At 45.0% G+C, this 140,359-nt stretch overlaps 7 protein-coding genes, 3 long non-coding RNA genes, 1 other non-coding gene and 1 pseudogene across 20 annotated transcripts; 7 read left to right on the plus strand and 5 right to left on the minus strand.

Moving 5' to 3' along the window:
- Positions 1-1,597: 1,597 nt before the first annotated feature.
- On the plus strand, positions 1,598-2,544 carry LOC114215498 (olfactory receptor 1F1). Its single transcript, XM_028111491.2, is given in 4 exon segments — positions 1,598-2,192; positions 2,195-2,405; positions 2,407-2,486; positions 2,489-2,544. Coding segments are annotated over 4 exon segments (942 nt in total).
- A 6,272-nt stretch (positions 2,545-8,816) lies between these two features.
- Positions 8,817-19,673, minus strand: ZNF200 (zinc finger protein 200). Its single transcript, XM_028111762.2, has 5 exons — positions 19,471-19,673; positions 18,451-18,781; positions 17,758-17,849; positions 17,110-17,230; positions 8,817-10,101 (listed from the first exon to the last, which is right to left on the minus strand). The coding sequence occupies exons 2-5, from the start codon at positions 18,695-18,697 to the stop codon at positions 9,350-9,352; spliced, it is 1,212 nt and encodes a 403-aa protein (XP_027967563.1). The 5' UTR covers positions 18,698-18,781; positions 19,471-19,673; the 3' UTR covers positions 8,817-9,349.
- A 37-nt stretch (positions 19,674-19,710) lies between these two features.
- On the plus strand, positions 19,711-39,374 carry LOC148162832 (uncharacterized). 2 transcript variants are annotated; one of them, XR_015766544.1, is made up of 3 exons: positions 19,711-19,908; positions 36,576-36,671; positions 37,167-39,374. It is a non-coding gene; the product is annotated as an uncharacterized LOC148162832 (long non-coding RNA). The 2 variants fall into 2 exon arrangements; XR_015766545.1 differs by having other exon boundaries at positions 37,171-39,374.
- Positions 23,248-36,527, minus strand: MEFV (MEFV innate immunity regulator, pyrin). 5 transcript variants are annotated; one of them, XM_028111747.2, is made up of 10 exons: positions 36,102-36,526; positions 33,130-33,966; positions 31,180-31,535; positions 30,436-30,594; positions 27,383-27,613; positions 26,989-27,011; positions 25,063-25,178; positions 24,851-24,883; positions 24,470-24,502; positions 23,248-24,326 (listed from the first exon to the last, which is right to left on the minus strand). In XM_028111747.2, the coding sequence occupies exons 1-10, from the start codon at positions 36,376-36,378 to the stop codon at positions 23,752-23,754; spliced, it is 2,640 nt and encodes an 879-aa protein (XP_027967548.2). In that variant the 5' UTR covers positions 36,379-36,526; the 3' UTR covers positions 23,248-23,751. The 5 variants fall into 5 exon arrangements, with proteins under 5 accessions (XP_027967548.2, XP_027967550.2, XP_027967549.2 ...); XM_028111749.2 differs by having other exon boundaries at positions 30,436-30,531; positions 36,102-36,525; XM_028111748.2 differs by having other exon boundaries at positions 23,248-24,305; positions 36,102-36,524.
- Positions 39,375-41,958: 2,584 nt separating the features above from the next.
- LOC148162833 (uncharacterized) lies at positions 41,959-44,296 on the plus strand. Of its 3 annotated transcripts, XR_015766537.1 has the most exons (3): positions 41,959-42,361; positions 42,488-42,540; positions 43,557-44,296. It is a non-coding gene; the product is annotated as an uncharacterized LOC148162833 (long non-coding RNA). The 3 variants fall into 3 exon arrangements; XR_015766538.1 differs by having other exon boundaries at positions 41,959-42,725; XR_015766536.1 differs by having other exon boundaries at positions 41,959-42,540.
- A 12,278-nt stretch (positions 44,297-56,574) lies between these two features.
- Positions 56,575-62,622, plus strand: ZNF263 (zinc finger protein 263). Its single transcript, XM_028111752.2, has 6 exons — positions 56,575-57,326; positions 58,190-58,370; positions 58,794-58,867; positions 59,145-59,271; positions 60,748-60,864; positions 61,353-62,622. Exons 1-6 carry the CDS (start codon positions 56,940-56,942, stop codon positions 62,519-62,521), a joined length of 2,055 nt encoding a protein of 684 aa, XP_027967553.1. The 5' UTR covers positions 56,575-56,939; the 3' UTR covers positions 62,522-62,622.
- Positions 62,623-66,801: 4,179 nt separating this feature from the next.
- On the plus strand, positions 66,802-72,139 carry LOC148162834 (uncharacterized). 2 transcript variants are annotated; one of them, XR_015766542.1, is made up of 5 exons: positions 66,802-67,119; positions 68,832-68,878; positions 69,226-69,607; positions 70,638-70,753; positions 71,671-72,139. It is a non-coding gene; the product is annotated as an uncharacterized LOC148162834 (long non-coding RNA). The 2 variants fall into 2 exon arrangements; XR_015766541.1 differs by having other exon boundaries at positions 68,832-69,607.
- LOC114215756 (uncharacterized) lies at positions 68,543-73,992 on the minus strand. The gene is made up of 2 exons (XR_015766540.1): positions 73,610-73,992; positions 68,543-71,673 (listed from the first exon to the last, which is right to left on the minus strand). It is a non-coding gene; the product is annotated as an uncharacterized LOC114215756 (transcript).
- A 55-nt stretch (positions 73,993-74,047) lies between these two features.
- Positions 74,048-85,448, plus strand: ZNF75A (zinc finger protein 75A). 2 transcript variants are annotated; one of them, XM_088017300.1, is made up of 9 exons: positions 74,048-74,132; positions 75,582-76,108; positions 77,264-77,429; positions 78,073-78,164; positions 78,435-78,561; positions 79,814-79,905; positions 80,181-80,307; positions 81,976-82,086; positions 82,263-85,448. In XM_088017300.1, the coding sequence occupies exons 2-9, from the start codon at positions 75,701-75,703 to the stop codon at positions 82,940-82,942; spliced, it is 1,803 nt and encodes a 600-aa protein (XP_087873426.1). In that variant the 5' UTR covers positions 74,048-74,132; positions 75,582-75,700; the 3' UTR covers positions 82,943-85,448. The 2 variants fall into 2 exon arrangements, with proteins under 2 accessions (XP_087873426.1, XP_087873427.1); XM_088017301.1 differs by lacking the exon at positions 74,048-74,132 and adding an exon at positions 74,169-74,660.
- A 17,070-nt stretch (positions 85,449-102,518) lies between these two features.
- LOC148162836 (uncharacterized) lies at positions 102,519-104,950 on the minus strand (annotated as a pseudogene).
- Positions 104,643-106,772, minus strand: LOC148162837 (uncharacterized). The gene is made up of 2 exons (XM_088017059.1): positions 106,635-106,772; positions 104,643-106,147 (listed from the first exon to the last, which is right to left on the minus strand). Exons 1-2 carry the CDS (start codon positions 106,770-106,772, stop codon positions 105,056-105,058), a joined length of 1,230 nt encoding a protein of 409 aa, XP_087873185.1. The 3' UTR covers positions 104,643-105,055.
- Positions 106,773-113,538: 6,766 nt separating this feature from the next.
- Positions 113,539-121,484, plus strand: LOC148162838 (zinc finger protein 75D-like). The gene is made up of 8 exons (XM_088017316.1): positions 113,539-114,044; positions 115,438-115,630; positions 116,311-116,402; positions 116,842-116,968; positions 117,949-118,040; positions 118,306-118,432; positions 120,532-120,642; positions 120,807-121,484. The coding sequence occupies exons 2-8, from the start codon at positions 115,537-115,539 to the stop codon at positions 121,400-121,402; spliced, it is 1,239 nt and encodes a 412-aa protein (XP_087873442.1). The 5' UTR covers positions 113,539-114,044; positions 115,438-115,536; the 3' UTR covers positions 121,403-121,484.
- The last annotated feature ends 18,875 nt before the right edge of the window (positions 121,485-140,359 follow it).

Genomic DNA, 140,359 nt, shown 5'->3' on the forward strand with positions numbered 1-140,359 from the left:
GAAATGAAGACTACCCAGTCATATTTTCCTCCTTCCTTTGTTATGTATCTCTCTATTGTTGCCAGCTAGCTTTCTTCTTTTCTTTGCCTTTGTCCCTCTGTTTTACATACACATAGGATATGTAGTTATTGGTTAGCTTTCAAGTTTGATTTAGAAGTAATAGAATGTCATGATGGGAACATGATTGGAGTAGCCAAGATCCTGATTATAGACCTGGATGCAGTAACTGATGGGCTTTAGTTGTTCCCATATTGTGAGAAATATAGTTGTGTTATGTTAGGCCAGATAATGTCTCTCCTACTGAAGCATAAATTGGTAAGAGGGATATGTGTTAATGTGTGCAACCAGAGGGGTGGATTCTGGTGGGCATTTATCATGCTTTTCTGGCTTCCCAACTTCTGTAACCCTTCTAAAGCTTGGGTAATTTCCTACCTCATAATTTTGGTTGAGAAAAAAAGTCAACTTCTTCCTCCATAACAGGAAACCCTGAATAGTTATCTCCCAAGTTCTGACCCAGGGGTTAGATCCTTATACTTTGTCATCATTGTTGGGTCCACAGGGACCAGGAAATAGATGGGACAATTATTTTCTGCTTGTCTCGGATGAGGCTTTCAGGGGATCTGGTCCCAGTGGCCATGGAAGCCACTGTAAATACCTGTTTCTAATTCCCCCAAACATCCTTCTCTGTGCAGAGGGCTTAGACAATGAATTCTGCTTTTCACTCACTCAGGATCTACCAATATTTCCAATACTTTCCAAACCTTATAATAAAGAAGAACATTGGTTGGTTCCTCAGAGGTGAAGAAACCTTGCTATCCACAGTACCAACTTCTTCTAGGTAAGATTATAACAGGATATATATATATATATAGATACACACATACATATATATATTTTTTACTAATGAGTGAAGTTATTTATATGTATAGTTACTAATGAGGGAAATTCTTTGAAGAACCTCCTTTGTTAAATCTTCCAGATCCAGGGAATGATAGAGTCCTGAATCCATCACCTGGAGCTTGAGATACACTGATAATAATCAACTGTTTTACTTGTCTCTGTAAGCTACTAAGAAGTGGGAGAAAGCCTGGGAATGTTAAAAGAGACATACATACATAGAGACATACATGGCAGAGAAGGGCTTTGTTTGTGTCTGTCTGGTTTTTTTTTTTAAAGATTTTATTTATTTATTTGACAGAGAGAGAGCACAAGTAGGCAGAGTGGCAGGCAGAGGGAGAGGGAGAAGCAGGCTCCCCACCGAGCAGGGAGCCGGATGGGGGGCTCGATCCCAGGACCCTGGGATGATGACCTGAGCTGAAGGCAGTCGCCCAACCGACTGCGCCACCCAGGCGCCCCCTGTGTCTGTTTGTTTTTATATTTGACAAGATTTTAAAGATTAGTGCAGTGGGACCACCGTCATCTAGGACTGGGAGTTGGAAGTTTAGGATGTAGAGACTAGGGGTGGATCCTGACTGAGCAATTCTAATACAGGTTTCATTAACATGACCGTGTGGGTGGAGCTTGGATTGTTGTATCCAGAGCCATAGCTTCTAGATTTCTAAGCTCTGCTTCTGTTCGCTGCATCTGCATCCAGCCCATGAGAGGGACAAACCAGTCCCGTGTCTCTGAGTTCCTCCTCCTTGGGCTCTCCAGGCGGCCCCAGCAGCAGCAGCCCTTCTTTGTACTCTTCCTGAGCATGTACCTGACCACGGTCCTGGGAAACCTGCTCATCCTCCTGGCCATTGGCGTGGACTCCCGCCTGCACATCCCCATGTACTTCTTCCTCAGCAACCTGTCCTTTGTGGACATCTGCTTCTCCTCCACCACTGTCCCCAAGATGCTGGCCAACTATATACTCGGGACTCAGACCATCTCCTTTTCTGGGTGTCTCACACAGACGTATTTTCTCTTTGAGCTTGCCGACATGGACAATTTCCTCCTGGCTGTGATGGCCTATGACCGCTCTGTTGCCATATGCCACCCCTTACACTCCTCAACAAAGGTGACCCACCAGCTCTGTGCCCTGCTGGTTGCTGGGTCATGGGTCATTGCCAGCCTGAATGCTCTTTTGCATACCCTGCTGATGGCTCGACTCTCGTTCTGTGCAGACAATGCCATCCCCCACTTCTTCTGTGATGTGACGCCCCTCCTGAAACTCTCCTGCTCCAACATGCACCTCAATGAGGTGATGATTCTGAGGGTTCTCTGATCATGATCACTCCATTTATTTGCATCCTGGCTTCATATGTCCGTATTACCTGTGCCGTCCCGAGAGTCCCATCCACAAAGGGAAAATGGAAAGCCGCCTCCACCTGTGGCTCCCACCTGGCCGTGGTTTCTCTCTTCTGTGGCACCATCGTTGCTGTGCATTTCAACCCTTTATCCTCGCACTTGGCTGAGACAGATAGCAGCTGCTGTGATGTTCACAGTGGTGACCCCCATGCTGAACCCCTTCATCTACAGCCTGAGAAACAAAGACATAAAAGGGCTCTTGGAAAAGTGGTTGCTATGAAATTCTTTCTACTTTGTAATGAAATGGGCTAAGAAAATCTTGGAAGGAACTAATTTCTAAGAAGATCATATTTGTTTTTTCTATTGTGCAAAACTTAGCCATTTGTCATTTGAAAATCATTCTAGTTTCTGTCTTGGGAGATCAAACTTGATATAGCCGCTTCAGGTTAAAGGTGGAGAGATCCTTTTACCAAATCACCTGTTAGAACTGTCAGTGCCCTCCTGCCAAAACCCACTAGGAATATATATGTCTTGTTGAATGATTCTGGTTTATTAGGCTCAAAAGGGAGAATACATACCATGGAGAGTAGTGAGCATCTTAGTAAGAAGGTGCTACACAGGACATACTAAAAGACTTGAGTTTGTGTGAGGTGAATTTAGTGAAGACTTAAAGAATTGGGTCTGTGCTCTGGATTACATGTGTCACATAGTGGGGATGATTCTGATTGAGTATCTGAAAATATTTTATCTAGGAGGGGCACCTGGGTAGCTCAGTTGGTTAAGCATCCGACTTGATTTCCACTCAGGTCATGATCTCAAGGTTGTGAGATTGAACCCTGCATTGGCCTCTGCGCTCCATAGAGAGTCTGCTTGAGATTCTCTCTCCCTTTGCAACCCCCCCCCACCCTGCCACACACTCTCTCGCTCTCAAAAAAAAAAAAAAATTAGGAGGAGGGAAGACTAGACTAAGGCCAAAGCTATGATTGGCAAAGAATTAGCGGTGACTCATATCAGCCAGCATAGGGGGGAGGAGTTTGGTCATTTTTGTGGGTTGGACAGTGTTCACGTTTTTGTGTTCAGACATGATTACAGAGTAGTCTCTTTTTGTTTTGCGCCATAACAGTCACAGAATGACCTTGTGTGGTACTGATAGTGTCTGTGTCCATCGGGAGAGCACCAACACTAGCTGTGAATGCCAGGAAATCTCCTGTATGTCAGCGCTGATTTCTTTTTCTCACAACAGAGACGTAGAGATAGGAAGACATCTTACTGGAGAGCCAGACTGGCAGGAAAGGGAAGGGTTCATTTAGGGCTCCAAGAAGCCCTAATTTTGCCGTGCATTCAAGCTAATTATTTTTTATCTTCTTACCTGAGCCTTCTGTGTCACACAGCATTACAGCAGGAATATGGGTAAGTTAAACAAGAAATATCTTCCAGAATCTCAGCCATGTCAATCAACTGCATCTTTTTTTCCACCCTGCCTTCAATTTATGTCAGTGCAGAGATATTTTATGTAGTTACTAATTTATATCCTGATTTTCTGCTATAATTTTGTAATAAAGCTTTTCTAAATTACTATATTGTCTCCACAATTTTATTTTACTGTACTTATATATTTCTATCAAGTTGCTCCAGGAAAATATGCTGCCTAGTAATTGTTTCTAAAATAAAACATAAGGGAGGGGTGCCTGAGTGGCTCAGTCGGTTAAGCAGCTTCCTTCGCCGAGTGTCCTGGGATCGAGTCCCGCACTGGGCTCCTTGCTCAGTGGGGGAGCCTGCTTCTCCCTCTGCCTTCTGCCCCCCCCGCTTGTGCTCTCTCTGTCTCTCTCTCCCTCTCTCTCTGACAAATAAATAAAATCTTAAAAAAAAATGAGGGAAATATACTATTTAAAAGTATAACTAGGGACGCCTGGGTGGCTCAGTTGGTTAAGTGACTGCCTTCGGCTCAGGTCATGACCCTGGAGTCCCGGGATCAAGCCCTGTATCAGGCTCCCTGCTCAGCGGGGAATCTGCTTCTGCCTCTGACCCTCCCCCCTCTCATGTTCTCTCTCTCATTCTCTCTCAGATAAATAAATAACATCTTAAAAAAATAAAAGTATAACTAAATTTATTTTGAAAATGATTGCAGAACATAAAAATCTGACCAACATACGAAACTGGTTAAAACATCACTGAACAGGATGCTCTGGATTTTGAGGAACAAAGAGGAGATAGTGTAGTTTCCCTTGATTTCAGAGAGAGAGGTAAAAGGACATCTTGTATAAAACTGAGAGAATTCAGAATCAGAGGATGTTTCTGAGTTTAACATGTGATTTTTATATTTGTCATATTTGTGTATTGATATGCTTGCCTAATGGAATAAATAGTAACATTTCAATTTTGTCTATATATCCAAGAATTCTTAGTAAGATAAAAAGTACCTGTTCCTTGAAATTTTGAAAGAAAGCACCAGCTTTTGTTTCTTGTATTTTGGTGCTCTCTTGTTAGATGCATATATGTTTATAATTGTTATCTATTTCTGTTTTATCCTTTTATTAATATAAAATTTATGGGCATAGAGATATTCATAATGTTAACCTTAAAAGTAAAACTCAGTTATTTTACTAGCAAAAATGGGTTTATTTGGGAATAGGAGAGAATTGTAATTTGGGACATGCTAGCAGTGGCAAAACCATAGGCAATCCCTGAAAACGAAGTAGAGGACTGCTCTTTTACAGAGAAAGGCAGGGAGTTGGGAGGGGCTGTTCTAAGGAAAAAGTCCACTGGAGTTAACTGGGAGTTCCAAAGTGTAGTGCCTCCTCATTGACTGAGTTGTGACTGTCATTGTCTGGGTTCTTGCTGGGCAAGGAGAAAACTTTTCTTTCTCCTGCTGAGGTAGTCAAGTAGTATCTACTCAAAAAGCTTCTCTTCCTGTTGGGTCTGTAATTGATGAGGAGTGGTAGGGTGTGAGGGCTCCTTCTTCTGGCCTCCCTACTCCATTTAAAGTGAAGTTTCCTGGGGTGCGTGGGTGGTGTAGTCATTTGAGTGTTAGACTCTTGATCTCAACTCAGGTCTTGATCTCAGGGTCCTGAGTTCAAGCCCTGTGTTGGGCTCCATGCTGGATGTGGAGCCTACTTAAGAAAAAAATAAAGTTTCCCTTATTTTCACAATAATATTCCTTTAGTGTCCTTTTCGTGTCCAAAGGATTCATACTGATGACCCCTTTTTCATTCCTGGCAGTAGTATTTGTGCCATTTCTCTGTTGTTAGCTTGGCTAAGGGTTTATCAATTGTATTGAACTTTTCAAAGAATCAGCTTTTGATTTTGTTGGTTTTCTCTGTTGACTTCCTGTTCTTAATTTCATCAATTTCTATTTTTTTATGGATTTTCTTCTGTTCACTTTGGATTTAATTTCCTGTTCTTTTGTAGATCTCAAGGTAGAAACTTAGATTATTGATTTTAGATCTTTCTTTTCTAATATATGCATCCAGTGCTAAAAATTTCCCTCCAAGCATTGCTTTCACTGCATCCTACAAGTTTTGGTAAGTTGTATTTCCATTTTCATTTAGGTCAAAATATTTTTTAATTTCTTTTTTTAGTGGTTTCTTTTTTTTTAAAGATTTTATTTATTTATTTGACAGAGACAGACACAGTGAGAGAGGGAACACAAGCAGGGAGGAGTGGGAGAGCCCTATTTTTTAATTTCTTGAGATTTATTCTTCGACCTGTTATTTAGAAGTGTGTTGTTAAATTTCCACAAATGTTTTGGTATTTTCCAGTTATCTGTATTTATTTCTAGTTTAGTTTCGCTGTGATCTAAGAGCATACTCTGTATGATTTCTATTTTTTAAAATTTGCTAAAGTGTGCTTCATGGCCCAGATGTGGTCCATTTTGGTGATGTTTCACATGCACTTGAGAAGAATGTGGGTTCTGCTGGTATTGGGTGAAATATTCTATAAATCTTCAGTGAAGTGTTGGAATTGAAGGTGAAACTGGAGTGGGCCCAAGTGAGAACGGAAAGAGGGGCGCCTGAGTGGTTCAGTTGCTTTGGCATCTGCCTTCGGCTCAGTTTGTGATCCCGGGGTCCTGGGATTGAGTCCCGCATCAGGCTCTCCGCTCAGTGGGGAGTCTGCCCCTCCTTCCCCCCCCATCTCTCTCAAATAAATAAAATCTTTTTAAAAGAGAATGGAGAGGATGAGACCCACCCAGCCAACTAAAAGCACTGTTTTTGATTAGCTATATAATATTATACATATTTATTCATTTAGGTTGTGTTTTAGTATTCTATTTTTCCTTGTATTGAGAAAAAAATTGATGGGACACGTAGTAATTTTTAACATTGTCACAATAGATGAATGCTAATATTCCCCTTTTGCCAAGCTGAACATATACACACACATGCTGCTTGTTTAATACACCTAAGATGACCTTTTGTTCTTCAAATTTATAATTCTTAGATTACTAGTAAGCCTGAAGATTCTTTCATACTTCTTGTAGCCATTGAAGGTTACCTAAAGATTGTCTGTTCATGTATTCTTATTGGAATATCCCCTTGCTGCCCCCTTCCTCTGCTATCTCATCCATCCCGTCTCAGTTTAAAGGCCACTGCCCCAGAGTCCTCTCGGGAAAATCCACCTGTAACACTCTTCTAGAATCCTTTGCTTCCTAGCACTTGTCAAGATGGAGCTGCATATGTATTTTTTAGTGAATTTCTATCTCCCCTCTCCCCCACCTCCCACCCTAAGAAATTCCATGGATACGTGGCTTCCTTTTACAGCCCAGGGCCTTGTGCTGCATCTTTAGGGGATGCATGCCTTCAATTTGTAGTTGCTACTGGAATCAGATATCTGGTCCGTCAGATGTTCTGACCCTTGCTGCTCTATTGGAAAACCATTCATTGTTGTGTGCTGTTTTTCATTAACTGGTTGTCAGCTCCTTATTGAGCACTTTCTCATCTAACACCTTCCCAGTGTACTCCTGTTTGGGGATGCTGACCCTGGGCATCCTGCTCTGAGCTCAAGGGCAGGAGTGAGGAACATTCTGTTCCAGACCCTCTGGGGTCCAGGGGGTAGGTGCAGGGAAGTCAGGCAGCCCAGGCCCCAGCCTCTGGGGACAGTAGTTACCAACGACTTTGCACAGGTCCTCATCTGCACCACAGCCCAGGGCACTGAGGGCCCCTCCTGGTGTGGGGAGGGGGTTTACGTCGTGGGAGTATCACACACCGAAAGGCCTTGAGGACTGTGTAGTCAGACCCTTTCATAGAAGACAGAACAGTCTTGCCCCATGGACCCCACCCTCCCCAGTCACTGCCTGGCAGCCAATTAGCCTTTGTTTTCTAGGTGTGATAACCAGGCAGACCCCAGCCAGTCTTCTCAAGAAATAAGAGAATTTAACATTGCTGGCAGCCAGTTTTGTCCCTGGTTTTTAAAGGGTACTGTAGGCTCAAAATACAAAGTTGATAAAGGACAGTTTTTATGTGTGGCCTTTAAGTGTTTGAATTAGGACTCAGGACTGAACTGTACCATCAAAGGTCCTTTTTTAGTATGCTTTGGACCAAAACAAAGCTTAGAACTACATGTTTAAAAAATGAAAAAGAACAAAACTATTATTTGTGGATGGTATAATTTTGAACCACAAACTGAGAAACTGAGAAATTACTGAAAATTAACAACATTCAGTGAGGTGGCTAGTTTCACAAATATATAATTAAAAATAACTCCTATGTAAGAACAATAATCAACTAGAAAAATACAATGAAAAAACTATTTACAATAACAAAATTGTATAGAATTTACATGAAGAAAATTAGAAAAATTTACTCAGGAATATAATACTTTAATAAATGGAAAGGCATGTTTCTGGATGGGAAACAAAATTTATAAAGCTAACATGTTTTCTCAAATAGTTTATAGGATTAACCTATTTCAATCAAAATACCAATGTAAAACCTTAGGAAACCTAAAAGAAAAGCAAAAACTGATCAGGAATCTTTAAAATAACACACCACAGGATCGGTCCCGTGAAGGCACCGCTGGCCTTGCCTCTGGGAAGACAAGTCAGGAAAAGTCTGGGTATCAGGCGAAAGAGAACAAATATCCACTACGATGAAGACTCTGGAATCTTGTCTCCATGAGGGGCAATGTGAGCTAGCCACTGGAGACAAATGCTAAAAATAAAACACTTTACTTGTGAGGTAGTGACCACCCATTGCCAAGGGTCTGATGACTGCTTGGAGGGGAATTAAGCACATGGTAAGGTTATTGACCAGTCATGGGTCTAAGGGAATATCTTCGTCTTCCTCTTCAGGCTCTTGGATTTCTTTTATGGGCAGGTTTTCTTCTTGGCTCATCAGAGGGACAACATTTCTGAAGAGCTTTTCCAGTAATGGGGCTGGGTGGCTGGGCCTGAGCGATCCAAACTTCTTTTGGCAATGGAAAGGCATGAGAATGCTGTCTAAGCAATAGCTGGACAAAATACAGTAAGAACAGTAGACACTTTAAAAGTATGTTGTGAAAAGTATTCCTGTAAAAGTCACTTTTCACTACAAAATGCAAATGTTACTGAGATCAATTGTTTAGATCACATAAAAATGACAGAGTAAGTCTTTGACATTCAATCGCTGTATTTTCCCATATTCCAGAGTAAACAATCCCTTTCAACACTCAGGCTTTAACAGGGTATTCTTAGAAGGTTATGTGAATTGCTAACAGAAGCTATTGGCTTAACAAATCAGTAGTTTGGTTCTTTCAGGGGAACACAGTTCCAGATAAGGACCTTCGCATTATTTTTTTGTCTCAAGTGTGATTTCCTATGTGGGGAAAAATGGATATGCTTTCCGTATACATTGAGTCACTCTGTTCACCTTGCAGGTAAGTGGCCTCTGACTCATATTCAGAGCCATTTTGGGAAAGGGATCTGCGGCCTCTACACTGTTGTATAAGTTCACAAAAGAAAGCTCCTTAACCCTGTATGCTAACTGAGGTATAGCCCTTGAGGATGTTTTCTTCCCTATGAATTTTCTAAAAATTTGAGGTTTTAGCCAAGATGGGTATTTATCCAATTTTGGCTATAATGAGGTTTTCACATATCTGTATATTTTCAAACAGCCTGGGAATTCAGAATTCCTTATGAAACATTTCAGGTTGAGGCAGGATCATCAGACCTTTCTTGATCCCATTTCTGCTTTCGGGTCTTACATGCTGAGTGGGTTTTTTCATGCCGGGTACAGTTGGACAGCCGACCAAATCTTCTCCCACATTTTTTGCAACTATATGGCCTTTCAGCCTCATGACTCTGCAGATGAAGCACAAATTCTTTGTTCTCTGGGAAGGTTTTCCCACATTCTGGACACTTAAATATCTTCTCCCTTATATGGATTCCTTCATGGCGACTCCGATGAGAGTTTTGACGAAAGTTTTTCCCACATTGAGAACATGAATAAGGTTTCTCTCCTGTATGGATTCGCTCATGTTTATTAAGGTTTGTTTTATGATTGAAGCTTTTCCCACAGTGACTACAGTCATAGGGTTTTTCTCCAGTGTGAGTCCTCTGGTGGGAAATAAGGTAAGAACTTTCATTAAACTGTTTCCCGCACAGAGGACAAGTATACCATCTTCTTGTTCTCCGATTTCGGCTAAGTGCAATCACATTGATATCCACATATTTTGAGAGTTCCTCTAGTGGAGTATCATTTTCAATGGTAACTAGAAGATTTCTCATTTTCCTTTGCTTGGGAATAGATGTATTTAGTCTTTCTTTATGGCAATCTGGTGATTCCTCAGAGACCACAGAAAAATCTGCTTCATCACAATCTGAAGTCCCTTCTCTATGATCTTCATTCTCTACAGTTTCCTTCTGAAGATCTTCACTCTCAGGATTAACGTCATTAACTATGGAAACAAAGAGAATTTAGCTACTTTTGAGGGATATGACACCAGGCAGGAAAGAACAAGTTAGATTTCTCATCAAACAATAATCTTGAGTGTCAGAAATCTGAGGACCAGCAGATAATCATTATCAACACTCCTTTTCCACTCTTACTGTGGGTGGAATATATGACTGATAAATCTTTCTATGCAGTGTGAGCACACAGTCTTTTTTTTTTTTAATGAAATGAGTGGGACTACAGATGTCCTATGTTTGCTTTCTGAATAGGCACTAATTACTCAAAAAGTGCATATTGATCTTATTATATTCTGTGTAGAGCAGTGAGCTAAGGATCAAGGGATGAAGGACATAAATACTAAAAAGGGTACCACTCATACTCTTTATAGGCGGCTAGTAAGTGAACAGTAAGATGAGTTATTTCTAGATTTTCACTACACTAAATATTACGGTATTATAGGATTAGATCATACCATATAGTGTCCTATACTGTATAGTCCTATATACTGAAAAACTGGCAACAATTTAAATGACCAAAAATAATGAAGGCATATCACATTCACTCAGTGGGTGATTATTTGGGCATTACAGTGATTACCACAAATAATAAAACTATAAATTATGGTAGAAAACAATGTGGTATTTTTAGGGGAGGAAGCTTCGGGAGTAGTAATTGGGCAGTGGGCACAAGATGGACTTCTGGGATGCAAGGAATAGTCAATTTGAGTGGTGGTTAGACAAATGTGTACATTTTGTGGAAATTGGAGGGGAACACTTATGATTTGTAGACTGTTCTGTATTTATACCTCCAAAAGAAGTCTGTGTAAAATAACATTATAAAGACTAGGTAACAAAGTAAAAAAGAAAAGCATGCCGTGAAAAGGTGGGTGACAAGGGACCCCCAAAACTCTGGGCAACTAGCTGAAAATAAAGGGTTAAATCGACCACTTCAGTATGTGGCTAATCACAGCTGGAATATGCATCTTTGCTGGACTTTGCAATTTCACACCAAAAGGTGTTTTCTTTTTCATTCACTCCCTTAGGTAATGAAATGCTGGGTCAAAGCAAACGGCAATAATTATCACAGCTCTTGACAGAGATTGCCACACTTCTTTCAAAAGAAGCTTACCAATTTTAATACAACCATCAACATGTGGGTATCAATTTTACCTAATCTTGCCAGCATTAGATTGAACTTAAAAACATTTAATGGGTATGAAATGTTTTCTCATTTTAGTTTTTTTTGTACTTTGTTATTACAAACTAGTAATTTATTGGGCTGAGATTTTTATAAATTTAAATAAATTTTACATATTGCAAATCAATCTGTGTCAATCACTACTGATGTAAATATTTAGCTGAAGTCTTTGTAACTCCACAAATTAACCATAAAAAAGTATCAAAATCTGACAAATTTTCTATTTTCTAGCCATTCCTTTATAACTTATATTTACACTTAACTTTTTTTTTTTAAGATTTTATACATTTATTTATTTGACAGAGAGAGACAGCGATAGAGGAAACACAAAGCAGGGGAATCAGGAGAGAAGAGAAGCAGGCTTCCTGCTGAGCAGGAAGCCCAACACAGGGCTGGATCCCAGGACCCTGAGATCATGACCTGAGCTGAAGGCAGACACCTAATGACTGAGCCACCCAGGAGCCCCTGTGGTTAACTATTTTATAGCCATTCTGAATGACAGCTTCCATCATTTTGTGTTACTTTAAGAATGCTATTGTTAAACATTCCCTATCTACCTACTTTAAAACTATTAAGGATGTTTTTGTTGATCCTTTTAGATTTTCTAAGTACAAACCATATTTTGGTTCCGTCCCTTCCCAGTATTTTTTCTTCTTTTTATTTATTTTTTTTAAAGATTTTATTTATTTATTTGAGAGAGAGAAAGAGAGAGTGAGCGAGAGAGCGAGCATGAGAGGGGGGAGGGTCAGAAGGAGAAGCAGACTCCCTGCTGAGCAGGGAGCCCGATGCGGGACTCGATCCCGGGACTCCAGGATGATGACCTGAGCCGAAGGCAGTCGCCCAACCAACTGAGCCACCCAGGCGCCCTTTTTTCTTCTTTTTAAAGATTTTATTTATTTGAGAAACAGAGATAACAAGAGAGAGCACAAGCGGGCATGACAGGGCAAAGTAGGCTCCCTGCCAGGGAGCCTAACGTGGGGCTCCATCCCTGGATGCTGGGACCATGACCTGAGCCGAGGGCAGATGCTTAACCCGAATGTGCCACTCAGGCACCCCAATATTTATTCTTATCTTTTTGCTTTATCCAGTTAATGATTTTAATAGTGATAGCAGGTTTCCCTATTTTGTTTTTCAAGATTTTATTCATTTATCTGAGAGAATGCACGTGTGTGAGAGAGCATGAGCAGGGTTGGGGGCGTTGGGAGGGGAAGGGACAGAGGGAGAGGGAGAATCCCAAGCAGGCTCCATGCCTAGTGCGGAGCCCAACGTGGGGCTTGATCTTACAACCCTGAGATCATGACCTGAGCTGAAATCAAGAATTGGATGCTCAACTGAATGAGCCACCCAGGTGCCCCAGTGTACTAATTTTTAAGATTAAAAAAATTTTAGTAGCTAATATATGGTTCATATGGTTCAAAAATCTAAATATGAAAAGGTATATGCTAAGAAGTCTTACTCCAGTCCCTGTCCCCATCCATTCTACTCATCGCCCAGATAGGTACCAGTTTTTATTAGTTTCTTTTTTTTCTTCCACTGTTTCTCTAGATGATAGATTTTCCTTTCTCCCTTCTTATATAACTTACTTTATTTTGATCATTATATTCTAGTGCATGGCGATTACCATGGTATGCTGTGTGGACACATCATATCCAACTAGTCCCCTGCAGAGACACTTGGATTGTCTTCAGCCTTGTGTTTTCACAAACAATACAACAATGAGTAACCTCATTTGCATATTATTTTGAATGTGTGCTGTTATCTGTAGGATAGATTCTCTGAAGTGGGACTGCTGGATCAAAGGTAAATTCATCTTTAATATTAGATTCCCATATATAGGGAGTGTATCAGTCTGCATGTCTACCAGTATTATACCTGTCTCCCAACAATTTCACTACCAATGTGTTAAGTTTCTGATTTCTAGAAATCTGATAGATGAAATAAGATGGTAACTTAGTATAAGTTTAATCTGCATTTCTAATTATGAGTAGGGCTGGACATTTTTTTTTTTTAAAGATGTTATTTTACTTGACAGAGAGACAGTGAGAGAGGGAACACAAGCAGGGGGAGTGGGAGAGGGAGAAGCAGGCTTCCCGCTGACGCGGGGCTTGATCTCAGGACCCCGGGATCGTGACCCGAGCCGAAGGCAGACGCTTAACGACTGAGCCACCCAGGCGCCCCTGGACATCTTTTCATGTAGTTTATTGGTCATTTGTATTCCTAAGTCAATCTGCTGGGGCTTTTTCTTGGTGTGCAAAGTAGGGTATGATTTGCCAAATGGCTGAGCTGTCCCGACACCTTTATGAGCCCCTTCCTCTCCACTGCTCTTCTTTCCAATTTTCCTGGTTACTCATATTTATTTTTCCAATTGAATTAGAGATCAGATTGTCTAGTTCCAGGGAGAAAAGTCCTACTGGTATTTTTAAAGGGATTACATTCACTTCATAAACTGACCTGGGGAGAACTGACGTTTTAATGTTAAATTTGACTAGTCAACACGGTATTTCTTCCCATTCATTCAAATCTACTTCTGTGTTATACTATAGATTCTGAAACAGGGTATATGCTAGGAAAATTATGTAATTTTTTAAAATTTATTTTTCTTTAAAGATTTTATTTATTTGACAGCGAGAGGGAAGGAGGGAGGGAGAGACAGCAAGCAAGCACAAGCAGGGGGAGAGGGAGAGGCAGGCTCCCTGCTGAGCAGGGAACCCAAGACGGGGCTCAATCCCAGGACCCTGGGATCATGACCTGAGCTGAAGGCAGACTTAATTGACTGAGCCACCCAAGTGCCCCTAGAAAAATTGTGTAATTTTAATTTGTATTTCCCCTGTGACCCAAGGTTAACTTAATAGTTTAAACATTTCTTGGTGAAGGGAACTTTTTTTTCCAATTTCATTATTACTTTCTAGTTGTACTGCACTGTGATAGATCCTATTGTGTTATTTCTACTTTTTGGAATCTATTGAGTCTGACTTTGTTGAATAGTAGGTAGTCAATCTGCATCAATCTTGAAAAGGCTCATATTCTCTTAGCACAGTAGAGGGCAGATATGACCACAGAAAACTATCTCTTTGAAAACTTAAGTATTCTTTCTGCATTTTCAGTTGTTTTATGTGATTCACTTGAACTGAGACACACAGTTTATCCTTCTCTGCCAAGGATTCTCCTGTGATTCCTGCCCCCACAAGGTTCATTCCCTTACACTTTTCCCTCTCCAAACTACTTAATGTTACTGTTTCAAATGTCAGCTATATACTGATGACTCCCAAATCTCTACATCTTTACATGTGACCTCCAATTCCTAATATTCAAGTGCCCAGAAAATCATCTCACTTTATTTCCTATCATGGATTCAATCTCATCTGAAATCAAATCTGTCTTCTTCCAAACTCTGCTCCTGGGTCCAGACCCTATCTTGATCTTATCATAACCCTTTATAGCTACAATGGTTTTGTAATGCTTATCTTTTTATGTGAACGACTTATCTTTTAAAAACAAATTGGAAGCTTTAGAGGGCAGGAATGGGGCACTATGTATCGTTTGAACCCACTGATAATCAACTCCAGAATCCAACTCTACTTAAGGACACAGCAAGTAGCATTTATTAAATGTTGGTTTAAATCATCAGCTTTTGTGTATGGGTGAGGATTGGGCCTGAGAGTTTCAAGGTCCATGACCAAAGTGTTCCTGGAATTGGCAACATACCCACCAACCAGTCACCTAAAATATATGCTAATTTTACCCAAGACTGAGAAAAACTCAGTGTAATAAATCTGTTTATGCTTATCTCTAAAATAAGAAAATATTAGGGTTGCCTGGCTAGCTCAGTTGGTAGAGCATGCTTGTTGTCAGGTCGTAAGCTGGAGCCCCATGTTGGGTGTAGAGTTTACAATAAATAAAATAATAAATAGGGGCGCCTGGGTGGCTCAGTTCATGATCCTGGAGTCCCAGGATCGAGTCCCGCATCGGGCTCCCTGCTCAGCGGGGAGTCTGCTTCTCCCTCTGACCTTCCCCCCTCTCATGTGCTCTCTTTTCTCTCTCTCAAATAAATAAAATCTTAAAAAAATAAAAAATAAAATAATAAATAAACGTGTGTATACACACATATATACATATATACAATACACAAAATCTTTTTTTTTAAGATTTTATTTATTTATTTGAGAGAGAGAGAGAATGAGAGAGAGAGCACGAGAGGGAAGAGGGTGAGAGGGAGAAGCAGACTCCTCACTGAGCAGGGAGCCCGATGTGGGACTCGATCCCAGGACTCCAGGATCATGACCTGAGCCAAAGGCAGTCGCTTAACCAACTGAGCCACCCAGGCACCCTATAATATACAAAATCTTAAACAAATATTACATAGAATAACTTGAGAAATTAAGCAGGCTATGTACCACACTACCCTGACCACACAATGTAAGACAACTACAGAGTTCGACAGTCATGGATTTGATTTTTGTTACCCCAGCAACTCACAAAACCCACTTTCTGTTCCACTTCAGCCTCAGAAGCAAACAGCCCTGAAGGCAAAGTAAAAAGTATTAAGCACTCAGCAAAATGATTTTTGAGGATTCCTGACTCTAGGTTAGCAGTGCATTTGTAGAAAAAGGCTGAATCATCTCTTAGCTTACAGAGAAGCTGCTGCCAGATGAGTTCATATGTAGTCTCACAAAAGAATACTTTTTAACCATTACTGGGAAATAAGCACAAATGAAGAAGGCCCCATTCACCAACCATATAGGCAATTCACCGAAAAAGTTATGAGAAATGCAGCAAGAAGGCAGTATAATTCTGGGCTAAGACTGCAAGCTCTGATGTTAGAATCTCTGAGTCCAAATCCCTGCTCTGCTACCTACTGCTGTGTAACATTTAGCAATTTCTTTTCTGTGTGTGTGTGTGTGTGTGTGTGTGTTTTGGTGGGAAGGAAAGCAAAGTTTATTGAGCAATAGTACGAGGCTCCTGAAGAGGAAGGGGACCTGAGAGGGTTGCCCGAACTTCAGCAATTTCTTAACATTTTTCTGCTTCAGTTCTGTCATCTGTAAAATAGTAATAATTCCTATATTCTACAGTACTTTTGTGAAAAATGTATGTGATAATAAATGCATGCAAAACAGACTAGTGCCTCGTACATAATGGCACATGGGTGCTTAATAAGTGCTAGATATTATTTCCATCAACATGGGATATATTTTCATTCACACTAGTAGACTTCACAGCTACTAGACATCAAGGGGAAAAAAAAGACTTAAAAGAGTCCTGGGTCCAATGAAAACACATTTAAAATACACCTCCTGGGGGACTAGCACTAAATCCAGAAAATGGACTCAGAAACAATCTGCCTGCATTTTCTATCTGTTTGAATATCTGACGTCAGTACATCAGCTGCAGGTCTCGCTTACCGAGACAAGTCTCCTCAGCCTCTGCTGCCCTAAAGATATAGGAAAAATGACTGCCACAGCTGGTGCAGGCTCTGCCACATGGGATAGAACAAAAATTAAATGTGTGTGACCATGTACTTAGCTAGTGTTAATCAGGTCTTTAAAAAGTCTGACAGAAGGGGCACCTGGGTGGCTCAGTTGGTTAGGCGACTGCCTTCGGCTCAGGTCATGATCCCGGAGTTCCGGGATCAAGTCCCACATCGGGCTCCCTGCTCAGTGGGGAGTCTGCTCCTCCCTCTCACCCTACCCTCTCCTGTGCTCTCTCTCTCTCTCTCTCTCAAATAAATAAAATCTTTAAAAAATAAAAAAAATAAAAAGTCTGACAGAACAATGTGCTTTTTCCACAGCATTCAATATGAACACACAAGATTTCTTACCCAGTAACATCATCTCCCCAACATTGTCTTCCTTCTCTGAGGTGGGCTGTTGAGTAGCATCCAGGCTCACACATTCTTCTTGGGAATGAAATATATTCAAATCCTCAAGGACCACCAGTTCCTGAAAGAGCAATTAGGCCCCCTTCCTCTTAATAACAGAGGTTCTTTGGTTCTTTGACAGCTCTGCTGGCAAAAAAGACTGAAACCCAATGATCAGGGAAGGGAAGGTGAAAGGGGACTATAAGCTCCACGCAGGTGCAGCACGGACCAGAGAGCCAGGCTCGGAGAGGAGCCAGAGGACAAGCAGAACAGAAATAGCCAAGGAGGCAGTGAAAAACAAGCCCACTCTCCTTACTGACTCCCAAGAGTGCGTTTTTATTTTATTTATTTTTTTATTCATGAGAGACAGAGAGAGAGAGAGAGAGGCAGAGGTAGAAGCAGACTCCCTGCTGAGCGGGGAGCCCGATGTGGGACTTGATCCCAGGACCCTGGGATCATGACCTAAGCCGAAGGCAGACGCTTAACCATCTGAGCCACCCAGGCGCCCCCCAAGAGTGTGTTTTTATACATGGGTTGGCTGAGCAGGGAGGGCTGAAAGAGCAGAGAAGGTGATGTACTCAAAACAGTGAATGGGAAAACCAAACCCACCTCAGGCTCAGTTTTCAAATACAGAGACACTGGGTCCTGTTTCTGCTGGATTCCTTCTCTGGGCAGAAGCTTCACCATGGGATGAGGTTGCACTGGGTAAAGAGGAAGCTGTGGTTAATGGAAAAATCAGTGACTCTAATATGGGAACCCTAACCAAACCTTAAGGCCACACTGTCCTCACTCCTTCCGAAGGCAACTTACGGCTTTTTCTGCTTCTGTGAGCCCAGGAAGAGTTCAAGCCATAAACCACAGGGTCTTGAACCTATATAGGGTCTCCTCATTATGAAAAGAATGATTCTCTTAAGAACTTTTAAAATTCCCATTACTACTCAAGGGAAGGCTGGAGGAGGATCATGTCTGAAGATGCCCACAACATGCACAAAATTTCCAAAATTCCACATAAACTGCAGTCAATTCAACAATTCATCCACGTTTCTTTATCCTAAAATGATATACACCCTCCCAACGTTTGGGTAAAACTGACACTGTTTATTTTATGGGTTTATACACACCCAGCAATCCACTCAAACTCCAGCTTGAGAAAAAATACTCCCTCTCCTCAACAGGTTGACATTAAAATCAACTTTTTTCAATACCCACTATCCTAACTTGAATTCGTTACTAACATAAAAACCTATTTCAGCCCCTAGTACCATTCCCTTCTCTTCTGGCGAAACAGCATGTGCTCCTTACGTCTGTTCTGAAAGTTTGAGCTCACATCCTTCATAATAACCAAGGTCTCCTTGACTTTCTGATTGGGCTGGACCAGGCTTGGCTTGGGCAAGAAGGTGAGGAAGTGCTCCAGAACCAGCTGGTGGATGGTCTTGGGCCCACTAGTAGCATCTCGAAGTAGGTCTTGGCCCAGCTTGGAGTCCGGAGGAACTCTCAGTATAAAGGACTGCTTTGGCTTTAGGGGCATTGGAACCACTTTTGCAGCCATCACGCCTTGCAATCACACACCACACTCGTTTTGCAGAGCTTCAGGAGTCACCTCTTACTGAAGGAAATCTGTCAGAGAGCCGAGCTGCAGATGAGAGAAACCATGGTTTACCCACAAAACCAGGTCCAATATACGGCCAGGATAGTGAGGCCACGTGAAATTTAAAGCAGAAGGAAAGACAAGTTGGTGTGAGGAACTCCTAACTGAAACGGAAGGTCGCTGAACTAGACACTCATAGCAAGGCCTGAGAGGAAGCTCTGAGAACGAAAGCCAGAGGATATCCAAACCCCAGGGATCATCCTCCTGAGAAATATGAAGTGCAAACTCCACTGGGAAGAGCAATGGGCCAGAAGATAAGAAACCTGCTGTCCAGTACCAAGGGCATCTGCTTAGAAGTTGGCCTAGCCATTAAATGAAGCCGTACTGCGCACCTTGGACCGCGGGTCCCTCGGATGCCCTTCGGGGGGGAGTTGATGGCTCAAGGAGCAAACGCAAGGCCGCACGATTAGTCCATACGCGACCTGCTGACTCCTTTCCGCCATGAAAGCCCTGTTGAGAGCGGCGAGGGACCAAACAGTGGGGCCCAGCTGAACAGGCCCACTCTGGAGCCTCTCCCACCGGCCAAGGGGTACCTTTAACACAAAGCCCAGGCGGCGGCATTGCCCGGGGTACGTTCCCAGCTCCCTAGCCGGCCAGGCTCCCCAGGCAACGGACCAAGCTCTGCTCCCCGCAGGCCACCTCAGCCTGGTTCCCGCCCTCGCGGAGCCCCTCACCTCTCAGGGGCTCTGCCGCCCCTGGGCGCTCGTAGGGGACGGCCCAGAGACCCTGGCGCAGAGAGACCGGGAAACTAGGCGCGAGAGGCCGAGCCCTCCCCTCGCCCTTCCGAGTGTCCTCACAGGCCGCCGGTGACTATTGGCGTGAGGAGCCGTCAGTTGGGGAGGACGGCCAGGACACGGTGCCTTCTGGGAAGCCGGGCGCCTCCGTAGCCGATACGTCACAACCGGTGCCTCGTTTCCGGTTCAGAAGCCTGGTCTCCCCGCTCGGAGCCGGCAGGCTGCGCTTGAGAAGGCGATGCTCGAGGACGACAGGCAGAGCTCTCAGCGCCAGAGGGAGAACAGGCTGGAGGCAACCGCTGTTTCTATGGCTCTATCTGGGAGACGGAAAGCAGAAGTTTGGCTCCAATCCTCCATGACGGGCTGGCTCCTCTCCAGGTACTGGCGGTGTAGCTCCATGGCCTGCTGGGAAATGTAGTTCGGCTCCAAACAGCCAATGGGAGGCCGCCAGGCGCGGCGGTTGGGGCGGGACAGTCCCACCCTCACCCCACCCCGCTTTCCCCGGGCTCGACCGGAAGTAGGCCGCCTACTCGCGACCGGAAGATCGCGAGAGGCTGCGGCTCTTTCCGCCGCGGCATCCAGGGTGGGTCGAAGAACCGCTGAAGCGGTGGTTGGGTGGCGGATCAAGGTTTATGCCTGGTTCTGGGTCCTTTCACAGCTGTCCCTTCCGGTGAGGGCGGCCCATAGGTCAGAACCGGGTGACCCTTCCCTTCCCCGCTTGCCAGCTTCTTTCTACCTTGCAGTCTGAACGGGCCATCTTGTTTTCTGAGAAATCCTAGTGATCCTTCTCCAGTCGCCTTCGTTTCCGTCCTCAGCCTCTCAGGGAGGCCGAACCGCCCTGTCTCTCTGCGTTGTTGCCATACTCAGTTCATTCCCCAGTGAGGCACTGATCAGCGTTGTGACAACCCTGGGGCAGGGATTGCTTTATTGCTCTATGTAACGCCAGGTTCCACCTGGGTGACCAAAGTAAAAATACGAATGGATTTTTTTTTTCTTAACGCTAACTATAGGTGACTCATTTAGCCATGGTTTAAAATATGTTACAGTCCAGTGTCAAAACTGTGTGGTACCAAAAGTTTTTCTAAAATTAAGGATACTTGCTTTTCCAGACATCAAAAACCAAAAACAAAGCAAACAATAACAAACTCCTTCAGGGGCGCCTGGGTGGCTCAGTCGTTAAGCGTCTGCCTTCGGCTCAGGTCATGATCCCAGAGTCCTGGGATTGAGCCCCGCATGGTGCTCCCTGCTCAGCAGGGAGCCTGCTTCTCCCTCTCCCACTTTCCGGGCTTGTGTTCCCTCTCTCGGTATGTCTCTTTCTGTCAAATAAATAAATAAATAAAATCTTAAAAAAAAAAAACCCTCTTTCAATTAAAGCAGTATGGTTTGAACTGGAAGTAAATAAATAGAACAGTAGAAAAGAGTAGTAAGTGCCAAAGTTGATCTGAATGTACCTGGGTCTATATGAAATGGTAGTATTTCAACTTAGTGTAAAATAGATGGTGCTAGCAAAAAATTGTCTATTCTTCTGGAAAGACAGAATGTGTCCTTATACTATATACAAAAAAATGGAATTTGATAACCAATAAGAGAAGACAAAAGAACATTAATGTTGGGGCACCTGAGTGACTCAGTCGGTTAAGCATCTGCCTTCAGCTCAGGTCATGATCTCAGGGTCTTGGGATCAAGTCCCCACATCAGGCTCCCCGATCTCTGGGGAGTCTGCTTCTCTCTCTGCCCCACCCCTGCCGCCCGCCCCCCGTTCATGCTCTCTCTCTCTCAAAAATCTTTAAAAAAAAAAAAAACCCTGATGAGTGGCTAAACAAGATATAGTATATCCATATAACGGATTATTATTCAGCAATAAAAAAGGAATGAGTACTAATACATGCTGCAACATGGATGGACCTCGAAAACATTATGCCAAGTGAAAGAAGTCGGTCACAGAAGACCACATACTGTGTGATTCTACTTGCATGAAATGTTCAGAATAGGCAAATCCATAGATACAAAAAGTACGGTAGTAGTTGTCAGGGGCTGGGGGAAGGGGAGAGTGACAAGTGACTGCCAATGGACGCAGGGCTTGTTTTGAAAATGTTCTGGATTTAGTGGTGATGTTTGTATACATTGTGAATATACTAAAACCCATTTAACTATACACTTTAAAAGGGTGAATTTTATGGCTTGTGAATTATAACTCAATTAAAAAAAGAAACACCAGACAGGGAAATTTTCAATGTACAAATACAAATGTTTAGTATCTAAAGTAATTTTTGAGGGATGCCTGAATGGCTTGGTGGGTTAAGCATCTGCCTTTGGCTCAGGTCATTATCTCAGGGTCCTGGGATGGAGTCCTGCATTGGGGTCCGTGCTCAGCAGGGATCCTGCTTCTCGCTCTGCCTGCTGTTCCCCTGCTTGTATTCTCTCTCTGACAAATAAAACTTTAAAAATAATAAAATACTTTTGAAGAAGTACTACAGACAACTAAGTTCAATATTTAGATTACACATAGCAAGTAGTCAAAGAAGCTGTGCTGTTTCTGTGGAATGAAGCAAAAGATAGAAGTCCGCATGGAAAATTCACAGCCTCACTAATAGATGATGAAATAAATTAAAACATAGGTAAAACCCCATTATATCTCTATTGAATGAACAATAAATTTTACTTTTTTATTGTATTTTATTTTCTATTATTGTTTAAAGATTTTATTCATTTGACAGAGAGAGACACAGCGAGAGAGGGAACACAAGCAGGGGGAGTGGGAGAGGGAGAAGCAGGCTTCCCTCGGAGCAGGGAGCCCAATGTGGGGCTCAATCCCAGGACCCTGGGATCATGACCTGAGCCAAAGGCAGATGCTTAACGACTGAGCCACCCAGGCGCCCCCCCCAAAATTTATTTTTTTTAAAGATTTTATTTATTTGAGAGAGACAGAGCACGAGAGGGGGGCAGGTCAGAGGGTGAAGCAGACTCCCCGGTGAGAAGGGAGCTCGATGCGGGGCTTGATCCCAGGACCCCAGGATCATGACCTGAGCCGAAGGCAGACGCTTAACTGACTGAGCCACCCAGGCGCCCCAAATGAGCAAAATATTTTAAATGACAAACATTGCTTTGGGCGTAAAACATTATTTAATCTTTCTGAGGGATTGTATGACCAACTGTAGCAAGTGTTATGAAATAGTTCACATTCTGGAGCCATTTTAGGAATAACAGGAGAAAAAAATGTGTATGGGGAGGTGGTAGAAAAAATACAGGAAGCTGCTCTTGGAAAGGTTATAGCAAGGGAGAATTGGGAACAGCTAAGCAAATAAAGCACATGAACTCTGTCAGGGTATGGATTATATTCATAGAACAAAGCTCCATGAAGAAACCAGGGCCACAATCATGGAGAAGCTGAGTCCAGTCTAGACTCTAGTGTGAAGATGGAAAGATGAGTTGGGGTAAGAGGGGTTTGGAGCCTAATCTTCATCTGATTCCTTTTTTCCCCTTACATCCTTTCTCTTTACATCTCTTTAAATGGGGGATGATAGAGGGGATATCTTTGAACTAGAATAGATTTTCAGATACAGATCAGGACAGAATTTTAAAAAATCTGATACTTGGAATATTTGTCAAATTTTTTCCCACTATAGCAGCACCATCTTTTTCATGGTGTTCAGTAGGGAAATGGGATCTTACAATGATTGACTAAGTGACAACATATTGAGTGCAAATTGAGTGCAATTATGACCAACTTTTCTAATTGATTTATTTATGATGCCTAGCCAATACTCTTAATATCCATAGCTCATTAATCCAGGTACAAAAATATAACAATCCAGTCTGCTTGTTTTATTTCTCAGCTTTGCAAGTCCTTAAGAAACAGGGGGATAGGATGAAGCGACACATCCTTGCCATAGAGTTCTGAGGGAAAATGAAGGTGAGATCTCTGCCTTAGGGGCATCTTAGGGTGCTAATTCATACAAGGATTTATTAAGCATCAGCCATGTACTTCTTCCTCTGAGGTGTCATCAGTACATGTGCTCTCTTCACCCTTGGCTTACCAATATTTAGGTACCCAGCTTATTTCTGCTACCATTCCATAGGCTCTTTGGGCACAGGCACTCTTCTCTTTGTTATATTACCCACAGCAGCTGGAACCCAGTAGGTGTTCAATAATGACCATTGAGTGTACAGATTCAAGATACAAGGCTGGGAGCCAGAAGAGAGATGCAAAGTGTTGGGCATTCAGTGAGTCCCCTGGTCACCCACTGGACAGATGGTCAGAGGATCCATGTTCTTCCCTCCATCATGTGTTCCAGGGCTGAACATAGGCTGAAGGGGCCCAGAAGAAGAGAAACTGGTGAATGTGTAGATGAGGGATTTGTATGTTACATTGTAAAAGGAAATGTCTCCAGCCTTGTAGTCCAGGAAGATGCCCACACGTCTGGGGGGTTCCTTTATCTGCAAGCGTGTTGGGGGAATGGTGGACACCTGGTACTCATTCCGCTTCATCATCATCACCACCCAGTAGCCATTGTCGGGTGATAGAGTCATGCTCCCTTTCCTGCTCGCGGATGCCTTGCAGATGCCCAGGATCCACCCTGTCTTGTTTCCCACCTCCACTTCCCAGTAATGGCGGCCAGAGAGGAAGCTTGGAAGGCCTAGGGCAATGATGCAACTATCAAATCTTTCTGGATTATCAGGCAGACGATTCCACTTGTTTCCAAGTTTCACACTCTTCAGGTTATTAGAGAAGATGAGGTTGGGGTGGGCAGTTTCTGCATCCAGAATCACATTAACTGCAGAAAGAATTAGAATACCTAGCTGGGGTTGCATGGGCAGTGTACCCACAGGGTTCTCCCCACCTCCAGGAAACATGGATAGGGACAGTCTTCTGGAATGCACTAGAGTTCAGCACAGGTACCCAGCAGGGAAGTCCACTTGCCTTAGTCTGGGCACTTACCGGCATGTGCCTGAGCGCAAATCAGTTCTGGAACTACAGAGAAAAAGAAGATGTGGGGAAAAACCTGAGTATTCCAATTCAGAGAGGCTAAATGTACCCTCGTCACCACAACAAGGAAAGACAAGGACCCCTACCCCAGCTCAGGACCTTGCTTCCTTTGCTTGGATTAACCCCATTCCTCCTAGACCCTGGAGACTGCCTTGGTGACTCTGTGGTCTGATGAGTTGACCCAGCCAACAAGTCCAGCACAGAGCCTGTGAAGGCTTTCTTCTGCCTTTGTTACAGGTGTTTTTCTCTCTTCTAAATAATGCCCAGAAATCAACAGTGTAGGGAATATCACAGTAACCCCTGGCAAGCACATTCTGCCATCACCATACTCACCATTAAAGGTGTCCATTTCTGAACGCAGGGTTTCTAAAAGAAGAAAGGGAGCTTGAGTTAGGTTCCCCATTTAGGGACAGATCAAGAAGAGGCTGAAGGCAGTGTCAGAAAGGCCATGGGAGATGAAGAAGGGATGCCAGAGGGGTTTGGGCTACATGGACATCAGGGAGGAAGTGAGCAGATGCCTCCCCTTTTCCCCCAAGGCCACCTACCCAGGAAGGACTTCATGCTCTTCTCCACAAACTCTGATTTCTGGTAGATGAAGTGGATCTTTTTTTCCACCTCTGGAGGAGTGTTCCATGGCTTAGGAACAGTCGCCATCTTGACCCTAGAGACAAAAGACTGCTGGCCAGAGAGGGCTGGTGCATGGGGGTAGCCCAAGTTTCCATGAGGTGGAAATAAGGTGCAGGCTCCACAGGGGACACCCAGCCCACTTGGGCTTGGCAAAGAAAATCCTCTCTGGACTCTCAGTTTTTAACACTGGTTCTCAACTTTGGCCACAGATTGGCATCACCTAGGGAGTTATAAAAACCACTGATATCGAAACCATGGTGAGTTTTAATAGTGGCCTTAAAATGGTGCTAATATTGAAATGCTCAGCCTAGAATTATCTATGTCAAATTAATTATACTTCTTTAGTCCTTTTCTGTTGAAATAAAAATGATAATAAGAAAAAAACCACAGTGAGATATGACTCATTAGGATGGTTATTATTATTTTGAAAAAATCAAAATGACAGGTATTGGCAAGGATGTGGAACAGTTGGGACCCTTGTGCATTGGTGGTAGGAGCGTAAAATGGTACAGACACTGTGGGAAGTAGTATAGTGGTTCCTCAAAAAACTAAACATAGAATTACCATATGACACATCAATTCCACTTCTAGGTATATGCCCAAAATAATTGAAAGCAGAAGGGCGCCTGAGTGGCTCAGTCGTTAAATGTCTGCCTTCAGCTCAGGTCATGATCCCAGGGTCCTGGGATCGAGTTCCACATCGGGCTCCCTGCTCGGCGGGAAGCCTGCTCTCCCTTTCCCACTCCCGCTGCTTGTGTTCCTGCTCTCGCTCTCTGTCTCTGTCAAATAAATAAAAATCTTTAAAAAAATAATTGAAAACAGAGACTCAAACAGATATATGTTCAGCAATATTCATAGCAGCATTATTCACAATAGCCAAAAGGTGGAAACAACCCAAGTGTCCACTGATGGATGAAAGGATAAACAAATTGTGGTATATACATACAGTGGAATATTACTCAGCCTTACAAAGGAATGAAATTCTGACACATTCTATAGTGTGGATGAACCTTGAAGACATTATGCTAAGTGAAATAAGCCAGACACAAAAACACAAATACTGTATGATTCCACTTATATGAAGCAGTTAGAGTAGTCAAATTCATAAAGACAGAACATAGAATGGTGGTTGCCATTCCTTGCTTCCTGGGTGTGGGGGCAATAGGGAGTTATGTTTTAATAGTATGGAGTTTCCATTTGGGAGGATAAAAAAGTGCTGCAGATGATAGTGGTGTTGGTTGTACAATAATACGAATGTACTTAATGCCATGGAACTGCACATTTAAAAATGGTTAGAGTGGTAAATTTCATTTTATATGTATTTTACCACCAAAAAAAGAAAAAAACAAAAAAGTTTATGCTAGGGTCACACTCTTAAAGATTTGGATTTAATTTGTGTGCCAGGGCCTGGATGTCAGGATTTTGTAAAGCTCGTGGGGTGATTGTAATGTCCAGCCTCCTCCCTTCCCTCCCCTTCCTTCCCCTGTCTGGGCTTAGCATCTCCACTGCTAGAAAGTGCTTCTCTCCCTGAGACCACAAGCACTTGTGGCCTCGGGGAGGGAGGCACTTCTGCAGGAACAGTTTTCATGAGGCAAAGTGCAATCTTTAGGGAGGTTTCTTAGGAACCATCATTAGCACGATAAGCTGTGTTCGTTCTTTCCAGTCTTCAGCCCATGCTCTCTCTCCTGATCCACTCCCATTTTTCCTACACAAATCCAGAAAGGCCTTAGGAGGAGCCCAGGAAGTGTCACAGACCCGGGGTTGGGAGCATCTCCCTCCTAGGGATGCCTCCCCGACTGCTTTCTGCAGGATACCCAAGGGAACACGAGGGGACCTCTCGGTACCTGTGCAGGGTGACTCCGATGTCCTAGGAGAGAAAAGAGGGAAGCTCTCCATTACCAGTCTCCTAGGGGCTGCATTGACTCCTGGTCTTTCCTCCTGGGCTCACAGCCCTGGGGTATCAGCAAAACTAGGGCATCTCTCCCCCATTCTAATTTTCATCACCCAAAATGGCAGCCTGGTGGGGCTTGCAACAGAAGTGCACCCAAACCCTGCTTTTCTCTTCTGGGAGATGCCAGGGGATCCCCTGAAAGCTGGGCCACCCTGGGCTTCTGACAGCTCATTAAAGGGGTCTGGGCACAAGACCTTTGTCTTGTACTGACTTGGGCAGAGTTAATGGCAGTGCTGGGAGCCCATGTCATCCTACTGGGCACAGCGGGCAGGGGAAGCCACACTCACCTGCATGAGCTCCCATTCCGGCTGGTACTGCTTGGCCTCCAGCTCCCCAATCAGCTCGTCAAGAAGGGCAATGTCTCTGGATACTTGGGTGCTGTATTTCTCCCTGACCTGGCCAATGGTCTGGTTCAGATCCTCTATTGAGGCCACAAAGAGCTTCTCTTGCTGCTCCAGAAGATGGTACAGCTGCTCCAACTGGTGCCGGAGTCTCTGCTTCTGGGTTTCAGTTTGTTTCTGGGGGAACAGAAAGGTGTAGGGGTCTATGCAGTGTCCTGATGTGTGTGCCCAGGGAATCCCAAGAAGCCCACCTCCTGGAGGTGGCTATGAGGCTGGATCCCTCAGCTTCTTGGAGGACTAGATTTCCTAGAAGGAAACAAAATGGGCCAGAACCTTCCAGAACAGACTGAAGGTGGCAGGGACTGGCTCTTGTAAAATGCCCTAAAACCTAGTATTCTGGGTTGATTTGTATCTCCTCCAAAATTTATGTTAAAGTCCTAACCTCTAGTACCTAAAGAATACGATCTTATTTGGAAATAGCATCATTGCAGATGTAGTTAGTTAAGATGAGATCATACTGGAGTGGGCCACTGGAGTGGGGAAGTTAGGACACAGACACAGGGAGAACACCATGGGAAGAAAACACAGGGAAAAGATGACATCTACCAGCTGAAGGGAAAGGCCTGGAAGATGTCTCCTTCATGGCCCTCAGAAGGAACCAGTCCTGCCTACATCTTGACTATGGACTTCTGGCCTGTAGAATTGTGAGAGAATACATTTTTGTGGTTTAAGCCATTCGGTCTGTGGTACTCTGTAAATGGCAGCCACAGGACACTAAGATATCTGGTGTCATCTTTTTCCTTCCTTGAAAGCCAGTGTGAGGATAACATTTGCCTGGGGTTGTAAATGGACAAGGTTATGACTACCAAAGTGTCCAGGAAGGAGACTTCTCTCTACTTCCCACCAAAGCGCTGGCATGCAGAAGGTCCTCAATGTGGCTCTGAATGAAGGCAGTCAGTCCATTTATGTGACTGTAAGTGAACTTGACTTCTACTACCATTGCACATAGGTCAGCCATCTGGCCCATGTTCTATCCAGAGTTTCTGTGGAAAGGTGAAGTGGCTCTAGGGAACTTTCTCCTTCCTCCATGGAGGGAGAAGCCCCTTCGAATCTTCTAAGACTGGACTTATGAAGTCTCATCATTTTGAGCTCTTTAGTCCTTTCGAACCAGAAATGTTTCCTCACCTTTTGTTGTTGAGGGTGCTAATGTTGGCTTTTTTTCCTTAAAGAGGACAGGTTAGTTGTCATGTTCAATGGCCTATGTTCTAAAATTGTCTGATAATTTTGCTCGTGATTAAATTCAGGTTAAGCATCTTAGACAAGAATACCATATTCTTAATGTGCTGGGCTCCCTAGCACAGCCCATGGGGAGGCAAAGAGTGTCCAGTTTGTCCATCACCATTATTGTGATACAGAGATCAGTCACTTGGTTGAGGAGGGGTCTGCCCCATCTCTCCAGTGTCAATATATATTATTTCCTTTATAATTATTAAGTAATTGGAGGAGTGGTACTTAGAGGATGTCAATATCCTATTCTGTTATAATCTGTGAAAAATTTTAGCATTTGTTGATGATCTCTTTTGGTGTTGATTGTTATACTGGTGTTTGTATAGTGGAAAATTTCCTTTTTGAGATTTTTTAGAAGTTTTTATTTATTTAAGTAATCTCTGTAACCATCTTGGGGCTTAACCTCACAACCCTGAAATCAAGAGTCATGTACTCTCTGACTGAGCCAGCCAGACACCCCATAACCATTCTTCCATACTTGTTTTAGCTGACATTGTGCTATAAAAAAGAGTTTCCCCTCCCCCTTCCATATGATTAAAAAATTACATATATATTTTGACTATTGAAAGGAGGATGAGCAGAAGTCTTGAAAACAACATCACCTTTCCACGGGAGCTCATGTCACTGTAGTGTCTTAAGGGAAGACCAGACCTTCTTGTCTCCCTGAGTTTCACTGTGGCCCACGCTTCTGCCTCACCGTCATGGTGGGGGGCATCCCTGACCTCTGCTTCACCCACAAGCTCCAAGCCACCTGGTATTATAGGAAAGGTGTTTTCTTTTTTAGAAAGAGAAAGAGAAAGCTGGTGAGTGCAGGGGAGGGGGAGGTGATGATGGGAAGGGCAGAGGGAGAGGGAGAGAAAGAATCTTAAGCAGGTTCCACACCCAGTGTGGAGCCCGATGCAGGGCTCAGATCTCACGACCCTGAGATCATGACCTGAGCTGAAATCAAGTCATACTCTTAACTGACTGAGCCATCTTGGCGCCCTAGAAAGGGGTTTTCTTTTACTACACTTCATGAGTTTCCCAAAAGTTAGACACCTGGACCAATGCCATGCCCGCTCTCATTCCTGCCCTTTGTTATCTTTGCCTGTTTCCCATTGTGGTTTGGGAGATGGGATCCAACCAACAGAAATGGGTCAGACAATTTAAGGCTCTTTGGGGTAGCTGAATTTGCTTGCAGGGAAAATGGAAGCAACTTATGTGTCCAGGTTCAACAGAGGAAGGCCAACAGTGTATTTATTGAAATCCGTGGCATCACAAAATGACAGTTTTAAAGAGAATGTCTAACCATTTGAATTTTAAAATTCCATATTTAAAAAAAAACAAAATGGACAACAATTATAAAAAACGATACAAAGGAGTATTTAAAATGGAAAAGTCTCTCCTCCCATTTCCTCAATCCCATCCCTCAGCGACAGCCACTGGTGTTAATTTCTCTAAACCATTTTGTAGTGAATATGAGAAAGCACAGGCTCCTCAGAGATTTCCTTCCATGCTGAGGGTGGGTCTCCCTCTTCAGGGACAAGCTCATCCTTGGACTCCTATTACCTCCCTGCCCCCTCAAGAGCAGGTGATTCTACATAGGTGATCAGTTCTGCTTCTCTATGAACCAGAACATAATTTGGGGACCCCCTGCTCACTTTTGGTCCCCTCCCTCCTTTTGCAGGGGTGAACTCAGGCAAGGATTGGCCACAGAACACCCCTGACCTTACCAGGAATTTCGCAGTCTTCTTATCCCCCTGAGATCTCTGCTCCTCCCCACATTTTCTCAACTCCTTCAGATGCTCCAGCTGCTTTTGAATTTGCTCCTGGAAAAGGGGCACTTGTTGAAGCCTAAACTTGGCCTCTTCCATCTTTAGTTGGTGCCAACTCTAGAGGGAAAAAATCTGCTTTAGGGAGTAAAGCTGAGGGTGCTGCAGCCAAGAGCACAGGGATGGTGCCCAGGAAAGAGGAAGAATGAATCCATCATACCAAGGGAAGCAGATCCAAGAGGTGGTGAGAGAGAGATTCTTAATGACATGTGGGCACCTGGAATTAGCAATACCTGAAGCTAGTGCCCTTGGATGTCAACTACATGAACCAGTAAATTCCCTCTTTGCTGGTCTGGTTTATATTGTGTTTTTGCCACTTACAGACCAGGGATGCTGACTAATGCACCAACATCCCAGGGTTGGGAAATAAAGTAGCCCTGACTACTTTTTTTTTAAAAAAGATTTTATTTATTTATTTGAGAGAGAGAATGAGAGAGAGAGAGAGAGAGCGCGCATGAGAGGGGGTTGGGTCAGAGGAAGAAGCAGACTCCCTGCTGAGCCGGGAGCCCCATGCGGGACTCGATCCCGGGACTCCAGGATCATGACCTGAGCCGAAAGTAGTCGCTTAACCAACTGAGCCACCCAGGTACCCAGCCCTGACTACTTTTAAAAACCCCTCCCCACCCCACCCCCAAGAAGCCCTACCTTGTATTCCAGGGCAGCCTCTTCTATGGGGCGCACCCAGTGGCCTTGATGTTCCTGACTCAGCCTGCAGATGAGGCAGATAGGCTCCTTATGGTCCTCACAGAAGAGCAGCTGGACCTGCTTCATGTGTCGCTCACACTGTGGCAAGGACTTGGGACTCAAGCTGGCTATCTGCAGGCCTTCTTGATGCTTGTAGTCTTCAGAGTTATTTACTGTGAGTGAGGCCAGGCTTAGGAAGCCGCTGGGTGAGCATTTGCCTGAGGTCTTAGGATACCTAGAAGCAACGGAGTATCTGCAGGAATCATCTCCTTCCTGGGCACGGCAAACGGGATACACAGCCTCATCCTGTGGCTTCCCTGGGGACATAGCAGTGGAAAAATTTCCTGAGTGACAAACCCAAAATGTTATGAAGGGGTGCTACAAAACACAGAAGAGAGAGATAGAGAGCCCATGCCTGGGACACACAAGTTCCTGGTTAGACTGTGGCAACTTCTAACTTGTCCTCCCCTGACTTCGCTCCAGCAAGGTAGCAAACCACCCAGCAAAAGTGAGGGCAAAGGGCTAGATCTCATGACAGCCCTGAGACTTGGAACTCCTGGATATTTATCCTAATGAAAAGCCTTTTGTTATAAATTCTATGCCTTCCTCCCACACATATACAGATCTAGCAGGTGATATAAAGGCAGTGAGACGTTCTAACCAGTGTTTGCTTTGCCACTTAAAACCAACCAGGCTGCTCATGACTCGAGTGGGAGCCCCCTGGGGACAGTGATTCACTCATAGCCTGACCCCTAGCAGAGTCCCTGGCACATGGTAAGGATTTGAGAAGTGTGTGTTGAATGAAAGAACTAAAGGGACCTCTCCTCACATCCAGGTTCATGAAGAATTAAATGGAAGTAAGGAAAGGGACTTGACTTTATAAGGATGAAGGGTATAATCCACCATGATGACAAACAGCCATGACTAGCTGTGCCCCAAGACCATAGCACAACTTCATAAAGCAGAAATGACAGGAGGTACAAGAAGAAACAGACCCCCACTCAATTCATTAGTCCCCTCCCACCACCTTTCACAAGGTCCCAGGAATTCATATCACATCTGTAAGTGAGACTGTGGGAGGCCCCCCCAGTAACCATTCTCCCCTCCTTCCCTTATGATAGAATTGATTGCTGCCCATCAATTGATGGCTGCTTCCCTCCCCGCCCCCAAAAAAACCCATTTCTTGCAGTTAGGTGTGGCTGTTTGACTACATTCTGGCCAAAGGGATATAAATGAAGGCATCATGAACAGCTTCTAGAAACTTCTGGAAACTTTCCCTAAGTGATACTCTTCTCCTTTGTCCTTCTATCCTGCTGCTTGGAATGAGGATGCCACCCTCTGAGACCATGAGCTTGAGAGCAAATTTTGTGGAGCAGAAAAACAGCAGGAGCCTGGGTTCCTGGCCCATAATGTACCACATCTGTTCTGGACCATCTGTGTTATTTATGTGAAGGAGAAACAAACTTCTATCTTGTTTCAGTTAGCATTATTTTGGCATTTCTGTCATCCACAACCCAACATAATCCCAATTTCTGCCTCCTTAGTAAAAGAGATTTAGGATTTTAGCCAACAGCTCTCCTCCCTGCCCAGAGAGGTGAATGGCAGAATCTCAGTCCCATGACATATTGCCATGGGGTCATTGTGAGAAGCAGGTATTTTTACCCAGTCTTTCCCAGATGCTCAAGCTGGGGTCCATGAATTCCTTGGAATTCTAACGGATTTCAGAGTATCTAAGAACTTGAACTTTGATGCAACATTTTATGAAGATGTGTGTATGTGCATTTTTTTCAGGATTCACAGCCTACCTCAGATCCCAGGGGCACCCAGGGATCTGGTGTTGTGAGGAAACACCTGCACAGGTCACCATTCCTAAGGATACCAGGTTTTCTGAGTTTTGGGGTCCTTTCTTACCTGAAGAAGGAGGGACTTCTGGACCTGAAGGCTGGTGGAGCTCACTGCCTACCACCTCCCTCAAGGTCTCAGAAGGTTCTTGACCCTCGATTCCATTTTTCTTTGAAGGTCCTGTAGATTCTGGATTCTCCCAGGTCGTCTGGTCTCCAGACAGTGATACATTGGAAAGTGTATTCCTGAATACTCCCCCCTTCAGGATCATGGACTGTTCTGGATTCTTGGAGCCTTTCTCTGGAGCCACAGTAGTACCTACATCCAGAGTGGCCACTTTACTGGGGGTGGCTGCTGAGTCTGGATGATCACTTCTCATTTTCTCTTGAGGCAGAAGAGTTTCTGGATTGGGGGGTTCTCTCTCTCCCAAAAAAATGGTAAATTCAAGACTTCTGGGTCTCTTCTGCTCTGAAGGTAAATGTTCTTCAGAGATCCTGGATTTTACTCTTCCTAGGGACCCAGTAAGCGACTCACAGGCATCTCCTTGGAGCCTTCCTAAAGAGCTGACATTCCTGCGTAGCGTGACACTAGGACTCCACTTCTCCACCTGTGGCTTGCCAGAGAGTGGGTTTCTCCTGGAGGACAGAGTCACGCTCCTGGCCCCTGGCTTGCCCAGCACATCCAGGCCCTCAGAGCTCTTCTGACCTCTCCCTTTGCCCCGAGGCTTCTTCTGGGGCCCCCTTCCAGCCTCATGCTGGCTGGATGGCAGGCTGAGGGCCCCATCACCACTTTGCCGCTGCCTATCACCTTCCAGGCCATCTGGTATCTTCAGGCCCTTGGGCTTATTCTCCCCAGAGGAACAAGACATTGTTGAACTGTTTGGGCCACTTTCTTGTATCAGATACTCTGCGAAGACAACAGGATGCAAAGGCATGAAATTGTGCAGTGTTCAGGGCCAGGGGTTGGGAGAGAAGGGAGAGAAGGAAAAATCCCCTCAGAAATTACAGAAGTTCAGAATGTTCTAGGCAACAACAGTCAATTACCCTTAAATAAGAAAATGCTAATTATTTGTTATATATTTCTCAAATAGTGCTTTTCAAACTTCTTTGGCAGGAGAAGTTTCCAATATAAAGTCTTACACAAAATTGTTAATTCATAAAATAAATAAACCCCTAGTTTACTGGTATAAATGTGTGTGTGATTATAGGTGTATAAAACTCATAAAATCCATCAATAAAGAAGAATTAAGGTATTTGGCACAAAAATTTGAAAACAGATTTTGAAGGACAATTAAAACTTCAGAAACTAATTTACTTCTGTTTTATTCTTTGGTTTCACGATGTGAAGAAAATCCTAACACACAGGTAAGTAAGTGTAAATGGAGATTTTTTTTTTTTAAACAGCTTGCTTGGTTGGAAGTTTCAGGATACAGTTTCATTAAACAGAAATGACAGGAAATGCTTAATTCCAAGGTCTACATAAAAAGGAATTCAAGTACAGCACAAACTATCACCTGGTGGCCTCTAGCATTTCAAAATTTGATTAATGACACATTTTATTTTTTTGTTAAAAGATTTTATTTGTTTATTTGACAGAGAGAGAGAGCTAGAGAGGGAACACAAGCAGGGGGAGTGGAAGAGAGAGAAGCAGGCTCCCTGCTGAGCAAGGAGCCTGATGTGGGGCTCGATCCCAGGACACTGGGATCATGACCTGAGCCAAAGGCAGATGCCCAACGACTGAGCCACCCAGGCGCCCCTAATGACACATTTTAATATGAATTTGTTGGTTTTGTAAATTAGAAAAATTAATAAAATTTGGATTAAGTGTTTGTTAACATTCTAAAGAATCCCTGAAATATCTTCCTTGGATGTAACTTGAAAACCACTAGTCTAATAAAGAAATGAAGATATCCTGTAATCAGCAGTTTAATTTGTGGTAGAAGAGGCTCTTATTAAAATTGCTTCAGAGTTGTTAAAACACTTTGCTGTTGCAAACACTTTGCTTCCTAGGAAAATGTTAAGTTCCCTGAACTGGCTCAAGAACTAATGGGAAAGCCCTAAAGATGCTAATAACCAGGTTTTATTGTTTCTGGTTTTTAAAAAAATTCATTTATTTGTCAGAGAGCGAGAGAGAGAAAGCATAGCAGGGGAAGCAGCAGGCAGAGGGAGAGCAGGCTCCCTGCTGAGCAAGGAGCCCGATGTGAGACTCGATCCCAGGACTCCGGGATCATGACCTGAGCCGAAGGCAGACGCTTAACCAACTGAGCCACCCAGGTGTCCAAATAACCAGGTTTTAAAACATGAAAAGGTAACTTAAAAATTCTACTCATCAAATTACACTGGACTCAGATTATGGTTTAGTCTTATCAGTCTTTCAAAGAGTGGAGAAATTTTATGTTATTTAAACATTTACTTCAGAAAAATACATAGAGGCCACATTCGTTGATCACAGTGGGATAAAATCAGGAAGTTACAGCAAAACAGGAATAGAAGAAGGAGGAGAAGAAGGAAGAAAAACAAGGAAAGAGAAAAGATGAAAGAAGGGAAGGAAAAGAATTGAGAATTTTAGAATACCTTTGTGAAATATGTCAAAGAAGAACTCAAAACTGAAAACAGGTGGATTTCAACGTGAAGATTACCAGTCCACCCAGCTGATGTGGTCAGTTAGCAAGCCCTTTTTTTCTCTCCTGAAGATACTGGTCTGTACATAGGGGTTAATCACAATGAAGTTAGGGCCCCTCTAAGATCAGGCATCTTAGCTCTTGCTCTCCCGATTCTGCCCCACAGTGAGAATCTCAGCCTCCCTCGCCCTTTTTTAAAGCCATTGGGAGCCTTAGCTGTACTAACCCAGCTCCAGAGACCTAAGCAGCAGAAAGGACTTGCTCGGCCAGAGTCACTGGGGTCATGGTAGACCTGGGACTCCTAACCCCCCAAGTCACAACACAGTGGTCTAAACACAAGTTCCCTCTTGCACCTTCTACCCCACTCCATGAATAGCCAGCAGTCACACTGGGAGAGGAATGGGGCATGGGGCCTGCTTACCTGGGCTGATGGCCCTGTCAAGCTCCTCTGCCAGAAAGTTCTGGTTGATGGCCCTCAGGACTTGCAGGGTCAGCCTCACAGCATACTCTTCCCCATAGTGGGTGATCATCAGATCGGCCAGCCTCACTGGCCTGGCATTCGGGAGCTGGCCCCGAGGGATCCGGGAGTGATCCTTCTCCAGGCTGATGTTCTGCAGCTTAAACTTGAACTTCTCAAAGTCACTGGGCACCAGCGACTCCAGGGACTCCAGCACATGGTCACTGGGGGTCTTGATCATGGTGTTGACCAGGAGAGGCCAGAGCCAGCTGTCTGAAACAGCCTCTGCCCTGGAAACCCAGAGGCTGGGTAAAAAGAAGCTGTTTGTGAAATAACGGAAGAGGCACAGGAAATGCTCTGCGCTCTGGCGGGAACTGAGCTATGAGTGTCATCATTTGTTTGTTCCCAGTGATGACACTTGTGTTCTCTTTCTCACAGATTTGGAGGCTTTTACAGCTGGGAGGGCTCAAGGTCAGCCACGTGGTCCTCTAGCGCCCCAGCCCTCACCTTCGAATACTGCCCAGCAGAGCAGTGGTAAGTATGTGAAGGAGGGGCTGGGGCTGGATTCCAGAGTACTGATCCTGGGCAGGCACTCAGATGCTTCTTCTCCCTGGTCCCACGCCGCAGAGGACCATGATGAGGGTCAGTCTCTTTGGCCAGTTGTTCTCCTCCAGACTCTTGGGATTTTATTGGCCCTCCAAAGCAAATGGTGGGGAGGGTCGGACTGGGGGCAAAAATGTAGCCCTGCAAGTTTTGCCCTTCCCTGCCCAAGAAGGAGGTGAAGCCAGAAGGACACTGCCAGGACACAAGCCCTGGTGTCACCCCTGTTGATGTAGTTCCAGTTGTCTGGTACTTTCAGCATCACGAAGGCTCAAAATGCCATGCCTGGAACTGTCATCCTGATTTGTGTGTTCTCTACTCTGCCTGGCTTCCCGAGAGCATACCCATGAGGGAGGATGCTTGTCCATGCACTTTTACTGAACAAGTTTTTTGTTTGTTTGTTTGTGTTTGTGTTTTTATTTTTTTAAGTAAGCTCTACATCCAATGTGAGGCTTGAACTCAGAACCCCGAGAACAAAGGTCACATGCTCTACTGACTGAGCCAGTCAGGTGCCCCTGAACACATATTTTGGACACCCTGCCAGGATGTGGAGAAACAAGGGTGAAAAAAGACATAGGTGTCCTTTGGAGCTCATGTCCCAGTGTGGGGCTCCAGAAGTCACTCCAGAGCTAATGGAAGTTGTATGTGGGTGAGCGGACTTCTTCCAGTTAACTGCTTCTGTCTTTCTGCATACGCTGATTTTTATCCCGAACTTTGTGTTTTGAAAAATTTCAAACCTACAGAAAAGTTACCGAGATTCACCAACTGTTTACATTTTACAGTATTTAGTGATTCTCTCTCTTACATACACACATGCATGCACTTCATTTTTCCTTTTTTCCCCTCTGAACCATTTGGTAATGAATTGAAAACATTATCAGATGTCACTCCAAATATCCTAAATACCCTAAGTACAATGAACAAGGATATAAGGATATTATTTTAAATAATCAGAATACAATTATCATACTCAGGAAAATTAACATCATTATAATACTATAATGAGTCCATAATCAAATTTCTCCAAAGGACTGATAATGTCCTTGACAGCTTTATTTTTTCCAGCCCACGGTCCGATCAGAGATCCTGCACTGCATTTAGTTGTCACATCTCTATACTCTGCTTCTACTAGAACACTTTCACACTTCCCCGCCTTTTTAAATTCTGTCAATGTTTTTGGAAAAGTCCGTTCCAAGCAGAATGTCCCTTAATTTAGGTCTGTGCATCATTTCCTCATTATTAGACTGAAGGTATATTCAGGTGCTCAAGATGTCTCCATTGTAAAAGGATGTTTTTTGTTGTAATTAGTAAGTAACCTGAGAATGTGGAAACGTCTTGTTCTCCTACAATCTTTCACCCCATGATTTTAGCATTCATTAATGATCCTTTCCTAAATCAGTTGCTACAATGGTACTTGCAAAATGGTTATATTTCTATCACTTAGCTGGCATCATTTGCATGTCCTGGTTTAAGCTTTCCGCATTTCTTATGAAGTTTTTGGCTTACAGATTTTTTTTTTAAAGATTTTATTTATTTATTTCACAGAGAGAGATAGCGAGAGCAGGAACACAAGCAGGGGGAGTGGGAGAGGGAGAAGCAGGCCCCCCGCTGAGCAGGGAGCCCAATGTGGGGCTTGATCCCAGGACGCTGGGATCATGACCTGAGCTGAAGGCAGATGCTCAACAACTGAGCCACCCAGGCACCCCCAGATGTTTTGTTTTTAACACAATTGTGGTTACTGTGTGCCAGGCACAGCTTGCTTTATATCCATTATCTCCTAAAATCTCTGCAGCATGCCTTCAGGGAAGGATTCATCATCCTCACTGCCAGGATTAGTGGTTCAGTGACTTGCTCAGTGACTGAGCCAGGATTCAAACTCCCTCTTTTAACCACTTTGCAATATCGTCTCCGTGCATGATAATAATTTATTATTTTACTGTTCCTCACTAAGGCCAGCTGTCACTTTTTTCAGCTGTCTAACGAGACTCAAAATGGGCTATTCTGACCACTCCCCACAGGTCATTTGCAACATTCTGATGCCTGGCAGAACAAACAACACTGTGTGTGACCAGCCTGTGTGTGACCAGCTGGGACCAAGGCTTTGATGAGTTCTGCTTGGTTGAATGTTATCTTACTCTCCACTTGGTCCACATACTTCATATTTTACAGATTACTCAGTGCTTTTGGTTTAATAGCTGACAGCATCTAGTTTTCTGGATCCTGCTGAGAAAATAACCCCAACCCCAACATACTCACTAAAAAATGGATGGACTCAAATGCATGCATATTTGTGGTGCAAATGTTGGATGTGTGATATTCTCAGGTTGGGCCGGAAGGGTGTTGACTGAGGGTCTCTGGGATCATGGCCTGTGCAAGATTTCAGAAGGCAGTAACACAGCCACCTCACAGGGAGCCTCCCACTCCTGAGACAACTGAAATTGTGCAATAACACACGGTCCTTCTTGTTCCTGGGGTCCCTAACCCTGTCTTAACTGGCCAGGAAACTCCTTTAAGCTCAAACTAACACACCCACAGCAGGATTGGGCAGGAACTGGGGCTTTCCAGTCTATAGCAGGATATTTTGCAATTGCAGTGATACCTTTTGCAACAGGGAGCAATTCTGAGGCATGGACTTGCCTTTTTTTTTTTTTTTTTTTTAAGAGAGAGTAAGCAAGCAGGGGTGGGGGGGAAGGAGGGGCAGCGGAAGAGGAGAGAGAATCTCAAGCAGACTCCCCACTGAGCTTGGAGCCCTACACTGGGCTTAATCTTGCAACCCTGAGATCATGACCCTGAGGCATGACCTGAGGTGAAACCAAGAGTCAGTCACTCAACCAACTGAGCCACCTAGTTACTCCAAGGCATGGACTTACTTGTGAGGTAGTGGCATTTCTAGGTCAAGAGAAGCTGAAAGAGGTTCCATTTTTTGAGGTTCCAGTAATTTTTTTTAAATGAAGAAATGTGGGGGCACCTGGGTGGCTCAGTTGGTTAAGCGACTGCATTCAGCTCAGGTCATGATCCTGGAGTCCTGGGATCGAGTCCTGGGATCGAGTCCCAGGATCAAGTCCCACATCAGGCTCACTGCTCAGCAGGGAGTCTGCTTCTCCCTCTGACCCTCCCCCCTGTCATGCTCTCTCTCTCTCTCATTCTCTCAACTAAATAAATAAAATCTTTTAAAAATAAATAAATAAATAAAATGAAGAGATGTGAAAAGACGATTATAGCTCTCGGTGACTTTTGAATGTTTGATTGAACAGCGGTAGTGGAGTGTCGATGAAATCTTTCTTGTGCCTCTGTGACTGTATGTATGCCCTTATTTGGGAACAACATGACCAATCTAAATCTATCGCAGCTGCTGCAAGCAGAGCTACTTCAGCCTCCGCTCTTATCCTAAGTAATGCACAGCCCAGACATCCCAACCTTAAATCCATGCCTGGGTTTCATCTTTCTAACTTACTCCATCAGGGTTTCACTTTCTAACACATTCATTTTTGCATCACTTTGAGATTTTTTAAATCAATATGTATTACTTTTATAAAAGAAAAGGATAGTTTTAAAAAAGTATTTTATAATTAGCTCAGCCTCCAAGGGGATATCAGTTCTGTCCCCACAACCATCATGTTGAGGTTTATGGTAGTTAAATATAGTACATACTGGTTATTGAGAGAGCCATAGGCAAGATCATGGAAGAGTTCCTGTGTTAATCCGGAGTTGGAAGTAATGGATCCCATTGTGACCCAAATTCTTCCTCACCCTCCAGTATATTGAATTTTAAGGGAGAAATCTGAGACTTTGAAATCTGAGAAATTGAGAGAAATCTCAATTTCAAAGTGAATTTCCAGGCAATGAACCTCCCACTGGGAAACATACTTGTAACTGGGCTTTCTGAGAGCACACCAAGTTCTGGTGCAACCTCCAACCTCCTGAGCAGGATGGAAACAGGGAGAGAAAGGCATCTTCCTAGGTGGACTTGACTTGTGGAGGTTGTACAGTAGTAGGGTCGGAATAGTTCCCGGATTGGTCCACCAGTGAGAGTTTCATTTGCAATATGGTAACGCCAAGCAAGAAGCTTTATGAGCTCTAAAGTGCTATACACATTATTTATTCTCATTGTTAAATCTAGACGGAGGGTAAGTGGGTGTTCATTTTACTCTTTAATTTTTTTTACATATTTAAACATTTTATAATTTAAAACACTGAAAAAATTTTGTTTTACTAATATTTCTAGGGACCCTTCTAGGAGGCTGGCTGTGGGCATACAGTCCCTGACCGCCAAAGGCTTACATGTTAGTGAAGGGGAATAACCCAGTTGCCTGCTCTCCCTTCCCTTGCACCCTTTGAGGTTTGATTTACATAATCCTGTCCCACTCGGATCTCCCTGTCCTTTTACCCGCAGCAGACCTGCCCCGGGTGCTTCGGTCAATGCCTACTCAGTAAGTTTCGAATATAAACAAAGTAATGGGGGAAAAAAACTGGACTCCAAGATCTAGGACGTGTGGCCTGGGCCAGTTACCCGACGTCTCTGAGTTTCCTGTCAAATGGGTGGTTTGGGAATTTCAATGAGATAATGTATGCTAAAGAGCCTGGCACCGTGGGTCAGCGTCAGCTAGGTCTTTTGATGCTCCAGCGCCTAGCACAGCGCCAGGCTAGTCGTGGGCGGCGTCTGAGGGCCGGACACAGGATCCCCGCCCCCGCACAGCCGTCACCTCCGAGACCCCAGCCCACAGCGCGCGGTTCCCGGCCGCTGCGCTCGCTTCCGCGCGTGGGGGCAGGAAGACCCCACTCCGCGGGTCTCACGCCCGGCAGCAACCCCCTTGGGGCAGTCGCTCCAAGGGGAAGCGGCCTGGGCGGGCGGGGGTTTGTCCGCGGGAAGAGTAGCCCGAGGATAAAACGGAAGTGTCAGCGAGGAGCCCCGATAGGCAGGCTGGCAGGCACTGGAGTAGAGACAACCCGGCATAGAGTCCGGGGCCCCGCGGGCTCTGCCCAAGGCGGGAGAGCCAGAGGAGGCGCGACCCTCCCGGCGGCCGGCCCCCCTACCGCCGCGCTAGTGCGTCCGAGGGCCACGCCCTAAACTACATCTTCCAGGGGGCCCCGGGAGTAAGCGGAACCAATCGGAGGGCGAGTAGGCGGGCTCAGCGGGGCCTACGTCTCCCAGGGGGCGCTGGGGCGCGGCGCCGTGGTCGGGATCGGCAGCCCCAGCAGCCTATAGCTGTGTCTCCACAGAGCGGCCAACGCCTGGCGCGGAGGAGTGGCCATCGCGGCTGGTATCCTGGGCACGATGCCAAGAAGGGCAGTCGACGCGGCCGCCCGCGGCCCGGGGTTGGCGCGCGAGGGTGCCCGGGGGCTGCGCTGCAGCGTGGCTCCCTACATTGCTCCACCCTTTAAGAGCCCCTAGTCCTCGTTCAGTCGTGTTACCGGCAAGTATTTACCAAGTGCCTGCTGTGCACCCGTTGCTGTGCCGGGGCGAAGACTGGCAGGTCAGGCGGCTCCCCTGCCCCAGGGCGCTTGTCTCATGACTTACAGGGAGGGGGTTGGTCTCCACTCGCGGCGAGAGCAGTGAAAGGAATTCATTCAGCCCGACGCCAGCACTGTCATCTTGTCGGTTTTCAAACACCAGGAACCCTAGGGTACCGATTCTTAAACTTCTATCGTGATTCATTTTGAAAAATCTAGGGAAATGCTATGGGTAGTGGAGATAATGGTTTTGTTCAGAAAAAAAGCACATGGACCTGCAGTTTCGTGTATCATTTCAGGGGATTCGTGACTTCCTGAAATCTGCTGGGAGGAACCTGGCACGGAGCTCTAGGTATGGACCCTCCCGTCAGTCAAAGCCGCCCGTACTTTTAAATTGTTTTATATATTTCACCTTCAAGGAAGATTTCCTTTGATCCACCGAGGGCGGAGCACCCACCCAGACGGTCTATCTGTATTTCTAGTCCCAACATTCTATTTGTTTAAGTCCTTCCCATCAAGACTACTTTCTAGTCTCAGGTAAACATAACCATACTGTATTCACCTCCCTGGTAATGTGAGGGGCACCTTCTTACTCAAATCCTTGTAACCCTCGTGGAACGTTCCCTTGCCTGCCACACTTGCCAATTAGTTAGAAACTGTAAACGACTTAAATGAGTATCACCAGGCAACTGGCTGAGTAAATTTTGGTGAATCTATTCTATGGACTGCACCGCATCCGTTGAAAATGTGCAGTGGGTTTGTTTTTTTTTTAAGATTTTATTTATTTATTTGACAGGGAGAGACACAGCGAGAGAGGGAACACAAGCAGGGGGAGTGGGAGAGGGAGAAGCAGGCTTCCTGCCGGGCAGGGAGCCCGATGGGGGGCTTGATCCCAGGACTCTGGGACCATGACTTGAGCCAAGGCAGATGCTCAATGACTGAGCCACCAAGGCGCCCCTGCAGTGGGTTTTTGTATGCTAATGTGTGGAGATGGTCAATATGTAAGGTGAAAAAGAGCATGTTTACAGTACAACATGACAATATAATCCCACGTTTGTAAATAACAGGAAAAATATCTTTAAAACTTAAATATCTAAAGGGGAACAAGAAATACCATGGCAACCTCCAGAGAGTAGAATTAGGGATAGAGGTTGTGCTTTTCACTGTGTCTTCTATATGTTTTTGTGTTTTTCAATAAGCATTTAAACATTTTATGACACATGAAAAATCATCTGTGAATATATTCTAAGTGTAAAATAATAAGGCAAAACAGAAAATATAGCAAGCTAATGTTAGAGGAAGACTTTCATGTTTTGCTCATTATTTATTTATTTATGTATTTATTTATTTGTTTATGTATTTTTGTAGGCTCCATGACCAACATGAGGCTCAAATTGAGAGCCTGAGATTGAGTCACACGCTCTACCGACTGAGCCAGCAAGGTGTCCCTGCTCATTATTTTTTATAACAAAAACAAATAAAATCTCATGAACTGGAATATTTTTTTCATTATAGTGCAGAGGATTAGGAAAATGGTTTTTAAAAAGCACACTGTGCCCATAGAGAAACACATGAGTGACACTTACGATTGAAGCTAACATATTGGGCACATTGTGTGTGATATATCATATGAGTGCCTTATATGCCTTCATAGCATAGGCTCTGGAGTCGGACTGCCTCAGTGAGAATACTGTGCCTACAGTTAACCATTTGTGTGACACTGGCTGAGTGATGGACCTATCTACTTATTCAGCCTTGAAAAGGAAGGAAACTCTGATAATGGCACAACACATGACAGACACAAAAGGGTAAATGTTGTATGATTGTACCTCTATGAGGTGCCTGGAATAGTCAAATTCAGAGACATAAAGTAGAATAGTGTTTAACAGGGGCTGGGAATGGAGGGTAATGGAGAGTTATTTAATGGTTAGAATTTCAGAATGGGATGATGAGAAAGTTCTGGGGATGGGTGGTGGTGATGGTTGTACAACAATGTGAATGCACTTAATGTCACTGAATTGTATACTTAATTATTAAAATGGAAATTTTAGGTTATGTATATTTTACCACCCCAAAAACCTCAAAAATACACATACTCCTCAATTCAATTATTCTATTTCTGGGAGCATCCTAAAACAATTATTGAGTGTACAGAAAGTTGCACTGCAAGATGTCCATTGCAGAATTGTTTATTAAACCAAGAACTGGAAACAACCTAAATGTCCATCAGTAGAGGAGATAGTAAGTACAATTGTGGTACACCCATACTGTGGCATACTGTACATCTGATAAGAGTAAGAAAGCCCTGTTCATCTTGATCCAGGCACTGTTATTAAAGGGAAAAGTGGGAAAACATGTACTACACATAATAAATACGTATATGTGAACACATCAGAAGGAGATTGGTAGAATGTACAGCCAACTGTTACCTATAAAAATGAGTAGAAGTGAAATAAGGGGGTGATGAAAAGTTTCCTCACTTTCTTTGTATACATCTGTATTCTTTGAATCTTGTACAATGACTATTCATGTATTACTATTGTTGCATAACAAACACCTCATAAGTTGGTGGTATAAAAGCCCTTTTTATTCTCATGATTTTGTGGTCAGGATTTTGAGCAGGACACAGGAGGGACAACTCATGTCTGCTGCATGACTGGAGCTCCAACTGGGGTGGCTCCTATGTCTGCAGATTGCTGGAATGGCTATAATTGACTGGGGCTATGTGTCTGGGGCCTCGGTACTGGCTCTCTGGGTGACTGCTTGTTTCTTCCCCTTGTTCTGCTGGGACTGGAACATCCAAATGACTTCTTCACTTGTATGTGGAGTGCCTGGGCTGGGATGGCTGGAACAGCTAGAGTTTGCTGCACATCCATTTCTGTCCATGTGCACAGCTTGGGCTTCCTCACAGCATGGCAGTCTCAAGATAATCAGCCTTCTTAAATGGCAGCTGGTGTTCCCAGAAGTAGCTTTCCCTGAAGCCTCTGGTTGTAGCTTTAAGACTTCTTAGGTAGTCCCAGAAAGTCACTTCCATTTCATTCTGTTGCCTTAAGCATGTCATTAAGGTTAGTCTAGGAACCCTCTCTCAATAAGTAATAAGGAATTTGTAGCTGTTTTTAACCTACCACACTTATTTGTTAAAAATAAAGACTTTTTACAGGAAATTCACCCTGACCTATGATTTATAGTGACCTTCATTCCAGCAGAGCACACCCACCTCTTTCATTTCTCTCACCAGTCATTGCAAATGTACAGTCTCTTTGGAAATCCTCTACTAGGACTGTTGCTTCCATTCAAGTTTCTTATGCCATTCTGCAAATTAATGTTTAACTCAGTGATTCTCATCTTTGGTTACACATTAGAATCATCTGGGGAGGGACGCCTGGGTGACTCAGTTCTGCCTTTGGCTCAGGTCATGATCCCAGTGTCCTGGGATCGGGTCCCACATCGGGCTCCCTCCTCAGTGGGGAGCCTGCTTCTCCCTCTCCCTCTGTCTGCCGCTCCCTCTGCTTGTGCTCTCTCTCTCTCTGACAAATAAATAAAACCTTTTAAAAAATGTTTAAATCATCTGGGGAGGCGGCACGTGGGTGGCTCAGTTGGTTAAGCGACTGCCTTCAGCTCAGGTCATGATCTCAGGGTTCTTAGATCGAGCCCTGCATCAGGATCCCTGCTCATCAGGGGGCCTGCTTCTCCCTCTCCCTCTGATTCTGCATGCTTTCTCTCTTTCTCTCAAATGAATAAAAAAATCTTTAAAAAAAAAGGATTATCTGGGGAGCTTTAAAAACTCTTGCTGCCCAAACAAAATACATCAGAGTCTCCAGGGGGTACCACTCAGGTGCTATGGTCTGCATGTTTGTGTCTCCTCAAAATTCATATGTTGAAATCCTAATGCCCAATGTGATAATATTAGATGGGTGGGACATTTGGGAATTTCTTGGGTCATGAGGGTAGAGCCCTCATTAGTGGGATTAATCCTCTTGTATATGAGACCACCACAGAGCTCCCAAGTCCCTTCCACCACGTGAGGACACAAAGGTTGGCAGTCTGAAACCCAGAAGAGGGCATCCACCTGACCATACTGGCACCCTGATTTCTCATAGTCTCCAGAGCTATGAGAAATAAATTTCTGGGGTGCCTGGCTGGCTCAGTCAATGGAGCATGTGACTCTTGATCTTGGGGTTGTGAATTTGAGCCCCACGTTGAGCATAGAGATTACTTAAAATAAAACCTTTAAAAAAGAGAGAAATTTCTGTTGTTTATAAGCTACCCGGGCCATAATATTTTGTTACAGTAGCCCTAATAGATCAAGACTATTTTAGGTGTCAGATTTTTTAAAGCTCCACAGATGATTCCAGTGTTTAATAAGGATCAGAACCTCTGGTTCAGATTTTTAGTAACTTCTCCAGCACCAGTGGCTTCCAGAAGTGGCTGCTTAGCACTTGTCAGCCAACAGTCATTGTTGGCAAAGCAATGGGTTGGATGTGTGAATCTGGTCATGGAATTGCAAGAAGTTTTGACTGATGGCTAAAGCCAAGTCCTCCCTTTCCAGGGTTGACTGCCATGCTCCACGGAGGCCCCTTCAAGCTCTCCAGTTAAGGAGGTTGCATCTTTCACCTGCTTACTGCAGCCAGCTCCAAGGATGAAGCATCTCTGTGGGCAGCTTCTGCCTGTGCTGGGTCTGACTCCTATAAGTCCTTTGCTCAAGGACCTTGTGGTTGAGCAAATGGTTATAAGGACAGAGAACACGGCACTTTCTGAAGTAACATAAATCCTACAAGCTGCCTGTTTACTTCCCAGGGGAAGCTCTATCCTGTTGGAGCTGCCTGATAGAACCACAGGGAACTTGGCAAACCCTGAGTTTCTGGGGGAAGGAGACAGAAGGGAGCCTTTGGGAAATAGAGGTCTCATGTGAATGGCTCATCTGTCTGCCAGCAAGGTCTTGAGGAAAAAAATGCAAAGGTCTGAGGGGGTACTCCCAGCATCTCAGAGCAGGTAGGGTGGACAGGAAGACTTGACAGGGCCAAGGACCCAGATCCCCATCTCTTGTGTTCCCCACCACCCTCCCCACAGCAGAACCTACAACTTTTTTCCTTTTTGTTTTTGGAAGAGATTTCTTCTTGTGGCCAGAGTGTAAGCCTTTCTTCAAACCAATAGTCAGAGATTGCCTGGAATAACCTTGGTAATTATGCCATTATGCTTCTTTCCTTGGAGATGGATATATTTTTTTAATACACAGAACATAATTACCTATGTAACCATCCCTCACAATTAACACATGTTATGATGGCTATTTACTTGATTTTTGTTATTTCTATTTTTAAGAAACCAGGCACCTCTGGACTGCCCATGAATGGAGAGGCTATGTGTGGTACTCTTAGGGTAGTTAGACTACTTAGGTGAGATTCCAGAGCAAATTCTTCTAGTCAACAAAGTGGAAGGTGCAAGACCTTTTATGTTGGGGGCTCTCTAGCATTTGGACAACCCTGAGAAAAACATTTTAGGAGGAGGGACTCCATCCTGCCCAGGGTGAACTATACTGTCTCAAGAGATAAGGCACTGGAAGTGTGCCCTGAGCCCAGATCAAGGTGAGGGGCCACTTGTTCTTTTTTGCTCCCCTACACTCTCCCTTCCCCTTAGGAAGGGGCCCAAGTTTTAGAGAGGTGACTAAAGAGTTACTATAGAATGCAAAGTGGTATGGATAGGCTTCTCTTAGGGCCATTTGGTATGGTCTCACCTTTATGAAAGGTCTCAAGTTTTTTATTTTTGAAGTTCTCTCCAGGAAAACACCTAGTTGTGTTCTTGTGTTTGGTGTTAAGAATGCCAGATGCAAACATGTAAACTATACCACAGTTTTTATAGTATCTTAATTTTCTAGGAGGCTTAAAAAATGTGGGGATAGGCTTTGCTAGACTTCTGAGAAATCCTGTCTGATCAACTGGAAAAGACAGGATGGAGGGTGACTTGTCTCATTCTGGGGATAGAAAAAATCCCCAATGCCAGTTGTTCAAACCCTCAGACTCACACAGATTTGGGGGCTGACTGAACTGAATATAAGTGCTGAGGAGAGTCCAAGAGGTGAGCTCTCCTTTCCACCTTGTTCCACGTCCTTACAGGGGACTCAAGGGGAGGAAGCAGGGAGCTGGGCCTGTAAGCTTAAGTCTGAGTTTTGGGTGTTTCTGAGATTATTCTGCCCAGATCACTAGGCTAGAAATGAGAGAGGGTTTTAAGACTAGTACTCATTTCAGAATTAAAGATCAGTTTCCTGGATCGCCCTTTGTTTCTTCAGGAATGTGAAGATGACTGCATGTGCAGGAGGGCTATGTATGCTCTCTCACCCTCACCCCTCCCCCACCCCCACCATGTCATGAGTCCCTTGGGGGCTCAGTCACCAGTCTGTTCCCTGATTTCCTTGATTTTAGTCTAGACAGCCCACTGTGAAAGAATCCCTGCAAATTCTGGAAGGTCACAATTGGAAAAATCTTGGTCCCTGTGGTTTTTTTCTGCTTTCAAGAAGACAAACAGCTATGGCATCTTTGGGAAGATTGTCTCAGCTGGAGAAAGGGATGAAGCCTCTCCAAGGCCCTTTGGCCTTCTATTCTCACTGCTAGCTTTAATAGCTAGGGAGCTATTAAGAATTGCTGTATAAAGTCCATAAAATAGTTTTGTTTGTTTGTTTTTAAAGCCTCTTAACAAGGGAAGAGGAAGTAAAAAAAACCTCAAGGAGGCAGAATGGGAAGCAACCCAAACTCCTCTCCCTCACTTCTCCTTTACGCAAACACCAAGGGTGTTTCCAAAATATTTGAGAGGTCCAAGACTACATTTGTGTCCTATAAATAGAACCCTTGTTTTCTAGGGCTTTGGGGATACTTAACAAGCCTTATCAAGTATAAGTCTACAGGAAAACATAAATGAACTTTTCAAGCACAGTAGAATGAACCTCATTTTCTAATCAATGCAGGAAAAAAAATTTAAGAGGAAAATTTTTTTGACCAGTTAACCAACTCTTGGCTAAAGGAGGAAATAAAATAAAAACTATAATGACAAGCTATTTTGAAACGACCAGTGAGAATATTGTATATTAAAATTATGGGAAATAATCAAAGCTGCACTTAGAGGAAAACTCATAGCCTTAAATGCTTTTATCATTAAACAGAGACTAGAAATTAAATACACTGGGGCACCTGGGTGGCACAGTCTTAAGCATCTGACTCTTATTTCCACTCAGGTTGTGATCTCATGGTCATGAGATGGAGCCCCATGTTGGGTGCAGCATGGAGTCTGCTTGAAATTCTCTCTCTCCCTCTGCCCCTCCCACTCATGCACTTGCTCTCTCTCTCAAATAAATAAATAGATCTTTTAACAAAATTAAATACACTGGTATTTATTGAAAGTTTAGTTCGTATGGAAATTGCACTTAAATATATTTTACTTAATCTTTGTAGTGCTTATGAGGCAGACACTATTTTTTGCTCTTGTCTTTTTTTTTTTAAGATTTTACTTATTTATATGACAGAGAGAGACACAGTGAGAGAGGGAACACAAGCAGGGGGAGTGGGAGAGGGAGAAACAGGCCTCCTACGGAGCAGGGATCCTGATGCGGGGCTCGATCCCAGGACCCTGGGATCATGACCTGAGCCGAAGGCAGACGCTTAATGACTGAGCCACCCAGGCGCCCCTGCTCTTGTCTTTTCAAAATGCTCTGAAGTATAACTAGCACTATCCATGCAATGGCCTAGGTTCTTAGTTTTCAAGAGTACTTCACACCTTTCTTGATTCACTGCTACATTTATTAATGTTTATTATGTATACAGAACTTTAAGGGATGAAGAGATGAATAATTGATGTTCTCTACCCTATACTCCAGTCAGTGTATGTGACGTTGATGTATGTATGTTGGAAGGGCAGAAAAGGACACAGGTCATAGTATGATTGTAACTAACCCTCCCAGTTAAGGCAAACTTTTAGTGCTAAAAAATAAGGTCTTAACAAAGTATCATGGGAGCCCAGAAGAAAGTGATTTTGACTTGTGGTAGCAAAAGTCAACTGCAGTGCTTATCGCCACAGTTCAGGGCCTTGTTTAGGAGTCCGTGCTTCATTATCAGGACAGTGGGGAACCACTGGAGGGTGTGTGTGTGTGTATGTGTGTGTGTGTGTGTGTGTGTGTGTAGACTTTTCTAAACTTTTAAATTTTTGTTGTTACTATTTTGTTTTGTTTTTCCCCTTCAGAATAGTTTCTCAGATGTGGAACTACTTGATCAAAAAGGAAAAAAATTTATGATTCTTAAAACACACCATCAAATTGCTTTCCATAAAGTGTAATGCATTTACAGGGTCTCTCCCCCGTTGGGAGATGTTGGTGTCTATAAAGGTCTGAATGAAGGAAGCTTTTCCCACAGCTGGGGCACTAGTGAGGCTCCTTTCCTGAATGAGCCCCGATGCTCAGGGAGTCTAATGTTGACAGGTTCTTCTAGGGTGAAGTTCTCAGGGTTTCCTCTGTATAGAGTGGTTTGATGCTCTGTAAGTTCTAAATCTTGGGATTTCCAAGTTGATTTTCTATTTTTTGTTTGTTTTTTGTAAAACAGAACCTCAGAGAGCATTCCATTCTAAGGTAACAGTGAATGGATGCAGAGTTCCCAGGTTTTTTCTGCTTTTAAGAAGCTTCGTCTCTCCTAATTTTTTAAATTAAATTTTAGTAATTTAACATACAGTGCAATACTGGATTCTGGAGTAGAATTCAATGACTCACTTACACACAACACCCAGTGCTCATCACAAGTGCCCTCTTTAATATCCATCACCCATCTGTCCCTCCCCCCACAACTCCCTCCATCAACCCTCAGTTTATTCTCTATCGTTAAGAATCACATATGGTCGGGGCGCCTGGGTGGCTCAGTCATTAAGTGTCTGCCTTTGGCTCGGGTCATGATCCCGGGGTCCTGGGATCGAGCCCCGCACTTCCCATGCTTAATGGGAAGCCTGCTTCTCCCTCTCCCACCCCCTCTGCTTGTGTTCCCTTTCTCGCTGTGTCTCTGTCAAATAAATAAATGAAATCTTTAAAAAAAAAATCATGTATGGCTTGTTTCCCTCTCTCCTTTTTCCTTTCTCCCTTCCCATATGTTCATCTGTTTTCTTACTTAAATTACACATATGAGTGAGATCATAGGGTATTTGTCTTTCTCTGACTGACTTATTTCACTTAGCACTCTAGCTCCATCCATGTCATTGCAAATGGCAAGATTTCATTCTTCTTGATGGTTGAATAATATTCCAGTGTGTGTGTGTGTGTGTGTGTGTGTGTGTGTGTGTGTGTGTGTCTATCACATCTTTATCCATTCATCAGTCAACGATGGACATTTGGACGCTCTCCATAGTTTAGTTATTGTTGATAATGCTGCTATAAACATCAGGGTGCTTGTGCCCCTTTGAATCTGTATTTTTGTATACTTTGGGTTAAATATCTACTGTATTTTGTATCCTTTGGGTCAAATACCTACTAGTGCAATTGCTGGATTGTAGGGTGGTTCTATTTTTAACTTTTTGAGGAACCTCCAAACTGTTCTCCAGAATGGCTGCACCACTTTCATTCCCACCAACAGTGAAAGAGGGTTCCCCTTTATCCACATCCTCCCCAACACCTGTTGTTTCTTCTGTTGTTAATTTTAGCCATTCTCACAGGTGTGAGGTGGCATCTCATTGTGGTTTTGATTTGTATTTCCCTGATGATGAATGATGTTGAACATCTTTTCATGTGTCTGTAAGCCATCTGGATGTCTTTGGAAAAGTGTTCATGTTTTCTGTCCATTTCTTAACTGGATTATTTGTTTTTTGGGTGTTGAGTTTGATAAGTCTTTACAGATTTTGGATACTAACCCTTTATCAGATATGTCATTTGCAAATATCTTCTCCCATTCTGTAGGTGGCCTTTTAGTTTTGTTGATTGTTTCCTTTGCTGTGCAGAAGCTTTTTATCTTGATGAAGTTCCGATAGTTCATTTTTGGTTTTGTTCCCTCGCCTCTAGTGACGTGTCTAGCAAGAAGTTGCTGCAGCCGAGATCAAAGAGGTTTCACCCTGTGTTCTCCTCTAGGATTTTGATGGTTTTATGTCTCACATTTAGGTATTTCATCCATTTTGAATTTATTTTTGTGTATGGTATAAGAAAGCGGTCCAATTTCATTCTTCTGCATGCTGCTGTCCAATTTTACCAACACGATTTGTTGAAGAGACTGTCTTTTTTCCACTGGATATTCTTTAAAGATTAGCTGACCAAATAGCCGCAGGTACATATCTGGGTTTCTCCTGATCTTAAAACCTGAGAAAAAATGAAAATTGAAAATGTCGTCCTGTTCCAAGGAGAAACAAAGTGAAGGGGAGAAAAAGTTGTATTAAACCAGTAATGGGATGATAGAAACGCCTAAGTAAATCTCAAAGGTTTTTACTCCAATTAAGTCTGATGTTTTCTTTTCTTTCTTCCCTTGTATCCAGTGAACGCCTTAACTTGAAGCCAAATCCTTGTTTCATTTCTTTGGAATTCTGCAGTCCTTTTACCCATGGCTCTTCTCTGTGCTCTGCTGGGAAGCTCAGGCCAGGCTTTGGTACTGGATATCCTGGCCACAAGAAAGACAGGAAGCATAAGAGTTTGGGTCACCACTGATTGTTCCTGGATTCAGGCTGATTTCTGGGGCAGACGGCCTCTATTTCTTCAGTAAGGATGATTTCACCTAGAACCTCTGTCAGGCAGTATTTCAGTGTTAATATAAAACCAAAATGAGGGGAAGGCTTTTGTGCTCAATTCAAGGCTATTGTCCTCCATCCAATCTGTGGACGAGGAGTGAATTAATTCTGTGTTAAAATCAATGCACTAAATTAGTTTTATATTATCTTTTGAAGACTTTATTAAGAGAATTATCTAAGTCAGGACTAAAATGCCAAAAGAAGAGAGAGAGGGGGGTAAAAGTGGGAGTTTGGGAACTGTGTCCTGGATTAATTTCAGTTAAGAGATTTTCAAATAAAAATTGATATCTGAACTTGGTTGGTGGTGACCAGCAAATACTGTCTTTATATGTTTCTTTTAGCTGAAGCCTAGAAGTGGATTATCTTGAAGTTAACTGAAACAACTATCTAACAGTGTTTCTGGCAAGCCAAAGACAGCTAGGAAAATCATGTCCAGCTTAGGTCCCTGCTACGTCCTACCACTGCTTCCCTCGCTGAGAGCAGCTATAGGTTGCAACCTCTTTCTGTGTCCCTTCTTACCCCTCCTCACCCCTGACAAAATTTACTGCTCTGCAATAAAGTGTGGGTTGGTAAATGGTGGTTTATGATACAAGGAGGAAACATGAGGAAATGTTTAAACATGATAATTATGTTTAAATATGAGGAATAAACATGAGGAAAATGTTTAAATATTAACATTACCAAACAATATTAGCAAGTTAGTTTCGTTAATGTTAATCTGAAGGAAAACTTAAATTCTAGAACATTTTATCAAAATACAGAAAGTGGTGCAACATGCCTCATTTTATTATTTTCATGGAGAAAGGCAACATATTTCAGATTAATAAAAGTAAAATGTGTTGTAAGTCAGTATTTTGTTTATAATTGAATTTCAAAGCTAAGAGTAAGATCAGAGTAATTTCATACATGTAAAGCCAAATCCTGAGCCATAGATCACAGGAAATCTGTAGTCCAGTAAAGTAGTATCAAACCAAAGCTGGGAAGAGTGGCAAATAGCAAAGGCTTAGGGTGGCAGAAACCTGGAGGCCAGGGTATCCTCAGGGGAGAGGCAGGGAAAGCAACATTTCAGACTGAGAGGAGCTGCTTATTTGTCTGCTCCCTCACCAAAGAGCACAGACCAAAAAGTCTTAACACTGTGTATTTCATCAAATACCGGTTTGAAGACCATGCACAGACAACTGCCCCACTTGAGTGCAGGGGAATCTATAAGACCTAGGTAAGGACTGAAAGCAGCTCCAGAGACAGAATCTAGTGACCATGACAGCTAAGGCCAGGATTATTCTTTATCTGAGATTCAAATTTGTTTTTCTCGGTTATAATAGTCAGGGAGCCACTGACAGCCGAGGACAAGAAAATATAAGAAAGCAGAATCAATAATGGTCGCCAGAGGGCATATTTACTTCCCTGAATTTACTTTTCACCAAAGACCTAAAATAGTGGTTCTTAATTTTTTTGGTGGTTTTGAGAACTTCATGAAAGCCATGGATCCGCTTCCTAGAAAATACACATATACATGCCGTTCTGCATACAGTATCAAAAGTTAAAAGATCTCCAAATCCAACAATTGTGACCCTCCAAGAGCTGCACTAGCCAGGACAGTAGCCACGTAGTGGCACTTAGGAACATGAGCTGCATTTTACCATTGCAGTAAATTCTACTAGACAGTGCTGCTCCATAATTTCATGGACTCTAGGTTAAGAACTCCTGCCCCAAATGAGCCCCTGTAGATCTACTGGCCTGTAACCCCACTCCCAGTAATATTCCAGCTATTTTCTCTGAATAGGCCTCAAAGAAACGGAGGAGGAATATTAACAGTAATTTTTAATAACTCAGAAAGTCCATCTAGCTTCAAGTCTCCATTAATAACCTTAATTTAGGGGTGCCTGGGTGGCTCAGTCAATTGGGTATCTATCTGCCTTCGGCTCAGATCATGATCGCAGGCTTCCTGCTCAGTGGAGAGCCTGCTTTTCCCTCTCCCTCTGCTGTGCCCCCTGCTGTGCTCGCTGTCAAATAAATAAAATCTTTTTTAAAAACCCTAAACTTAAATAACAGATGATTCATTCTTCCCCATCTCAAGGTATGTGTAGTTTTGCAAACATTCCCATGTCCCACATCCTGCAATAAAAATCCAAGTGGCTTTTCTGTGAGATAGGGTGAGCCTTCAGGAGTTTACTGTGCATTAGTAACAGCTAGTATTACACTGAGTTCATACTAAGTGCCCGGTACCATTCTAAGCATCCTACACGTTAGCTCATTTAATCCTCACCCAATGTTACAAGGTCGGGATAGTCTTATCCCCTCAAAACAGATGAGAGAACTGAAGTTTGCGGATTAGTGAGATTGAATAACTTGTTTGAGATAACGTAGTAAATGCCAGCGAAATGGTTATTAGGTTAGAATCTGTAGTCTTCTGAAATATGTCAAAAACATGAAAATGGCCTTAGAGGACTCTGAGGTCACATGTCTCAACAAGGGTTTATGAAATGGACGTATACCTCCCTGCGTGCTCTTCGGCTGCTGAGGCCATATTTGCCACAACAGCTGTGGACCTCTTTCCCTCGAGCACAAGAAAAAACCAAAATACTCAGGACTCTTTCCACCCAGTCGTCCAAAGCCAGCCTCTCGGTCCTCACATCACCCTTTACTATTATGGCAGCCTTGAACTTTAGCGACAGACTAGCTGTGTGACCCCGAACAGGGCGTTAACTGACACTTGGTGCTGTTATCCGTACATGGGGATGATAATAGCGTCTCCGTCCCACAGTTTTGTGTGCTGTGAGCGTCCAGCTGCATTAGGCAGGCGCTCAATAAGAGGTTACTGGTTGTCACGATTCACTTCTACGAAGCCTCTATTTCTTGAGCCCACGGTCTTGAATGTCGCCGAGGGGAAAGGAGATGCTGAACCAACTCTTGGGGTTTCCTTCCGTTCGCCCCTCGCAGTGAAGTTCACAGCTTTCATCACAAGACCTAGGACCTAGGAGGGAGCTGAATAACGATCCTGCCCTCGCAGGGATGGACAATAAGCAGCCTCCAAGAGCCCTCGGGGACGTCCAGCCTCCAGGAGCGAAGCTCTGACCGGGTGAGGGACAGCAACCCGCGGGACGCACAGCCGCGGCGTATAGCTCCCCACCGGTGGGTACCTGCAGCCGGGTGGGCGCAGACTCGGGGCGCGAGGCCCGTCACAGACTACGTCTCCCGGCAAGCCCCGGGACGACGCTGACCGGGGCGGGTCCGCACGCTTCCCGCCCTTCCCCGGAAGCAGCGCGGCGGCGGCGAGCACCCTGGCTTGCCTGCTTCTGAGGCCGTCGGGGCCACGGGACCCTCTCCAGCAGCCCCGAGTAACCAGAGCGGGTGGGGACTGCCCTTAAATCGGGACAGTGGTTTTCAAACTTGTCTCTGGGGAAAGAGCTTAACAATTCAGATTGCTGCCCCCCTCCCCCGGACACTGACGCACTGTATTTCGTGTGGCTCAGGGATTTTCACTTTAGCAAGCTTTCCGGCGGTAGCCCACCGGTCACGCCCTCCTTAGGCTTGTTTTCCACTAAACTTACCTGCCCCGCCTCTCGTCTCTAATTGGCCCGTCGCTCGTCCCGCCCCTGGAGGCAAATCTTCCCTTCTGGTTGGTCGGCGGTGAGTCCGTGGCGAGACCTGTCCCAATGGGCGCTAGAGTTCGCGGATCGTGACCCGGAAGTTGGTCCCGAGGCTGCGCCGTTGGCTGTGGTCGCCAAATGCGCGCTGGGACTTCCGGCGTGAAGCCGAGCGCCTAGTCTTACGTGAGACTGCGACAATCGTGAAAGCTCGGCGTTCAGGTCGCGCCCTGGGTGGATGGGTGGGGGGGGCGTCCTGCGGGTGACTGGATCGGGGTTGGCGCTCGTGATCGACTGAGACCAAGGTGCCGGAGCCAGCTGCGCCCGGGCTGGGGCTGGGCTCCTTGGCCGGGACTTGCAGCCGCGGGGCCCGGGGAGACTTCCCGGGCGGGCGCAGCTGGTTTCGGGGCCAAGGCGCTCCCGGGGCCTGACGATGGCGTCAGGCCCGGGCTCCCAAGACCGGGAAGGGCTCCTGATAGTGAAACTGGAGGAGGACTGCGCCTGGAGCCAGGAGCTGCCCCCGCCAGATCCAGAGCCCAGCCCTGAGGCCTCCCACTTACGCTTCAGACGGTTCCGCTTCCAAGAGGCAGCTGGGCCCCGGGAAGCCCTTAGCCGGCTCCAGGAGCTCTGCCATGAGTGGCTGCGGCCTGAAATGCGTACCAAGGAGCAAATCCTGGAGCTGCTGGTACTGGAGCAGTTCCTGACCATCCTGCCCCAGGAGATCCAGAGCAGGGTGCAGGAGCTGCATCCTGAGAGCGGCGAGGAAGCGGTGACCCTTGTGGAGGACATGCAGAGAGAGCTTGGGAGGCTGCGACTACAGGTGAGAGAAAGAGCTGTCTTACCTGCGGTTTGGCCCCGAGGACTAGGACATTGCGGCGGCTCTGTTCTCCATAACTTTATTTGTTCCCCCGAGTAGACTTCATATGGGCAAGAGGTCTTTTCATAGTTTAGTCAGGAAGGCTCATTTTCCAGGTTTTCCCCGGAAGGACAGAGTGACCCGTGAAGAATGTCCAATTCCACATGGAGGCAGGGGTTCTGCATTAGTGTGACCCCCAGAGTTAATTTGCAGGGTTCAAATCCTCACTCTGCTCTGTAGCTTTGTGATTTTGGTTAAGTTACTTAATCTCTTTGGGCTTCTGATTTGCCACTGGTAAAGTGAGAACGATAAAACATCTTTTTAGGGTTGCTTTGAGGGTTGCAGGGAGAACATCATGAAGTTTTGATCACACTACTGGCTAATAGTGCTTTATGGCTGTTAGCTGTTGTTATGTTAGGTGCAGCAGTCTGGTCTCCTCTGCAGAGCTAGGTCAGGTTACTGGTGAATTTAGGAAAACAGTTTGGCAGTGAGGTTCTGAGGGCATTTTCCCCCAGGGTCACCCAAGTTTAACTTATCCAGGAGTGAGGAATGGAAGCATATAGAAAGAGTGGGAGGAGGCAAGAGGAAGTCAGGTGTGTCAGAGAGCTGTGCAGGGAAGGTGCCCTGGGAGCGGACACCCTCCCCTCCTATTTTCTCCCATGCACGGAGGATCAGGAAAGCTTTTAGTGTGAACCATCCTTCTCTCTTGCTGGATCCAAAAGGATTGCCAGTGGTTCTCTGTCGAAGGCTTGCCCTCAGAATTCTGTACTAATTTCCCTTCCTCTCGGGCCCTTTTGTGATGATAAGTGATGTGGGTTGGTTCCCAGGTCACAAACCATAGGCGGGGAACAGAAGTGCTTTTGGAGGAGCCTTTGCCTCTGGAAACAGCACGAGAGTCACCGAGCTTCAAGTTGGAGCCAATGGAGACTGAGCGAAGCCCTGGCCCCAGGCTGCAGGAGCTGCTAGGCCCCAGCCCCAAAAGGGACCCCCAAGCTGTAAAGGAGAGGGGTGAGGAACAGTTGTCTGGGCAGGTGGGAGGGAGGAGGGGCTTCGGGGTTGCCCCCTGACACAAGCAGGTGGAGTACGGTTCCCTAGGTGAGGGAATTTCTGATCTTAGGGTTCCCAGATGTGGAGTGAAGGACCTAAAAGTGGTGGCTTGGGTTCTTCTGGGGATGGGAGGCGGGAGGGGGATCTCTAAGTAAGCCCAGCACAGACATTTAGAGCTTTGGATGATTGAGGACTTGAATGCTGCAGGCCAGCAGGGCAGTTGACTGGTGTTTTTTACCCGCACCCCGCCATTTTGGATATCGCTTTATTATGCCTCTGTTGCCTTCTTTTGCTCATTGTACAGTCCTCAGCAGAGACTGGGTGTTGGGGAATGGATACCAAGAATTACAAATGCCATTCTCATCATGATTTCTGTCACTTCAGCATTGTCTGCTCCCTGGCTTTCTCTCTTTCCTGCTGAAGGAAACATGGAAGACAAGGAGATGACTGGGCCCCAGGTGATGTGGAAGTTCCCATTGTCTCCCCCCCAGTACCTCTCCCTGCAGTTGCTCTTGTGGGGATGGGGTCTTTTTGCCTCTCAGAGAGGATCCTTTCTCTCTCACCACGCGCAGCCTCCCCGCCTTCTTTATTTCCTCCACACCTCACTTGTGGGCCTGGCACCCTTCTTCCCCATGAAATGTGTCCTTGGCACCCTGGGTTTTGCCCCTATAACTCATGACTCTGCTTGAATTGTTCTTGGTGCCTCGGGCTAAAGGAGATCTTGTGCTGTTTCAGTTGCCTGAGAGCTTAGAGGACGTGGCTATGTACATCTCCCAGGAGGAGTGGGGGCATCAGGATCCTAGTAAGAGGGCCCTCTCCAGGGACACGGTGCAGGAGAGTTATGAGAATGTGGACTCACTGGGTAAGGACTTCTTTTCCAGGGATGAAGACTGAGCCGCTTCTTACCAGGGGCCTGTCCTTTAGCCACTCACCTCCAGGACATAAGTTCTGAGTTTTGCCAGAAGACCTCCCTTTTTCTAAAGCCCCCTGAATGAGGATCATTTAAACATCTGGCAGGTGGCGCAGTTGGCAAACTTATGGCCCCCAGCTGCCAGAGCTGGAGGCAGGGAATGTGAGCTTTATGGACTTCCCAGGGCAGAGCAAATCAAATCCACTGACAGCCTCCCCCACCCCCACATCACACAGACTTTCAGTTCTTGATGCCTTGCAATTTTGAGATGCTTATTCTTCTGACCTTGTATTTTCTATGCTTCATTAGTATTTCTAGGCCCTTCCCCAACTTTCAGGGGGCACTGGCATCAGTATTTCAGCTTATCAGTTATCCCAGCCCTTAAAAATTCAGGAACGGGGGAGGACTTTTCGAAATTTGAAAATGATATATATGTATAAAACGGGATAAATAAATTAAGATGCATCTCTGTGTTGAACTATTATGCAGAGATTAAAAATGAGGCTTGTGAAATATGACAAAAAACTGATAGTTGGATCTGGGTGAAGAGTGTACAGGTATTGTATAATTCCTTCAACTTTGGATGTATGAAAATTCTCATAATAAAAAGTTGTAGGAAGTCTTAATGTAAAACAATTCTATATGTTACAGTAGATTATAGCTGTATTAGCACGTGGTAGAGAAGAGTCACACGTACTTTTTTTCATACATCAGGTATTTGTAAAGAGGCACAGGTATCAGCTCACTTGCACTAATTCTGCATAGGAGTCACCGCTGGGTTTGGTTCCCTTCATTGGGATCTTGTCCAGGTTATCCATCCTTGGGCCTGGCTTGGTGCCCTAACTTAAGCAGAGCTTTCAGTGAGTGCTGCATAGGAAGAGAAGCTTGGATCACAAGTTCTTAGAACGAAACTGTTTAAAGTCCATGTTTGCTGGGATTGGAATGAGGTTTTAGTTTTAGCATAGCACAGGAATGGTGCTTTTGGGTTTTAACCTCAGGGTTCTCCCAGAGCCCCAGATTTCTTTCTGATTGTCCATCATATTATGTTTTCTCCTGGAGTTGTCTAGTGGAACTCAGTTCTAGTTTATATTTATCTGTGAGAGTCAGGACTCTTTTATAATATTAAACTAATTCCTCAAGAACTGATCACTCTAATCATGTTTGTTTGATTGTTTTAATTACAAAAGGTCCCAAGTACTACAGAAGTGTAAAAAGAAAAAAAAAAAGCCATAGTCTCCCTCCTCCAATTTCTTTCTCTGGAGGTAATTACTGAGAACAGTTGAGTGTACATTCCAAGTATTTGCTGTCAGACTTAATGCACCTTCTGTGGATATGTCCACTAAGTGCGGGGAACGAGATTATCTTTGTTTCTTCTGCCTGTTAGAGAAAAACGGTGACATAGAAATCTGTTTCTTTCATTGTAAACAGAGTCTCAGGTTCCTAGTCAGGAGACCCTGAGCACCCATGTGGAACAAGGAGGAAAGCCATGGGATCCCAGTGTTCAGACTTGCAAGGAGGGCCTGAGTCTCAGAAGCCCAGCTCCAGGTAAGGAATGAAGATGAGCAGCCTGCCCAGCCAGCCTCCCACTGTTGGGAGGGAGGCATTTGAGGATTTGGGCGTAGGACTAGCTCATCGCTGCTGCCAGGAAGATACATTGCTTCCTTTGTCCCCACTGCCCGCCTCCATCCCAGGGTACAGAATGCAAGGAGGCATTCACCCCTGGGCCCCACCCTAGTCCCAGCTGTGCTCCATCCCACCCATTTCCACAGGGCAGAAGCTGGAGGCTCAGTTGTAGAGGGAATTGGGGGCCTGCCTGTACTGGTCTCAGGACTGGTCTGAGTGAGCGCTGGTTCCTGAGCAATGGCCCCACCCCTTTTCCTCTCTAGAGTACACTACCTACATGTGGAAAATGGGAAACTGGGGTAGAACCATCCCTTCTGGGCTTCTGACCTCCAGGAAGTAGCAGATATGTGGGAATTCCTTTCTTCTGGTGTAGGAATAACACAGGGGTTTGGTTTCTGTTGCTCTGCCAGGAGAAGAGAAGTTTGAGAACCAGGAAGAAAGTGCTCAGTCTGTTTCCCCTGAGAGCGTCCACCCACAGGCACTGCTGCCTGGCCAGGCCAGAGGGGAGGTGCCCTGGAGTCCTGAGCAGGGAAGGCCTCGGGACAGGGCAGAAGGGCACTGGGAGCCTCCCCCAGAGGAAGGGATGGAGCCGTCCTTAGTGGGGGCCACAAGTTGCAGAGAACTGGGGCGACCAAAGGAATTGCAGCCGAAGAAGCTCCACTTATGTCCCTTGTGTGGCAAAAATTTCTCTAACAACTCGAACCTAATTAGGCACCAGAGAATACATGCAGCAGAGAGACTGTGTATGGGTGTGGAGTGTGGCGAAATCTTTGGTGGGAACCCACACTTTCTGTCACTACACAGAACACACTTGGGAGAGGAGGCCCATAAGTGCCTGGAATGTGGAAAAAGCTTCAGTCAGAATACCCACCTGACTCGCCATCAGCGCACCCACACGGGTGAGAAACCCTATCAATGTAACGTATGTGGAAAAAGCTTCTCTTGCAACTCAAACCTTCACAGGCACCAGAGGACACACACAGGCGAAAAGCCCTACAAGTGCCCCGAGTGTGGGGAGATCTTTGCTCATAGTTCCAACCTCCTTAGACACCAAAGGATTCACACGGGAGAGAGACCTTATAAGTGTGCCGAGTGTGGGAAAAATTTCTCTCGCAGTTCACACCTTGTCATACATGAAAGAACTCACGAGAAAGAAAGGCTTTACCCTTTCTCTGGGTGTGGGGAAGCAGTGAGTGACAGCACACTCTTTCTTACAAATCATGGAACCCACAAGGCAGAGAAAAAACTCTTTGAATGTTTGACTTGTGGGAAAAGCTTCCGGCAGGGCATGCACCTCACCAGACATCAGAGAACGCACACAGGGGAGAAACCATATAAGTGTAACCTTTGCGGGGAAAACTTCTCTCATAGATCAAACTTAATCAGGCACCAGAGAATTCACACGGGAGAAAAACCCTATACCTGTCATGAGTGTGGAGACAGTTTTTCTCACAGCTCCAATCGGATTCGTCATCTGAGAACCCATACGGGAGAGAGACCCTATAAATGTTCTGAATGTGGAGAGAGCTTTTCTCGGAGTTCACGCCTTATGAGTCACCAGAGAACTCACACGGGATAGAAACAATGGGATTTCCCTTTGGCCCAGATAAGGTGGCATACTCAGAGGGTCCTGTTAAGAGCTGGTCTTCGTTGCCCAGCCTACCAAATGATCTGTTTTTAAAGAGGAACAAGGTGGGGGTCATTGTGAGGGAGGTGCAGAGGCAGCAAAGGATTAGCGTAGAACTAAAATGGAATTCTGTCCAAACTATTGAGGGTGGCAAGTCTTTGAGGTGACCTTCTCTATGAAGCCTCTTGTCCCAGGGCACACCTACTCCCTTGGTATATTTAGCCAGGTTGTGATTTGGGTGCCTTACTGTATCCATTGTTTATCCCAACAACTTTGGGAATCCGTGTGACTTTCCGTTACCGCTTCCTCACTTGGAATGTTCAGCAGGGGCATTTGGGCTCCTCAAGCCTGGGACCAAAGAAGAGCGGAGTATTCTGGAAACCAGCTCATGGCCACAGAAGACTGGTTGGTGACTTGCAGCTCTCCCAGAAGCCATGGCTGGGAGGCCATGGGCAGTCCAGGGCAGCCACCACAGCGCCTCTCGGATAGGAAGGCCCATGCACAGGCCAGGCTTACAACCATCACCTCAGACAAAGAGGAACCAGAGACCTGAGGGAAATAGTAAGATGGAGTTTGCAGTTCAGCCCAGGTATTGGCAGAGAAAACCGGATTCTGAATTAGTTCACCCTTGCAGAGATTAAGACTTACCCCACTTCTGTCCAAGAAAGAAACAGAGCTCTGGGGTCTTCAGAGGGTTCTGTGAAAGTGGGGTTTCCTTGGAGGCTTTGCAAATGTGGATGCTGGGGAAATTAGGGATCATGGCTTTCCCTGTTGAAAACATGTTTGGATGGTAATAAATATCTTCAGGAAACATGAGCGTGTGTGACTCTTCATTGAGAACCTTTTGTCTTGGCCTCCGTGTTGATTTGTTTCCTGTCTGCTTTGGCCACAGGACCAGCTTTTTCTGTGGTTGGTCAAAGAAGGTTTGGATGAGGAGGGCTGAGGTAGGGTGGGGGCCCTGACCGGTCCAGCTTGGGACTGCTTCACGGTAACAAAGGGTCAAGCCCAGTGGCTGCTTGGGGTCATGTTGTCATAAGGGTCTCCTAGAAGGCTTTGAGTGGTGGACAGCAGTAAAAATGTCTTTGATATTTTTAGAATGTTTACTTTCTTGTGACAAAGCTGAAGGAAAATCTGGCTCTTCAAAAACAGGACATAACTGAATTATTGCCTGTTAATGGAGGGAAGATAGAGGCAAGGGCAAAATTTTTAGGGGAAAGCTTTGTATTTTAGAATGGGGAATCGGGACTAGGAATTCCAGGAATGTGTATCTATGAGAAAGAGGTAGACTACCAGGAAGTATTCTAGGAGTAGGTAATTCTGATGCAGGGAAAACCTCTCAGGATTTGGCCCTGGAGGAAGATAGCTGTTCTCTGGGAGAAAAAGGTGGAACATTACCTGGCAATTGGCTATGGAAACAACTGTGCATACCCCTCCCCCCATTTCCTGATCAGCCTTATCTCAGCCCTGCCTCCGTGTAGTATGAGTTTATCCTTGGTTTTCTGAGCCAGTTTTTTATTTAAAATCTTAGTTTCTTGGGACACCTGGGTGGCTCAGTTGGTTAAGCGTCTGCCTTCAGCTCGGGTCATGATCTCAGGGTCCTGGGATCAAGCCCCACATCGGGCTCCCTGCTTGGTGGGGAGCCTCCTTCTACCTCTGCCTGCCGCTCCCCCTGCTTGTGCTCTCACGCTCTCTTGCTGGCTCTCTCTGGCAAATAAAACCTTTAAAAAGGATTAAAAAAATCTTAGTTTCTTATTTCTCTTCCTTTCTCCACAAGAGGGCAGGGGTATAGTGCAGGGTTTGAGGGGCAGGAGAGAGGGTGAAGATTTGAGAGAGATTAATTTAGGACCGACTGGTGTGGCTGCTAATGCCATGAAATGTGTGGGTGACGTCAAGTTGATGTTACTAAGCACTCTGGTTAAGATTGCAACTTACATGGATTGTAAATCTCGTGAGAATGGAAAGCACCCCTCCCTTTCACCCCTCTCCCCCATAGTGTGACCCATGCAGATCTGATAGTGGTTCAAGTGCTGTTGCTCCTATTGGGAGCACTGCAGCTTCAGGCTAGAGCAGTGAGAGTCCCCAGAAATTCACTCCCTGCACTAAAAAGTCTTTCCAATAGGAAGCGCCCCCCGTTTAGCTCCCCTTCTAGCAAATTCACAAGCAGAGCTGTTCTTGGCTGTTTTAATGAGATGATTTCACAGAATATTCCATGCAAAAAATTTGGCTCAGGTCCTGGCACACAGAAAGTATTCATCTATTGGTGTCATCTGTGGGCAGAAAATACTGGCAAGACTGCCTTCTGAGCACCTGCCACTGATGCCAGTGTAAGACCACGCTGGCAGAAATTTCTGTTACTGACAGGCAGGAATGATGATTTCTTTCCTTGTGGTTATATCAAAGAGCAGGTTGGAGGTCCCATGAGGTCACTGCAAGGGATGGCCAAATGTGTGCTTTTTTACATTTGTACGTTAATGCTGCACACACACTTTTTGTTTTCTTTTTTAAGATTTTATTTATTTGAGAGAGAGAGAGAAACAGCATGAGAGGGGAGAGGGTCAGAGGGAGAAGCAGGCTCCCCACTGAGCCGGGAGCCCGATGTAGGACTCGATCCCAGAACTCCGGGATCATGACCTGAGCCGAAGGCAGTCGCTTAACCAACTGAGCCACCCAGCCACCCTCACACTTTTTACGTTTATACTTTTACCCACTAGTCCTTGAAAAAGAAACCAGAAGTCTCCAACTGGCTCTTAGGTCAATGGGAGACTGACACTGGGGCAATAAAGACCCTTGCCCCCTCAGCCCAGATGGGTACAAAGGAGACCTGGGAGATGTGGACTGACCGTGAGCAATAGCCACAGTCCTTGGAGCCAAGGTAGCACAGAAGACCAGCAGAAGGAAGGAATCCTGGGTGGAGAATTAGTACCGCATTTAAGCACTATGAAAAAACCTGGCAGAGGCAAATTAAAGAGCAGCAGGCCAGACGTCACTGAGGACAGAGCTTGTAAGGCCAGAGACTGGAAAAAGTATTAAACAATTTTTTTCTCCAGAAAAAAACATCAGCAATCACTTAAGAATTTTTATTGCAGTAAGGGAAGGATTTATGGGTCTTAATATCATAATCTGAAAGTTTAAGATTCTGTACCCCTAGCCTTTTTATGAAGAGTTTACTGTTGAATTACACTGTCAACTGATAGCATTTTGGAAAGTGCAGAATCACCACCACTGCTTTAAGACTTGTAATTTTTGGAAATGTTTCACAAACATTTGAACAACTAAGTCATTAAAAAGTTCTAGCAAATTTATTAGCGCTAGGGGGCTAACTTTGGGTGTCAGCAACTCAAAAATAGTTAAGATTAATTAAAGCAAAGCTGCATTTATTAGAAAAAATAGAGGCGCATTCATCCCTTTAGCCTTCAATCTAGCTTGCAAACACTTGTGATTAAAATTTGACTTCCACTGTTGAAAGGGAGACATAATTGTTTCTGATCAAGTCATTTTTACCAAAAGGAGCTATATGACGCCTCACGTAGGCAGTCAAGGCAGTGGGAATAGTCCAGGTAAATTCAACAATGAGAAAATGGTTGATTAAAAGTCGCTCGGAACACCAACACATTTGGACAAATCTTTCAGTTAATATCCTCAATTTATCACTGAAATGTCCCAGAAGAAGCTGTAGTCAGAAATCAAAACTGGTGCCACGCCAGGTTCCAAACCTGCTCTGAGGAGGTGGTCAGATTTCCGCAGGCAAGAAAGGGTAGGGAAAGAAATTACCAAGTTTATTTCTCAAATCCTGGGGTATGTTTTTGGACATAATGCGGAGTCGTGTTTGCCTCCGTACCCCCACTCTTTCCTGTTCTTCTGGGGCTGGGGGCGGGGGCTCAGCCACCGGAACGAGAGTGAGGTTCCTGGGTTTCTGGGAGGAGCTCTAGTTCTGAAAATATGATTTCCAGAACCAAAGACACAGCCCCTTCCTGACGGCCTGACCGCCTGCCTGCGCTCCTGCCCCACCGAGAAAGGCTCCTGCGCGGGCCCGGGAAGGAACAAGAGCTGACGGGGCGGGTGCTTGGCAGCCCAGTCCTGACAAACCTTCCCTCACCACACGCCCAAGCCCTCTGGCGGCCTCTGCTCCCGGACCGGGTAGAGCTAGGGCGCGGCGCCTCCCCACTCTAGCCTCTCTAGTTCGCGGGCAGGAACTCCTTGGTTGCGCCCCGCCTCTCCTCCCTTCGGGCCCACCCCCTTCTTCCCGGCCGCTCTGACCCGCCCCCTGACACTCTATGGCTGCGCCCATCCCCTGGGCCGGCTCTCCACCCGCAGCCTCTTCCCCTGGCCACTCTGGGCCGCTTGGCGGGCGCCCTATGGCTGCGCCGGGCCGCGACTTCCCCTAGGGCTGTCCCGCCCTCACGCTCCGGTGGCTCTGGCACACTGGCTGGCGCTCCGCACAGTTCTCGGCTCATAGGGCTGGGCCGGGCCACGTGGCCGCAGGCTTCCCTCTACCTCAGCCGACGCCAGCGGCGCTACAACCCTCCACGAAACTTTCCCCGGTCTCTCAGGTGTGCGCTTATCCGGGACCTACAGCTGGCCCGGCTCTCGTGGTCCAGCAGGGGGCGAGAGCAGAGCTGGGTGGTGTGGCCGCCGGGAAAGGGGAGGTTCAGGCGCCGGGAAGGGCGGGCCTGCAGGCCGACCTGAGGCCAGGAGTCTTTGCTTAAATGCAATGGGAAGCCCACGAAGGGGCTACAGGGTGAGAAAGGATCGGGAGAGGACAAGAAAGGAGACTGATGCAGTTGTCCAGGCAGGGAGTGATGGCAGCCTGGACCGGGACACGAACAGCAGGGAGGGAGAAGTGGAGACAAAAGGTGAGCCATTTAGAATGTCGAACCGACAGAACTTTACGTGGGCCCAGACGGATGTCTGAAATCCTAGGATGTCCTAGCATGAAAATCTGGCCTGGACCTGTCTTTCCTGCTTTTCTTTGCCAGCTGCTCCTACAGCAACCATCCAGGGATCTTGCAGCTTCCCAGGGAGATTCACTCTCAAATCGAAGAGCCTGAGCTCTTTGCCCGGACTGCCCTGCCTGCACTAAATTTTAAAGCTCAGCTCAGAAGTCACACTTGACCCTCTTAGATACTTCCCCTGCTACCCAAACACTCCCAAAGCCCTCTCCACACTCACCTAGCACTTACACATTGAATGGTGGTTTGTTCCTATTCGTTTTCTTTCTAATTCAAGTCTAAATGCCCAACACCAGACTCGGTACCTAGCACGGACAGGCAACGTGAGGCTTCCAGAATTTGAATACTTTTCAAAAGGGTGTGACTGCCGGTCATTTACTCTGGAAATGTATTACCTGTGGCGGGGGGGGGGGGGGGGGGGGGCGGGGGAGCGGGGCGTTTGATGCAATGACCTAAAAGGAACTAGAGAGCTGTCCAGTAAACTCATCTGACATTCCCATCAACTTCTTCCACAATCCATTCTACCCTAGGCTTAAGACAAATGCTAACGTTTTATTAATGCCAAGACCTAAAGCATGTTAAGACAGTAAGATATAAAAACTTGTTATATACCAAGTAATCTGCCTATTTTTTAAATACATAAAATATACCAAAGTGTTAAACTATCATTGGTCGACAGATGTTGGGTGCTTTTCATCTTTTAAATATGTATCTTCTATAATCAGCATGTTACTTGCACAAGAAGGGGGGACAGCAGGTGGTACGAATTTAAGAAAGCAGAGCATGTCACACCATTAGACTGAAAACCAAATCCATTCTTATCTTTTTATTTTTTAATGTATTTTTAAAAAATCTTTTAAAAAATAACTAGAACTAGTCAGCATATAGCTTCTTGTTATATGCTCTGAATGAGATAGAACGTAATGCTTTTCCCATATCCATTCCACCTTAGATAATCTGGGACAATAACTCTTCGTTATTCAGATCCTTGGCTAAAATATAAATAAAAATGGATTAATGAATGTTTTTATATTTTAAAGAAATTTATTTTTAAGTTGTATGTATTATAAACAATATATAAATGGGCAGTGCTATGCAAAATGAGGTCAGCTGATAAAAATGACAATTCATAACAGGTCTGCATCATACGTAACTACAGAAACCTTTAAACACAAAATCTAATTACTAGAAGTTGAAGGCATATTGAAGGAATCCTTCATAACATGAGGCCTAGGTTTCAAAAAACTACCAATCCTAGAATGGATTCTACTCTGGAACTCTTTTTTTATTATTTCTTGTTGCATCTCTTTCAGTGTGAAATGGAACCTCTGAAACTCAGGTGTGGCATCAACAAAGTCAAGTAGGTAGTCCAAACTCTCTCTGACAGCAGGTAACTTAAATTCAGCAGTCTGCTCTTCAGCTCCTCCTCCTTTCTGAACAACTTCCTTTGTAATTCCACTTTTTGTTTTTGCGGGGCTACCCTTTTCTTCATCATCCCTGTTGAACCACACTCTATCATCAGTCAGTGTGGTTTCCAACTCCCCACATTTCTCCAGGATTTCTCTATAATCTCCATCTTGTAAGCCTTGAAGATCATATTCAGGTTCCTTTTTGTAAAGAAGATTTTCCCATGCATTTGCTATAGTTATTTGTTTCACTTCATCCCAACTCTTTGCCCAGTTAAAAATTGCACTTTTTATGTTGTAGATTTTAATCTTGGAAACTCCTTTTTCTCCTTTATCTTGCTCATCATCACTTTCTTCAAAAATTACAAGACTCTCTTCAAGTTGCTTCCATCTATAAAGTCGTTTGCAGCTCAAAATCACACCTTGCTTCATTGGCTGAATCAAGGTTGAAGTGTTATGGGGAAAGAACATGCATTTTATTCGACCATCCTCACTGGTTAGTGATTCGGTGGGAGAGTGAACTGGAGAACTGTCTAGAAGTAACAAGGCCCTGATATCCTCTTCATGGAATCCTAATACATTAAGTTGAAAATGCCTGACCTCGGGAACAAAGTTTTGAAAGAACCATTCTGAAAACAATTCCCTGGTGAACGAAACATCTTTACTAGGCTTATATATCACAGGTAATGTATTTGTGTCCTCTTTCACACTTTGGGGCAGCTTTGATTTTCCAATAATGATTGACTTTAACTTATGAGTTCCATCTGCATTTGCACATAAAAGAGCAGACAACCGTTCTTTGTTTATTTTCCTCCCAGGCAGGCAGATCTCTTTTCTGCTTGCCTGAATGTTTTCTGCCATTGACTTCCAAAAGAGGTCAGTCTCATCCCCACTGTACAGCTGAGCTAGACTCAGTTTCTCCTCTTTGATAAGCATGTAGAGTTTTCGTCGAAATGGTTCAACATTTTCTGAAGCTGAACTTAGGACTTGTTCCCCACAAACTTTTCGATTCCCAATTGCGTGCCTATTTCGAAATCTAAAAAGCCAACCAGTGCTAGCTTTAAAGTCTGTTCGCCCAAAACACTGTGCGAATCTCTCTGCAGCAGCCTGAAGCTCCACACCTCTAACAGGGACGCCAGCTGAGCGTTTCTGCTGGTACCACATGTAGACTGCATCATCCACATCACCATATTTGGCTCCTGTTGTCCTCTTTCTCTTCTCAGCCCCTGCTAACGGCATGTCCTGCTTCAGTACAAAGTCCAAAATCAATTTCTTATTCTTTTTAATGTCATAAAATGTTGACTTACTGATTCCAAATTCATCCATTACACTTTTAAGAGATCGTCCGGATTCAATCCTACTGAGAACCTTCATTTTCTCCTCCAAATTCAATGTTGTGTATTTCCCTCTTTTATTCATAGTGAAGGTGGTTTCAAACAACCAACAGGAGAAAAAGAAGGAAGAGCCTTACTGAATTGGAAAAAATTAAAAGCAAAACAAAAAACTAGCTTAAAGCCCCAAAAGGCACAGGCATTTGTACAGAAGGGTATTGGGCTAAAAGGGATAAAGGCTCATGACTGCAGTGCTAGCCTACAGATGAAGGTCTTAAGAACTCAGAAAGCCACCACTATCAAAGCCCTATCTAGCTGTTGCTCCTGCAAGATAGGGATGACGTGTTCTCAGAACCCCATCCTCCTCCTCCTTTCTTGACAGGTACGGCAGCACTAGGCAGGAATGACAGGAACACCTGCATATTCTCCCTAACTCCACACAGAAACAGACAACAGGAGCAGAGGCAAGATGGGTCCCCAGGAACAAAGCCAAGTGAGGTAAGTCTACATAAAAAGTAGTGCTTGAGAAGGGAGTGTGAAAGCCTCAAAGGCAGAGAAAGAGTAATCTTACATAGCAGAGATGCAGAGTGGCTTCTCCCCTTCCAAAACGACCTGATTTTACCTCACTGCCAGAAACAAAAGTGGTGCTCGTATGTAGTGTTCACTGGGCAGCAGGCCATCCACCTGGATAAAGAGTCCACGCTATCCTAACATTGGGATGTCTGGAGAGCTGGCATTCCTGAACAACTGTTTAGTATCTTTACGTGAAAAAGAACGTTAATAGGTTCTGTTGTCCATGTGAAGAAATCTCCCATTTATTACATTCAATGGAGCATTCTCAGTGACGGAGCTTTAACTTCTTATGTTTACCGAGGTAATCTCTAAGTATATAAAAATTTGTTAGTGGTACTTGTCCCACTCTCAGAACTTCTTCCTTGTGTACGTCTGGTATATTCTTAAGTGTTATTTTTCACTGAAGCTTTTCCATATTTCGGAATTACTGAGTTTCAGAGTCATGGCCATTCTTAGAGATCAGTCCAAAAGTTTTAAAAATATTTTATCATAGTTAAACATTTTTAAAAAGATTTGACCTTTCATTTTTTTTTGCTCTAAATTTACATTAGGATGTTAAGTAACAGATTTGTTATATTTGAGACTTTATTCGATTTCTCTTCACTGTAGATGTTGCTTAATTTGAAACAATACTCACTTTTTCCCCTGCTTGAAGAAATTTAAAAGATTTCTCTACTAGTGTTTCTGATAATCCTCAGATATTCCTTGCCGGTCCTCCTGGTGATGCCCAATGCCATTCCATGTCCTTACAAATGTCCTACTCTAGATTAATTTCATTGTTTTCATTCCAGACATACAAACTCATGGGAAGTAACAAAAACTGCAACTTCTATCCATTTCAGGTGCTATGAAGAAAGAAAAGTATGTCAGCGAAATGAGGAAAATGGCATTTCACTTATTTTTTCCTCTCCTATACTGCAGAGCCTGATTGGCTTTCATTCATTCCTCAACTACAAAGAATTATCCCAAGCTTCTCATCTAGAAACCCAAAAGAGTCCAGGCTGCTAGTTTTCCTCTAACATTTGTTGCTAGAAATGCCAACTGGTTTGTGGAACACTAAGAAGATGGTGAAAGAATATGATCGTGAATAGGGTGTGGAGCAAATACAGACTAATATCAAGCAACTTTGAAAAAGGCAGTCATAACTAAGGGAATTACTCACTGATAACTAATATAAATGGAAAAAGAAAAAAGCAAGAATTGGTTAGTCAGTAGCAGCATTGTTAACTCCAGCCGGTCATGCAGCAAAGCCATTCAGCTGCTACTGCAGTTGTGTGGTAACTCAGAATAAAGTGCAGGTCTTTGCTGTCATCACTTCCCAACTGTACATTTCATCATTTTTCAAGCAATGCTCAGGTATGGGAACGTAATTTCAAAAGGGAAGTCTGGGGGGATGTTGGTGGGTTCCACAGCAAGGGAAAGGAACTCTGGCACAGACTTCAAACTATGAAAAATCATTACTGTCCCTCATTCACTATTCACCAGTTTGTGCCTTGTGTCTGCTTACTTCTGTTTACTGGCCCTCATTCACTATCCACCAGTTTGTTCCTCCTTCTTGTTTTCACGGGGTCTCTTTTCCCACTTTTTCTCCCCCAACCATCTCTGCACTCATGTTATGAATCAGGCCCTCCAGTACCATGCAAGGGCACTACTTGCAGAAATTCATTTGTTCAGTTTAGTAAGTTCCAAGTATATGCTCAGCCTTGGGCCTAATGGTGAGGATCTCAATGCTAAGAGCACTATTATCCTCTGGTTCTGGAAGCCTGGAAAGAATTGCTTTTGAAGAAACTTAAGTCTCAACCTGACTCGGATTCCAAGGAAAGGAACTGCTCTGAAACCTATTCAAGTGTCTTAGGCAGCTGCTTATTATCTCCCGTGTTTAATCCTTTGAGAAAGGATCAGAGAAGCATAACAGGATTCCACCTAAAAGCAAAAGTAATATAATGGCCTGCTACTGGTCTCCCATTTTCATTCCCACCTTCACCTTACTTCCAGATGAACTGCGCTGGAAAGAAGCTCCCTCAGAAAGCCTCCCGCGATGCTCCAGGATTTACTTTTATTAAACGCAGTCTCTTCACTGCCATGCAACGCACCCCGTGACAGGGCTACTAGAACTTATTTTCTCACTGTTAAGTCTTCCTCCAAATGTAGCCCGATCACACTTAGTGAAAACGTATGACGGATCTTCTCACACCCCAATCTTTTCCAGCTTTCCCTCTGCGTGGATGTGGCCCCACTCCGTGGTGCGGACACATCGGGTTCAAGGTCTTTGACCATTTCCCCAACCATAAGTCAACTTTGACTTCCTTGGACTCCCGCAGCGCTCAGCCTAGGCCTCCCGCGCTCTTCCTAGCCTGTGTAACTACTGATGGTCACGAAAATGCCCCGGTCCTTTGGCCAGATTCCTTGCAGCAAAGACTGCCCTGTGCACTCCAGCCCTGCCCGCCCGTAGCGGACCTAATAAGTAACCCGTTGCCTGGCGAAGGCTGACGCTAGGAGAGCCCTGATGATCAGGAGACGCCGACAACCCGAAATGCCCGGATCCTAAGAAGTAGGGTTCACGAACTCTGGCAGAGACTGCAGGCGACACAAGATGGGAAGGGGGTTCCCATCATCCAGGGAGCATGCCGTGGCGGACGGAGCGGGAGCCAAGACTGCAGGGGACCTAAATCCCATAGTAGGGGCCGCGGCCCGTCGCTCGTGGGACCCGGGCCGAGCCGCGCCTCCATGTCCCTGTCAAGGACACTACAAATGGGACCCGTCTCAGCGGCTGAAACCTACCTCACCAGGAAAACGTGATCGCTGTGAGGGACGCGCGGCCCAGAGGAGGGAACAAGCCCTCGGGGGCCGCCGATCCTGACCGGGACGCAAACACCAGGAAGACCGAGGGCTCCGCGCGCGCAGGGGCGGCCACCCTCGCCGGGCGGGGCTCGGGGGATCAGGCGCAGCCGGCCGCCGGAAAGCCACGCAGGCACCAGCCGGACGCGCAGCGCCTCCCGGAGCGGGGACGCGAGGCGGCGATAGCCGCTAGCCGAGCCGCACGCAGGCCCCTCTAGGCCGCGGCGGGAAACGGGACACTCGGTAGCATTAACTCTTTCCGGCCACCAGGGCAGCACCCGGAGGAAGGCCGCTGTCCCTCCGCGAGGCCTCGGCCCGCGGTGCGGCTGCTCGAAGCCCCTCCCCGGAAGGGCGTCAGCCCGCTTCCGGCCGAAGCGCGGTGTTGGATGGGGCCCGGGTAGCGACGCGGGCCTGAGGGACGGTGCTGAGGACGGTCCTGCGCGGGGCGGAGGGCGGCGGCCTGCAGGTGAGCGGGTGGCAGGGGGAGCGGCGTCGGCCCCGGAGGTCCCGAGGGACCTCAGCTGCCGTTGTCCGCGGACCGCGGTGTTTCCGGGCCGGTCGGCGCAGCCCGACGGCGGAACCATTTCTGGAAGCCCCGCCGTCAGGCTCCGGAGGCCATCCTGTTGTCCGCCTTTGCGCAGACGGCGTCGGGGCCTCGCTGGCCGGTGTTGCCGCGCGCCGGGGACCCAGGCGGTGCAGCCTCGGAGACGTCGGCCTTTGCTGGTACCCAAGCACGGCAAGCGTCCCGGTGCCCGCTGAGCTTGCTGGGCAGCCGGCGGCCGGCCATTTGGGAATACCGTGGCATCCTGGTCGACTTTGGGTGCCGTTCCTGCGGGCTCACGGCCGGGAAAGCGAGGTCCCGGGACTCTCCTCAGTCTCGCCTCGAGGTCTAAATGAGCGTCGAAGAAAGGGAAGGTGGGCCGAAGGGTCACCCTCAACATCACCAACTCTCCTCCTCTCCTCCTTTGCGACTTGGCCTGTGGATAAACGTTTTGTAAGCAAAGATCAGCTGTGATTTTTCTGGGTCAAGTAAAGAGATTTAAAAACACAGGAATGGATCTTGTGCACGGTGCCCTTTATGCTTCTTGCAGGGAAGTGTCAAACAAGAGTGTTGAGCATCTAGTTACTTAATCCGGGGATGCTGTCTGAGAAGAATAGGACTGATTTTTCCCTAATTGCTTTGCTCCTTCTCTGGTCTCACTTCTGTGTCCCAGCTCTCCTGCCAGTATTCGTACAGTGGAAAGGAGACTCTGGAACGTTCCACGCACTGAGGGCTTCCGTCTTCACAAGAGGATGAAGGGTCAGAGAAGTTGGACCCCCTTACTAGAGACAGAAGACTGGGATGACACGTTAAAATTTAAGAGGAACTCAGAATATTCTCCTCATGTCCCTTGGTATGGGGAAGCTGGCATAGGAAGCACAGCAATGAAGTCTTTGGATAATCTCCAGGCTCCTTGCCTCCAGAGGGTGTAAATGTTCTCACTGTCTAACCTTTCTTGACTCATTATTTTTGCAAAGGCCAAGTCCTCAGTGGGCATTTTTCTATCAATGAGCTGTGCCTTATTTCAAGTGGATAATAGAAGAAGAAAGGGTCTGGCAGTGGATTCTTTAAAAGGAGAGCAGGGGCACCTGGGTGGCTCAGTCGGTTATGTGGCTGCCTCGGGCCAGGTCATGATTTCAGGTCTGAGGTCAAGGACCGTGTCAGGCTCCCTCCTCATCGGGGAGTCTGTTTCTCCCTCTGTCCTTCCCCCTGCTCTTTTTCTCTCCCTTACAAATAAATAAATAAACTCTTTTTAAAAGAAAATAAAAGGAAAGCAAGGCAGGATTTTTCTGTTCATTTTTCTCCTGTTATGAGTAGTGCGTAGTAAAGTTCATGTGACTTTCTTACTGATGTGCACTTTTTTTCTGCTTTCAGTGTTTTAGGAAGAAGATCCTTTTATTGATTTTGTTCCAGAGCTGACTGGGTCTTATTTGCCAAAGGTGGTGCTGGTGGGGTATCCAACAAAGGAGTAAAACTGTTCTTGCAGCAGAATAATGATGGTAGATCTGAAGGTGGCTGACTGTTTGAACCCTCAGATCAGGGTTCTGTGGGAGACCAAGGGGCCTGTGATAGCGAGTTCCAGTCACAATAAGAAATATACCGCACAAACGGACAGTCTCACTCCTGAAAGCTGTCGCCAGCACTTCCGGAATTTCTGCTATCATGAAGCAGCAGGACCCCGTGAAATTGTTGGACAACTTCAGGAATTATGTCGTCAGTGGCTGAGACCAGAGCTCCACTCAAAAGAGCAGATCTTGGAACTGCTTGTGCTAGAACAGTTTGTGACCATTCTACCCAGGGACACCCAGAGCCGGATAAGGAAGGACCATCTACAGAGCATTGAGGAGGCTGTGGTCCTGGTAGAACACTTGCAGAGGGAATCTGGTCACACGAGAAATGGGGTGAGAAGAAAGATTCCTGGTATCTGCCATGAAATAGAATGAAGGAGGATATGGGGTGGGAGCAGTTAATTGAGAAATATGGTGAATTAGTTCACTGTTCTGTTGGAGGACAGGACCAGATTGAAGGCAGGACCAGAAACCACAAACCTACAGCAGTAGTCCACAGGTTTTGCAGATCCTTGGCAGATACTTTCCTGGCCTTTGAGAAAGATTGCTTTTGTACTCTTTAGAGTCAGACTGAATTGAGGGTAGTAAGCCTACTTTGGCTTGTACAAGGACATGGGTTTTGAGCTCCAAATGAATAAAAGGCAGTAAGAAGTTGGAGAGGAAGGGGAAGAGTTGAAAAAGGGAGAACACTTAAAATGAAAGTTGAGTGGAGATAGTAAAGAGAAGGAAAACCCAAATAATGGGGGAAGAATGCAGAGGGAGAGAAAAGTAGGCAGAAGAAAGGGAAACAGATTTGAAAATCCTAGCAGAGTAGCGGAGAGAAGGTGAGGGATAGTCTCGTCTAACTCAGGTGAGAGCCTCCACAGTGCTCTCAGTGGTTGGTCCTTGGCTCTACTGGTTAGTGGGGAGCACGTCCTTAGTCAGGTGGCGGAACACCAACTGGCTTCAGGCCTACTGGGAAGAAACAGGGCAGGCATATGTTTAATGCCAAAAAATTTTGGAGGTAGGTTTGAGCCACACTTTCTTCCATTTCATCCCTGTTCTGTGAAAACTTTCCCTGGCCATGGGGATAATACGGTTGAGGAGACAACTTCATTTATTCAACTCTTTGATCTTTTGAGAAAATGAGAAGACAAAAACATTAAGGAGGAATCTGAGTCAAAGAGAAAGACTGTCAAAGTAGCATGAGAACAGGTGGCGTATGTAGTCCTGCTAGTGGTCTGAGCTGGTCTTTATGCAGAGGGGTTGGGCCTGCTGTGTCAGACGACTAGCAGTAGCCACATTTTTTCCCCTTTTACCCTAATATTTCAACGTTTTGTGGGTAGCTGTCTGGAAAATTGGTGGCCTGATATTTCTTTAAGTCTTTTTGTCATTTCCTTTAGTGTCACACACTTCCCACCATCTGGACTGTTCACTATTTCCTCCTTTTACATTCAACCCCAAAACCAAAAGTAATTTTTGTGGTAACAAGATGGGGATTATTTCTAGGTTGCAGTCCCAGAGCTGGGAAAGGAGGCAGTGCTCTTGGGAGAAACAGCAGAATCCCAGCCAGTGGGAATGGCCCAGGATGAAGAATTCTGGAATACATACCAGGGTCTGCAAGAACAACTGAGCAGGAATATTCATAAAGAAACTGAGCCTGTATGTGAGAGGGGTAAGGCACATCATAATTCCCTTCTATTGGGAGCTGTTAGAGGAATTTGTTCAGCCAGAACATTGTGAGCATTTTCTGGGTGCCTGGCTATGTGGATGGTCAAACGCAGCCATGTTATCAATTATGATGTCCCCTAGGTGGCAGTAGAGCACCAACTGTGGGTAAAGCTGGGCGTTGGCCTAGGGTACAGAAACGTTCCACCTACAGAACCCTGGTAATAACCCCATGAACTCTGTTCCTTAGAAAGCACTAGAAGAATGTGAACACACTTCTGTACCAGGAGAAAAATAATAAATGATTAAAAACAACAACAATTACATCTCCTGTCGTACACTGGATATCCTGAGTACTTCATTTTCGAGTACGTTGAATTTTTGCCTTAGAACAGTTTACATCATGAGGGGAAAATAAGAAGTTTGTCTTTCATTTATTCACTCATGAAAACTGGGGAACCTATTTTAGTGACCAGTAGATACTTGGCTCTTGTGTATGATGACAAGACCCACTCCAGGGAACCACACACACTCGCAAGGGTGTCCCGACTCTATCCAAAGAATTGGGATCATCTGTGTTTTAGAAATGAGCTAAGGATGTTTATAGACAGAAGTGAGAGAGATTTCCTCTGGCTCTTTTCCACTTACAGCTGTGCCTGCTCAACAGATCCTAGCATTTCCTGTGCAGACAAACACTAAAGACTGGACAGTGGCACCCGAGCTCATCTTGCCTGAGTCCCAGGTGAGCTGTGCAATCCAGATATTGACGGCTGCCTTTCCCTGCTCCCCAGGACCCATACTGCCCAGCTCACAGCTCCACTGTTCTGCCTGGGGAACTGGGCACCTCCTAGGCTGTTGATGATCCCAAGCTTCTTTTCTTTTTGCCTTCTCACTTAAAAAAAAAAAAAAAAAGTGCCATTAATTCCTTGAATGCCCAGGGTCTACCATGGGCCAGATGGTAGGGCTGCTTCTGTAGTGCAAGTACTGAGCTGAAGCCCATTGTCTTCTTTAGAGCTTGTTGACATTTGAAGAAGTGGCCATGTATTTTTCCCAGGAAGAATGGGAGTTACTGGATCCCACTCAGAAGGCCCTCTACAATGATGTAATGCGGGAAAACTATGAGACTGTCATCTCTCTAGGTAAAGAATCTCCCTCGCATTGGGTAGAAGTTGAGTAATCTGTCATGTTCTCTGTTTACTGGGAATGTATTCCTCTGAGAGGTTGTGTTCCGATAACAGGTTGTTTCTCAGCTAGATGGTGTGTGGACAGGGGAGAGGTGTATCCAGATCACCTGGGGAGCTTTTTTCAAGTGTACATGCTCATTCTTTATGCTAAATTCTTTTTTTTTTTTTTTAAGATTTTATTTATTTATTTGACAGAGACACAGAGAGAGAGAGAACACAAGCAGGGGGAGTGGGAGAGGGAGAAGCAGGCTTCCCGCCAAGCAGGGAGCCCTGAGCCGAAGGCAGACACTTAACGACTGAGCCACCCAGGCGCCCCTATGCTAAAATTCTTGATCCCTCCCTCCCCCGTCCTCCAAATCTCTTCTTTCACCTTTCCCATCTCCATAAAGAGCAGCACCACTCACCCAGTATTTCAGGCCAGATAATTTGCAGTCATTCTTTACTCTGATCTTGCTCTCCTACCCCAATCCTAATCCTCCTCTTAGCTCCACATTCACGGTATAGCCTGAGTCCAACCATGTCTCATCCTCTTGAATTGTTAGCATCTTGTTCTAATCCAGGGGAGTGTGTAACCAGGCTCACCTCAGTACTTTCTAACTGGCGCCTTCTGCCACCACTCTGAGCCTGTCACAATCTACTCACCATGCAACAGCCAAGGTTTTTTAAAACCCTGATTTGATCATGATATCATCCTTTTTAAAATCTTACAATGACTTCTCATTCAGAATAAAATCATTTCTCACTGAGGTACCCAGGAGCATCCAAGATCTGGCCCCTATTCATCTGCCACTTGTGCCCTTGTTCAGTCCTCCTTATACATAAGATATTGCTGTTTCTTGAACTCACCAAGTTAATTTTTTGCTTTACCGTTCCCATCCTTGGCGCACCGGACAGAGTTCTGCAATTTTAAATGCATCTAATTTTTCCCCAACTTTGAACAATTTATGATACATGAGGTGAAAAAAAATTCCTTTTATTGCTTTCACTCATGAAACCAAGGACCATCAACTGTGGAACCTGTTGTAGAGGCTAGTAAATGCTCAGTTCCTCTTTATGATGAGAAGGCTACTTCTCGGTAACATGTAACGGTTTTAAAAGTGTTCCATCTCTGCAGAAAGAATCGGGATTATCGGTACTTTAGAAATAAGCTAAGGATGTTTATAATCAGCAGCAAGAGAAATTTCCTCTGGCTCTTTTCCACCCACAGCTGTGCCTGCTCACCAGATCCTAGCCTTTCCTGAGCAGATAATCACCAAAGACTGGACAGTGGCACCTGAGCTCGTCTTGCCCGAGTCCCAGGTGAGCTGTGCAATCCAGCTATTGAGAGCTGTCTTTCCCTGCTGCCTATAACCCACATTGCCCTGCAGGTGCTCACATGTGCCAATGTTCTCTCTAGGAACTAGGCATCTCCTACTCTGTTGCTGATCCTTTTGCCTCCTTCTTTTCTCTCTCCTCACTTAAAAAATTATCTGCTATTAATTCATTCGGCCTGGCCTGCCATGTAGTTCATGGGCTAGACGGTAGGGCTGCTTCTGTAGTGCAAGTACTGAGCTGAAGCCCATTGTCTTCTTTAGAGCTTGTTGACATTTGAAGAAGTGGCCATGTATTTTTCCCAGGAAGAATGGGAGTTACTGGATCCCACTCAGGAGGCCCTCTACAATGATGTAATGCGGGAAAACTATGAGACTGTCATCTCTCTAGGTAAAGAATCTCCCTCTCCCATTGGGTAGAAGTTGAGTAATCTGCATGTTCTCTGCTTACTGGGAATGTAGTCCTCTGAGAGGTTGTGTTCCAATAACGGGTTGCTTCTCAACTAGATGGTGTGTGGACAGGGGAAAGGTGTATCCAGATCACCTGGGGAGCTTTGTCCAGGTGCACACTCCATATACTATGTAGATTTCTTGATTTATTTTTTTCTCCTTCCCCAACTCTGTTCTCATAGACCCCTTTTCTCAGTAAAGAGCATTCACCCAGTAGCTAAGAGGAAGGAACGTACAGTCATCCCTTACTGAGATCTTGCTGTCCTACCCCATTGTAATGCATCACTGTCCTTTTGGTTCCACCTTCACAGTGTAGCCTGAGTGCAGCCATGTCTCATCTCCTTGTGCTGTTAGCGTCCTGGCTTAAGCCAGCAGCATGTCTAAGCAGAATGAGCTAGGTACTTTCTGACTGGTGCCCTGCCACACTCTGTTTTCCACACAGCAGCCAGACGCTTTTAAAAACTGGTCAAATCATGACATTTCCCATTTCAAATCTTATGATGACTTCTCATCACATTCAGAGTAAAATCCACACCTTACTGAAGTGCTTAGGGTCCTCCAGGGTCTGACCCTACTCACCACCCTGCCCTCATCTGCTGCCACTTGTGCCCCTGCTCAGTCCTCTTGAGCCTCACTGATGTGTCTGTTTCTTGAACTTGCCATGGTCATTTCTACTTTGCCCTTTCCTCTACCTGGCACAGTTTTCTGCCACATGGCAAAACTCACTTTTACATTCCTGCTGCAATATCAGTTTTTCAAAGAGGCCTTCTGTACTACCTCATCTAAAATAGCTTCAGAGAAGCAGAGTCTTAAATGCTGAGTTAACCTGCCTTAGTTTTCTTCAAAATACTTACTACGTGCTTACCATTTTGTTTATTTATTGCGGTTTGGTTGTCTCGTCTCACCAGAAGGTGAGATCCCATGAGATCAGGGTGCTTTGACTTAATCACCACTATATCATTAGCCCAAAGAGAGTTCCTGGCACATTATAGCCAGTCGGTACATCCTGATTGAATGACTGAGTGATGACTACTTCCCCAACTTGGCGATATATATTTAGAAAATTTTCATTAAGTAATTCTAGTCTGTTTCTTCCACCTGGACAAAACCAGTGACTTAAGGAGTGTAAGAAATCTTTTCTAGTCCAGTATGTGTTGCTCAAGAGCTAAGTAAGAAGTCACTGTTATTATGATAGGAATCACTGGTACATAGGACATGCAGCCCACTGACCTTCACCTTGCTCTGCTAGACTTGGGCTAATCCTAAGGAATTAATAGGACTAACCTGTATTCCCTGCAGACTCTGGGGTTTGGTTCAACCTTGTTCAAATACAGGGTAATCTTGGTGGCAGAAGAGGGGCAGTGTAGATGGATTCCCATGCCCTTTATCCTCTACATGGGTCCAGCTTAGGTTTATTTCTCTGTCTCCACGTTGTGTATCCACCCACAAATGCAGTATAGTATAAACCTGAAACCAGATAGGAGAGTCTACCCATTTGACCATTTGGGTATCATACTGTAAACGGTCCTTTGCTCTTCCTGAAATAGTGTGGAGTTGGTGGACAGTTGTTGAGTTGCCAATCCTTGACCCCTTTTTTTCCATTTCACAGCATTATTTGTGCTCCCCAAACCTAAAGTGATCTCCTATCTAGAGCAAGGGGAAGACCCATGGGTTCAAGGGCCCTTGGAGTTGAAGAATAGTCCTGGAGAGCTGCCTTCAGGTAAATATATACCATGGGAAGAGTACAAATGCGCCTTTGATAGCAAGCTTTAGAGACTTAACATTTCAAATTCTGCTTATCTATATTTTGTGAATCAGTGATCATTGGATTTTCTCTCCATTCCTGTACTTTTGCTTTGCCATACAGTTGGCTGATTGTTATGTTTATTCCCACAGGGTTAAAGGTCAAAACTGACAATGAAAACCATCAGCCTGTGTGTCTTTCTGACTTAGAAATACGAGCACCGGAAGACATAGTATCAAAAAAGACCCGAGTGAAAGTTCCCCAGAAAACAACAGGCAAAGAAAATCATGGTGATATACACAGGATGGGGAAATGGCACCGAGATTTTCCCGTGAAGAAAAGAAAGAAACTTTCAACTTGGAAACAAGAGCTGCTAAAACTTATGGATCTTCACAAGAAAGCTCATGCTGGAGAGAAGCCATTTAAATGCCAGGAATGTGGGAAAAGCTTCAAAGTTAGCTCTGACCTTATTAAGCACCAAAGAATTCACACTGAAGAGAAACCATATAAATGTCAACAGTGTGATAAGAGGTTTAGATGGAGTTCAGATCTTAATAAGCACTTAACAACACACCAAGGAATAAAACCATATAAATGTTCCTGGTGTGGGAAAAGCTTCAGTCAAAATACAAATCTACATACGCACCAAAGAACTCACACTGGAGAGAAGCCCTTTACATGTCAGGAATGTGGGAAAAAATTCAGTCAGAACTCCCACCTTATTAAACATCGGAGAACCCACACAGGTGAGCAGCCATATACTTGTAGCGTATGCAGGAGAAACTTCAGCAGGAGGTCAAGTCTTCTTAGACACCAGAAACTCCACCGCTGAATGGAAGTTTATTCCAGTGTCCTCATTCTGAAGAAATTCACAAAGTAGAGGTTGACCCTGAGATTTATGAAAAAATACAAAATTATGAAGCATAAATAAGTTTTCATCAGAGGAAAATTTGGTGATATAAACATATTTCACAGGAAGGAATCAAGGTTGACTCTGCAGGGATCTCTGTAAGTAGTTTTGTACTACTTACATTTTTACACGTAACCTTTGGGGAATTCCTTAGCAAGAAAAGTGCTGAAAGAACATTCTCAGTAAGGGAAACATTTTTGCAGTTGTACCTGGCAAAATAGCAAATTCAGCTTTAAATGGCAGATGCATACATGAATCAGTCTTCTCTAATCACAGAGGGTAAATACTGTTGGCTTTGTATTGAATTCCCAGCCACTTTTTAAACACATTGATAGAAACATTTGTAGCCTGGTCTTCCAAAAGAAAAAGCAATAACCTGCATGTTTAATTGGATACCATTGCCTTTAAGGTAGTAGGCTTACCAATTTCAAGAGCCCTGTGACACAAAAATGAAGTCTGTTGTCAAATTTTCCAAGAACCAAATTGGATTTTCTTCCTCTCCCTTGTCATTGGACACTGTTCCCACCGTTGGACATCATTTGAGTTCATTCTTGAACATTTTAGCAACTTTAGCTCTTGAATCCTTTTAGCACCATTTTTACTGTGATGAAATGCTATTCACCACTAGGGAATCTGCCAGATAAACTAATAATGCACTATCTTATACCTCATTGGTGGTGTTTGAAAAAGATAAACATCTCTAATGAGATCATCTGAAAACGGGTTGGAATGTTTAGCCATGGATTATGTATTACATGTAATTAATTTTCTGCAATAAAAGAAACTAGTCCCTTATAATCTCAGTATGATAAAAGATAAAAGATAGCACTTTCTTGAAGCCTAAAAGAAAATTAATGGAAGCTCAGGTGAACTTCTCACATTTTTATATGCTTTTTTGTTTGGCTTTGTTTATTTTTAAGAAAAAGGGCAGAGTTTAGGAACTGGAGTGTGTGCTGCAGGCAGGATGTGGTTCACTGAGTGTGGCAGAAGACTGGATTCCCAAGAGGAAAGGTTTGGGAACTGATGTTGACTGGTGGACAAGGATGGGTGAATCTGCATTCATGTTGGTTGTCTTACACTGTTAACTATTACTAAGCAGGCGGGGTCTTCCTGTCTCTGTTTTGTACGCAGCATTTAACAACAGCCTTAGCTGATAAGTGATATAGATGGCTGAACATCTCTCCGGGCTGTGGATCTTCTTAGAACTCCTACCTACAGCAGTGACATGTGTTCCTGTTAGAGCTTTTAGGTTGTGTCAAGAAGGGGGGTGAAGGGGGTTAAATGATTTCTCCCAAATACCTTATAAACGATGAAGTTAAGGCTCAGATACGGGACTTGATTCAAGACCCTATTGCTAGTGGGTCCGTTCGCTGCCAGCTAGCTGCATCAGGGAGGCCTGAAGGCAGGGCTAGGAGGATATGTATGTTATCCCTGCAGGACCAGGTTGGATGACATTGTGTTGTATTTACTTCTAACTTATAAAACATTCTTGTGGCTTGATTGGTTCCCAAAACACTGAGGTCTCCATGTGTTCTGTGAAAGAGAGAAAACTGTTTCAACCAGGGTTATTCTAGGGACTAGGGGGATTGATGAATGAAAAGCACCTCACAGCCTGGCCAGTGGTAGATGCTCAATCAATGTGCATTTGCTTCCCTTTCCCCTATTCCCCAGTGATATGCTGGGCAGACTGACTGCAGTAAGGAAGCAGTTGTGTTTATGGCTATTTTCAGCTCCTTTCAGGAGTTGTGCACTGCTGGTGGTGATGTTGCTCAGTTGATTTGATCCTTGGCCTCAGTACTTTATGGTGTAAGTCACCTGAGCTGTGGATATGGTGCTCTCAGCAGGATTTTGTTTTCTTCCCCAAGATGAACAATACCAAGTATTATTTCTTAGGCACAGCCAACTTTAAAGCTTTCGTCTGCATAGCTTTTATCCATCACCCTCATCCTTAGGCTTCGGGTACTGTCTCATCCCCGGATACATGTGGACATCTTCCTGGTGCTACATTCATTCAGTTTCATGGGGGCCTCTTACGTGCCCAGGCACTGTTTGGTCTAGACTGAGAATATAGTAGTGAACAAAAGAGCTAAAGATAGACCCTCACAGGACTTATACTCTAGTGAAGAGTATAAAGAAGACTGGTTATAGTTTTCTGCTCCTTGCAGTTTAGGGTCATGAGATAGTTGAAGGTAACGGGTTGTGAGCAGAAGCCCCACTTCTGCGCTGAAGACTGTTTGTGCAAAACTCTGGGGTGTCCTTCCTACCTCAGTCATGGAAGTCCAGCAGAAACTGGGGCCACAAGGTCAAAGTAGTCTGGAATGCTGAGCGCCCCCTCCCCCCCCACATGGAGAGCAGTTGTCCTGGATATTTGCCCAGACCTGTGATGGACTTTATGGGAATGAGAAATAAACTTCTGTTAAACTATTGAGATATTGGTGTTATGTGTTTCTGCAGCATAACCTGGCCTGTCTACATAGACACAGCTATTCTACTAGAGCTCTGGAACCCTTTCTGTGTCAGTCCACGTGGACTTTGGCCCTCAGAAGAGATCTGCCGTCCTGAAGATGCTCCACTGAGCTCCACTCATACTCCACTATGAGTAACACTGATAGGCACACTGAGGAGCTTACAAGACTAGGTGATAGGAAAGAAGGACAGATTTTTTTTTTACCTGAGACAAGTCCGATTGGTTAGTTTTTCAAGTGGACAAAGCAACCATCCCTCCATCTCTGGCTTCATTCCCCTTCCCTTGCTCTCCTTTCCTCTGTGCTCCACTGCTTTTATACCTAAAGATGTGTTTCTGTTGATCAGTGGGCTACAGAGAGGGTAGGGGTTACCTTTTTTCCTCCTGTGAGTGCAGTAGACTTTAAGCATTCATTTGGTAACTACCTCTCTCATACCCTCTGCAAGTTGGCCTCAGAAACAGGACATAGGGCAGAAGCAGATTTGTTCTGATCAGTGTAGAGAGGAAGGGGACTGCCCTCTTGGACTAAGAGGTGGTAGTTGGGAGGAAGGTCATGCAGGAAAGCAGGAGCAGGACATTGCAGTTGAGGAGTGAGAAGCCTCTGTTGGGAATGTCTGCATAGCCAAGAACCAGCAGTACAATGTTCCACAACTCATGCTTGGAAATTTGGGGGTGGACATGTGGACATTGGAAGAAGCAATTTCTGTACCCTGTCAAAGGGGTGAGAGCAGACTACTAAAAATGCAACATAAAATCAAAATCTATTTAGGCTTGGTTTCTTTTTTGTTAAAGATATTATTTCAGAGAGAGAGAGAGTGCGAGAGTGCAAGCATGAGTCGGGGAAGGAGCTGAGGGAGAAGCAGACTCCCCGCTGAGCAGGGAGCCCGATATGGGGCCGGATCCCAGAACCCTGGGATCATGACCTGAGCCGAAGGTAGACGCTTAACCTACTGAGCCACTCAGGCGCCCCTATTTAGGCTTTGGTTTAGAGATGAAGTGCAACACACAACCTTAAGTTTAGCTTGAAACGTTCGTATTAAAGTTCTCAGAAATGTCTTTTATAACCAAATGATTCTAGGACAAACCAGAAGGTGCTTCATTTCAGGTGGTTCAGATAACAGCCTTACAGTGGCTCCAAGTTTGGTTCCAAGAACTGGAACAGTGACCAGCGTAACCCTGAAATCCTCTCAGCAGTGTGCTAAGTGGCCACAGTGTGGGGACTGTGCCAGACCCAGGGTTCTCCCTACCCTTAAGCAGACTGCGTCTGGAACCTCAAGCTGATCTTGAGACCCTCCACTGTCTTAGCTGGAGGGGAAGCAGAGGAGGAGAGCTTGGAATCAAACTAAAAGTGCTAGGGTTGATCAACTTTTGGAACCGTGAGAAGAGTGTCTAATTCCCCTGGAGAGCTTGAGAGCAGGAATGCTAAGCAGCCTTTTCGATCCAGCTGGACAGTTGGGATAACACAGAAGGTTTGAATTCCTTAAAGGATTTTCTAAACATTCATTTGAGTCACTCCACAGACAGGAGTTTACTGACCACCCTCTGCATTTCCTGGCCGGTTGCACTCAATGTAATGGGTCAAGGCTGCCCGTTACTTTCCTCTCTGGGTTTTACCTTCTGTTGCTTAGAGTGGATTCTTTGCTGAAGGGCTCACATTGCTTCTGTGGGTTCTCACCTGAACGGAGTCTCTGGAGTGCTCTCAAGTAGGAGGTTGAGCCTTTGTTCACACTTTGTGTTTCCAGGGTTGTTTGCAAAACGTATTTGGACAAAAGTGTATTGTTGTTACTAAATCTTGTCCACGCTTGTCACCTTTATCATTTCTTTCTTGTGTGGGTTTAGTGGGGAGCAAGGCTGGAGTACTCTTGAAGCGTCTGCCGTGTGGCTTATGTGCAGCTTTCCCTTCATGTGTGAATTCCCCAGTGGGCAGTGGTACCGGGCTATTGTGAAATGTTTTCTGCAGTGCAACGTTTTTGAGGCTTTTCTCCTGTGACCCACCCGACCCACCACATCTGAGAACGCCTGCACTTCACTTTAAAGCAGTCACCCTATCTCTCATGAGAGGGATCAAGCATGCTGAGTTTCAGATTTAGCAAAACTGTCAGAATCGCTTCTCACTTCCAACACAACAGGACGATGACTTTGGAGTTGCACTGATCGTGACACTAACACAAAAGTTAGTGTGTGGCTCAGTTGGTTATGCCTCTGACTCTTGATTTTGGCTCAGATCAAGATCTTGGGGTTGTGAGATAGATCCCCGGGTCAGGCTCCACATTGGGCATGGAGCCTGCTTAAGATTCTCTCTCTCTCCCTCAGCCCCTGCCCCCTTCCTCTAAAAAAATCAAAAACAACATTAAGCTTTATAGTATTTGGATACTCTGCACCTTTAAGTGAAAACTTAAGAATGCTTACTTTTGAATTTTTTAAACCAATGGATGGGTTTCCAAAATCATAATTTTCACACTAAGAATTTGTCCATTTTGTGTATAAAACAACTGAACAGTGTCAAAGCATTTGAAGAAAGAAAGAGTGAAGGATCTTTAATATTCACAAATATAAAAAATGTGCTTCAGTTTAGAAAGAATTTCTTAGATTAAAAAAATTATTAGCTTAAGGAATAATGGCTTACAGGGATGAGTTCAGAAAGCATGCTTAAATGTTTCCTTCATCCTTTATGGTGAGGGAGCATTAGCCAGCATCATAGCTACTTGTCCTCCTTAAAGGAAAAAACTTGTATTTCCATTCTTATTTTTTTAGTTAAATGGCACTTCTACGGTATCATTTTTACAATCTCTCCAGTGTTCCTATTCTAAGATTCAGGGATAAAATCCCTCTTCCCTTGATCAAATACCTTAATCTTTCTGACTGGAGACATTTTCACTTTTATTTCTCCTCTGACTTCATCCTTCTAAACTAAGCTTGTTTTGTGGTTTACTTTCCCCACTACCTCAATGTTATTCTACACTGAAAACCCTATTTCCCATTCTGATCAAGTCCTCAGGAAATAGTAAGTTAGAAATTCCATGCAAGATAGGCACAAACTGACCTCTCAACAGTATCACTCTCAACCATCTTCCAAAAAAATTAAACACTTAAAACACATCTAGTCCTCTCTACGAGGATAAAAATTTTAGGATTATGCTTGTTTTTGTTTTGTTTTTTTTAATTTTCATTTTTCTTTATTGCTCAGGCTACAAAGAATACTGAGAACACAAAGTCACAAATGGGAAGTGCTTGCAACTCAGGACCAATTTTCATGATAGGAGGCAGCCAATCCCAATTCCTGACGCGATAGCTAATCCACAAATTACTACTTGTGGGGTATTGTGAAATTAGGGGAGGAATCGGCAGAAAACCGGGCAAAAGTGGGCAATTACAACATCTGGGATTGTCTTTCAGAAGCCAGTCTTGGCTGCTTTTCTCAATACTCTGAACAATTCAGGAGGGAGGAGACTGACTGACTGCTTTGGGACATGAAAGCATCACGGGGATCATCCTAAACATCAGATGGCACATGTGTTCATATTCCATTCCCAGTAGCGAATCACTTTGTCAGTGACACAAAGTCAAAAACTGGGAAAGAAGCAATTAAATATGAGGCAAGCTTTTTGACACGAAGGGCTTTGAAGTTCTATTTCCAGAATTCCAGAAGAAAAAGTGTGTTTGGTGTCTTACTCAGTAGGAAATTTGAAAAATGAAAAAAACAACTGGACCGATTTTAAGTTTCAGGAACCTAAGTAAATGAAAGATGCCCAGCATATAAATATGCTAGTCTGGTCAGTGGATTTAAATGAATTTAAGGGCACACCATATAGAGCCTTTCGTAGAGTGTATCTAGAACCATAATGTGCCTCATAATGTAGTGAAGTCTGTATGAATACCTGAATCAAAGGACCAAATTTTGAACCTGCCGATGCAGGGAGTCAGTTATTTTCCTGTCTTCACAGCCCTGAGGTTCAATTCCATTGCCATGGTTAGGAGATGTTGCAATAAAGCAGTTGGTGAGAAATAGGAATTGAAAAGTGAGTTTGGCTTGGTGAGCTTATGCTCTAGCATATGGGCTCTAAATTACAGAATGATTTGCAAGCTCCATTAAACATTTGGTGAAGAGGTCCAGTTTATTTGACTATATCACCCATAGCTAACTTTATTACTACTTACCATGTGTTAGGTAATTATCTAACCTCTTTATCAGAATCAATTCATTTAGTCCTCACAACAACCTATACTGTTCCCATTTTAAGATGAGCACATTGGAGCACAGGAGGAAACTTGCTCAAGAGTACATAGTGGAGGCCTGGGAATCAAACCCAAATACTCTTGACTGTGAAGGTTGTGCTTTTTTCAAAAAACAGTTTTTCTTTTTTGAAATAATGAAGTTACAGAAAAATGGAAAGCATAATACAAAGGACTTTTCCTCTCTGAATCATTTGAGAGTACACTGACAACTTGATACTCTGTCCTCCAAATATCGTGTGTATCTCCAAAAAACAGGAACATTCCCCTATGGGACCACAATATAGCCATCAAAATTACTAAATGAACATTAACACATGATAGCTAATCCTCAAACTCCATTCAGCTTTTGCCAGTTGTCCCAGTAAAGTCTTTCATAGCAAGAAGATTTTGTTAAGATTTATACATGCATTTAGTTGTCACATCTCATTTTTTGATATCTTCTTTTTAAATAATCTGTACACCCAACATGGGGATCGAACTCCCAACTCACAGTCGCATGCTCTTCTGACTGAACCAACCAGGTGCCCTGTCACATCATTGTCAGTCTGACATGGTTCCTCAGTCTTTTGTTGGCATTCATAATTCTGACACTTTGAAGATCTTAGCCAGTTATTTTATTGAACATCCCTCAGTTTGGGCTTTATGCTTCCTCTTAATTCGATTCAAGTCTTGCCTCTCTGGCAGGAATACCACAGCAGTGATGTTGCCTTCTCATTGTATCCTATCAGGTATTGCTATGGACTAAATCGTGTCATTCCCCCCTCCCCCCAATTCGTTGAAGCCCTAGTCCCCAGTGTGATTATATTTGAAGATATGGCCTTTAGGAGTTAATTAGGGTTAGGTAGGCACCTAATACAACAAAATTGGTTACCTTATAAAAAGGGGAAGAAAAGGAGAGCTCTTTCTCCACACCCACTCAAAGAAAATGCCATGTGTGAACAAAGTGTTCATCTGCAAGCCAGGAAAGAGCTCTCACCATAAACTGAATCCTCCCACAACATTTATCTTTGATTTTCCAGCCTATAGAAACGTGGGAAAATACTTACCTGTTGGAGTTACCCATTCTATGGTATTTTGTTATGGCAGCCTGAGCAGACAAAGACAGGTGATGTATATTTCAATTTGTCCCATTGTTAATGATATTACTTGGATCACTAAGTGAAGGTGGCGTCTGCTAGGCTTTTCCTGTATTTTATCTATTTTTATTTATTTTCTAATTAATAACTTTAATGGGGAAGTAATTTGAAACTAGGTAAATATCCTGTTACTAACGAGACTCAATTTATTCATTTACATGTTACAGAATCAAGGTTTCCTAATTTATCCAATGGTTTATAATCTGTTACTATTGTCTGCTATTTGATCATTGAGAGCCTATTCAAACTTTTGTTTTTTCTGACTTTTCCCTATATTCTTTCAGCACTTTTTTGCTTTCTGGCACCACAGGATATTCCATGCTCATCTTGTATTATCCCTGCCCCAGCCCAACCATTTCTCTCAAATGGTATTTAGAAGCCCCTTTCTGGACACCAAGTGTGTCTATTACTACTGGTAAGGTAATATACATCTCAAAGACAGTATAATATTAACTTCTTTTTTCTGGTGAGAGAAGTAGGAGATCGAGACAAGGAGAGTGAAGACATTAAATTTAAAAAAGGAGGCTTTTAATATAGAAGATGCTCAGATGCCATAAACATGATGTCAGGCAAAAACTAAAAAGACAGTCAGTGGGTGAACCCCTGTAAAAGCCATGTCCAATAATGAGAAGGGAATACTACCTGATTTTGATTTTAGTTTTCTGTGCTACATTTCCATTATTCTCAGGCACCAGGGAAGCCTCATATGAATCCTGTTTTGAAAAACAAAACAAGAGTACTGTGCCCCAAGCTTTGCATGCAGCAAGAAGCAGACAAGAAAGAGTGGAAGCAGTGTGGAGAAACAGTTAACAAAGGGCCAATTGTGAAAGGTGGAAAGACTCAGAGCTGTACAGAGAACAAAATGACAAATGACAACCAGGAAAGTGAAGGCATTCCTAGAGAATCTGAGAAATACTTGAGGTCTAAATTTCTAATTGTAAGAAACAATTTGTTAATCATCTATCAAAATATACCAAATTTCATTAGGAATCAGGGATTCAAATTAACGCCACAATGAAATATTATCTTATTCCTTCTGATTGGTAGTAATTTAAAAGACTGACAATACCAAGAGATGACAATGATATGAAACACCAGGAACTTTTATTTATTTATTTTTAAGATTTTATTTATTTATTTGAGAGAGAGAGAGCAGGGGGGAGGGGCAGAGGGAGAGGGAGAAGCCGTCTCCCCGCTGAACAAGGAGCCTGATGCGGGGCTGGATCCCAGGACCCTGGGATAATGACCTGAGCCGAAGGCAGACAGTTAACTGACTGAGCCACCCAGGTGCCCCCAAACACCAGGAACTTTTAAATACTGCCTGCGGTATTTGGCATTATTTACTAAGGTTGAGGATGTGCATACCAATGACTTCTTTCCCTGTGGCATACCCTGGAGAAAGTCTTTTATTTTTTAAATTTTTTTAAAAGATTTTATTTATTTATTTGACAGAGCGAGAAAGCACAAGGAGAGGGAGAAGCAGGATCCCCACCAAACAGGGAGCCCAAAACGCAGGGCTTGATCCCAGGACCTTGGGATCATGACCCGAGCTGAAGGCAGACACTTAACAATCTAAGCCACCCAGGCGCCCCAAAAGTCTTTTAAAAATACATCTATTTGGGTGCCTGGGTGGCTTAGTCGTTAAGCGTCTGCCTTTGGCTTGGGTCATGATCCCAGGGTCCTGGGATCAAGCCCTGCATCGGGCTCCCTGTTTGGCGGGAAGCCTGCTTCTCCCTCTCCCACTCCCCCTGCTTGTGTTCCCTCTCTCACTGTGTCTCTCTCTGTCAAATAAATAAATAATATCTTTTTAAAAAATACATCTATTTACATATACAATAATGTTCACAACAGCATTGTTTGTAATAGAAGACCAAAATAGCCCAAATGTTCACTAACAGAAGAATAGATGAATGAATATGGTAGTCATACAGTGGAATACTATACAGCAATAAAAATAACATAGAGCTACATGCATCAGCGTGGATGTGTATCACAAATGAGATGTCTAGTGAAAAGTTGCAGAAAAATGTGAAACAAAAACATCCTACAGCCATGCAAGAAGAAGCCTCATGTCATTATTTGGATAATAAAAAATATGGTAATCCCAGAAAGCTAGGAAACTTGGAGACATACACAAATATGCCATAAGATTATAGTTGATTTTTATTTTTTTCCTTTTTTTTGTCCTGGCCCTCAGCTCCTCTGAGAGCATTCTCTTAGCAGTGATAACCTTGGCCACACATTGTCATCTGTTGGCCTTCCACCATGCTGTGGTCAAGCAGTGATACAACTGCTTAAAGTTGGCAACTCCAGCCCTGCATAATGTTTTTAAGAACTCCCTAGTTCAGATGCCTGCCACATTACAGCTGTCCCTCTGTAAAAAGCAGAGGGACAGTTGACCACTTCCTTTATGAGGTGCCTGCCTAGATAAAGGTACACGTGGCCATAAACGTTTCAAAAGTTCAATGTCTTTGTGACCACAGTCATCTTCCTGCATCTTCCTACAATCATATATCCTTTCTCCATGGGATTGGTCCTTGTGTCCTTGTTAACTATATCAACTATATCTACATTACAGAAGTTGGCCAAGGATCTACTAAGCCACGGACAGAGAAAAGCAAAGGCTTAGGAACCCAAGGGTCCCACCTGGTGGTGCAGGAATTCTCTTTGGGATAGTTACCTCTGACTAAATCTCACCTAGAATAGCTACTTCCTTGGTCAGACCAATTTCCTTATCTTTATCCTGTTCTTAACATAGTTACACCCATACTCCACTCTTTCATCCACTGCCTAAGGAACAAGGACCTTAAGGGTGCACTAAAGAAGATTTTAGGAGGCTGAGGAGACATGTAACTAGGGTTACAGAGAAGCACTGCTCTGCCATTGTTCCCCCCCCCCCCCAAATCAGACTCTTATGTCTCTCCTTCCTGTTAGTGTAGTGGTCCAGTTACACTGCCCTGTGAATACAGAGGCATCAAGAAACCTTAAAAAGTTCATGACACTAGGAGCCAAGAGCCTTGGGCAATTTGGTATACTGTGCAAATGAGAAATGGTAACCAATGGATCTGATCTCTCCAGCACTCCCTTTCATCATATGTAAAATGAATAGAATAGCCAGCAGGAACATGGTAAGGATCAAATAGATAACGTATGTGGGAGTGTTTAGTGAAAACCGTTCACGTTATTTTTAATCAAAGTGGAATGTTTTCCAAGGGAGGTTTATTAGTCTATTTCATATCCCACCTCCCTCCGTTTATATCTTGATGGAGGGCTACTCCTTCGGTGTGTAACTAGTGTCTTCATAAATGATGAATGGATAAAGGGGCCAGAAAACACTGACAGATCACTATTCTTACCCTCACACTCAACATCCCAATCCATCAGCTCCCTCTTCAAAACAAATCCAGAATATCCCAATCTAGAATAATACAAAAACATACGTGAAAATTAGGAAAGTGTTTTGCTGTACATCAAAGAAGAAATGATTGAGGATTGAATATATTCTGGTACATGACTAAACGCAGAAGCTTTAACAAAAAATGAAGTCATTATACTGAAACAGAAAAAAATCAAGGTAAATAGGCAAAATTGCATATGAAGGTACAAAAAGATATACACACAAGTAACAGTTACTTCCTCTGCAAAGAGAGTGCAGCTTGGGAAATAGGAATCGAGAGAATTCCTTTTAATGTGAGAATGATTTGCGGTACTCACGGAATTTAAAAAAAAAGGAAACGGAATTAAACACTGAATTGGAAGCGAGTTCTAGCCCTACTTCTGTCATGGCAGTCACTTAAAAACGGTCTTGGTTTCTCCTTCTGGAGGATGAAAAATGTAATACTACTGACTTCATAGGATTGTTGTCAGGATTACGTAGTATGGACGTGTTTACAACTGTGCCTAGCACACCAACAGCGTGCCGGTCTGACTACTGTCGCTGTCACATCCATAAAACCCTCTGAGCAACACCAGGGCTGGAAAGAGAACCCATTCAAGTCAAGAAGCACCTAGTCAAGAGAAGAGCAGTAACCAATAGGAAAGAGTTAACAAACGCCATAGCCCGGGCCCCGTTTTTTTAACTACCCTGATTGGCACTAGGGCACGACGCCAAGAAGATCCTGTCGATTCATTGGTTCTGAGGGCTGTCGATTAGCGAAGGAAGAAACCGGGGAAACAAGTCCTTTTTTTTTTTTTTTAAGATTTTATTTATTTATTTGACAGAGACACAGCGAGAGAACGAACACAAGCAGCAGGGGTGGGAGAGGGAGAAGCAGGTTTCCCGCCAACCAGGGAGCCCCATCCCAGGATACTGGGATCATGACCTGAGCCGAAGGCAGACGCTTAACGACTGAGCCACCCAGGCGCCCCAACAGAAAGGTCCTTTAGGTATCGCTTGTGTGTACCGCCCCGCTCGTTTCTGGCTGAGCCTGGCGCTAGCGTCCGTCCTTCTGGGCGTCCCGGCATACCCCACGGCTATTTCCGGCCCAGCACATTGGAAAGATGGTGCGGCTGGTGAGTAATCCTTGTGAAGCTGACCTTTCCTGTTGGGAAGGCCCTGAGTGCTGCGGCTCCGTCCTCTACCCTCCAGGGACGCGAAGACACCGAGGGGCCGTGTGCCGGGACCTCGCCCCTGTGGGGAGGAGGTGGCCAGCGCGCCACCCGTCTCCCTTCGGGGCACCCGTCCGTGCATTTACCCCGGGAGAGACCTTTGAAAGGTTACGAACCTCTTGCCCTTGCGATTTACGCCGATGAAGCACTCGTTCACTGAGGGCTATTGCCTCAGAAGAGCACTCAGACACTCCCCTTGCCCTCAGAGAGCTCCCAAACAGGTGATCAAAACCCACCAGAAACATCCTGGTATTAGGTGGAGTTAGGATAAGGCGCTTTGAGAGACAGTAAGAGACAGGGCCGAGGAATTCAGATCATTCGGAGGCTTCAAGAAGGCGGTGGTTGGTGGTGCCAGTACTCATCCTGTGGGGTGCTTGCCTTTCGATGATGCTCTCCTTGAGGACATAAAAATATCCATCTTTTTACCTTTCTAGGCTCAGGTGCCCTTCCTCCCCTGGTTGGGAGGGACGGAGACCCTGCAGCCCCTTGTGTTCAGTGAATCGGACCCTGAGAAGAGTAGTTTAGGCAGAAGTTAGTGGGTCAAGGCACTAAGGCTTGAAATCCCAGAGCCTGTTTGTTCCAGGACCTGAGACTGGATTGCCTCTGCTGGTTGGAGAATACGCATAGAGGAGTGGGCAGTGAAGCTGGAGTGGTAGATTGGATCTTGAATGCAGAGGACAGCCTTGTAAGCTTGGAGATCTTGGCTTATTTCAGTGGCAACAGGAAGTCTCCAGGGCTTTGAAAGAGACTAGTTAGACAATTGGATTAGATATATGGAAAGTCAGGAAGTCCAGATCTGCTCTGTAGGAAGACTAGGTGGAGAGATGAAGACTTTTATACCAGCCTGGTCTAATGACTTGTCCCTAGACAAGGGTTTCTAACCAAGGACGATTTTGCCCCCAGAAGGATTTGGTAACAGTGGAGCCAATTTTGTGGTCACACCTCAGGGTTGCTCATGACATCTAGTGGGTGGAGGCCAAGGATGCAGCTACATGTCTCCTATAATGCATGGAACACCCCCCCGCCCCCCCCACCTATCCACAATAAATACCTGTGTGGCCCAAGATATCAGTAGTGCTGAGGTTCAGCAATCCTGTTTAGAATGTTAATAGTGGAAATGGAGGGAAAACAGATGTCAGAGACATCTCAAACAGACCTGTTCAGTTTTGTCTCCTTTTGTATTCTTTATAATACCTAAGTCCTTTTTTTTTTTTAAGATTTTATTTATTTATTTGACAGAGAGATAGAGTGAGAGCACAAGTAGGCAGAGAGACAGGCAGAGGGAGAGGGAGAAACAGATTCTCCACTGAGCAGGGAGTCCGACATGGGGCTCGATCCCAGGACCCTGGGATCATGACCTGAGCCGGAGGCAGCTGCTTAACCAACTGAGCCACCCAGGAGCCCCAATGCCTAAGTACCTGACAATTAAGCAATTAATCAGATCTGATGACCCCAGTCTTCCTTGTATTTTATTTTCCTTTTTTTTTTTAAGATTTTATTTTTTATTTATTTGACAGAGACACAGCGAGAGAGGGAACATGAGCAGGGGGAGTGGGAGAAGGAGAAGCAGGCTTTCCGTGGAGTAGGGAGCCCGATGTGAGACTCTATCCCAGGACCCTGGGATCATGACCTGAGCTGAAGGCAGATGCTTAACCGACTGAGCCACCCAGGCACCCCATCTTCCTTGTATTTTATCACCCATTCATTCATTTGCCAAATAGTTAAATGCACCAAACAGTATTGGAGGTGCTATGATTCTGTCATGACCAAACCAATTCCTGCTCTCCCAAGAGCCTTACATTTTTGCAGGGGAATAACATTGAATCTATAATTACATGTCAGGTGGTGAGATACGCCATGAAGAAATTCCTAAGATGGAGTTTCTCTTAACTACCACACACCCTTTACTCTGCACCTTCTAATTGCCTGCCAAGCACAGAACTAGAAGCTTTACAAATAGCATTTCTAATTTTTTTCTCATTTCTGCAATATAGGTATTGTTATCCTCAGATGTGAAAAAGAGACTTAGAGAAGATGCATAATTTGCCCCAAATCCATTAGTGTGGAGTGAAGCAGGGACTGGATCCACCTATGGTCCAAGGCAGTGCTATTTCCATTAGGTGTCACTCTGTCTTATGCCCCTTGAAGAGATCTTTACTTTTTTTCCTACACTTAATGAAAATGAAGTAGATATGAAGTCTCACATTCACCACTTTCTCTTTCCAGAGTGCAGTTTTTATTGGAGAGGCCTACCTGGAGGTGATCTTCAAAGTTGTAGGAACTGTTCAGCATCTGTTGGGGGTGAATTCCTCTTTATTGCTCACATTCTCTCAGGCGGCTGATGGCAGATCCTGACCTCTTTAAGGGTTTGGCAAGTTGGAGATGTCCTGCCAGCTCTTCAGACTGCAGTTACCAGCAAGTGCTCAGCCTCATGAGGTCTTCAGTCAGCTCTGGGAGGCCTGCTGTGGATGGCAGCAGCCCAAGATGCATCAAAGAAGATTCTGGAGCTGAAGCAATTCGTGACCATTCTGCACGGGGACATCCAACCCTGGGTGAGGGCATGTCATCCAGAAAGCCCTGAGAAGGCAATGACCTTGGTGCAGGATTTGGAGTGAGAACCTGGGAGACCAAGGTATGGTGAGAAGGGGAGTATGTAAAGAGAAAGTGAGACCAGGTTGTGGAGGGCCTGAAAGTGGAGAAACTTGATTTTTCTGCTGCTGCTTAAGCTCTTGTTTATTTTCCTGATGGGCATTGGTGCTAGCTTTCCCACGAGGTCAGGCTGTCTTCCCCCGTACAGGAAGGATGGTGGGTGGAGAGTGAGGTTGGACCCTCACAGTCACTGAACTTTCAGTAGGTCCCTGTCCCCAAGGATGAAGGAAGGGCGATAGTTGTCCCCTGTAAATGAACCTAAATGTTCTGTTCTGTAGGTATATTCACCTGAGCCAGCTCTGTGGGGAGAATCTTCTGCCTCTTAAACAGGCCTGCTCTGTGGTGCAGGAATTGCAATGTCCAGCAAGCTCTGAGAGCTTTGGCTGTGTCCTCAGTGTCTGGGTCATACCCCTCCCTCAGACTAATGTAACTGATTTTCTGCTCAGGAGAGGGCCAGAGTGAGACCAGCTGGGGGCTGAGATCAGTGTGGCAAGGTGTCAGAGCTGCAGGGCTCTGCATGGGGGCTGCCACAGCCCTCCCTGCACTGCCCCTGAGCAGACAGGACTCTGAAGTGTTCTCTGCCACTGTCCATTGTGACCCTGGGTTCCCGACTTTTCTGTTCTGCCCTGCCACACATACCACACTCCTCATTTATGTTTTTAGCTTTGGCTCTCCAGCAATGTGTGTACCTATACCTTTCTTCCCTGGGACCATATGATGATCTGCCTGGGGGAGGTGAGGTGTCAGTGATGGTTTTTTTGCCAGGTGATGGTGTGTGTGCTCCCAAGAAGAGCCAGCAATTCTGCAGTTCTGTGAGGACTTGCAAAGCTTCTCTTGGAGCCCACAAAGCCCATGCACAGAGATTTTCCCAAGAGAAGAGTCAGAAGTCACATTCAGACCGGTGGAGCCTTCAGAGGGAACCCAATTATTTTAAGAAAATGGTGAGATACAGAGTCTCAGGGTGGAAATGGGAGAGGTAGGAAGGATCAGGGATGAGAGTTTGTCACTGCCTGTGACATCATAGACGTGACCTTGTAGTTGTGTCATGCCCTGAATTGGGAACAGAGAGCTAGTCAATTGGTGTGCAGGTGTCAGGTTGAGACAGCTCAGTTCCATATGTAGGCTTCACGGTTCCCTCTGGTTGTCTCCTCAAAAGGCTCATTCCATGATAGCTCTGAGCAGGGTCATGTATGAACCAGTCTGTGTCTTGGGGCATTTATGGTGCCTTTTCATCACCCAAGGAAGAGTGTCTGATCTTAATATAGACTGATAAGATAGTTTTCTGAACAGATATATGGGAGCTAGTTCAGCATGGACAGAGGGGTGATCTATCAGACAACACTACCCGGGGGAAAGCGGGTGTGGGACACATCTCTACTTAGAAGACCCCATTTGGGCATGTCAGGTTGCTTGTCAGTTGAAAAAGAAGGAAAATACAGGTAAAATGATTGCAAGCCCAGCTTTTAGCAGAGGCTAGGAAGCCAAGGAGAGGGAGACTGTGGGTGAGTGTATGAGGCCCCATCGTGCTTGGCCAACCCCAGAAACCACTGTGAGTAAGGCAGCCCACATGGGATATGTCTGCTTTCTGCTTACTGTATCCGAGTATAAAGTCTTGACCCTAAAGCCAATCCAACCACGGATTCCAATGGACAATGCTTGTTGCTAAGCATGGATGCCCTCCAATGGATAATACCTTGATGGTAAGAGGGACTGTGTAAGCATGCTTGTAACAAATGAGATCTCTTCTTTAGCCTTTTCCACCTTGTGGCTGTAAAAGCTTCTTAGGCGTCATGTCTAATCTCTACTGTACTACCTAGCTGTTACTCTGGTGCCCCAGGCACTGTAGCACATCTGGGAGAGTTGGTGGTAGTAGGTGTGACAGGAATCCTAAGCTGTGCCTGCATACTCGGGGGGTCCAGGTCTCTGGCACCACAAGACTAGTCTGATGGTACTAACATGCAGTAGGTGTGTGTCCTGAGGTTCCACAGAAAGTGTTGACCAGAGAGGTTGTGGGAGTGAAACACTGAAGTAATTAAAGGTTTTGGAATTGACATGACCCACATTCAAAATCCAGCTCCGTGCGCCAAATCTCTATGCACATCACCTAACCTGTGATAGCAGTGTCCATTGGGCCTCCCAGGAAACCCTTGCAATACTCAGTGTATCTCAAACTTCTGCAAAAACTCCAGAGGTGCCAAAAGAATGGCCATGTCTGACCCACATCCTCCATCTGCCAGAGCAGGGCTGCACAAAGTTCACTCTTGGAGGCGTGACCCCTACCGGACTTAGGTTACTTGCTAGGGTCCTGTGTTCTCCACGAGTAATGATTGCTCAGTCCTCACTGTCTGCCAGGAAGCCAGCCAAGGATGAGTACCAGGACTATGAGGCTGGAGCTAAAACAGGGAAAGCAGAGATTTGCGTGTGATGAGGTCAGCAGTGAAATGGGCACACTCCAGCCCAGGGTCCCAGGATTCCCCAGCCTGTTCCTGCACTGGCTGGTAGGGTAGTCCCTTCACAGGAGAGGCTGAGAAGAGGTGCCCAGGGGAGTAAAAAGTGGGGTCATGAGGCTGGAGGGATCCAGCTCCTGTTTTGGCTACAGGCACCCATCTGCTACCTTAGACTGAAGAACCACACAGATATATGCGAAGGGAGGGTGATCTGTGGCTTTGGCCTTCTTTGGGTTGTGAGAATATGGATCTTGCCTAGAGGAATGCTTAGTAATTTTCGGCAAGGAAGTGTCCACTGAGAAATTATATCAATTAGTTAAAATGTTTCAGTGAGGGAGGAAGTATAGAAACCATATGGAGAGTCCCAGTATTTCGTATACAGGAGGGGAAACTGGCTTCTCAATAGACATGTGAAGGTCTGAACCAAACCAGGAGGGTGTTCTATACCTGAGAGGAGATCAATAGGCTTGGAGGTATTACCTTTTATACACCTACTTCACATTCATTCTCCAGTGGCTGGAGCAGAGATCAGGCTGTGTGAGTCAATGGGAGGTAGACAGTAAGGTATCTAACATAGTAAGTGCAGGGGACAGCTACTCCACATGGGGTTGGGGGAACACAGCAAAAAGGTTGGAGTAATCAAGACTTAGAAGAGAGGCCCTGCACATCTGGGTCACATCTTGGGGATGTCAGAGCTGGGTGGTGCTGCCCAACTGGTGCTGGTACTTCCGAAGGTCTGGTGAGGTGATTCTGGAAGACAGAGTGTCTACTTCGTTGACGGCGTTGTATCTGGCTGCTAAGGAATGTGGTATATCAGAGAACCAGGAAATATCAAATATTTCCTGAAGGAATGAATAAATGAATGTGTTCTCCAATTCCTACCTGTCTCCTCCAGACTGTCTGGGGCAGCTGACAGGCAAGGGTTGTGCTGACTTCCTTTCTCTGCCCAGCAGACTGGAGCATGAAGCAGTTTGGAGGGTGGAGGCAGCCCCCACTTCCAACAAGGCAAGCAGTCAGCAGTTGCCCCCAACTCCCTGGCCGCGGCACCCCAGGAGTGGGAGGAGCCTGCTACAGAGGCCTCCCTGGGCACCTCCATTCCTTGTTTCCATTGACTTCCACTGGTTCCCTCATTAAGCAAATCCGGCTCTTTGAGCGGGTATCCAAAGCCCTTCCCTAACTGATCCACCCTGGGCTGTGTCTCTGTTCCCCACCATGATGTCCAGTGAAGTCAGCTGTCCCAGTCACGGCACAGTGAAACCCCTCTGTTTGTCTTCACGCGGGCTCTGGAAAGATGTTATTTTTTCCCTCTGTGTAGAGCAGAGTTAAGCCTGGGTCTCTGGGAACTGACCTGCCTAGCCTGTCGTGAGGGTCATGCTCAGGGACAGTGTGTGCAGGGAAATGAGCCCGGGCAAGGCTCAACTGGAGGAAACACTGACATAGATTCTTAGGACTTGCCTTCCTTACCTTTCTTCCCCCAAATTAAAACTTTTTAAATTTGTTTTATTTTTTGGTTTTGAAGTAGAACATCCTTCTTTGTTCTTGTTTAATTCTTCAAAAAGACTGAAGCAGAGACCATGACAGTTGCTTTCACCATAATTAGACAAGGTACTAACAGCTTCTATGCACAGGCCAGGAACCAGGACAACGTGCCCATCTTTTACCACGTTTTATCCATGGAAATTTCACAGAAGGTTAAATATCTGTTTAGAATTAATATGATTTAGATCGGTTTTTAGTGCTCTTGACACCGCATTCCTTCTCCTGCACCCCTGGGTTTTCCTTACACCTGTGATGTCCCCTCCCAGTGAGCGTGCAACCCTCCCCAACCCAATTCTCCTGCTCCTCTGTATGTTCTCCACCACCACAGGCTCTACCCTTGGATCCTTTTGGGACCCTGTGGGCCTCCGCATGAGGATAAAGTTTCTGATGGAGAAAACTAGCACCAAGGACCAAGAGAGTGGAGGGAGAAACACCTTTATTTTCACTAGAAATAGTAATGCTTATAAACCTGTTGAAACCGTTAAATGTAACACACAAGAAACTAGGAACCTGGGTGGGGGTGATCTAGAGGAGAAATCTTAGAAAGAGGAACCCAGATGTCACACTTGCTCTGAGATTAAGTCACTTAGAGTAGTGGTACCCTGTGGCTTAAGCTGTCCCTCCTGCTTTGCTGTCTTTTCTGGGTGACTAGAGTACAGAGCAGTGACCTACTCTGAGGTAGATGTACCAGAGAGCAGGTGCCTTGAGATATTATTGGTTTAGGATACATTGAGGCCATTCACTTGCAGATGTGCTTCCCATGAGCAGGGAAAATTTCTTCTCTGACCTGCCCCAGAAACAGTTCCCAGGCCACTAGCCACCCATTCTCTCTTCAGAACAAGGTTACCCTAGTTTCCTGGCAGGACTTTGGATCCTGTGTTCAAAGCAGATGGAAGTCCACGGTGACACAGGACTGGGGGTCACAGGCAGACGTAGAAAGAGAGCTCAGCACTCTAATGGTGAGTCCTAGTCCCGCTGTGGTTCTTGAGATCCACTTGTAGGTCTCCTGCTGAGCCACAGACTGGCTGGCAGAAGCCTCCACAAGCCGATGGAAGCTCCAGGAGACTCAAACTAGGGAATTGATCTGTTGGCTTTCCTACACCCTTGCAGCATGTGTCCCTTTTTGGGTGTGAGTGTGTCCTCCCTGTGTGCCCCCTGATGGTGGATGAGGAGGGGATTCCTGGGGAAGCTTTTCTCACTCCAAGGGCACCTGTACAGCTTCTCCCCGGTGTGTGTCTTCTGGTGGGCATGGCCGTGGGCGCCGTTGTTGAAGCTTTTCCCACAGTGTGCACGGGCCGGCGGGGGGCTCTGCCGGATGTGGGCTCACTGGTGAGCACTGAACTGGGAGCTGTTGTTGAATCTCTTCCCACAGACAGCGCACTGATAAGGCTTCTCGCCGGTGTGGGTCCTCTGGTGGATGATGAGGCTGGAGCTCTGGTTGAAGCTTTTCCCACATTCCCCACAGCGGTAGGGTCTCTCCCCCGTGTGCGTCCTTAGGTGGGCAATGAGGTGGCAGTGCTCACTGAAGCCTTTCCCACATTCGCTGCACTTGTGAGGCTTCTCTCCTGTATGGATTCTTTGATGCCAAATGAGGTAAGAACCTCGGCTAAAGCTTTTCCCACACTGCTGGCACTTAGACGTTTTTTCCAGTTCGGGGACTGGCTGGTGGCGACAGAGAGAGCGCTGAGAGCAGTCTCCCCCACTCGGGACACGCGCACAGGCCTTCTCGCCGGCATGGAGTCTCTGCTGACTCCTCCTGTCCTGGGAAGGGGGTCTCCCCGCACGCTCCCCTGGAGAACGTCTTCATTGCCCTTTGGGCTCAGGCTCACCCTTCTGGCCTCTCTTGGGCTCAGGGTGCCAAAAAATTTCACTACACTTTCTCCATACGGCCTTCTTCACTTCTGCTTGCCCTGAATCATCCCATTTCTGATTCTCTGTTTTAGTTTTGTTCTTGATCTCAAGACCTGAGGGAACAGAAAGACATGGGACTATGGAGAAAGAACAGAACAATGAGGAAAGTTACAGTTAAAGCACCATAAGGGAGAAATACCTAAATGGAATTCTTCACAGGATTTAGCCTTCTGCTGAGTAATAGCCTCGTTTCATTTTCCAATTGTTGTATATTCAAGCTCCAAAGCCTGTGGTCATGGGGAAAAAAACCCCTAGAGTCCACCTACTGTTCTATACTGTCTCTTTTCTTTCTTTTTTATTTTTTTGAAGATTTTATTTATTTATTTGACAGAGAGAGAAAGCAGGGGGAGCAGCAGTCAGAAGGAGAAGCAGGCTCCCCACAGAGTGGGGAGCCCTCTGCACGACTCGATCCCAGGATGCCGGGATCATGACCCGAGCCAAAGGCAGACGCTCAACCGACTGAGCCACCCAGGTGCCCTCTTTCTTTCTTCTTCTAAGATTTTATTTGTTTGAGAGACAGAGAATGAGAGAGAGAGAGCACAAGAGGGGGGAGGGTCAGAGGGAGAAGCAGACTCCCTGCTAAGCAGGGAGCCCGATGTGGGACTCGATCCCGGGACTCCAGAATCATGACCTGAGCTGAAGGCAGTCGCTTAAGCAACTGAGCCACCCAGGCGCCTGCCCCCTTTCTTTTTTTAAAAAGATCTTACTAATTTATTGGAGAAAGAGAGAAATCAGGTGCGTGCACCAGGGAGGGAGAGGAAGAAACAGGTTCCCCACTAAGCAGGGAGCTCGACATGGGGGCTCAGTCCCATGGGGGCTCAATCCCGGGATTATGACCTGAGCCAGAGGCAGATGCTTAACCAACTAAGCCACCCAGACACCCCCTAAATGGAATTCCTCACGGGATTCAGCTTTCTGCTAAGTACTAGCCTAGTTTCATTCTCCGATTGTAGTACTTTCAAGCTCCAAACCCTGTGGTCAAGGGAAAATTGCCCCTAGATTCCACCTACTGTCCTATACCATCTCTCTTTTTTTAAAAGAGATTTTATTTATTTGACCCCGAGAGAGTGTGCGCACAAGTAGGCAGAGCAGCAGGCAGAGGGAGAAGGAGAAGCAGGCTCCCCGTTGAGCAGGGACCCTGACACGGGGCTGGATCCCAGGACCCCGGGATCACGACCTGAGCCGAAGGCAGACACTTAACTGACTGAGCCACCCAGGCGCCCCGTACTGTCTCTTTTTGGATGTTAAGACAGTGACACGTCTGAGGCCGAGAGGCTAGCTCTGTGTCATCTGCCAGGCTGTCTCCAGGCTTCACCTCAACTCTTGACGGCCTTGCCGCCGGCAGCTGAGTAACAACAGGCTGCCCTGAGCTTGGCTGAAATGAGAGGTAAGCGTGTGGCCACGACGTGGCCAGCAGACGCTCAGGCCAGGAAAGGAGGGTGGTGCTGGAGCAGGAGGGCAGGGGAGAGAGTCTGGGCCGGAGCCTCTGGCAGTCTGAGGAAGCCGAGGAAGGGAGCCGCACAGGAAAAACGCCACGTACTCCGTGAAAGAGACTGGCACATGCGGGCCTGGGCTCTGAAGGGCAAGGGGAAAGCCTCCACACCGAGAGCCGGCCTCCCGGGCCCGTGCCAGGCCGTCCATCAGGGCAGTGAGCACGCCAGCGGCAGAGGCAGATCCCTCTTGATGGCCGGGCTGATGGCCACTGGGGGGACGTCCCTGTCCCTTGGCTGTCAGAGCCAAGAATTCCACCAAGTCTGTGTGGGAACAAGACTGGCAGGTCACGTCTCCTACCTTCCCGGCCAGGATCCCAGAAGTCCTGCTCATCCCCGGCTGCACCATCCGCCCAGGCCCCTTCGACCTCTGTGGGCTCCCCGTTCTGCTGACTCAGCTCTCCGGGCTCTGCAGCCCTTCCCTCTTGGCCAGGAACAGCACGGCTTGCCACCGTGGGTGCAGCGGCCTGGGAGCTTGACAGGGCATCTGCTGCCTCATAAAGGACACATGGCTCAGGCACATGGCCTGCCCTCCCCTTGTGGTACCACGACGGCAGGCTGGTGAACTCGGTGCGACACTGCTCTGGTGTCCGCAGAAAGCCCTGCTCCCGGAGTCGTCCTGCCACCGCCCTATAGGCCTGGCTGTGCTCACGAATTGGAGTTTCTCATGATGCTGAGCATCCCACAGGGTGGCCAGGAGCGTCTCGGTCTCCTCGTCGCCCCAGTGTACACCTGCTGCCCGGGGCCAGGGGACACACGATAAGACCACAGGGCCCTGCACACCACACGGCCGGGTTAGTAGCTCAGGAAGTTGTGTGCCGGTTTGTCAGGCTCTGCCACAACTGTGTGCTGCCATCCCTGGGAAGCTACCCCACTGTGGGCTTCTTTCCTAAAACACAGACGCTCGGCATAGTGGGAAGGGCATCCTCTCTGACGGAGAAGGGGCTGTGGAATATTTACCAAAGCTGCCCTTTTGTTTCTCCTTATCCTGAATCCCACTCATTTGTCCTGAGAGCTGACTCACGGTAAGTGTGATGCTCGCCTGTGTCCACGGTGGGGGAATCCCTGAGGGAGTGTGGCTCTAATGGTCTGACGTCTGAAAGGGCCCGCTGCCCCCCGACGGCCTGGGCTCACAAGCACGCTGGCTCCGTTCGAGTGCCCGCTGCCCCTCAGGTCGGTCTCCGCTGTGTGCGCGAGCACGTGTGCGTTCACGTCGCCCTGCTCTTCCCACAGGCTGTGTCTCCTTCGCTGCAGGCTGTCCCCCAGTGCCATGCTCTACCTGCCACACTCTGTCCCCACTGCTTTCCATGTCTCGCCCCTCCCTTGTTCCCGCTCGCTGTCACACGTGCTGTCCACCCTGTCCTGAGCCCTCTGGTGTCTTGCTTTCCCTTTCTTGCAGTCTCTGCGAGTCGTGCCTGCTTTTAGACTCTTCCTCTTTTTTTTAAATTTTTTATTGTTATGTTAATCACCATATATTACATCATTAGTTTTTTATGTAGTGTTCCACGATTCATTGTTTGTTCATAACACCCAGTGCTCCATGCAGAATGTGCCCTCTTTAATACCCATCACCAGGCTAACCCATCCCCCTACCCTCCTCCCCTCTAGAACCCTCAGTTTCTTTTTCAGAGTCCATCATCTCTCATGGTTCGTCTCCCCCTCTGACTTACTCCCCTTCATTCTTCCTCTCCTGATATCTTCTTTTCTTTTTTCTTAAAATATGTTGCATTGTTTCAGAAGTACAGATCTGTGATTCAATAGTCTTGCACAATTCACAGCGCTCACTGTAGCACATACCCTCCCCAATGTCTATCACCCAGCCACCCCATCCCTCCCACCCCCAACCACTCCAGTAACACTCAGTTTGTTTCCTGAGATTAAGAATTCCTCATATCAGTGAATAGACTCTTCCTCTTTATCTCCCTCCCTCCACCCAACAGTCTCCACTGCCTCTGTCTCCTCCTTTCTCGGGTCTTCGGGTCTGCTTCTCTCTCTGAAGAGAGGAACACAGACAGTCTGGCCCTGAGGGAATGGGCATCCTTACGCAGAGAGTGATCTTCGTCGTTCTTCTGAGTGACGCCCCTGTAGAGGGTCTTCTGTGTAGGGCCAAAGAGTGTCTGTCCTTCCTGACAGAGGCATATGGCTCTGTCCTCACACGTGACTGGTCCCTGTAACAACACCGGGGGCTGCTGCTGCCTGTAAAGTAGCACCGCTCCAGCCTGGCGTGGGGCAGAGACAGGACCACTGGCATCAGATGCGGGCAAAGCAAGGCAGGGAGGTCAGGCCTCCGAGGGAAGCACCAGGGTGAGCGCAGAGTCATGTGGAGATGCCAGATGGACAGACGACAATGCAAGGGACGGCCAGTGGATGGACCTCATGATCTTTCTAACATCCCTGGTAAGAAGGGGCTTGGGGCGAAGAGTGAAATGGGAACCTCGGGAGACAGCGGGCATCAAGCACAGCTCACCTGGGCCCCAGCTGCCCAACACACAGTCTCCTGGTCTCGAAGACCCCTCTTCCGGGAAAGGTTCCTGGGAGCCTGCGCCATCAGCCAGGCTGGGGAGAAAACGGCCTCTGGTGGAGGGCGGCTGCCACAGAGCAGGGGCTGAGTGGGGTCACAGGCCAGCCGCGCCGGTAACCTGTCACAAACGCATATTCCTGGGCCCCACCTGCACCCACTGTATCTGAAGCTCTGGGGATGTGCCCGAACATGCCCCCCAGGTGCGTCTGAGCCAGCGCCAGTGGCCTCTGGGTGGCGAGAAGCTCCTTTCAGCAGATTGCTGGCATAATAGGTGTTTATTTAAAAAAAACACAAAAACAAAAACTTGCTTCATTCTAAAGTAGTATATGCACATTATAGAACAAAATGTTTCATATGCACATTCTAGATAAAGCTCGAGCCCCACCACCTAGAGATGACCCTAGTAGTCCTAAAGATACCACAGTAACTCAAGCCTTTCATTTTTTTCAGGCCAGCATAATATATTCTGTCCCAGAAATCCATCTGCAAGAATTCTAGTGAGGAAGTGGTTCATTTTTTTGACTTATTAACGGAATCTCGGGGGACACACACACACGTCTGTGACTCTGAGGAGTTTACAGTACTAGGGATCTGAGGAGCCCGAAACCAGGGTGAGCAACAGCAGCGGAACTGGGCACACGGTGAGTCCTACCCCCCTTCACATTCAACCCCAGAGTCTCAGAAACCACACACCAGAGAGCAGTGATGTTCCCAGGGACTAAAAAGAAGTAAATGCTAAGATTTACACTGATACTGATTGTTTCATCTGTAGAAAACATTACAGCAAATACACCTCTTAGACAATTTTCCACTTCATCAACCGAAGTTAGCCAACGTACAGAGTGTGAACATGTCATGGTTTCCTATAGAATTTGGATTAAATAAAGAGCTTTTTTTTTTTTAAAGATTTTTAATTTATGTATTTGACAGAGACAGAGAGCACAAGTGTTGGTGTAGTAGATAGAGGGAGAGGGAGAGGGAGAAGCAGGCTCCCTGCTGAGCAAGGAGTCCGATGCGGGGCTCGATCCCAGGACCCGGGATCATGAACTGAGCGGAAGGCTCTTGCTTAACCAACTGAGGAACCCAGGTGACACAAGAGCTGACTTTTAAAGGTTACGGAGCAGGCATGCCTGGCTGGCTCAGTCAGAAGAGCATGTGCTCTCGATCTTGAGGTTGTCAGTTCGAGCCCCATGTCGGGTGTCGAGATTACTTACATAAGTAATTTTTTAAAAAGAAAGTAAAAGTTACTGAGCACCCTATAATGGAAGCTTTCAATTAAGCATAAAAGGCAGCCATAAAAGGCAGCAGTGGCTGTGGGCCGTCTTTAAATGTATGCAGCCACAGTGTTTCACTGGAAGACGTGTGTAAAGACAGAGTCTTGGTCCGTCCCTGCAATGGATTATTCAGACATGAAAAGGAACGAAGTCGTAATAACAGCCTTGAAACCTGCTCAGTGAGGGAAGGCCGGCAAGGAAAGTCATGTGTTGTAGGATACCCTTTCTACAATTCACAGAAAATGCAAATCGAAAGAGAACGAGGAGTATCTTCCTAATTGGTACAGGGTTTCCTTTTTGGGGGTGAAAATGTTTTGGAACTGGGCAAAAGTGGTGATCGTACAGTACTGTGAATTTCCCCTTGGAGAGGCCGTGCCTGCTTCCTGTGTGCCCCGCAGTCCTTGTCCAGCACGTCAGCCTGCTCATTCCTGTAGAGCACTTATCCCAAAGTAGCTTTCTTCCTTTGCCTGTTGTCCGTTTCCCCCATGGAGTGTAGGCTCCTGCAGGCCAAGGACCACGCCTGTCATGTTCACTGTGAAATCCCCAACCAATATGTGGCACGTGGCAGGCTCCTCCAAGCTACTTGTGTCTCTCAGAGCCACCTGCATCCCTTACATCCCAAGCTTCTAACTGGTCCTTGGTGACCAAGGGGTGGCAGGGAGAGGCAGCTGGGCGTCCTGACACATGCTACCAATCTGCACTGCTCCCTGTCACCTCCACTTCTTGCTCACCTCTACTTCTTGCTCTGCCCTTCACATCCCAGGCAGGTTTCACGTAGCTCTTTCAACCCTTACATTCCTGTACTCTTTGCATTCCTGTTAAGACCTTGGCTCTGAAATGGTGGGGGCCACAAGGGAGAGACCGTCCCCACAGAGAGAGGGCAAGGGGGCCTGGAGCAGGATGCCTACCAGCATGTAGGGGCTCCTGCTGTTCTCCTGTCCAGTCTCTAACTCCATTCATGTGCTACTGCTTGCCCTTCTCCGCCCCCTCCTAGGTGTTATTAATTATCCCAACCTCATGGATCCTTCATGAACCTCCTCAGCTTAGACCCCAAAGTGTCCCCACCACACAGCTCTGCCTTCTCCACATATGTCAACAACACTTTTCCCCCTGCTGCCTGAGGACATGTCTGCCTCCTCACTGGGGACACCAGCATCTCCTGTTCCAGTGATGCAGTCTCCGCACCCAGTGAGCTGCTTCCTGTTGACCACAGAGCCGCTCAGTCTACAGCGTCCCTCTGACCCACACTCCTCCTTTAGTCTGTGCCTCTCCCGGACTTGGGATTGGCATCTCAGTTGCTTTCTTCCCACAAATCTCCCACAACCAAAGCCACGTTCCTTCTCCTGTGCCTGTCACACCTCCCTTCTCCCAAAATGTACAAGATCATTACACTGACCAGATGTCAGACCTAGTCCCTAACTGGACAAGTGCATACTTTGTGAAACTCATCACTATCCCTTATTGACCCCTTAATCCTGGCAGCAGTAACAGCTCTAATACAACATTATTTTGTGTATAGCACATGGCATCTGCACTCAAGGAACCTTTCTGCAAGAGACACTGGATTTTAATTCAGCAACTCTAATTTTCCTGATTCCCTGCGTGAGGGATAGTTGTCCTTTCCCTGGCCTTCTGTTCGGAACTATTCTGAGGTTTTACATTTGTATTAGGGACCCTAAACATTCCCTGAATATATCAGTGTCTACGTTATTGTAGCAAATGAGAAATTCTCCCCATAGACGAAGGACAGGGGACCACCCCAAGCTAGCTCATAGTGTCTGGTGGGTGAGAGGGCTTCTGTGCATTTCTCAACTTGGTTCCTCTCCACTAACCAGATTCCTGTGCTTCTCATTCAGTTCTTCATAACAAAACTCACCAGGTTCTGAATGCCCTTCCTCACCTGTCGCCCAGGCGTACTTTGTACATCCTCAACAAGAGCCGCTGCTTCACCCTTACTAGACACTTCTCACTCATGTACATCCGGATCTCAAGAGATTATGAAGCACGGAGAGGATCGTGAAAGAATAAGATCATGAATAGGGTGTGGAGCAAATACAGACTAAGATCAAGCAGCTTTCTAAAAGGCAGCCATAACTAAGGGAATTATTCAGGGATAACTAATATAAATGGAAAAAGAAAAAAGCGAGAATTGGTTAGTCAGTAGCAGCATTATTAACTCCAGCCAGTCACGCAGCAAAGCCATTTAGCTCGCTACTGCAGTTGTGTGGTAACTCAGAATAAAGTTCAGGTTTTGCTGTCATCGCTTCCCAGCTGTACATTTCATCATTTTTCAAGCAGTACCAAGGCTTTGATTCACATTCCCCTGGGGGAGGGGATGATGGTGGGCTCCACAGCAAGGGAAAGGAACTCTGGCACAGTCTTCAAACTACAAAAATCATTACTTGCCCTCTTTCACTATTCACCACTTTGTGCCTTCTTCTTGCTTTCATGGGGGTCTCTTTTCCCACTTTTTCTCCCCCAACCACCTCAGTACCCATGTTATGAATGAGGCCCTCCAGTACCATGCAAGGGCACCACTGACAGAAGTTCATTTGTTCAGTTTAGTAAGTTCCAAGTATATGCTCAGCCTTGGGCCTAATGGTGAGGATCTCAATGCTAAGAGCACTACTGTCCTCTGGTTCTGGAAGCCTGGAAAGAATTGCTTTTGAAGAAACTTAAGTCTCAACCTGACTCGGATGGAAATGAACCTGCTCTGAAACCTATTCAAGTGTCTTAGGCAGCTGCTTATTCTTATCTCCCGTGTTTAATCCTTTGAGAAAGGATCAGAGAAGCATAACAGGATTCCACCTAAAAGCAAAAGTAATATAATGGCCTGCTACTGGTCTCCCATTTTCATTCCCACCTTCACCTTACTTCCAGATGAACTGCGCTGGAAAGAAGCTCCCTCAGAAAGCCTCCCGCGATGCTCCAGGATTTACTTTTATTAAACGCAGTCCCTTCACTGCCATGCAACGCACCTCGTGACAGGGCTACTAGAACTTATTTTCTCACTGTTAAGTCTTCCTCCAAATGTAGCCCGATCACACTTAGTGAAAACGTATGACGGATCTTCTCACACCCCAATCTTTTCCAGCTTTCCCTCTGCGTGGATGTGGCCCCACTCCGTGGTGCGGACACATCGGGTTCAAGGTCTTTGACCATTTCCCCAACCATAAGTCAACTTTGACTTCCTTGGACTCCCGCAACGCTCAGCCTAGGCCTCCCGCGCTCTTCCCAGCCTGCGTAACTACTGATGGTCACGAAAATGCCCCGGTCCTTTGGCCAGATTCCTTGCAGCAAGACGTTGCCCTGTGCATTCCAGCCCTGCCCGCACGTAGCGGACCTAATAAGTAACCCGTTGCCTGGCGAAGGCTGACGCTAGGAGAGCCCTGATGATCAGGAGACGCCGACAACCCGAAATGCCCGGATCCTAAGAAGTAGGGTTCACGAACTCTGGCAGAGACTGCAGGCGACACAAGATGGGAAGGGGGTTCCCATCATCCAGGGAGCATGCCGTGGCGGACGGAGCGGGAGCCAAGACTGCAGGGGACCTAAATCCCATAGTAGGGGCCGCGGCCCGTCGCTCGTGGGACCCGGGCCGAGCCGCGCCTCCATGTCCCTGTCAAGGACACTACAAATGGGACCCGTCTCAGCGGCTGAAACCTACCTCACCAGGAAAACGTGATCGCTGTGAGGGACGCGCGGCCCAGAGGAGGGAACAAGCCCTCGGGGGCCGCCGATCCTGACCGGGACGCAAACACCAGGAAGACCGAGGGCTCCGCGCGCGCAGGGGCGGCCACCCTCGCCGGGCGGGGCTCGGGGGATCAGGCGCAGCCGGCCGCCGGAAAGCCACGCAGGCACCAGCCGGACGCGCAGCGCCTCCCGGAGCGGGGACGCGAGGCGGCGATAGCCGCTAGCCGAGCCGCACGCAGGCCCCTCTAGGCCGCGGCGGGAAACGGGACACTCGGTAGCATTAACTCTTTCCGGCCACCAGGGCAGCACCCGGAGGAAGGCCGCTGTCCCTCCGCGAGGCCGCAGCCCGCCGCGCTGCTGCTCAAGTCCCTCCCCGGAACGGCGTCACTCCGCTTCCGGCCGGAGCGGGGTGTTGGTTGGGGCCCGGGCAGTGACGCGGGCCTGAGGGCCGGTGCTGAGGACGGTCCTGCGCGGGGCGGGTCCCGGTCCGCCTCGGAGCGGCGCGGGGCAGAGGGCGGCGGCCTGCAGGTGAGCGGGTGGCAGGGGGAGCGGCGTCGGCCCCGGAGGTCCCGAGGGACCCCGGCCTCCATTGTCCGCGGACCGCGGTGTTTCCGGGCCGGTCGGCGCAGCCCGACGGCGGAACCATTTCTGGAAGCCCCGCCGTCAGGCTCCGGAGGCCATCCTGTTGTCCGCCTTTGCGCAGACGGCGTCGGGGCCTCGCTGGCCGGTGTTGCCGCGCGCCGGGGACCCAGGCGGTGCAGCCTCGGAGACGTCGGCCTTTGCTGGTACCCAAGCACGGCAAGCGTCCCGGTGCCCGCTGAGCTTGCTGGGCAGCCGGCGGCCGGCCATTTGGGAATACCGTGGCATCCTGGTCGACTTTGGGTGCCGTTCCTGCGGGCTCACGGCCGGGAAAGCGAGGTCCCGGGACTCTCCTCAGTCTCGCCTCGAGGTCTAAATGAGCGTCGAAGAAAGGGAAGGTGGGCCGAAGGGTCACCCTCAACATCACCAACTCTCCTCCTCTCCTCCTTTGCGACTTGGCCTGTGGATAAACGTTTTGTAAGCAAAGATCAGCTGTGATTTTTCTGGGTCAAGTAAAGAGATTTAAAAACACAGGAATGGATCTTGTGCACGGTGCCCTTTATGCTTCTTGCAGGGAAGTGTCAAACAAGAGTGTTGAGCATCTAGTTACTTAATCCGGGGATGCTGTCTGAGAAGAATAGGACTGATTTTTCCCTAATTACTTTGCTCCTTCTCTGGTCTCACTTCTGTGTCCCAGCTCTCCTGCCAGTATTCGTACAGTGGAAAGGAGACTCTGGAACGTTCCACGCACTGAGGGCTTCCGTCTTCACAAGAGGATGAAGGGTCAGAGAAGTTGGGCCCCCTTACTAGAGACAGAAGACTGGGATGACACGTTAAAATTTAAGAGGAACTCAGAATATTCTCCTGATGTCCCTTGGTATGGGGAAGCTGGCATAGGAAGCACAGCAATGAAGTCTTTGGATAATCCCCAGGCTCCTTGCCTCCAGAGGGTGTAAATGTTCTCATTGTCTAACCTTTCTTGACTCATTATTTTTGCAAAGGCCAAGTCCTCAGTGGGCATTTTTCTATCAATGAGCTGTGCCTTATTTCAAGTGGATAATAGAAGAAGAAAGGGTCTGGCAGTGGATTCTTTAAAAGGAGAGCAGGGGCACCTGGGTGGCTCAGTCGGTTATGTGGCTGCCTCGGGCCAGGTCATGATCTCTGACTTCTGAGATTGAACCCGTGTCAGGCTCCCTGCTCATTGGGGAATTGGCTTCTCCCTCTGACCCTCCCTTCTCTCATGTGCTCTTTTTCTCTCTCTCCCCCCCCTCAGATAAATAGATAAAATCTTTAAAAAAATAAGGTCAAATTAAAAAACATAATAAAAGGAAAGCAAGGCAGGAATTTTCTGTGCATTTTTCACCCATTATGAGTAGTGGGTAGTAAAGTTCATGTGACTTTCTTCCTGATGTGCACTTTTTTCTGCTGTCAGTGTTTTAGTAAGAAGATCCTTTTATTGATTTTATTCTAGGCCATACATGGTCTCAGTTGCCAAAAAAGGTGGTAATGGATGAAAAGTAGAAGACAGGAAACCACTAAGGGAAGGTTGTAAGTCAAGGAGAAAACCTGTCAAGACAGTACGTGTATATGTAATCTATGCAACCCTGCTAGTCTGTGCTTTGCTGCATGCAGATGGGTGGGAGCAACTGTGTCTGAGAGGTAGCAGTTGCCACAACTTTTTTTTCCCCCCAGGTTTTTAGTGAATACCTTGTGGGAAATTGGTGGCCCAGTATCTCCTTTCGTCTTTCAGTCATTTTTCTTAGTGTTTCATACTTCCTACCATCCGTACTCAGCTTTTTCCTCTTTCTACCACCAACCCCCTAATCAAAAGTAAGTTATCTGTTAGTAGGTGAAGATTATTTATTTCTAGGTTGCAAACCAAGAGTTTGGAAAAGAGGCCGTGCTCTTCAGACAAACTGTAGATGTCACAGGCTTCAAGAGGAAGGCATCAGAGTCACCGCCAGTGGACATGTCCCATGATGAATTTTGGACTATACACCAGGGGCTGCAAGAACACCTGAGCTGGAATTCTCGTAAGGAAACTGAGCCTGTGTGTGAGACAGGTAGGGCAGGACATGATAAGTACTATTTCCTAGGAACTGATAGGAATTTGTGCGATTTGTATTTTCTATATGTTGAGCTCTGTGGATCTATAAACAGACACATTAGCAATTATGATAGTCCCCAGGTGTCAGTAGAGTAGACCAGTTGTGGGTGAAGTTGGACATTGGCCTATGATATAGTAGTATCTATACCACTGAGCTCTGGTAGTAACACCATGAACTCTTTAGAAAACTGGAGGTAATAGGAGCCATCTCATTCTCATAAAATAAGAAATTGAGATCAGAAATGGGTTATCAGTGGCAGAATATGAACACAATTATGTATCAAGAAAAAGAATAATGATGCAAAAGTCGTATCTTATTATACACTGGATTTCCTGAGTACTTCATTTTTAAATATGTATGAGTTTTGCCTAATTGAGAACAATTTATTTCATCAGAGGAAACTAAAAACGGTTTTTCTTTCATTATGTCACTCCTGAAAATCGTGGAACCTATTCTAGGTGTCAGTTGATAATTTGGCTCCTATTTGTGATGAGAAGGCTACTTTAAGACACCATACACACTTGCAAATGTGTTCTGTTTCTGTTGAAAGAATTGGTAGTGTCTGTATTTTAGAAATAGCGTCAGAATGTTCAAAGAAGTGAGAGCAATTTCCTCTGGCTCTTTTCTACCCACAGCTATGCCTATTCACCAGATCCTAGTCTTTTCTGAGAAGACAAATACCAAAGACTGGACAATGGCACCTGAGCTCGTCTTGCCTGAGTCCCAGGTGAGCTGTGCAATCCAGCTATTGAGGGCTGTCTTTTCCTGCTGCCCAGGACCCACACTGCCCAGCTCACAGGCATCTTAGCCCCAGTGTTTTCCCTGGGGAATCCCTTGCTTTTTTTCCTTTTTGCCTTCTCACTTTTAAAAAAAAAAGTAGGTCACCTACTTGGCTCAGTTGGTTGGGCAATTGCGTTAGGCTCAGGTAATGATCCCAGGGTCCTGGGATCAGGCCCTGCGTGCTTCTCCCTCTCCATCCCCACCCCTCTGCTCATGCTCTCTTTTGCTGTCTCTCTCTCTCTCTGTCCAATAAGTAAATATTTTTAAAAATCCTTAAAAAAAAAAAGTGTTATTAATTCCTGGATTGCCCAGGATCTACCATGGGCCAGATGGTAGGGCTGGTTCTGTAGTGCAAGTACTGAGCTGAAGCCCATTGTCTTCTTTAGAGCTTGTTGACATTTGAAGAAGTGGCCATGTATTTTTCCCAGGAAGAATGGGAGTTACTGGATCCCACTCAGAAGGCCCTCTACAATGATGTAATGCGGGAAAACTATGAGACTGTCATCTCTCTAGGTAAAGAATCTCCCTCGCATTGGGTAGAAGTTGAGTAATCTGTCATATTCTCTGCTTACTGGGAATGTATTCCTCTGAGAGGCTGTGTTCCAATAACAGGATGCTTCTCACCTAGATGGTGTGTGGACAGAAAAAGGTGTATCCAGATCACCTGGGGAGCTTTGTCCAGGTGCACATGGTCATTTCTTACCCTAAACTTCTTGATCCCTTCCTCCCCTCCAAATCTGCTCTTTTTTTACCTTTCACATCCCCATACAAGGTACCATCATTTATCCAATCTGTCACACCAGAAAAATACAGTCGTCCTTAGGCATAATCTTGCAATCACAACCCACTTCTAATGCATCACTGTCCATTTGGCTCCACCTTCATAGTGTAGGCAGAGTGCAACCGTGTCTCATCCTTTTATTATTTTAATGTCCTGATCAAATCATGAAATTTCTGTGCTGTAAATCTTAGGATGTCTTCTCATACATTCAGAATAAAATCCATATTCCTTATTGAGGTACCCAGGAGCCTATAAGATCTGGCTGCTGCTCACCTTCCTGCCCTTGTCTTTTTCCACTGGTGTCTTTGTTCGGTCTTCTTTATCCACACTGATTTTGCTGTTGCTTTAACTCACCAAGCTAATTTCTACCTTTCCATTTCTTCAACTGGCACATTGACTCTGAGTTCTACATTTTTAAACACCCCTGATATTTGCCCAACTCAAAACGTTTTATATAATATAAGAAAAAGTAAGATTTCCTTTTACTGACTACATGAAAACTGAAGACAGTCAACTGGGGAATGATTTTGGGGGTTATTAGAGACTCGATTCTTATTTACTGTGAGAAGGTCACTACTAGGTATCACTTAACATTTGTAAACATGTCCCATATGTACCAAAAGGAATAGGATCTTCTGTATTTTAGAAATGAGGTAAGGATGCTCATAGACTGAAGTGAGAGAAATTTTTGCTGGCTCTTTTCTACCCACAGCTATGCCTGTTCACCAGATCCTAGCCTTTTCTGAGAAGACAAACACCAAAGACTGGACAGTGGCACCTGAGTTCATCTTGCCTGAGTCCCAGGTGAGCTGTGCAATTCAGATATTGAGGGCTACCTTTCCCTGCTGCCCAGGACCCGACTGCCCAGCTCACAGGCATATTAGCCCTAGTGTTCTCGCTGGGGAACTGGGCACCTCCTAGGCTGTTAATGATCCCTTGCTTCTTTCCATTTTGCATTTTAAAAAAAATGTGCTATTAATTCCTTGAATGCCTAGGGTCTACCATGGGCCAGATGGTAGGGCTGCTTCTGTAGTGCAAGTACTGAGCTGAAGCCCATTGTTTTCTTTAGAGCTTGTTGACATTTGAAGAAGTGGCCATGTATTTTTCCCAGGAAGAATGGGAGTTACTGGATCCCACTCAGGAGGCCCTCTACAATGATGTAATGCGGGAAAACTATGAGACTGTCATCTCTCTAGGTAAAGAATCTCCCTCTCCCATTGGGTAGAAGTTGAGTAATCTGCATGTTCTCTGCTTACTGGGAATGTAGTCCTCTGAGAGGTTGTGTTCCAGTAACAGGTTGCTTCTCAACTAGATGGTGTGTGGACAGGGGAAAGGTGTATCCAGATCAGCTGGGGAGCTGTGTCCAGGTGCACACTCCATATACTATGTAGATTTCTTGATTTATTTTTTCTCCTTCCCCAACTCTGTTCTCATAGACCCCTTTTCTCAGTAAAGAGCATTCACCCAGTAGCTAAGAGGAAGGAACGTACAGTCATCCCTTACTGAGATCTTGCTGTCCTACCCCATTGTAATGCATCACTGTCCTTTTGGTTCCACCTTCACAGTGTAGCCTGAGTGCAGCCATGTCTCATCTCCTTGTGCTGTTAGCGTCCTGGCTTAAGCCAGCAGCATGTCTAAGCAGAATGAGCTGGATACTTTCTGACTGGTGCCCTGCCACACTCTGTTTTCCACACAGCAGCCAGACGCTTTTAAAAACTGGTCAAATCATGACATTTCCCATTTCAAATCTTATGATGACTTCTCATCACATTCAGAGTAAAATCCACACCTTACTGAAGTGCTTAGGGTCCTCCAGGGTCTGACCCTACTCACCACCCTGCCCTCATCTGCTGCCACTTGTGCCCCTGCTCAGTCCTCTTGAGCCTCACTGATGTGTCTGTTTCTTGAACTTGCCATGGTCATTTCTACTTTGCCCTTTTCTCTACCTGGCACAGTTTTCTGCCACATGGCAAAACTCACTTTTACATTCCTGCTGCAATATCAGTTTTTCAAAGAGGCCTTCTGTACTACCTCATCTAAAATAGCTTCAGAGAAGCAGAGTCTTAAATGCGGAGTTAACCTGCCTTAGTTTTCTTCAAAATATTTATTACGTGCTGACCGTTTTGTTTATTTATTGCGGTTTGGTTGTCTCGTCCCACCGGAAGGTGAGATCCCATGAGATCAGGGTACTTTGGCTTAATCACCACTATATCATTAGCCCAAAGAGAGTTCCTGGCACATTATAGCCAATCAGTACGTATTGTTTGAATGACTGAGTGATGACTACTTCCCCAACTTGGCAATGTATATTTAGAAAAGTTTCATTAAGTAATTCTGGTCTGTTTCTTCCATCTGGACAAGAACCAGTGAACTACAGGAGTGGGAGGAATCTTTCCTAGTCCAGTATGTGGTGCTTAAAGGCTAAGTAAAAAGTAGGGGCACCTGGGTGGCTCAGTTTGTTAAACCTTTGACTCTTGATTTCAGCTCAGGTCACAATCTTACGAGTTTTAGATCAAACTCTTTGTTGGGCTCCACACCCTGAGGGGAGTCTGCTTGAAGATTCTCTTCCTCTGCCCCTCCCCTCACTTGTGTGCTTGCACACCTGTGCTTGCACTGTCTCTCTCTAAAAATAAAGGTAGGGCCCCTGGGTGGCTCAGTTGGTTAAGCGACTGCCTTCGGCTCAGGTCGTGATCCTGGAGTCCCTCGATTGAGTCCCACATCGGGCTCACTGCTTGGCAGGGAGTCTGCTTCTCCCTCTGACCCTCCCCCCTCTCATGTGCTCTCTCTCTCTCATTCTCTGTCTCTCAAATAAATAAATAAAACCTTTAAAAAAAATAAATGTATTCTAAAAAAAAAAGAGCTAAGTAAAAAGTTATTGTGGTCATCACAGGAATCACTAGTGCATAGGACATGCAGCCCACTGACCTTCACCTTGCTCTGCTAGACTTGGGCAAATCCTAAGGAATTAATAGGACTAACTGGTATTCCCTGCAGACTCTGGGGTTTGGTTCAACCTTGTTCAAATACAGGGTAATCTTGGTGGCAGAAGAGGGGCAGTGTAGATGGATTCCCATGCCCTTTATCCTCTACATGGGTCCAGCTTAGGTTTATTTCTCTGTCTCCACGTTTTGTATCCACCCACAAATGCAGTATAGTATAAACCTGAAACCAGATAGGAGAGTCTACCCATTTGACCATTTGGGTAACATACTGTAAGCAGTCCTTTGCTCTTCCTGAAATAGTGTGGACAGTTGTTGAGTTGCCAGTCCTTGACCTCCTTTTTTCCATTTCACAGCATTATTTGTGCTCCCCAAACCTAAAGTGATCTCCTATCTAGAGCAAGGGGAAGACCCATGGGTTCAAGGGCCCTTGGAGTTCAAGAACAGCCCTGGAGGGCTGCCTACAGGTAAATATACCATGGGAAGAGGACAAATGTGACTTGATAGCAACTTTAGCATTTCAAATTCTGCTATCTATATTTTGTGAATCAGTGATCATTGGATTTTTCTCTCCATTCCTGTAGTTTTGCTTTGCCGTACAGTTGGCTGATTGTTATGTTTATTCCCACAGGGTTAAAGGTCAAAACTGACAATGAAAACCATCAGCCTGTGTGTCTTTCTGACTTAGAAATACAAGCACCAGGAGACATAGTATCAAAAAAGACCCGAGTGAAAGTTCCCCAGAAAACAACAGGCAAAGAAAATCATGGTGACACACACAGGATGGGGAAGTGGCATCAAGAGTTTCCAGTTAATCAAACAAAGGAACTGTCAATCTGGGAAGAAGAGCTGCAGAGACTTATGGATCTTCACAAGAAAGCCCGTGCAGTAGAGAAGCCTTTTACATGCCAGGAGTGTAGGAAAAACTTCAGACTTACCTCTGATCTTACTAAACACAAAAAAATTCACACAGAAGTGAAGCCGTATAAATGTCAACATTGTGGTAAGAGCTTTAGAGGGAAATCAGATCTTAATAAGCACATAACAATACACCAAGGAATAAAACCATATAAATGCTCCTGGTGTGGGAAAAGCTTCAGTCAAAATTCAAATCTCCGTACACACCAAAGAACTCACACTGGAGAGAAACCCTTTATGTGTTACGTATGTGGAAAGAAATTCAGTCAGAATTCCCACCTTAGTAAACACCGGAGAACCCACATGTAGCATAAGCATGAGAAACTTTAGCAGGCAGTCCAGCCTTCTTAAAAACAGAAACACCACCACTGAACAGAAGCCTATCCAGTGTCCTAAGTCTGAAGAAATTCACCAAGTAGAGCTTAACCCTCAGGTTTATGAAAAATACAAAATTATGAAGCATGAATAATTCATCAGTGGAAAATTTGGGGATATAAACATGTTTCTCAGAAAGGAATCAAGGTTGACTCTGCAGGGGGTGCATTAGTTCTGTACTAACTACAATTTTACTAATAAAACTTCAGGGAATTCCTAACAAAGGTGTTCAAAGAACATTCTGAGTACAGAATGTACTATTTCATGAGTATGCCTGGCAATTAGCAAATTCAGCTTCAAATAGCAAATACACCGAGGAATTAATCAGTCTTCTGTGATCATCATGTTGTTGGTTTTGCATTGATCTTCCAGCCACTTTAAACATGATAGAAACATTTGTAGCATGGTCTTCCAAAACAAGAAAGAATAACCTGCATGTTTAGTTGAATACCATTGCCTTCAGGGTAGTAGGCTTACCAATTTCAAGAGCCCTATGACAAAAAATGAGGTCTGTTGTCAAGTTTTCCAAGAACCAAATTGGATTTTCTTCCTCTCCTTTGTCATTGGACACTGTTCCCCAAGTTGGGTATCATTTGAGTTCCTCCTTGAACATTTTAGCTCTTGATTCCTTTTAGCACCATTTTTACTGTGATGAAATGCTATTTACTTCACCACTAGAGAATCTGCAAGAAGTAACTGTACTAACTTACACCTCTCATTGGTGGTGTTTGATAGAGGAAAACATCAAGATCATATGGAAACGGGTTGGTATTTTTAGCCATGGATTATATATTACATGTAAAGAAGATTGCAATAAAAGAAACTAGACATTTTCTCTCCAGTGTCAACCATAAATATTAGCACTTTTCCTGGGACCTAAACGGATATTTATGGAAGTTCAGGATCAAATCAGGTTTTTGTTTGCTGGCTTTTTAATTTGGCTTTCATTTATAAGAACACCAGAGGGTTGTTTCAAAACTATAGTGTGTGCTGCAGGCAGGATGTGGTTCACTGGGTGTGGCAAAAGATTGGGTTCCCAAGAGGAAAGGTTTGGGAACTAATGCTGAGTGGTGGACAAGGATGGGAGACTCTACGTTCATGTTAGTTGTCTTACACTGTCTATTATTAGGCAGGGTCTACCTGTCTGTACACAGCATTTAACAGCCTTAGGCTGATAAATGATATAGATGGCTGAACATCTCTCCAGGCTGTGGATCTTAGAACTCCTACCTATAGCAGTGACATGTGTTCCTGTTAGAGCTTTTAGGTTGTACCAAGAAGGGGGTTAAATGATTTCTCCCAAATACCTTATAAATGATGAAGTTAAGGCTGAGACACAGGACTTGTTCAAGACCCTATTGCTAGTGGGTCTGTTCGCTGCCAGCTAGCTGCATCAGGGAGGTCTGAAGGCACGTTTAGCAGGATGTGTACGTTATTCCTGCAGGGCCAGGCTGGATGACACAGTGTTGTATCTCCTTCTAACTTATAAAACATTCTTGTGGCTTGATTGGTTCCCGAAACACTTAGGTCTCCATGTGTTCTGTGAAAGAAAACTATTTCAACTCAGGGTTATTCTAGGGACTAGAGGGATTGGTGAATGAAAAGCACTTCACAGCCTGGCCAGTGGTAGATGCTCAATCAATGTACATTTGCTTCCCTTTCCCCTGTTCCCCAGTGATGTGCTGGGCAGACTGACTGCAGTAAGGAAGCAGTTGTGTTTATGGCTATTTTCAGCTCCTTTCAGGAGTTGTGCACTGCTGGTGGTGATGTTGCTCAGTTGATTTGATCCTTGGCCTCAGTACTTTATGGTGTAAGTCACCTGAGCTGTGGATATGGTGCTCTCAGCAGGATTTTGTTTTCTTCCCCAAGATGAACAATACCAAGTATTATTTCTTAGGCACAGCCAGCTTTAAAGCTTTCGTCTGCATAGCTTTTATCTATCACCCTCATCCTTAGGCTTCAGGTACTCTATCTCATCCCCGGATACATGCGGACATCTTCCCGGTGCTACATTCATTCAGTTTCATGGGGGCCTCTTACGTGCCCAGGCACTGTTTGGTCTAGACTGAGAATATAGTAGTGAACAAAAGAGCTAAATACATACCCTCACAGGACTTGTATTCTAGTGAAGAGTATAAAGGAGTGGCTATGGTTTTCTGCTTCTTGCAATTAGGGTCATAGGATAGTTGTGGGTAAAGGGTTGTGAGCAGAAGCCCCACTTCTGGGCTGAAGACTGTTGGTGCAACACTCTATAGTGCTCTTCTTACCTCAGTTGTGGAAGCGTATACAGAAACGGGGGCCACAAGTTCAAAGTAGTCTGGAATGCTGAGCCCCCCACATGGAGAGCAGTTGTCCTGGAAGGTCCCCTAGACCTGTGATGGATTTTATGGGAATGAGAAATAAACTTCTGTTAAAGTTATTTTAAGAGATATTGGTGCCGTATGTTTCTGCAGCATAACCTGGCCTGTCTACATAGACACAGCTATTCTACTAGAGCTCTGGAGCCCTTTCTGTGTCAGTCCACGTGGACTTTGGCCCTCAGGAGAGATCTTCCTTCATGTAGATGCTCCACTGAGCTCATGTAACACTGATAGGCACACTGAGGAGCTTACAAGACTAGGTGATAGGAAAGAAGGACTGATTTTTTACCTGAGACAAGTCCAGGTTGGTCAGTTTTTTCAAGTGGACAAAGCAGCCATCCCTCCCTCTCTGGCTTCATTCCTCTTCTCTTGCTCTCCCTCTGTGCTCCACTGCTTTTGTACATAAAGATGGGTTGCTATTGACCAGTGGGCTACAGAGAGGGTAGGGGTTATCTTCCGTTCCGCCTGTGAGTGCAGATTTTAAGCAATTGTTTGATAACTACCCCTCTCATACCTTCTGCAAGTTGGCCTCAGAAACAGGACATAGGGCAGAAGCAGATTTGTCCTGATCAGTGTAGAGAGGAAGGGGACTGCCCTCTTGGACTAAGAGGTGGTAGTTGGGAGGAAGGTCATGCAGGAAAGCAGGAGCAGGACATTGCAGTTGAGGAGTGAGAACCTCTGTTGGGAATGTCTGCATAGCCAAGAACCAGCAGTACAATATTCCACAACTCATGCTTGGAAATTTGGGGGTGGACATGTGGACATTGGAAGAAGCAATTTCTGTACCCTGTCAAAGGGATGAGAGCAGACTACCAAAAATGCAACATAAAATCTATTTAGGCTTGGTTTCTTTTTTGTTAAAGATATTATTTCAGAGAGAGAGAGTGCGAGAGTGCAAGCATGAGTCGGGGAAGGAGCTGAGGGAGAAGCAGACTCCCCGCTGAGCAGGGAGCAGGGAGCCCGATGTGGGGCTGGATCCCAGGACCCTGGAATCATGACCTGAGCCGAAGGTAGACGCTTAACCTACTGAGCCACTCAGGCGCCCCTATTTAGGCTTTGGTGTAGAGCTGAAGTGCAACACACAACCTTAAGTTTAGCCTGGAACGTTCGTATTAAAGTTCTCAGAAATGTCTTTTATAACCAAATGATTCTAGGACAAACCAGAAGGTGCTTCATTTCAGGTGGTTCAGATAACAGCCTTACAGTGGCTCCAAGCTTGGTTCCAAGAACTGGAACAGTGACCAGCGTAACCCTGAAATCCTCTCAGCAGTGTGCTAAGTGGCCACGGTGTGGGGACTGTGCCAGACCCAGGGTTCTCCCTACCCTTAAGCAGACTGCGTCTGGAACCTCAAGCTGATCTTGAGACCCTCCACTGTCTTAGCTGGAGGGGAAGCAGAGGAGAGCTTGGAATCAAACTAAAAGTGCTAGTGTTGATCAACTTTTGGAACCGTGAGAAGAGTGTCTAATTCCCCTGGAGAGCTTGAGAGCAGGAATGCTAAGCAGCCTTTTCTTTTCTTTTCTTTTTTTTTTTTTAAAGATTTTATTTATTTATTTGAGAGAGAGAGAGAATGAGAGATAGAAAGCATGAGAGGGAAGAGGGTCAGAGGGAGAAGCAGACTCCCCGCCGAGCAGGAAGCCCGATGCGGGACTCGATCCCGGGACTCCAGGACCATGACCCGAGCTGAAGGCAGTCGCTTAACCAACTGAGCCACCCAGGCGCCCTAAGCAGCCTTTTCGATCCAGCTGGACAGTTGGGATAACACAGAAGGTTTGAATTCCTTAAAGGATTTTCTAAACATTCATTTGAGTCACTCCACAGACAGGAGTTTACTGACCACCCTCTGCATTTCCTGGCCGGTTGCACTCGATGTAATGGGTCAAGGCTGCCCGTTACTTTCCTCTCTGGGTTTTACCTTTTGTTGCTTAGAGTGGATTCTTTGCTGAAGGGCTCACATTGCTTCTGTGGGTTCTCACCTGAACAGAGTCTCTGGAGTGCTCTCAAGTAGGAAGGTTGAGCCTTTGTTCACACTTTGTGTTTCCAGGGTTGCTTGCAAAACGTATTTGGACAAAAGTGTATTGTTGTTACTAAATCTTGTCCACGCTTGTCACCTTTATCATTTCTTTCTTGTGTGGGTTTAGTGGGGAGCAAGGCTGGAGTACTCTTGAAGCGTCTGCCGTGTGGCTTATGTGCAGCTTTCCCTTCATGTGTGAATTCCCCAGTGGGCAGTGGTACCGGGCTATTGTGAAATGTTTTCTGCAGTGCAACGTTTTTGAGGCTTTTCTCCTGTGACCCACCCGACCCACCACATCTGAGAACGCCTGCACTTCACTTTAAAGCAGTCACCCTATCTCTCATGAGAGGGATCAAGCATGCTGAGTTTCAGATTTAGCAAAACTGTCAGAGTCACTTCTCACTTCCAACACAGCAGGACGGTGACTTTGGAGTTGCACTGATCTTGGCACTAACAAAAAACAGCAAGCTTTATAGTATTTAAATACTCTGCACTTTTAAGGGAAAACTTAGTAATAAAGCTTCCTGTTGAATTTTTTAAACAAATGGTAGATTTCTGATATTATAATTTTCACACTAAGTATTTTCCCACCATGTTTATGAACAACTGAACAGTGTCAGGGCATTAGAAGAAAAAAAGGGAAGGATCTTTAATATTAATAAGGGTAAAAGTAAAATGTGTTTAACTTTAGTAAAGTTTTCTTTAAAAATATTAGTAGCTTAAGGAGCAGTAGTTTATGGTGGAGAGAGGAACAGGTTTTTTAAAACATTTCCTTCATCCTTTAGCTATGGTGGGGGAGCATTCATCCTCATTAATGCTACTTATCATCCTTAAAGGAGAAGCTTGTATTGCCAATCTTATTCTTTCAATGAAGAGGCACTTTTGCAATATTCAGTTCTGTGAGCCCTCTAAAACTCCCACAGTTTAAAATCCAAACTTGCACAAGGGCTCTCTCTTCCTTTTACTCATGTACCAGTCATATCTGCTCTTCTCACTCTGAGCACTGTGTATATTTTCATCATAGCACGTATCACCACTTAGAGTTATTTGGTTTGTTTACTTGTTTTTGTCCATCTTCCCCCATTAAAATGTAAGCAGGGCAGGGGCTGTGTCTTGTGCAGCCTTGAGTCTTCAGTGTCAAGCACAAGACTGACACATTATCATATGTAATAAACATAAGAATGGAATATTACAAAGGAGAGAACCTGCCACGGCCCCCTGCACACTAGCTTAGTTTACTCAGAACATCCACTGGCTCAATAATCTTCCTTCTTGAGGTATCAAATGCTTCATTGATTGTGATGACCATGAGTCCTTGTCTTGCTCTTTACCAGAAGAGGTGGAAGAAAAGAGCATCAAGTCCTCTGAAGGATCACACATAGTATTAAATGTGGGAACCTATGAATATACAAGGCTATCATTTTATCCACAGGAATGCTCAAACTCAAAGCTCAGGGATCTTCACCGTGGAATAGGAGGACTGGATTCCATGTACACTGCAGGAAAATCACCTCCATTCAGGTTGCTTCTCCTCCGGGCACACATCCCTGCAATGTCTGCTCTCTAGCGTTTGCCTTGCTGGTAATAAGGGCCTGAATGCTCACATAGACCTGGTGGTCTTGCAAGCACTCGAGCCTCTCCTGCTATGGAGGACATAGATAGAAGGATCCGGAAAGGACCTTAGAAATCTAGCCCTGTCAGTGCGCCCCAAACCGATACCCAGAAAACACTGTGAGACGTGCAGAGATGTTCCATGAAGAAAAGTATTCTTCATCCAAGTAAATTTGGGGACAATGGGTTAGAATAAAGTGAATGTTTTGTTATAGGAAGATTTCTCAGAGCATTTTTATGTTTCAATGTGTAGTGTGAAACTCAGGGTGGGGGGTAGTCAAAATAGAGGAGTGTAAGCATACAGAATACCAGCCCTGTTTGTGGAGGCCCTTGTGGTGGGGCTTTTGTGTGCAACACTCTCACCTACAACTCAAGAGTGTTTTTGAAACACCAGTTTGGGAAACACAGACCTAGTTAAACCTTTCACCATTTTTGAAAGCTGGGAGAATAACTGATTTAGTAGGACAAAACTAGCTCCCACAACACATGACTCACAATTTATCATCCTTTTCCCCCATGCCACACAGCTTCTCGGTTAGTGGAACAGGCATCATTATTACATAGCTTTGGAAGCTGAAGCTTCGCATCCCATGCTACCTATTGCAGACAGTCGGCTAGGACCTGTGCATCCTCCTTTTAGGAGATGACTTGGAGAATTCTTTGCAAGAGCCTGGCAGAAGAATTCACTTCTCCAAGTTCAACATGAGTAATTGTGTTTGGCATCTTCTATAGCTATTAGAAGGTCCGAATGTTTTAGCAAGAACAATCTCAATAGCTTCCAACATCTGCCATGGCAAAGAGTGCTTTGCAAATGGGATTGGGTAATGGCACTTCAATTTTACAGAGGGCATTGATACTAGGCTATGGTGAAGGATCAATCCAGTATAACAACTTTCAGCTTCAAAGCTCATCTTACAGGATCTCATCTATGCTACTTGCCAGAGGGGCGAAGAACAGTGATCATTTAAGAGGTATATAAGGCAAACGTCAGGAAGTGATTGTCTTAAGTTGTGTTGGAGAAGATGCAGGGAGAAAATTGGGGATTTCTGGTTCCTTCTTCAGATACAACAAAGTCCTTTGATTATGATAGCTCCAGGAAGAAATCAAATTCTTGTCCATGCAGTTGGGGAACAGAATTTAAGAATCAGGGCTCCTGGCTGACTACTTATTATGCATTCTTCCCCTTCAGCTGAGACAGCCTGCTGGATCTCCATTCCACCACCATCCTGACGACTCATATCAGCGCTTGCCATTTCAGAAGGAAGAAAGAGACTGGGGCAGTGACATCTAGGGAAGTGCTTCTGGACTAAATGTTGATCTCTTACCTCTCTCCAAGGGCTAAAAATCCCTTCTTAGGAATGATGTCTTGTTTTCAGAAAGAACCCTAATTTTTTCTCCTGGATAATCCTGAAGAGTTAACCAGAAAGCTGTGTCCTCCAAAATCATTTCTTGTTCCTGTACACAGTCTGAGGCCTGGAAACAGCTCCTCCTCTAACCATACTCAGGCTCAAAGGGGTCTGAGACTTGCAGGAGAGTAACAGGAGCAGCTGTGCCATTTTGCATTCCCATCAGCAATGAACACAAGTTCCTGTTCCTCCACATCTTTGCTAGCAATTGTTTTCAGTGGTTTTGGATTTTCACCATTCTGATAGCTGTATAGTGTTAAGTTTTTATTTGCAGTTCCCTAATGACATATGATGTGGAGCATCTTTTCATCTGTGAACCTTGTTTGGTGAGGTGCCTGTTGAGATCTTTGCCCATTTTTATTGGGTTTATTTTCTCATTTTTGCATTTTAAGAGTTCTTCACATAATTTGTATAACAGTCCTTTATCAGATATGTCTTTTTTTTTTTAAGCTCTACACCCAATGGGGGACTTGAACTCACGACCCCAAGATCAAGAGTCCCATGTTCTGGGGCCCCTGGGTGGCTCAGTCAGTTAAGCATTTGACTCTTGATTTCAGCTCGGGTCATGATCTCAGTATTGTGAGATTGAGCCCAGCATCAGGCTCCGGGATGGGCATGGAGCCTGCCTAGGATTCCTTCTGTCCCTCTCCTTCTGCCCCTCCCCCCCCAAAAAGTCTCATGTTCTACTGACTGAGCCAGCCAGCACCCCTATCAGATATGTCTTTTGCAAATTTTTTCTCCTAGTCTGTGTCTTCTAATTGTTTGACAGTGTCTAATTGTTTGGCAGTGTAGAAGTTTTTAATCTTAATGAAGTCCAGCTTATCACATTTCTTTCATGAATTGTGTATTTAGTTTTGTTATCCAAAAAGTCAGGGCGCCTGGGTGGCTCAGTTGGTTAAGCGACTGCCTTCGGCTCAGGTCATGATCCTGGAGTCCCGGGATCGAGTCCCACATCGGGCTCCCTGCTCAGCAGGGAGTCTGCTTCTCCCTCTGACCCTCTTCCCTCTCGTGCTCTCTATCTCTCATTCTTTCTCTCTCAAATAAATAAATAAAATCTTTAAAAAAAAAAAAAAGTCATCACCAAACCTAAGGTCATCTAGGTTTCCCCTTATATTGTCTTCCATGAGTTTTATTGTTTTGTATTTTACATTTAGGTTTACAATCCATTCTTATTTAAAGATTTTATTTATTTGTCAGAGAGAGCACAAGCAGAGGGAGTGGCAGGCAGAGGGAGAAGCAGGCTCCCCGCTGAGCAAGGAGCCCCATGTGGGACTTGATCCCAGGACCCTGGGATCATGACTTGAGCTGAAGACAGGCACTTAACTGACTGAGCCACCCAGGTGTCCCAGGTTTAGAATCCATTTTGAGTTAATTTTCTGAAGGGTATAAAATCTGCATCTAGATTTCATTTTTCTTTTTCTTCCTTCCTTCCTTTTTTTTTTTACATGTAGATGTCCCCCCCCTTTTTTTTAAAGATTTTATTTATTTGAGAGAGAGAGAATGAGAGATAGCACGAGAGGGAAGAGGGTCAGAGGGAGAAGCAGACTCCCTGCTGAGCAGGGAGCCCGATGTGGGACCTGATCCTGGGACCCCAGGATCATGACCTGAGCTGAAGGCAGTCGCTTAACCAACTGAGCCACCCAGGCGCCCTAGATGTCCCCTTTTAATACCATTTGTTGAAAAGACAATCTTTTCTCTATTTTAGTGTCTTTACTCGTTTGTGAATAATCAGTTGACCATATTTATGTAGTTTTATTTCTGGGCTCTCTCTTTAGTTCCATTGATCTATTTGTTTATTTTTTCACCAATACCACATTGTCTTGTAGGTTGAGAGTAATTCAATGTTGGGTAATGATAGTCCTCCAACTTTGTTCTTTCCATATTCTATTGGTTATTTTGTGTCTTTTGGCCATATATATTTTAAAATCATTTCATCAACATCCACCAAATAACTTGCTGGGATTTTTATTGGGATTCCATTGAATCTACAGATCAAGTTATGAAGAAATGCCATTGAACAATACTGAGTCTTCCTATCCATGAACATGGAATCTTTCCATTTATCATTTTTTTATCTCTTTCATCTTGTAGTTTTCTTCATACATATTTTGTACATGGTTTTGGTATTTATAAGATATGCAAACCATCTTATTATTTTATTAATGTAAATGGTATTTTGTTTTTAATTTCAATTATAATTGTTTATTGTTAGTGTATAGGAAAGTGACTGACTTTTGTTTAGTAACCTTGTCAAACCTGCAACTTTGCTACAAATGCTTTATTAGTTCAAGGAGTTTTTTGTTGTTTTACACATACATGATCGTGTCATCTGTAAACAAAGACCATTTTATTCCTTCTTTCTCAATCTGTATACCTTTTATTTCCTTTTTTTGTCTTAATGAATTACATAGGGCTTCCAGTATGATGTTGAAGAGGAGTGGTGAGAGGGGACATTCTTACTGTGTTCCTGATCTTAGTGGGAAAGCTTCTAGTTTCTCACAAGTAAGTACAATATTGGTTGTAGGGTATTTGGGCAGTTTTTTTTTTTTTTAATCAGGCTGAGGAAATTCACCTATGTTCCTAGTTTGCTCAATTTTTTATCATGTATCAGTGTTGGATTTTGCTAAGTGCTTTTTCTGCATCTATTGATATGATCATATGATTTTTATTCTTCAACCTGTTGATGTGATGAATGACATTTTAATTTATTTTTTATTATTGAACCAGCCTTGCATACCTGGAATAAGTCCCACTGTATAATTCTTTTTTTTTAGAATTTATTTATTTTAGAGAGAGAGAGAGAGACCGAGCACAGGGGGGAGGGGCAGACAGAGAGTGAGAGAGAATCCAAGCAGACTCCATGCTGAGCATAGAGCCTGATGCAGGGCTTGATATGAGCCTGAGATCATGGCCTGAGCCAAAACCAAGAGTTGGACATTCAACCAACTGTACCACCTAGGCACCTGGACTGTGTAATTCTTAATATACATTGTTGGATTTGATTTGGTAGTATTTTATTGAGGATTTTTGAATTGATATTCTTGAGAGATACTGCTTTGTAAGTGTCTTTTTTTGTAATTTTTTTCTGGTTTTTGGTATTGTGGTAATGCTTGCCTCATAGAATGCCTCACCACTATTCCCATCCACTCCAGACACTGCTTGTCCTTTCATTTTTCATTAAGGCCATCTTTCACCTTTACAGACTATCCAGGTCCCTGTTCTCTGACCATAGCTTTACATCTGTATTTCAGTTTTAGAAGATGTCTTTCAATGCCCTCTATTCTATTGTATTGGAAACTTTACATGTGGAGAGCTTAGCAGACATTTGTTGACTGCCTCTTAACATCCATTCTCCCTTTCCTCTTTCCCAAAAACACTTATTCCATTTGGAGATCTGTGAGCTTCCCGACCCTAATTTCTAGGAGTAAAGAATGTGACCTAACCTAAGTTAATAAAAGAGGATTCTACCTCCATGTTTGGAAGATGGCTCAGTGTTAAGCCTATGACCTTAAAATGGTCCCATCAGGACTTTTGTTGAAAATGCTAGTACAAATCCAGCTCTTGCTGGATGATACATGTAACCCAGTGGTTGTTAGCAGTCTTCCTGAAACTAGGAGAAATGTGAGCCTTAGATTGAGACCAACTACCATGGAAGGCAGAGCAGAGTGATATATATTCAGTCCTGGTGACACCATTGAGCTGTAGGATCAAGCATCACCTGATACCTCGAACTGCCCTTGACTTTTTAGCTACACAAATCTATACATTTCCTTTTATTGTTTAAGCCGGTGTAAACTGGAGTTTCTGTTCTTTATAACTGAAAGAATCCTAATACATAGAGAAATAACTGATATATAGATGTAGGAGATGAAGAATCTTTTTATATACACCTATTTGAAATTTTCCATTATGGAAATTATTAAACATACATAAAAGAATAATATGATGAACCCCTGTGTAGGCTTCAACATTTTGCCAGTCTTGTTTCATTTATCCCCTCCAGTTTTTTTGTTTTGTTTTTATTCTATTAGTTTTGTTAGAGTTTTTTGTTTAGGAGTATTTTTATTTTTTGTTTTATCTATTTATTTTTATTTTTTAAAAAGATTTTATTTATTTATTTGAGAGAGAAAGAGTACAAGCAGGGGAGGGGCAGAGGGAGAAGTGGGCTCCTGCTGAGCACGGAGCCCAACGTGGGGCTCATCCCAGGACCTGAGCTGAAGGCAGATGCTTAACCAACTGAGCCACCCAGAAACCCCTATTTTTAAATTATTTTTTAAAGTAATCTCTGCACCAACATGGGGCTCAAACTCATGACCCTGAGATCAAGAGTCGCATGCTCTACTGACTGAGCCAGCCAGCTGCCCCTTAGGAGTATTTCAAAGGAAATCTCAGAGATTACAAGATTTCACCCATAAATAGTTTAGTTTATAAAAGATAATTCTTGACAATCTCCATTTTAAAGCATCTTTGAGAAAAAAATTCCCCCTCAACAGAGGAACTCTCTCCCACAAGAGGGAAGTTTAATCGAGAACATGGGAGCTGCTTTTCACTTGCTCTGAAGGCAACCAGAACTTGACTAACTTCTCAAGATGGCCATGTAAGAGGACTCTCTGGGGTTCCTCTCTGTGGTATTTAATTATGAGAAAAACAGGCAACCCAAATATATCATAATGAGGGTGGTCCTGGAGGGATGATAGGAGCCTCTAACAATCAGCAGAGTAATTTATTAATAAGGTGAAACTACATGATCAACTGCTGTACTTTTAACAAGGCCCAAAGTGATTCACTCATTAAAAGTTCAGTGGCAACAGTTAATTGATAGTTTTCTGGAAACTAAAAAACAAAATAATAATAATTATTATTCCCTTATGTATTTGTATAGAACATTCTCCCACGAGGTAAAGTGTCCTCATTTACCTACTTGCCTTGGCTTTAAATTTTTGTTCTTGAAATAATGTGTAATGTGTAAATGATTTATACTAAAATCAGCATTCCTGCCTGATAATATTTTTTAAATTAACATTTGACCATCACACTTCAGTAGCAGATAGGATGCAAAGTGACCTGGAAATTTAATATTTCTATTCTATTTTATTCTCCATTTGGTATCATACTTACTCTTAATGAGAAGTTTTCTCTCCTTTTCCTTTGTTGGTGCCCATTCCATCCCTTGATCCTCTTTCTGGAGTTATTCTAAAATAGCCACTGTATATTCCAACACCCAGGGCCCTGATCATCAAGAAATGTACTGCATACTTCTGTGAAAGATTCTTTCATAACCTGTTAATATTTTCCGTAGTTTATCCTTTATAAAAGCCTACTTAACTAACCAAGTGTTACTGCAACTGGAATTGCTGGTACAATAAGCTATTGTTTATCACTTGCAATTCCCAAATTGACACTAAAATTAACCTGCTTCCAAAACCGGTTCTGTCCTTATTTCTATATGGGGATGTTTGCTCCTTAAAACTTTTAGAAAGACATCCACTGTGAGTGTTCATTCATTCATTCGACATTGGCCAAATATTTATTGAGCACTTTCTATGTGCCAGGCATTATTTTATGTGCTGGGATTTTACATTCACAAGGGACTGGAAGGTGGTGGTAAAGAATAAGGGGTTTCTTTTTGAGGTGATGCAAATGTTCTGGAATTAAATAGTTGTGATGAATTGGGATTATACTAATAAAACCACTGAGTTATAACCTTTAAAATGGTGAATTTGGGGCACCTGGGTGATTCAGTCATTAAGCGTCTGCCTTTGGCTCAGGTCATGGTCCCAGGGTTCTGGGATCGAACCCCACGTCGGGCTCCCTGCTCAGCAGGAAGCCTGCTTCTCCCTCTCCTACTCCCCCTGCTTGTGTTCCCTCTCTCGCTTGTCTCTCTCTGTCAAATAAATAAATAAAATCTTTAAAATAAAATGGTGCATTTTATGGTAAGTGACTTATAGCTCAATATTAAAATTGACTAAGAATGGGAGTAAAGTGGAGAGTGACAAGTAAGCTTCCAGGTAACTAATGGATGCAACAGGGAAGAAGAGTGTGGACAAAAAGAAAGAAAGATTAAGTAAAGGCTTTGAAAAGAAACTAATTTAGGAAGTCTCCTTTGTATGCAGGGACTAGGTTTCGGAAGGGAGAGCCAATAATACAGAGAAGAAGTAAAATGAATAAAGATTGGAAAGACAGAAGCAAAACTATTTGGTATTGAGGTTCCAGTTCTGGGTAAAGTGGAATGAACATGCCTCATCTTTTCTCTCACATAGAAACAACTATAAAACTTGGATAAAACAAATGGAGCAGCTATTTTAGGACTTCAAAGAGCCAGTAGCAGGAGGTGATATGGAGAAGAGCACCAGAATTCAAAGTACCACTGAATTGATTGTGAGTTTACAGTTTATTTTCTCTGATATCCCTTGATCCCAACACAACTAGAAACCAGGAAGTGAACACTGTTGTAAAAGTAGAGACAAACATAAAACATTTACTTCTGATAAAAACCCTCAGCAAGTTAGGAATGGAATGGAACTTGTTCAACCTATAAAAGAGCATCTATTTTAAAAAACTATACCTGATATCATGCTTAATTGTCAAAAATTAAATGATTTCCCTCTGAGATCAGGAAGTAGGTGAGAATCCCACTCCTACTATTCCTATTCAGCATCATACTAGAAGTCTTAGCCAGTGCAATAATGCAAGCAAAGGAAATATAAAACATCTAGATTGGAAAGGAAAAATCAAAACGTTCTCTATTCACAGATGTCATAGATTGTCCATGTAGAAAATCCTAAAACCTTACAAAAATTTCTAGAATAAGTAAATTTGGTGAGATCATAGGATGCAAAGTCAACAAACAAAATAAATCCTCTTTCTGTACACTGGGGTCAATATCATTTACAATAGCTTCAAAAATAAAATATTTAGGGATGCCTGGATGGCTCAGTTGGTTAAGCATCTGCCCTCGGCTCAGGTCATGATCCCAGGGTCCTGGAATCCAGTCCCACATCAGACTCCTTGCTCAGCAGGGAGTCTGCTTCTCCCTCTGCTTGCTGCTCCCCCTGGTTGTGCACTCTCTCTGACAAATAAATAAATACAATCTTTAAAAAATATTTAAGTATAACTCTTACAAAACACAGGACAAAAAAAACACAGGATATGTATGTTGAGAACTTCAAACCACTGGTGAAGTAAGTCAAAGAAGTCCTAAATTAATAGAAAGACGTACCATATTCATAAATTGGAAAGACTCAACATAGTAAAGATGTTGATTCTCCCCAGAATGATCAATAGATTTAATATAAAGTGGAAAGGTAAAGGAACTAGAGTAGCGTAAACAGTTTTGAAAAATAAAAAAGATTTGAAGGATTCACATCATTCTATTATAAGACTTTCTCTAAAGATACACTAATCAAAACAGTGTGGTATTGGTAAGGGATAGACACATACATCAATGGAATAGAATAAAGAGTCCAGAAATAGACCCACATAAACGTGGCAAATTGATTTTTATAGGCAACTTTTAAATAGATGATACTCACATTAAACAAAATTAACTATCTTAAAGTGGCTAATTTAGTGACATTTAAAGCATTCACAATGTTGTGCAACCACCACCTCTATCTAGTTCCAAAACATTTTAATCACCCCCCAAGAAAACCCTGTATCCATTAGGTAGTTATTCCCCATTCCCCCTTTCCCACAGTCCTTGGCAACCACAAATCTGCTTTTTGCCCCACTGGATTTATCTATTCTATTTAAAATAAATAGAGTTATACTGGGTGCCTGGGTGGCTCAGTCGGTTGGGTGTCTGCCTTTGGCTCAGGTCATGATCCCAGGGTCCTGGGATTGAGCCCCATGTCAGGCTCCCTGCTCGGCAAGGAGCCTGCTTCTCCCTCTCCCCCACTTGTGCTCTCTCTCTCTCTCTCTCAAATAAATAAAATTAAAAAAAAAATAAATGGAGGGTGGCTCAGTCATTAAGCATCTGCCTTCGGCTCAAGTCATGATCCCAGGGTCCTGGGATCGGGCCCCACATTGGGCTCTCTGCTCGGTGGGGAGCCTGCTTCTTCCTCTCCCACTCCCCCTGCTTGTATTCCCTTTCTCACTGTCTCTCTCTCTCTCTCTCTCTTTGTCAAATAAATAAAATCTTTTAAAAAAATAAAAAAATAAACGCAGGGCGCCTGGGTGGCTCAGACGGTTAAGCGTCTGTCTTCGGCTCAGGTCATGATCCCAGGATCCTGGGATCGAGTCCCGCATCGGGCTCCTTGCTCCTTGGGGAGCCTGCTTCTTCCCTCTGCCTCTCTCATGAATAAATACATAAAATCTTAAAAAAAAAAAGAAACACCAACATTCTTTAAAAAAAATAAAAATAAATGGAGTCATACAATATGTGACCTTTTGGGCCTGGGTTTTTTTCATTTAGCATAATGTCTCTGAAGTTCATCCCATTGTAGCACATATCAGCACTTCATTCCTTTTTGGTTGAGTAATATTCCATAGTATTGATACACCACAATTTGTTTATCTACTCATCTGCTGATGGACATTTGAGCTTTTCTACTTTTTGGTTAATGTGAATAGTGCTGCTATAAACATGCATGTATGAGCATTTGTTTGAGTGCCTGTTTTAATTTCTTTTGAGTATATACCTAGGAGTGGACCAGTGAGGTTATATGGTAATTCTATTGACTTATTGAGGAACAAATTTTTCTATAGTGGCTGAACTATTGTACATTCTCACCAGCCATGTACAGGGGTTCCAATTTCTCTACATCCTTGCCAACATTTGCCATTTACCTATTTTATATTATTATTAAAGTCATCTAAATGAGTGTGAAGTGGTATTTCATTGTGGTTTTAATTTGCTTTTTCCCAGTGACTAATGATGTTGAGTATCTTGTTATGTGCTTCTTGGCCATTTCTCTTCTTTGGAGAAATGTCTATTCAAATCCTTTTGCCATTTAAAACTTGGGTTGTTTGTCTTTTTGGTTTTGAGTTATGGAAGTTCTTTATATATTCTGGATATTGAGTCCTAACCCTATATATGATTTACAAGTATTTTCTCCCCTTCTGTAGGTTTTCTTCTCACTTTCTTTTTTTTTAAGATTTTTTTATTTATTTGAGAGAGTGAGAGAGAACTTGAGCAGGGGGAGGAGCAGAGGGAGAGGGAGAAGCAGAGTCCCAGCTGAGCAGGGAGCCCACACGGGGCTCAGTCCCCAGACTCCAGGATCATGACCTGAACCAAAGGCAGACACTCAACTGACTGAGCCATCCAGGTACCCCTCTTCTTCCTTCCTTCCTTCCTCCCTTTCTTTTTCTTTCTTTCTTTCTTTCTTTCTTTCTTTCTTTCTTTCTTTCTTTCTTTCTTTCTTTCTTTCTTTCTTTCTTTCTTTCTTTCTTTCTTTCTTTCTTTCTTTCTTTCTTTCTTTCTTTCTTTCTTTCTTTCTTTCTTTCTTTCTTTTCTTTTCTTTTCTTTTCTTTCTTTCTTGCTTTCTTTCTTGCTTTCTTTCTTGCTTTCTTTCTTTCTTGCTTTCTTTCTTTCTTCTTTCTTTCTTTCTTTCTTTCTTTCTTTCTTTCTTTCTTTTTCATTTATTTATTTAACAGAGAGAGAGAGAGCACAAGCAGGGGGAGCTGCAGAAGGAGAGGCAGAGGGAGAGACAGAGGGAAAGGCAGAAGCAGGCTCCCACTGAGCAGGGAGCCTGATGCGGGGCTCGATCCCAGGACCCTGGAATCATGACTTGAGCTGAAGGCAGATACTTAACTGACTGAGCCACCCAGGTGCCCCTCTTCTTACTTTCTTGATAAAGTCCTTCCATAGACAAATTTCTAAATTTTGATGAGGTCCAGTTTGTCTATTTTTTCTTTTGTTGCTTTTGCTTTTGGTGTCATATATAAAAACCCATTGCCAGGGATGCCTGGGACTGAGTCCTGCATTGGGCTCCTTGCTCAGCGGGGAGCCTGTTTCTCCTTCTGCCTGCCACTCCCCCTGCTTGTGCTCTCTCTCTGACAAATAAATAAATAAAATCTTTTTAAAATAAATAAATAAAAGTAACCCATTGCCAAATCCAAGGTCACAAAGATTTACCTGTATATTTTCTTCTAGAAGTTTTATAATATTAGCTCTTATATTTAGGTCATGGATACATTTTCTTTCTTTCTTTTTTTTTAAAGATTTTATTTATTCATTTGAGACACAGAGATGCAGAGAGAGAGAGCATGAGGAGGGGGAGAGGCAGAGGGAGAGGGAGAAGCAGGCTCCCCACTGAGCCAGGAGCCCGATGCGGGGCTCAATCCCAGGACCTCGGGATCATGACCTGAGCCGAAGGCAGACACTTAACCATCTGGGCCACCCAGGCTTCCCAGTCATGGATACATTTTCATTAATTTTTTTGTAGGGTGTGAAGTAGGGGTCCAACTTGATTTTTTTTTTTTTTTTTGGCATGTGGCTATCCAGTTGTCCCAGGACCATTTGTTGAAGAAATCATTCTTTCCCCCCACTAAATGGTCTTGTAATCCTTATTCAAAATCAGTTGACCAGGGGCACCTGGGTGGTTCAGTTGGTTAAGCATCCAACTCTTGATCTCAGCTCAGGTCTTGATCTCAGGGTTGTGAGTTGAAGCCCTGCATTGGACTCCACACTGGGCATGGAGTCTACTAAAAAAAAAAAAAAATCAGTTGACCATAGATATATGAGTTTATTTCTGGAGTCTCAGTTCTATTCTAGTGTTCTGCCTATCTATGCTTATGTCAGTACCACAACATTTTGATTACTGTAGATTTATAGTATGTTTTGAAATTGAGAAGTTGAATCCTCCCACTTTGTTCTTTTCTAAGACTGTTTTGGCTAATTAGGGTCTCTTGCAATCCCATATGAATTTGAGGATTGGCTTCTCCATTTCTGCAAAAAAGACCATTAGAATTGTGATAGGGATTGCATTGAATCAACAGAAAGCTTTGGGGGCATATTGCCATATTAACAGCGTTAAGTCTTCCAATCCATGAACACAGGGTGACCTTTTTAAAAAATATTTTATTTGTTTATTTGACAGAGGGAGAGATAGCGAGAGCAGGAACACAAGCAGGGGGAGTGGAAGGGGGAGAAGCAGGCCCCCCGCTGAGCAGGGAGCCTGATGCGGGGCTCTATCCCAGGACCCTGGGATCATGACCTGAGCTGAAAGCAGACGCTTAACGACTAAGCCACCCAGGCGCCCCCACAGGGTGACTTTTGTTTTATTTATATTTTCTTTGTTTTACCAATGATTTGTAGTTTTCAGCGTAGAAGTCTTTCATCTCTTTGGTTAAATTTGTACCTGGGTATTTTACTCTTTTGGATACTATCTTAAATGGAATTATTTTCTTAATTTCATTTTTATATTGTTCATTGCTGGTGTATACCAAAAACAACTGATTTTTCTATGTTGATCTTGTATCCTTCAACTCTGCTGAATTCATTTATTACTTATAAGAGTTTCTGTGTAGATTCTTTGGGCTTTTCTGTATATAACATCATAT

Source organism: Eumetopias jubatus, unplaced genomic scaffold (genome assembly GCF_037043125.1).
Source record: "Eumetopias jubatus isolate StellerSeaLion01/CBP00866 unplaced genomic scaffold, mEumJub1_p1.0 scaffold_12, whole genome shotgun sequence".
Taxonomy (NCBI): Eukaryota; Metazoa; Chordata; class Mammalia; order Carnivora; family Otariidae; genus Eumetopias; species Eumetopias jubatus.

Bases quoted from the DNA above. Each gene is read 5' to 3' on its own strand.
- ZNF200 (XM_028111762.2), bottom strand. From the start codon at position 18,697: ATGGCTGCAAAAGTGGTTCCAATGCCCCTAAAGCCAAAGCAGTCCTTT. The intron at 17,850-18,450 runs GTAAGGAGCACA...CTCTTTACCCAG, and splicing joins CTCAAACTTTCAGAACAGAC to TGCAACCTCATCCCATGGTG. The intron at 17,231-17,757 runs GTGGGTTTGGTT...TTGCTCTTTCAG, and splicing joins ATTTGAAAACTGAGCCTGAG to GAACTGGTGGTCCTTGAGGA.
- MEFV (XM_028111747.2), bottom strand. From the start codon at position 36,378: ATGATCAAGACCCCCAGTGACCATGTGCTGGAGTCCCTGGAGTCGCTG. The intron at 31,536-33,129 runs GTAAGAAAGGAC...CTATGTCCCCAG, and splicing joins AGAAGTCCCTCCTTCTTCAG to GGAAGCCACAGGATGAGGCT. The intron at 24,503-24,850 runs GTGAGTATGGTG...TTTTCTCTGTAG, and splicing joins AGAAATGGACACCTTTAATG to TTCCAGAACTGATTTGCGCT.
- ZNF263 (XM_028111752.2), top strand. From the start codon at position 56,940: ATGGCGTCAGGCCCGGGCTCCCAAGACCGGGAAGGGCTCCTGATAGTG. The intron at 57,327-58,189 runs GTGAGAGAAAGA...GTTGGTTCCCAG, and splicing joins TTGGGAGGCTGCGACTACAG to GTCACAAACCATAGGCGGGG. The intron at 58,868-59,144 runs GTGATGTGGAAG...GTGCTGTTTCAG, and splicing joins AGGAGATGACTGGGCCCCAG to TTGCCTGAGAGCTTAGAGGA.
- ZNF75A (XM_088017300.1), top strand. From the start codon at position 75,701: ATGATGGTAGATCTGAAGGTGGCTGACTGTTTGAACCCTCAGATCAGG. The intron at 77,430-78,072 runs GTAAGGCACATC...TTCCACTTACAG, and splicing joins TGAGCCTGTATGTGAGAGGG to CTGTGCCTGCTCAACAGATC. The intron at 79,906-80,180 runs GTGAGCTGTGCA...TGTCTTCTTTAG, and splicing joins TCGTCTTGCCCGAGTCCCAG to AGCTTGTTGACATTTGAAGA.
- LOC148162837 (XM_088017059.1), bottom strand. From the start codon at position 106,772: ATGGCACTGGGGGACAGCCTGCAGCGAAGGAGACACAGCCTGTGGGAA. The intron at 106,148-106,634 runs GTGAGCCCAGGC...CCAATTCGTGAG, and splicing joins CGAACGGAGCCAGCGTGCTT to CACAGCCAGGCCTATAGGGC.
- LOC148162838 (XM_088017316.1), top strand. From the start codon at position 115,537: ATGTCCCATGATGAATTTTGGACTATACACCAGGGGCTGCAAGAACAC. The intron at 115,631-116,310 runs GTAGGGCAGGAC...TTCTACCCACAG, and splicing joins TGAGCCTGTGTGTGAGACAG to CTATGCCTATTCACCAGATC. The intron at 118,433-120,531 runs GTAAAGAATCTC...TCCATTTCACAG, and splicing joins TGAGACTGTCATCTCTCTAG to CATTATTTGTGCTCCCCAAA.